The sequence below is a fragment of the Desmodus rotundus genome, chromosome 1, assembly GCF_022682495.2.
Source record: "Desmodus rotundus isolate HL8 chromosome 1, HLdesRot8A.1, whole genome shotgun sequence".
NCBI classification, from domain to species: Eukaryota; Metazoa; Chordata; class Mammalia; order Chiroptera; family Phyllostomidae; genus Desmodus; species Desmodus rotundus.
The window spans coordinates 46,277,627-46,421,805 of NC_071387.1; the positions used below are offsets into that span (position 1 = coordinate 46,277,627).

The following is a 144,179-nucleotide window of genomic DNA, read 5'->3' on the forward strand; positions in this document are numbered from 1 at the left end:
TTTCTATTTCTATTTTGGGCCCAGTTTTTTTTTTGCTCATTATTAAATTATGAGATTCAGCCTTGTCACTGTGTACCTGACAACCTGACAAGTTTTTGTATGTTGATTTTGAGAGAGAGATTGATTTGTTGTTCCACTTCTGTATGCATTCATTCATTGCTTGATTCCTGTATGTGCCCTGGCCGGGGATCGAACTGCCCAAACTTGGTGTGTTGGGGCAATGCGCCAACCAACTGAGCTACCTGGCTAGGGCCTCACTAGTTGATTTTAATTGCTGAGGGGTATTTTGGTGTATGTACGTACCACAATTTATTTATTCATTCTATCATTGAGGGCCATTTGATTTCTTTTAATAAAATCTAACAGATTGCAAATGAATATTTAACAAATTGTACTCATATATAAATCACAGAACTACCAGAAAAATACATTTTCTTCCTCTGCATATCCAATGGCAAAGTTTTGAAAATGCTTTTCCTTCTCTATTACCGCAACACCTAGTGGCCTAACAAGCCTGCGGGTCCAGATGGGAGCGTTTATATTTGGAGACAGTGACTTTTAGTTGTAATAATCCTCAGACAGCACCTAGATGTTCATTAGAACCAAATAACCATGCCTGGGGCCCACTAGAAGTCATTTAAGTCAGAGTCTTTGGCAGGTAGAGCCCCAAACCTGGGAACTAATCTAGACTAATTGTTCTCAATTTTTTCCAAGTATCAGAACCCCTGGAGGGCTTGTTCAAGCACAGATTGCTGGGCTCCACCATGGAGTATGTTTCAGTAGGTGTGGGGTGGGGCCCAAGAATCTGCATTTCTTCCAAGTTCCCAGGTAATGCTGATGTGCTGGTCTGGGGACCACATGATGAGAACCACTGATCTAGACCAGCTCTGTTATTTTAAACAAGGAGAACCTGCGGGCCCAGCAGGCTGAAGTGATTTGCTGGAGTCATCCACCTAGTTAGTGACAAAGTTATAATTAGAACAAAGCCTCACAATCACTTTCCCTTTCATCTGACACACAACTGGATATCTCTATTAAGTCATCTGAAGCATTGTTAAAATAGAGACCACTTCTGCTCAGCAAAAAAGAAAAAAAAAAGAGTATTTAAGGAGTGGGTGAGGGTAACTCTTTCCTATAAACCTATTTGCAAAAACCTAAGCATTCTGAGGAAACGAGATTATTTACATTAGAACCAGGATTTGAGGACAGGAGGGATGGGAGAGGCAGGCGATGAGGTTCCTTTGGGCAGCTTAAACTCAGACCCCTGCCCAGGGAAGGGTGTGTATGCCCTCCAGCATCCCTCTCAGCCTTCCTCTCCTTCACCTTCCTCCCAAAGGCTGAGCTGCTGCAAATCAAACGGGCCACATGGGCACAAGTCACCGGTTCCGGAGGCCAATTGTTTATTTCTTCCACCTCTCTCTCACAGCACAAGATTTAGTCTGTTTTGCTGTATTTCCCTATGACTTGTAAATCTCACCCACATTTGCCCCTTACAATAGAATTTCTCCAAACACGGCCAGCTTGTCCCTGCCAGTTATGGCCCAAACCCGAGGTGTAGACAACTCTGGGCTTAAGCATCTCTAGTGTCTGCGAGCCCATCCTCCCAGCCGTGCTAAGCACAGTTCTGACAACGCACTGACAGCATGGACCTTGCTGCTGAGCCATTCTGACCTGCCTTAGTGCACCCTGCACTACCTGATATCCACTCGGTTGAAGAGCTTTGCCTCTGGGGCCGGAGGGCCTATATTTTAAATACACAACTCAAGTGATTCTAATGGAACCCAGGTCTGGGGACCATGGTCCAATATCTTATCAGGTGTTTATTGAGTAATCATTAACCTTGGCTGCTAACTTTTTTTTTTTTTTTTGCTGGGATAGGGGGTGGTTCAGTTTAACGGCATTACAGTGATTTTCAGTGTTCACACTTTTGGGAAGCGGAGAAAATACTTTTAGCAAGACTCCCATTCTACCAAATAGGAGAGAGAGAAAACAAACTGCATTGGCCATAGGCTGCAGGTGCAGGATATTTGCATATGATATAAAAATGATTCCTATAGAAAAATAACTGATACAGACTCACTTTTAAGTAAACAGTAAAGACTGAAGGACTCCCTGATGTGGAACAAAAAGCATCCAGTCTAGATGCGCACAAAAGAACTTAGCGGGGGGAAACATCCAAAAGTGGATCTAGAATTGACCAAAGTGATTCTTGCAACGACAGTGGGTCTACCACCATTCTCTTCGGAAGAATCAGAGGCTGATATGAGAATCCATATGATGACTTTTATCATTTGCTGTATAGTTTTCATTATTGAAGGAAGGTCCACTTAGTCTTTTGTTTCCTTCATGAAGTCTGTAGCTGAACTACTCCCTCCAACCATGTTCACTTAAACACACACAGAAACACACACATGTACACATGTACTCAATCACAGGGATCCCACTTTGACTTAAGGTAATGAAGGCCATTACTTCACATTCTCAGGGAATGGCGCTCTCCTCCACTCCCTAGAGTCATACTGGACCAGTCACAGTAAACCCACCACACAGGAAAACAACATCTCCTCACTTAAAACTTCACATTAACTTACCTCTTGAGGCAATGTGTTGGATTACGGTCTCTACATGTCTTCCAAGTCCAAAGATCTGTTCACGGAAAACTGCACACGTGGTTACCCTAAAAGTTTTGGAAGTGATGCCATGTGTAGCTGGCTGGGTGGGTGGGGGCAGGAGATAGCTGTCAGGCTTCAGGATTCCAAGCCTTCCTGGCTACCAGAGGGATTATTATGTCTCCACACTATTAATTCCTTAATGTGAAGCATATTTTTATTTTATTTTATTTTTAAAAATATTTTATTTATTTACTTTTAGAGATAGGGGAGGAGAGGGAGAAAGAGAGGAAGAGAAACATCAATGTGTGACAGAAACATTTATCAGTTGCCTCTCACACGGCCCAATCTGGGGACTCGGCCCACAACCCAGGCACGTGCCCTGACTGGGAATCAAAGCAGCGACCTTCCAGTTTGCAGGCTCAGTGCTCAATCCACGGAGCCACACCAGCCAGGGCTGAAGCATACAATTTTTAAACTGAGACATATTTATCATGTTATATACATATAAATAAAACTAGCCACAAAGTTTCATAAAACAACACAATTTTAAAAAACAGGCAAAATATCCAATAGACGTTTCACTAAAGAAGATATACCACTGGATGATAATCATGTGAAAAGATGCTGATTCAACATCATTACTCACTATGGATATATAAATTAAAACCACAATGAGCCTGGACACCCAACAGAACGGCAATAATCAACACAGATGACAATTACAAGCATTGGTGGAGGATTCCACCTCCTCAGGGAAGAAGCCTCATACACGGATGGCAGGATTGTAAAATGGTGCAGCCATTTTGGAAAACAGTTCTGTAGTTTCCTAAAAACTAAACATACGTTCACCATATGATCCAGCAATCCCACTCCTAGGTATGCATACCCAAGGAAAATGAAAACATGTCCACACAAAGACTTCATAAGCAAATGTTCACAACAGCATGATTCATAATAGCCACAAAGTAGGAACAATTAAAATCTGAGTGGGTAGCCTGGCTGGGTGGCTCAGTTTGTTGGAGTGTCGACCCATACAACAAAAGGTCATGGGTTCAATTCCCAGTCAAGGCACATACCTAAGTTGCAGGTTCAATCCCCTGTTGGGGTGTGTACGAGAGGCAACCAACTGACGTATCTCTCTCTCTGTCTGTGCCCCCCTTCCCCTTTCTCTAAAATCAATAAACATCCTCAGGTGAAGATTTAAAAAAAACCTATGTAAAAAAATTTTTGAATGGCTGAACAAAATCAGTATGTTCATACAATGGAATACTATTCAGCAATAAGAAAAAAGAATATAATTAATACACTGCTTATACATGTTATGTGGATGTATCCAGAAAATGTTGTTAAAGAAGCCAGACTTAATGACTATATATTTTATGATTTCATTTATATGAAAGGTTCATAAAAAGCAATTTTATAGACAAAGAAAGATTAGTTGCTTGGGGCTGGTGGTGGGAATGGAGAGTGACTTAAATGGAGCAAGACAGACCTTTGTGAGGTAATGGGAATGTACTAATAAAACTGGATTGTGATAACTGCACAACTCTGTAAGTTTACCCAATCATAAAATTGTACACCTAAAAAGAGTGAATTTTATGGCATATAAGTTATATCTCAGCATTTAAAAAGTATAGAGACAGAATTATCACTACACTTTGGAAATAGCTTTTATAGAATTTTACAGAATTAACAGCACAATGAAGGCTGATCCTTTTATCATTGGTTCCCAACCAGACCGAGATCCCTTTAACAGCAAAAACAGTGACAATCCTGCATATCTGAATTGAACGTTTAGTATAATTCGAGAACACTGTGAATGCCCTGGCCAGGTAGCTCAGCTGGTCAGAGTGCTGTCCCCCACATGCTAAGGTTGTGGGTTCAACCGTTATGTGTCCTAATGCAACACCGAACAACAACTAAAAAGCAAAATTACTACTTTAAGTTCATTTCCGTGGTGTTTTTAGTCATCTCTGCAGTCAGTTTAGAGCGGGGGAAAACATGATTGACTTTGGACTATAGGCATGGCCCACGTGTGGGCAAATGTACTTGACAAGTGGATCATAAGAAAGGAGGAAGTCGTATGACTTCCACTGTGTGTCCAACATTGTATGCAGGGACGACATGCCCCAACGTGGCTTCCTTCCCCTGGGATTTTCATTTTCTGTAGGATATCCTCTCTACTCTATGAACAGTGGCACCGCACCATTAAGTATTCCCAGAACTACCAATTGAGGACTTCCCACATATAAATCAATCACTGAATAGGATCTGAAATGTACTATTTCCATTGCCAAGAAATGGACTCTGAAATCATTTCCAAGTGATTTATAAGAAATACTTGTTTGTTTCAGTAAGTCTTGCTCTTGTCACTGTCCACTGACTGCCACTCACACTGCCCCTGCCTTGTTCAGCTGACAACAAGTGTTGCAAAGGCGAGGAACATAGGAGAAATCTACTTTAAAACAGTGTGTAACTGTTTAGTTGCACTTCCAAATAGTATTATCAGTATGCTTTTGGGTGAAATATAATAAATACACTATTCTTCCTATGTTTTCAGATGTTCTGGACACTCTTAATGTATTAATAAATATTTTCCCAGAATAACAATGGACCTATAGCTTTAAATTTAAAGTACTTCACCAGAAAACATACTGTGTGTACTATTTAAAAGAGTAAATAGTTTGTCAGTTTATCTTATGTTTCCTGTCTTTGTGTGGACATGCTGTAATATCCTGTTAAGAGACGTCCTAACCTCAGCTGGTCCTGGCAATTTCCCCAGGGCCAGTCCATTTCCTGTATCAGTCATTCATACTTCTGTTCCCCATGTTACTGTAATTTTTCTTCATACTGGTAAAAGAAAAAACCTCTTATAGATTAAAGAAAATAAACACTATAAATGGAGCACCTACTATGGGCCAGGAGCTATTTACGAGGTATATGTAATACAGCAATCTTATACAGTAGAAATCACTGTCATCATTTTACAGACAGGGAAGGTACACACAAGGAAATCACACGTAGGTAAGGAACTTGAACCAGGGTCACACGACTAGTAAGAGGCACGCTTAAGATTCAAACAGATGTGCCTCCTAGGCTCCTGGAATGCCTCTAACTCCTATTCTTCCTGAAGTCAAGACGGACGTTTATCTCAAGGCATGGATTTGACAACAGTATGCTATTAATTTTTAATTATTATAATTACTTTTGAAACCAGGTAAAATTTATACACAATAACATGAATGAATCCTAAGTATTAAATTTTATATTCCTATACACTTGTGTGAGCATCACCTAGATCAAGATCTGGGCGATTTCAGCACTCCAGCAGGTTCCCTCACGCCCCTTCCTGGAAAATCCACCATAAATTTTTTATTGTATTTGAACTTCATATAAATGAGATCTTAAAGTATGTGGATTCCTGTTTTTTGTTTTTAATCCTCGTCAAAGGACATTTTTTTTCATTGCTTTTTTAGAAAAGAGAGGAAAAGGGGGAGGGAGAGAGAAACATTGAAGTGACAGAGAAACACCGATTGGCTGCCTTTCACAGGCTCCCTGACCAGGAATCAAACCCACGACCTTCCAGCATGCAGGCTGACTCCGACCAACTGAGCCACACCAGCCAGGGTGTTGTCTGTGGGTTGTTTTGTTCATCACATCTGTGAGGGTTACCAATGGACAATACATAAAATGGAAACGTTAATTTATATACTTCAAATTCATGTTTCTGGAAGTTTCAAAAACTTCTAAACCAAATTTTGGTGAAATATCGCTTAGTCAACTTCTTAACGCTTTGGTACTATTTGTATTGTTATATCTAATGTGTCTAATATATTTTTTAAAAACTTCCACATTAATTCCAAGTACCAACTACATGTTTTATGAAAATTTAAATAATTTCCTTTAAAAGCAAACATACTTTTTAAGATTATAAAAAAAATTTTAAGCCAATATAGAGTCTACGGCCATAGCACCCCAAACTCACCCAAGCTCGACTGACCTCGGTGAAGTTAAGCTAATACAGAAATAAAAGGTGAAACTTCGTGTGTAATTTTATGTAGTAATGTCTTTTGAAGACCTGCTGCTTCAATTCCTTAAAAAGTCTTACATACGACATGTGGGGATTCATAAGTTTTTCCATATGTATAACTTACTCACAGAATTGTGGGATTCCTTAGTATAGAGCTGAGTAAGTAATCCCAACACACCCCTCCTGCTTCGTAAGGACTGCCAGTAAAAATTATTATGGAAAATCGTCTTCAACATTCAATATTACTAAAAAATCTGAACATAATGAGTGACAAAAATCTATGCCCCAAGTATGGTGATTGCCAAAGGGAAGGGGCTGGGGGAGGTAGAACAGGGTAAATGGGGGGATGTGACTTGGGGTGGTAAACATACAATACAGCTGATGTATTACAGAATTGTACCCCTAAAACCTACATAACTGTATTAACCAGTATCACCTGAGTAAATTCAATAAATAAATAAACAAATAAATAAAAATTAAAAAATGTAGCTTTTGACATGGACAATCATTCAGTACAGGACTAATGTTACAAGGGAAGGAAAAGACCTAGAAAGAGGGACAAGGAAGAGACAGAAGTGTGTGTAAGTTAATGTTACCAATTTCACCTCAGAAAATGAAAAAAACATTTAGGAACAAAATATTTTTAATTTTGCATACATGTGGTTGAAATAATATCGGCTTTGATGCCACAAACACTTGGTTTGAATCCCAGATGTAACATCTTTTTTTACCTTGGCAAGTTATTAAACCTCTGAGCCTTAGTTGAGTCACCTGAAAAATGGAGAATACTTACTCAGAGCATTGCTGTTTACCTTACATGGTAATATATATAAGCACCAAGTATATATAAAAACTTTCTTCTCTCCTAATAATTATTATTGTATTAGGAGACAATCACTACCACTTACCTGCCCAATACAGCTACAGATATGTCCAGAATTGTTACAAACATTTATATTCCTTCCATTATGCAAGTAGGTCTCACAATAAAGTGACATCACCTAATTAGAAAGATTACAGGTGTTATGATTCACACGTGGAAATCAACAGTCATGGGGAAGAATTTTAAAAAGTGAGATGAATTCAGCTGCAACAGCAACAACTAAAAACCTAAGTACCCTCCAACGATGACTGTGACCCAGGAGTTCTTCAGGAAAAAAGAGGAAAAAAGCTCTAAAATGTCTAAGATAATAATGGGAGTGAAATTGTGACGGGGGGCCTGTCGGCAGAGTCCTGGAACAGTGGGGAGGAAATCAGTGAAGCTCTCCAGTCAGCAGCTCAACTATTCTTATGCACTCTGCCCCTGGTGTGCACGGCAGGTTCTGGGACCAGAGCGCAGAGGTTGAGAACCCAGGCCTAACAGTTTCTGCTGTACGCCAATTTATTTAACCTCAGTTTCTCATCTGTAAATGTAAATGATGACAGTTATCACTACACAAGGCCGTGATAAACATCCAATGAGCTTATCATGTAAGGGACTTAGTTAACTGCAGTGCCAGGATATGTTAAGCACTCAATACATGTGCCCCTTGCCTTCCGGGACACCCTTTCTTTCTTTCTTTTTTTTTTTTTTTAAGTTTTTTTATTTTTATTTTTTAAACATTTTTTTAATTGTTGTTCAATTACAGTTGTCTGCATTTTCTCCCCATCCCTCCACTCCACCCCAGCCAATCCCACCTCCCTCCCCTACCTCCACTCTCCCCCTTGATTTTGTCCATGTGTCCTTTATAATAGCTCCTGTAAAGCCCTCTCCCCAATGTCCCCTCCCCACTCCCCTCTGGCTATTGTTAGATTGTTCTTAACTTCAATGTCTCTGGTTATATTTTATTTGCTTTTTTCTTTTGTTGATTATGTTCCAGTTAAAGGTGAGATCATATGGTATTTGTCCCTCACCGCCTGGCTTATTTCACTTAGCATATGCTCTCCAGTTCCATCCATGCTGTTGCAAAGGGTATAAGCTCCTTCTTTCTCTCTGCTGCGTAGAATCCCATTGTGTAAATGTACCATAGTTTTTTGATCCACTCATTTGCTGATGGGCACTTAGGTTGCTTCCAGCACTTGGCTATTGTAAATTGTGCTGCTATGAACATCCTCTCCAACATTTGTTTGTTGATTTGTTTATGTTGGCCACTCTGACCGGTGTGAGGTGGTACCTCATTGTGGTTTTAATTTGCATCTCTCTGATGGCTAGTGATGCTGAGCATCTTTTCATATGTCTCTGGGCCCTCTGTATGTCTTTCTTGGAGAAGAGGACACCCTTTCTTGATTTTCCTCTACGCTGGTCACTCCTCAGTCTCCTGAGCTGCATACACACAGGGCACAACTCCAGGAGTCCCAGCAGAGAACTGCTGCGAGGGGCTCAGAGCTAGACAGGGACTTTAGAGGTCACACAGGCCAGATTTGGGGCTCACCCAGAGTGGCGATACCTTAGTGAACACCCCTGGCATTCAGACCCCAGAAAATACATGCCTAGGAATAAAGACAACACTTAAGGAGTAAGAGACAGAAATGAGAAATTCTAGAAATAAGGGCAAAACTGAAATAGACCACCCCTAACAAGTCTGAAGCCCAATTTTGACAGGCTCAAGATGATCCACCATAATTTATTTTTAGAGGAAGCCTCTATAATGCACCACAGACAACTTCTAGCATACAATAAAAATTATTAGATTTGCAAGGCAGGGGTAGTGACCAATAACCAAGAGATAAAATAATCAACTAAAAGCAAACAAAAATGAACAAGGACTTCACAATAGCTATACTTAATGTCAAAGAAAATAGAGAAGATGGGCAAGACAGGTAACATGCAATATTTTAATAGAATTAAAATGTATTTAAAAAGAATCAAGTGTACATTTTAGAACTGCAAAATTCAGCATCCAAAATTAAGAATGTATTAGATGGGTTTAAAAGCAGATTGAACACATCAAATCTATTATCTAGGAGATAGAATTAACGAGTGCCAAAAAAGGCCATTAGAAAACATAAATTGAAGCACAGAAAGAAAAGAATGGAAAAAAGAAAGCAGAGCATGAAAAATACTTGAGTCAGACTCAAAAAGGTCCAACAGTAAATGTAATTGGAGTGCTAGAAGTAAGAATTTTTAAAAAAAGTATTAGAAGAAATAATGGCCAACAATGTTCCAAGTCTGTTTGAGGACATTAACGAAAAGATTGGAGGAGCTCAGAAAATCTTACATAGTATAAATAAGAAATTCACACCTTAGAAATCACAGTGAATTGCATGAAAACCAAAGAAAAATATTTTAAAAGTATATGATCATACCTCTTAGGATTCTCCAACTTAATCACTCCCTTCCTTGCTGTTACACACCTGGCACCCTTTAGAGACCTCATAGTGGCTGTCCCCTTGGCCGGGGTCACTGTTCCCCAACAAGTCTCTCCGGACACCTTATTTAAAAATCATAGCCTACTCCCCACCCACTTGTGCACCCTCCTTTCCACCCCATCCATGCCGCTGGACTTCTAATCACCCTACCATGCCTTATTTTCTCTTAGAGCACCCTTCACCTTCCAATATATAATTTACTTATGTTTGCTGCTTATTGTCTGTCTCTACCCACTGCAAGGTATTCTCTGAAAGGATAGGTATCTTTGTTCTGTTGATTGTTGTACCCCAGGTATCTTGAGCAGTGCTTTGCACATGCAGGTGTTCAAAGATTATTTGTTGATACTATTAGCATTATTATTCCAAGCCTTTTTAGCCACCAAATAACTTGTTCATGCCTCCATATAATATAGCTTTCTCTATTTACCTTTAGAAATGCATTTGACATGTGACACAGTGGTACTATAGGGCAATAGTTAAATAAAAAGCAGACTCTGGACACCAGAGTGCATGGATCTACAAGTTACAGGATTCCACATACACACATTCTGCATCCTATATATACGTATTCTTTTGCAGAACATAGGCAAACAACCAAATTGATGTTCATTAATTAAATACACACACACACATACTCATAGTAGCAATAATGTCGATTTGTAGTGCTCTTATAGGTTCCAAGCACTTTTACATATTAATGCATTTAATCCTTCTATCAACCTGATGGAAACCAAGGCACAGGACGATTAATCTGTACCAAGTCAGACAGCTACTAAATGACCGAGGCAAGATTTAGATCCATGCTGGGTTCTTACTTAAAAAAATACTTTTTGGATTAGAAAGGATAATTCCTAAAGAAATAAAAATGAACTACATAGAACACTCAAATTTAAATCTGTTCAAAGAAAGCAAAACAACCTTTCTTAGCACTAAAGAATGAAATGCAGATATTAGTAGATGTCACTAGGTGATGCTCTTTGTTAAATTTCCCTCTTGGTTATCTGAGGAATTATAATTTATTCAGATGGGAAAAAACTTATTCTAGGCCTAATAATAATTTAGTTGTCTATTTAACCACAAAAGTTACATAGTCCAGAAAGTAAATTTATATGCAACAGGTAAGCCACACAAACTGGGAAAGAAACTTGCAGTAAAACTGCAAGCTTAGATTATTGAGACTTTCCCATAATGAACAAGGGACCTCTCTCCACTTATTTTTATCTTCCTCTATTTTTGCCTCCATTTTCTGTAATGTCTTGAGAAGATTTTATACTTTTGTCAACAGAGTTCTTGAGTGTTTTTAAAATTTACTCCTGCTTGACATATTTTTGATGCCACTGTAATGTTACCCATCTTTACTTTTTTACGTTGAAAAATGTTAAATTGACATTACACCCTTAAATATTTAGTATGCATTTCTTAAATAACATTATTAAAATAATGCCTTAATATCATCTAATAACCAAAAACCAGTCAAAACATAGAAAAGGAGCTCAAACTCAGTATCGGAGAAATAAAAATCAATGAGGCAAAGACATACTTCGCGCACATATCAAGTTGACGAAATTAGAAAGTCTGGTACCAGGCGTTGGAAACGATGCAGAAACACTGGAACTCTAACTCTGCTGTGGGGAAGGGCGATGACTACCCTTCTGGAAAGACAGCTTGGCACTGTACTGTAATACTGAAGACGTACAAATCTGGTGCCCTCGACCACTGCTGGATTCACATATTCAAAACCAGGGACCCAAGAAACAAGACGTGCTTCAAAAAACACATATAACAATGCTAACAGCAGTACTGTTTTTAATAGGAAAACACTGAGATAACTCAAATGTCCCTCACCATAGACAGTATAAATAAATAGTGGTATACAAACAGAATAAAACATGTAATGTCGAATGAACCAATCAGAGCTCCTGCAACAACCTGGATCAATCTCACCAATTTCATAATATTGAAATACAGAAGAGATACAAAATGACATGCATAGTATCAGGTCTGTTCAAAACCAATGCCTGCCACTTATTATTTTCAAGTTGTTCAGCAAATAAAATGCATATCCATTTCCACCTATTCAAAGGCAAGAAAATAAAAAAAACATGGCAAGTTGTTAACAAATATGAATCTAGATGGGAGTATACAAAGGTTCATTGTATTATTTTGCTACTTTTCTTTAGGTTTAATATTTTTTCAGATAAAACGAGAAAAAAGTTCAAAACTTAGATAAATCTAATTTATATTGTTTAGGAATAGGTTTTCTTTTTTTGTTTTTTTTAATATTTTATGTATTTATTTTTAGAGAGTAAGGGAGGGAGAAAGAGAGGGAAAGAAACATCAATGTGTGGTTGCCTCTCAAGTGTCCCCCTACTGGGAACCTGGCCTGCAACCCAGGCAGGCACACACCCTGACTGGGAATCGAACCAGTGATCCTTTGGTTTGCAGGCTAGCACTCAATCCACTGAGCCACACCAGCCAGAGCTGTTTAGGAGTATTTTCTTCATCTGGGCAATAGATGTGAGTTTTCTTTATAATTATTTATTAAACTATACATATATATTTTCTGTATGTATACTTCACAAAAGAACAAAGGTAAATAATGTGATGATGTATATAAAAACACTTTCAAAGAAAAAACTTCTATACTTGTTAAACTTATTATTAAAAAATAATTATAAAGCAACCAAACATTAAGTAATGGAGCTTTTGTTATGTGGGTCATTTACTTGACATACATTTATCCAAAGGTACATACTGAGGACCAATTTTTGAAGCTAGCAGTAATAATGCCACCTGATTTTTCCATGCGACAGTTCTTACATAACCATCAATTCTGAATCTTGTTTACTTTGATATTAGGTAGTATATTTTTCTAAATACTTCCCATGAGCTGAATTTGATACCCCAATACTCATTTTGGCATAGGTTACTTAAAAATTTATTGTAAGAAAACTCTGAATTAAAGTTTTATAATTATTCATATATCATACACAATTTATACTGTCCATGTATAAATGTGGTCATTTCTATAGGTTATTCCAAATTCTTCATTAGGATTTCACAGTATTTTTTGGTAAAATCCTCAATGTCAAAATGTTCAGAATTTCATGTTTTCACACTTTTAATATATTAATTTATTTGATTGTCATCTTCTTCTGAGTCATCTAAATCAATATCAAAATCTAAATCATCACTTTCTTCATTTCTTCTGCAGTTTCTTTTACGGCTGGAACCTGGGTTATTTTCAGTGTTTTCTGTCTTTTCTGGCTCTTTATTAAACCTAAAGGTGGAAGGAAAATCTCTTTATTTCTCAGGTTTTTACTATTTAACTGTATAGACTGAAAAAAAACTTTACCCTTCTTCCTGATTAACACAAGCCTAATGAAATAAGTATAGAGAAAAAGACCTTGGAAGACTAATTTAACTCTAGATCCAATGAACTGTAATACTGTTAACAAAGTATGCTCAAAGAAATTAATGCATAATGTCCATTAAAGGAATATAGTTACCTAACAAGGAACTTTTCTTTAATGAGTAATAAATATGAATTTCATGGGTAAATATTTTAATTTTCTAAAAACATGAACTTTTACTTTCATTGTAATGATAAATTAATGCTTTTTCCTATATGGTAGAAAAAGTCTACGTTAGTGTGATATACTGTAACTGAAGACTCTCAGAGCTACTGAATGCTTCCTTAAGTAAAATTCACTTACCAATTACTAAGAGTAAAACCCAAATGTAAAAGAAATACTCACGGAATAACAATGTCTTCTTTCTTTCCACATTTTGCACAGACTTCAAGTTCACAGGCACATGGTCTACACATTATGTGATAAGAATCCTTCACTGTCTTTTGTAAACATTTAACACTAAAAGTGGAAAATGAAATCAAACATTAATTTATGTTAATTATTGAAGATTTACTTGATAAAATGAGGAATTACAGCTAAATGTATAGGTAAAAAGCCTAAAAACACAATTCCTAGATTTCAATCTTGGTTAGATATTTATCTTATGTAACTTTTTTTTAAAATGCACATCTTTATTATTATTATTATTTTTAAAGATTTTATTTATTTTTAGAGAAAGGAGAAGGGAAGGAGAAAGAGAGGGAGAGAAACATCAATGTGTGGTTGCCTCTTATGTGGCCCTCCACCGGGGACCTGGCCTGCAACCCAGGGATGTGCCCTGATGGGGAATCAAACTGGCTACCCTCTCCAATGGCAGGCCAACACTCAATCCACTGAGCCACACCAGCCAGGGCTAAACTGTATTTCTATGTCATAGCAATGACCAATGGTTTTCTGTAAAACTTGACAAGCTGAGTCTAAAAGCTAGGAGAAAAAAAGCAAAGAAATTGTAACAGCCAAAAAACAATTTTCAGAAAGAAAAACAAGGTTGGAAAGTCTCCTGACTAGATTTCAAGACTTCCCAGAAAGCTACAGTAAGCAGGGTGCTGGGGTATGGGTGAAAGGACAGACACACAGATCAGTGACACAGAATGGAACCCCAAAGGAAACCCCTACGTACGTCACTGATTTCCCACACAGTACAAAAGGGAATTCAATGAAGAAAGGATAGGGTTTTTTTTCCCAACAAATGATGCAGGAGTAATTAGGGAGCCACAGAATTAACAGCAAATGAGTCATACCCAAATATAAAAGCAGAAAATATTTGCAAAACACATATCTGATAAGATTTATACACCCGGAATATAAAAAAAACTTTCAAAAGTCAGTAACAAGTAAAGAAAACAACTCAATAAAAACATGAACTGAAGATACGAACAGAACTTCCTCAAAGAAGAAACAGGGATACAAAATGAGCACATGAAAAGATGCTTAGCGTTACTGGTCATCAGGGGCGTGCAAATTTAAATCACAGTGAGACATAGCGTATGGCTAAATTACCTGGAAGTCTCATAAACTGCTGGTGAGAATGTAAATGGTGCGCCACTCTGGAAATAAGTTTGACAGTTTCTTATAAACATACCCTTAACACACAACCCAACAATTTCACTGAAAACAGATGTTCACACAAAATGTGTCAAAAAATGTTACGGGAATCTAATTCATAATCACTAAAAATTAGTGACCTCATGGCTCAAGGGCAGCGCGTCTGACTCCACAGACAGTAAAAATTAGCCAGACCCTAAATGTACATCAACTGATGAATGGATGAAAAATCAGTAGTCCAATCTGTGGAAAAACAAGTTTGGATTAGGAAAATTTGCAGTGTTTTTTTTTTGCTTTAATTTTTTAAAGTTTAAAAAATACTTTAAAGAAAGTCTCTCTTGGTTAGGTTTGCCTGAGGCTTCATGAAAATTAGAATGTTTTCATTTCTGCATATACATTGTTTCACACACGGGACTCCTGGGGCAAATCAATCTTTAGGTATTCAAAATGCTAATTCAGAGATAAAACTACTTACAGAACTGTCAATGTTAAAATTTACATGTAAAATAGGCTTAAAAATGGGATCTCCGGTTTTGGAATCTGAAGTCAAAAGATCACAGATTCTACATTCTCTAGCACAACTCTTCAAAACACTAAACACTGGCGCAGTCACCTGCAGAGCTTATTAAAATGCAGATTAATGGCTACGCCCATTATTTACATAATCAGAATCTTGGGCATGGGTCCCAAGAATGTGCCAGTTAAACAAACTCTTCAAGACATTCTTATGCACACCAGCCCTGGAAAACCCTTGACTAGATCAAAGCAACACTTCCTTGACAGGGGGGCTTTCCAGTGTCCCCACTGCTGGTGGGGATTGCAAGGGCCAGTTTGGAGGAGGAATTCTATTGCTGAGAGAGATTATTCCCTTTTCAAATTTAAATTCCTTCTGGAAACCAGTTAGGTTGCATTAGGCTAGTACCTCTGTGACTTTAAATACCTATTTTTCTAAGGAGATACACACATTTTTTTGAATGGCATGTTTCTTCTCTATAAATGTGAGATATGTTTGTGAAAATCTAAACTACATCAATTTTTAGATGTTTATAATCTTCGAGTTTCTCTGTCACAGAAGTGGCACCCTTGTGTCTTCTCTCTCAAACTCTCAATCCCTGCTTTACACCCTCACTGGGCGAAGAGTGGGATAAGGTCTGAAAGTAACTGAGTTTCTGGATTTTTTTTTAACCACATAAAATCTTGACCTTAAGCATAAAATGGTTTAGATATTAGTTAATGATAAGAGATACACATTCCAAGTTGTCGTAAAACTTGTGAAATACATTAAAACATCTTTAAAATAACTGGAAATTATTTAATCACTCCTGAGTGCTTTTTTCATACATAGCAAGGAAAAACTTTAAAGTCACCTAAATGTAAATTTTACCTCATTTCCCTTGAAAATGGCCATATTTTGAAAATTTTGTGAGTACACTGCTAACTAAGAGAACTTCAAATGTTAAAGTAATGATGGTTTCCTTCTCTCATTTTTCCATAGAATATAAATTCCTAGGAATAACCAAATAATCTTGACCATTCACATACCACGACAAATTGAATTAATGCAAACTGTGGTCAAATATAAACCATGTTTACTAACAAAGAAGACAGTAATATACTTTTTAAAAATGCTGTTTTAAAAGTAAAAGATATTTACCTTTTCACAAAACACAAAAGAAAAAGTAATTAAGTATTAAACATTTTTCATTCTATATTTAAGGATGAAAATCAGAGATAAAATTTGAAGTTTTCAATGGGCCTCTGCAAATACTAGAAAATATTATTTTGAAAATGACACTGACTTAGGAAACAGGGACCCAGATTCTAGCCTAGCTTTGACATGTCCTTGCTACACAATCTTTGAAGCCACTTTAACTTCTTTGAGTCTCATTCTTGTAACGGATACTAAAAGTCCCAGCCCATTAGGCATGAATAAAGACAGCGGCACTTCCACAAAGTCAGTTAAAAAACAAAAATAAAAAATCCGTATACCTTCTAATGACAAGATTGTGATATTAACATGATTTGTCATATAGTATAATAAAACATATCAACATCTGGAAGGTCTGTCTAACTTGGTGAACTAATATTTTTCAAATGAGCAAATGCATTATGTTACAACATCATCCATAAGAGAAAGATCTATTCAAAGCACAAGACAGAGCAATTTAGTTTAACTGCATCTAGTGTTCGCCAATGTATTTCAGATTCTACATTGTAGGAAATGGCCATTTGTTGAGACTTGGTATAGTATCAAGGATGAATAACTGCAATTATCAGGAAAAGGCTATCAAAGTTTACTTTTCCTTTCTGAAACCGAGGGTCCTTATGACAATGATTAAATTTACCTTTAAATCTTAGTTCTAGTAATCATCTCACCCTCAGAGATCTAGCCTTGACCCCCACCAACAGCACTAATACCCTAGGCTGCAGGAGAAAGCAGCCTGACCTGAGTAATGATCACAAGGTCAGGCAGGGCCTCTAATGGTAACATCTTGACCTAAGTTTTGTGTTGGCTCCTGCACCCTAAGGTGGACTGACCCCCTGGCTACTTTACCTGAGACCAGATGGAAGGACACTGGGGCAGACCTCAGATCCGTCCTAAAACCTGAAGAAATGACTCATTACCCTTATCTCACCTCCAACCAATTAGTTCCCAGCTCAAACCAAACCCCTAACCTGGGGTGTCTACTGATTTTGCCCCATATAATCTGTAACCTACCTGCCACTGGGGAGTTCAGGTTTTTGAGTATTAGCTCCCCATTCCCCTGGGTGGCACAATTTATCAATAAAATAACCAATATTTCTCTACTGCCGTTCTCAGTGTACTGTTTGGCTGTGCTAGCACTGGGTGGACGAACTCCTTCTGTCCTGTAACACTTCTACTAGGAAGGCATTCAGGAGCTTTGTAAAAGTGTAAAACAATGCCACTTGTCTCAGTACTTTTGGTTCAAAATTTCTTTCTCATAAGAAGTTATTAATATTAACACTTAAGAGGCATACATTACTTATTTACTAAATAATGATTTTTTACGTGTAAAAGGGTCCTGAGATCAAAAGTTGGAGAACCAGAGATATACACAATCAATATCGGTGAGGAAAAGAACTTGTATTTCTAGTCTTTCCTAGAAGTAAAAGGCTTGTTTTACTCTCCCACAGCTTTTCTGGCGCTGCTTTCAACTCCTGGTCGTATTATTGTATTTTAACCTTTATCATAATTAAGCTCCACTTGTAACTGTCTCACGTATGTGATGACTAAGTGCTTTTATAAACAGTGAGCTGTGCTACCCCACCTTTGGTGTGCGAACAGTAGAAACTTAACCTTGACAGAATCCCACAGCACATTTCCTCCAGGGGCTCCGAGTAATCTGTGCTAACATAGAAGGGCTCTGAGAAGATACTAAGCAATTACATCATATGCTACTCAGAAAACGCTTTCAAGAAAACAATGTTCCCAAATTCCAAGAATTTTGAGAAGTTACTGTTCACTTTCCTGTGTCCCTAAATGATGTGTTTGAAAATAAGTGGAAAGATCAGACCAAATCTTCTAGTTGCAGTAGTAAATTTGATTAGGATAGTTCTTTTTTCAAAGTTTTGTTCATTTTTAAAATACATATTTTTTAATTTTGATTTTTATTTATTGATTTTGAGAGAGAGAGAGACATCGATTTGTTGTTCCACTTATTTATGTTTATTGGTTGCTTCTTGTGTGTGCTGACTGGAGACCTAGCCAGCAACCTTGGAGTACTGGGGATGATGCTCTAACCAACTGAGCTGCCTAGCCCAGGCCAGAATAATTCGTAAGAGTACAAAATGATTCACCTCTGATCAAGAGTAGTTTAAAAAAACAGAGAAGATAAATATCATTACACTTCAGGGTGGGCGATTTTAAACCAAAGCTTGCTGTACAATCAATATTAATGTCAAAAAGTAGGCTTCACACACAGGTGAGCAGTGACGACAGTAATGACGACTGTACTTTCACCTTTAAGCAGTATATTCAAAGCTGACAGAAAGTCTTTTTTTTTGAAAGACAACACTGATTAATGTTCCTGGATCAAGATTATGTAACAAGGGGAAAGAAAAACTAAGAAGAGCAAATGAATGAACAAATGACAATTTATGCGGAATTCCCCCAAAGACATAGAGACAGCTCGAGATCATTTGCATTGTCTATTAAAGAAAACAGAGAATTCTTGATCATTTCCCCCTCCATTCTCTGGTGTCTTCCTCAGTGTTTTGTGTAAACACTGTTTATAGCAAGCACTCTTCTATCTTTAATTTATAAATTTTCTAAATCTATCTCTCCTGCTTTCCTTTTATTATTCCCGTACAGTCTTACCACGTGCCCTAAAAACAAGTAGTAAATGCCAACTGATGGACGAAGAACCCAGTGCCAAAGACTGAGTGCAAGGTGCTGCCGTGAACACAACCACAAGCCGGTGAACACCTCCCGTGCTCTCCGTGCATTAATCTGCTTCTTTGAAAAGTGACTGCAGCGGTACTCTTTATTAGGCAGAATCTTATGAGTACAGTACTTCTTTCCCTCAAAAGTTTATGGGTTAACAAATGCTGGCAAGGATGTGGAGAAACTGGAAACCTGTGCACTGTGGGAGGGATGGTAAAATGGTGCAATCACTGTGGAAAATGTATAGAGAGTCCTTAAAAACTTAAACACAGAACTCCTGCAACCCAAGTGTCCATCCATCAAGGGAGGAATGGATAAACACAATGTGGTGCACACACACACACCGAAATGTTATTCACCCTTAAAATGAAGGGAATTCTGTCACATGCTACAACATGGATGAGCCTTTAAGACATTATGCTTAGTGAAATAAACCAGTCACAGAAGGACAACTACTGCATGATTTCATTTGTATGAGATATTTAAAGTCGTGAAATTCATAGCAACAGAAAGTACAATGGTGGTTATCACAAGCCTGCAGGCGTGAACAGGAAGTTGTTGTTTAGTGGGTATGCAGTTTCAAACTTGCAAGGTGAAAAGAACTGGAGATCTGTTGCACAACAGTGTGAGCACACTCACCGTGAATGAACTATGTACATTTAAAATGGTTAAGATGGTAAATTTTATGCATTTTTTACTACCACCAGAAAAACAGATACGCAGATGGACAGATAGAGAACTTCAAAAAGAACAGGCAGGGCTGATGTATGAAAGATTATCTTAAAGGTCTTACTTGGGCTAATTGGGCTGTAAAAACAACCTTGTGGTAAAGCGGGAGCATATTGTTAGAGAGGTAAGCCATAGAGTGGGGCACGACCTGCTTAGCAACCTCTCATCCCCCTCTATCTCACCTTCTCCCAAATAGTATTATTTTTTGTTTTTTTCACAAAACGTCCCCTCCCTCAACTCCTACACACACCATACCAGACACACAAAAGCAGAAGTTCTCTTGGGGACAAAGCTCCCCATCTGCTGCTAAAAACCCAGCTCTTCCCCATAGAAATCCTTAAAACATTTGTGTGTAACAAGCCTTTTTAAAAATATTAATTCATTCAAACTCCAGACCAATGGAGGCTCTCAATCATTCTTAAGGCATTTAAGGTCTGGGCTCCCTTCCCCCCATTCAGGAAAGTTCTGTCTTGGCCTGTTGTATTTAATGAACTTCTGGGTAATCTTTTGTTTTATTCAAGAATTTTCTACAGCTGAAAACTTCATCAAACACTAGACTAAGATATTGAAAGGACCAAAGTTTTGCCTCCCTGAAGCTGCTTTTTTGGGATACTGATTTAAAATTGTTTATTAAAAAACAAAAGAGTCAAAAAGAAAATTTGATCCTCCCCACCCCTTTCCCGCCCAAGAGATTCAGACAGAAACCTGCTTTGAGAAGGGGGCCTTGGCTTAATCTCCTTAAGCATCTTCACCCCAGTGTCAGTCGGGAAGACTCCAGGCTGGTGAGCCAGATCCCCCCACCCGCTGTGCCCCATTGTTTCCGAGGTGCCCAGCAAGAACATTCCTGCCCACGTGTTCTCCTCTCCCTCCACTACCTGTAAATGGCCCATTCTCACTCCTAAAATCTAAGCCTCCATCCCATACCCTCCGTTTTCTCTTTTGTCCAAAAATGTCTTATATACCCAGTGTTGCCTCACGCTTTGGACTTTTCACAACTACGTGAATTTCCCATGCACATGTATTAAAAACGTGATTTTTCTCCTGTTAGTCTTTGTTAATTTTATTATTAGCCCAGCCTAGAAAAACATAGAAGTTGAGAGGAAAAGTATTTATATTTTTAGCTGTCTACAATATATATGATATGTCAGTGACTTGACCTTGTGAATATCCATTTTATACACAGCAGGGTTTCTCAACCTGGACACTATAGACACGTTGGGGTGCTATGTCTTTGCTGTGGGGACTGTCCTGTGTATGGGCGGATGTTCAGCAGCCTTCCTGGCCTCTACCACCTACACGCTAGTGGCATCCCTCCCAGATCCTCTGATCACTGTAATCAAAAATGTCTCAGGACATTCCCAAATGTACCTGGTGCGGGGTGGGGTGGGGGGGCAAATTCTCCCTCTTTCCTGTTGAGAACTACTGATGCAGGTCTTACAGGACTGATTCTAAGCTCAGACCCTAATCTCTTTGTGGCCCATTGTTGTTTTATGCCAGCTTCTCCATTCTCTTCTACTGCTATGGCCATGTTAAACATTACCTAGCACTGTATTATTGGTGGATTTTTCCTTTATGGGTAGGAAGAAAACAGAGGCAGACTAGAGAGTCTAGCGCAAGTCTAGGTATTTGCCCACCCTACTTCTAAATTAACAGGATAAAAGGATTGCCAAGCTACCTAAAATACAAGGTGTAACACGTTTCTAGGTACCAGCTTAGCCATTTCTGTACCTGGACATATAACCTATTTCTCTAGATGCATGTATTTTTTTAAGCTTTATATAAATAAGCATAAATTGCAACACAGAAAAAACTTAATTTATAAGTGATTAGCTTGAACAAAACATTTAAAATTTCAATACAAGTTATGCTACTGTGGCGAATCTAAAAATATATAAATATTTTCCACCCACTTTCTAAGTGCTTCTGGTTGGGCTAATAACAAAATTAAAAAAGACAGATTAACAGGAAGAAATAAAAGTATAATGCATGCACAATTCCAAAGACAGTGAGGCAACATTGGGTATATAAGACATTTTTGGAAAAAGGAGAAAAGGGGGGTGGGTAACAGGTTATTGGATTTCAGATGTGAGAATGGGCAATTCACAGGGAGTTGAAGGAGACAAAACACACACCCCAGAAAAATCCTTGCTGGGTGACTCGGAAACAATGGGACCCAGAGGGTATCTAGCTAACAGGCACCTGCCTGAGGTTGTCTTGTTTACCATACTTAATTCAAATTAAGCAAAGGGAAACATCATAAGACCTCCTTCCTGGAGCTGGTTTCTCTAAATCTCTTGGGCAGAAAAGGGAGGGGGAGGGTCAATGGTTCTTTCTGAGCCTTTTGCTTCTTAAAAAACAGCTTAAAATCAACACCCCCCAAAAGCAGCTTCAGGGTGGCAGAGTCTTGGTCCCTTCACTACCATCAGCCTCTTTCATCAGTGGATTTTAACCCCCTTTACAATATTGGTTAAATCTTAATATGCAGAGAAAGCCAGGTGCACACAGATGAGTTATACTTCCTAAAGACTCTCAATCCTGGATGGGAGTTCAAAAGCTAGGCTTTCTAAAATGCCTTATGTGTCACAGGTTCAGTGTAATCTGAAATTTATAATGCTGTAGGCCAGAAAGGCAGCCTCCTAAGTAATACGTTTGGACCATGTTTTGGCGAGTAGTTTGTTAGTCTCTCATTAGCCATCATTTATTTTGTATTATCTAAGGCTTCTTTATTCCTAGAGACCTTCCTTCAGGCTTTAATGTCATGTAATCTGTATTTTGGTATTTATTCAATATTTCATTCTCTGATTTTGCACTCATGACGAGCTATTCTGTGGCTAACCTCACCTGCCTCCAGGTGACGTAGAATAGCAGCTCCTGAGGTCGTTCAAAGGCCTCTGGGTGAAGCTGTACTGCCCAGGTAGTGGCAACATCACCACGAACTTACCTAACTCATAAGAACTTCAATGACTCCAAGATAGGACACAGTTGGTGGCCTCTGGGTCCACGTGCCCACAGACCACCGTTCTTAAAGGCTGTTATGTTACATGTTTTTTGGAACTAAACATAAAATTTGCTATTAACACTGTTTCTGTTCACATTTTTTAAACTGAGTTTCCTTCTGAAGAGAGTATTTGTACTTCCAGGATTGCAAATTCTTCTGGAGCACGAATAGCATTAAGACCACAACAATACACACACACACACACACACACACAAATGGAAAATCCAAGAACTGTCACAAATAGGTAAGTTCAGAAATTCTACAGAAAATCATAGCATCTACCAAATCTATAATACAATAATCTTTTACATACTGGCATTCACACAGAAGATAAGTATACAGGATGCAGCACATAAAAGATAAGAAATTAAAATGCAAATAATGGATGAGGCAGGGATGTTTTTAAATAATTTCCTTTGTTATAATACTACTCTATTAAACTCTATGGCTAAGTAAATATTTGTAACCTACACCTCAAACTCTTTTAGGAAATAACAATACCAATAGAAAAATGGAGTGTGATGATCTCTAAATACATTTTTATAGAAAGATTGGCTGAAAATATTCAGAAAGTTATAAACCTTATGTCAGGCCCATTAACTAAAACTACATGCTCTGTAAGCACAACCAGGACCTAGTTTCAATTGTACAGAACACAGTTAACTCATTCATGGATATCTAGCACTGGATACTAACAGCTGCCAAATTTCCTACTGCTAATTTGGGCCAGTGAGCATAAAAGTCATTAGATTTGTTTCAAAGTGCTTTCTTTGAGGAGCAAATGCTAGAAGAACACAGACAATAAAAAAAACCTACCTTAAAATAGCAAAGAGAAACATATCTATACAAAAGGGGGTCAACTATACCTATAATAAGTAGTAAAATTTTTTTATTAAAGTGTAATACAAAAAAATATTAAATAGCTTAAGTTAATCTATCCTTCCTTGAGGCCTTTATCTTTCAATATTAAAAAGAAGCATCTTAAGCAAAATAAATTGCCCAAAATAAAAAATTCAAAACTAGTAAATATTCTCAAAAAACAAATTACACTATAGCTCGATTTACAGATTTGTAAAAGATCTGACATTATTTTTCAAAACACATAAACAGTAAAGGTTATATCATATTTATTTTTTAGGCTAACCTTCCAAACTAAGTAAATTTCCTCCTTGAAGGAAGAGAGGACACATTTAAGGAAGGTGCCACTACTCAAAAACTAAAAGGAAAATAAAGCAACAATGAACAACTGTGTTCTCAATAGCTAATACCTAAGCCACCAAATTAAAACTCATAATGTAAAAACACTATCGCATGTATTAATGCCAACTTTTCAATTTAAAATGATCACTTGGGCAGCAGTTGCCCCCCAGTACAGTGCTAACTCAGCTGAGCTAAAGGATCTAAGGAAGCAGCACCAGGATGCACGGAAGTCTGCTAAAACAGAATCCCAGAATCCCAGAAAAAGGTTCAGGGACAGAGGAATGAGAAACACAGTCCAGTATCTGATCATTTAAACCCAAGTATTCAAAGAGATGAAATGATAAATTACCAATTTAGCAATTTATTTACGATAACTTCATCTAAGCCACTTCAGTAATCTTCATGGGTTGCATTAAAAAGTCAGATCCATTTTAAGACCCTTTGGGAAAGATAACCCATAGTAAATATTGTTACCTCGTTAGTGGGAGGTAGATTTTTGTAAAACAAATATTCTCCTCTCTGCCCTAATGCACCCTTTATGAACAAAAGTCTATAAAAATGGTGCATTACTTATTTATAGAATAATGGGGCAGGAAATGATCAACCGAGTTTTTCAATCTACTTTCCTTCACAAAGCAGGAGTCAGTATGTAAGGTAAGCTCTACATGGGAGAATGAAATCTGTTCTCTATTTACCTCAATATTTATTTCAATACAATTTTGAAAATTGTGGGATGAAATAGCAAACTATGGTACATATGATACTGGTAAGGCAATTAAGAATCTTAACTCACCATTTTTTAGGCTTTGACAATGGTTTGTATTTGCTGTATTTTACACGCCACTCAAGAACTTCTTTACAGCGTTGACATACTCCATCATGAAGTTTTTCATTAATTTTCTTAAAAACAAGAAGAAAAGCAAATTGAGAATTTCACCTGTGAGCCAGCATTACGAAGCCCATGAAAAAGGCACACAAGAAATTTAAAATTTTTTTAACACATAGTAACCTAAGTGTTAACACTTTATGATACGTATTTTTATGTACATTACTCAATTTGCCCTTTACAAACCAAAGATTCTTAACTGGTGTAGCTCAGAATCACCTCTAGGAAACGTCTTCACCTGCTGGCAGGAGGATTTTGAGAAAGTCCCACCATTGATTCTGAGGTGACATATGTTAAAACTAAAACTGTAGAGTTAAGATATGTGCATTTTACTGTAAGTTATACCTCGATAAAAATGCAATAATAAAGAAGAAAACCTAATTCATATTTTAAGACTATTCTTTTGACAATTCAGATCTGTCCACTGAGAACTAAGAAGTCAGACTTAGAAATTAGATAGTCCTAACCGGCCTGCTGGGGAGAGCAGAGACTATGAAAGCTGAGAAAGGAGTACCAGGGAGAAGCAGCTGCAAGCAAGAAGGCATTTAATTATTCAACTTAATCCTTTTGTATTCTCATGTAAAAAAAAATGGTTTAGAAAAGTTACCTTGTAATATTCTTTATTAAAATAAGTTCTAATGGGAAAAAGAAAAGAAAAGCTACCTTGCTCATCTGGCTTCTTCAAAACAGAAATAAATATGCACATGTAAGTAACTGTGGCGGGAAAAGGGCTGTAGGAGGGGGAAACCCCATTTTTTAAATAATTCATTTGATTCAGGACCTACAGTAAGTATTTTCACTAAGACTCTGAGGATTCTCTAACTTACGTGCAGTGGAAGCCTGGTCTTTACTTATTGTTAGAACAGTGAGTAGAGGACATTTCAAGTTTTCTTTGTTTTCATTTCTCAAGAGGAAAAAGAAAAGCATCACAAAAAAAGCAGATTCTTTGGAAAGTTATTTGATTCTGAGTTAAATAAAAGTACAATGTTTAGTGATCACCCGAAGCAAAACTTCCCAACAGTGCTTATTACTCTTTAAAGTTCTACACAAGAAGGCAAAATAATTTCACAAAACTTTTATTCAAAGAGAAAATATTTCAAGGGTATTTTCAAACACCATAAATTAAGCTGTGAATACATTATGTTTGAATTTACATCTGTGGTGAAAAACAGAAATCTGTTACTCATGAATTGGGTATTTCTTTCTTCTCGACTTAGATGGAGTCCCTGGGAAAATACATTCCGCATGACAGTATATTCCTTCTTACTACGGTCTGCTAACTATGGCCAAAAGAGAGAAATCTGTGCTTGATATCAAACTCCTCTTCTTATGCTAAGAAATACCCAGAACGAAAGTTCACATTTCATCTTTTGTTCTCACTGCACTCTGTAGCCTACAGTATCTTGCTAGAAGCATTATTTAGATTTTCATAACTCTAGCAATGGGAACAAGCTAATGACTTGATTATGCCTACAATATGAATAGGATGTAAACTTTCTAATTAGAATATTCTGCCCTGGCTGGCGTAGCTCAGTGGATGGAGCACGGGCTGCAAACCAAAGGGTCACTGGTTCGATTCCCAATCAGGGCACATGCCTGGGTTGCAGGGCAGGTCCCCAGTGGGGGGCCACATAGAGGCAACCACACATTGATGTTTCTCTCTTTCTCCCTCACTTCCCCTTTCTAAAAAAAAATATATATATATAATATATATAAAATCTTTAAAAAGAAAAAAAGAGTATTCTTAGAATGCATGGCTTTTCTTTACCTGCAATTTTATTATATATGACATTCTGCTTGTTAACGAGGAAGCATTATTTGGTCTCATTTGTTTCTGTATCCAGTTTCTGACCAGTTCATCTTGATTTACAAAGCTACGCATAGTTCTGAAACTGGTTTCTTTAGGTGGATCAACAGTAGAACAAAACAGGTCTTTGTGGGAACTTGTCCTGTGAGTGACGTGTGGGGCAGTATAAATGGAGATGCTGTACAGAGCTCGCATGACTAACAGGCGCTACCAAAACTTACACTTGATTTTCATGTGTTAAGAATGAATGGAAGTCAGAGTGAGAACAGTACTTTCACTTAAAAATAGTTTCAGAAAGAGAGAAAATTGTATATCTTGTTTACTGTACTTTGGCAAACTAGAAAAAGTGAATTCCAGAGATGTGAGCAATGAAAACTGTCCCAGTTCTAGGAATCATTCTGCCGGGGGGCAAAAAGCACGGCAATGACGTTCACAACTAACCCTGTTGGGGCAATTAGGTTTTGTGTGTTCCTCATGGTTGAAGATTCCAAGGAAGTGGATTTTCAACAGCAGTTAGAATTGGAATTTTACTTGAGAATTTCATTTGAAAACTGTTTTTATTTAGAGAGAGAGAGAGAAAGAAACATTCATTTGTCGGTCCCCTCATGGATATATTCATTGATTGATTCATGTATGTCCCCTGACGGGAACCAAACTCTCAACCTTGGCATATCAGGACAACACTCTAACCAACTGAGCTACCCAGCCAGGACTGGAAAATTTTATTTTCTAAACCTGTTTTTTTAAAATGATGAAGGGAAGTAAAATATACCATTGTTCTAACGGTAGCATTTCTGAAAAAATTATGATGTACAAAAAATCCTGGTGAAAGAGTGTATTAGTTAGCAGTGAATGATATTCAAATTCCTCCCCCCCCCACAATAGTATAATCCTCCTGTTAAAAGTGGTGGTCCCCAACCTTTTTGGCACCAGGGACCAGTTTTGTGGAAGACAATTTCTCCACGGACTGAGGGGGAGGGAATGGTTTCAGGACGATTCAAGTGCATTACGTTCAAGTGCACCTCCTGCCGTGCAGCCGGTTCCTAACAGGCCTGATACCGGTCAGGTCGTGGCCCAGAGGTTGGGGACCCCTGTGGTAAAGGATACTTTATATTAAGATTATTAAGGATAATATTTAAGCATACCCAATATAAATTCAAAACTTAGTTCTGTAAGAACAAAATCCTTGAAAGATCATTTAACTTAACTACCTACTCTCCAGATCTTTAAAAGAAAAAGATCTTCAATGGAAAATTCCACTGAACTTAAGAATCTTAGTAAAAGAAGAAAACTTTATTTTCCAGTGAATTCTTTTTTAAAAAATGTTACAATAAACTTAAGCTGTATCAGAAGATACTCCTACTTAATATATATATATATGAAGTCTAAAAAATGTCTTGGCTACCACTAACTCATACAACATATTTTACAGTAAATGTTATCCCTGCTTTGAATACCGTGTTGTCAGACAATTCATCTTTGGCAATGTAACGCAGCAATTCCAAAAAGAAGCTGGGCGAGGACTTAAACTCCCAAGAAGGTAGCAAGAGTAACTTGTAAATACAACATCTGTATCAACGTGCTGATGCTGGAAAATATTTTATGTAACGTAAAGGTATCATTTAACAGGATGACAACACTGCTGTGCAGGAAAAGGAATCTGAATACCATTTAAGAGAAATATAATCTTTCATTAGGATTTTTTGGTACATAACTCAGAAATACTAAAAGTAAAACAATGGTGTCTTTTATTTCCTTCATTATCTGAAAAAAAAATTCTAAGGAAAATGCTAATTCTTTTCAAATTTTTCGAATTTTTTAAAAGGATTTTATTTTATTTTTTATTCTTAGAGAGAGGGAAAGGGAGGGAGAGAAAGAGAGGGAAAGAAACATCCACATGAGAGAGAAATGTCCACTGGTTGTCTCCTGCAGGCCCCCAGCCTAGCCCCCAGCCTATCCCACAGCCCAGGCATGTGCCCTGACTGGGAATCAAACCTGCAATCTTTTGGTTGCAGGCCAGTGCTCACCCCACTGAGCCTCATGAGCCAGGGCAGAAAAATGCCAATTCTAACTGCTGTTTAAAATCCATTTCCAAGGAATTCTCTGCATTAAACCTGCCGACAAAATTGGGTATTTTATATCTTATTTAATCATATTAAATGTATAGATTTTAACATTTTCTAGTTACAGTCCCTCAGTCTAAATTTGGTTGGTAGATAAGACTCTGGATTTGGGAACAAGAACTTATATTACTGTCTTTCTGGTTGTAACTTTCAAATCAATAACTACATTGTTTTAAATCCTTTTAATATGGCTAGCACACTGTTGGGCATAAAGTACCTTACAAAATAAATACAAGCAAAAAAAAAAAGTGAGGGAATCAGTTTGGGACGGTGGAGGGGGAATGAAGGTAGGTAGTCAGGAGTGCTGCTGGGAAGTGCCCTTGCTAGAGATGGGCCACAAGTGAGAGGTGAACTTTCTGACAGCCTGTAAAATGGAAGTTCTGCCCCTACCTAATTCAATGTCTATAGCATGTCACAACCCAGTTTCTCAGAAATAGCACAACTACTCTTTTTTTTTTTGAGATTTTATTTATTTATTTTTAGAGTCAAGAAAGAGAGGGAGAGAAACATCAATTGGTGGCCTCTTGGACCACATCGCTCAGGGTAACAGCACAACTATTCTTGTTATTGAAAGTTACATCTTTCCTAAAAAGGACACCCACAATATGATAATAGTAAGCAATGGTCTCAAAAATGTTCTTATAATGCAAAAGCATATAATAGAGCTGTTTTCTACCCGAGTTCGCAAAGTACATGTTCTATAGTGCCAAACACAATGTAGTCAACAACCAAAAAAATTCGAGGGTACAATGTAGGTACAGCTTCCTGATATTCACAGATCTACAGCAATGGACTACAAATCATAAGGACACTGTCAATAACTAGTACTCAACTGAGTCTAAAAACATTCTCCTCTATTATGAAAATTGTCAAACATGTGCAAAAGTTAAAACAGTAGCACTAATGCATAGCCACACATACACTGCCTGCAGACAATGAAAACATTTTACCTCTTCGCTTTTCATGTGTGTGTGTGTACATATCACTTAAGTTGCAGACATCGAGACAGTTCACCTCTTAATCATATGTGTCCTAGAAATAGTTTCTTAATCACAGTATCATTACTATCTCAGAAAAATGAAAAACCACCCCAATGTTATTGAATGTAGCCAGTCTACTCTGACATTTCCTCAACTGCTCCCTAACCCCCTTGTCAGTATTCAAATGCTACTTGACTATTATCTCTTTTGATCTGGAAGGGGTTCCTCTATTACACTGTTCTTAAAAGTACCAGGCAAATTGTCTTCAAGAATATCCCACATTCTGGATTTGTTGTTTGCTTTCTAATGGTGTTATTTAGCTCACTGCTTTATCTCCTACATTTCTGTAAAGTGGAAGTTAGGTTTAAAGTCTTGATTAGAACCAGGTTTAATATCTTTCGCAACATTTCAGAAGTTCTGATGCTGTGAACTTCACATTACTGTAAGTCAGGAGGCACAAAATGTTCAGTTCTTGCCTAGTCAGAAATGAGAAATGTGACTGATCACCTGGTTAAAGTGGGACCGCACAGATCTCTTCAAACTAGAAAGATCAGCAACAATCTATGGGGCCATTTCAATATACTGTTCCACAATAATATTTCAGTTCATGGTTCTAGCCACCATTCAATATCCTTTGCCTGAATAAATTATTTTAAATGTTAACTTTATTATTCTCTCTAAACTAATTAATTTTTTTAAGGTTGCCAGCTAGTCCGTTTTGAGGTACAATCTCTATAGAGTAAAACCGTACGGCTCTGTTAATCTGATAACCGAAATATAGAACACTTCCATCATTCTGAAAAAGTCCCCTATGGCCTTTGCCATGGTCAATCCCCACCACCACTCCCAGGCAACACCGATGTTTAACTCTGCTCCTATGTTGGCACCGCCCTGCCTGATTTCAGGAGCTGTAAACCCCCATGGCTAAGGCTGCTTGAGAGACCTTGGGACCATAAGCCACTAAGGAGACAAAGCTTATCACCCATCATTGGCTAACCATCATTGGCTAACCGGTTATGCACTGGGGGCCAAGCAGGGTGAAGTAAAGTGGGCAGAGTCAGCACCCATGCCAGGGAGATAAGTTTTGTCTCCTTAGTGGCTTACGGTCCCAAGGTCTCTCCCTCAGCCTTAGCCATGGGGGTTTACAGCTTCTGAAACCAGGCAGGGTGGTTCCCAACACTCCTATAGTTCTGCCTTTCCCAAAATGTCATGTAAATGGAATAATAAAGTATGTAACTATTTGAGGAGCTCATTCCTTTTTATTGGTGAATGGTATTCCATTGTACAGATGTGCTACAATGTTTATTCATTCACCATTTGAAAGATATTCTGAGTTGTTTTCAGTTTGGGATGCTAAAAATATTTGCATATAAAAACTGACATCTTAACAATACTGTGTACATGTGAACAGATGTTTATTTCTCTTGGGTTAATATCTAAAAATGGTATTTTGCGTTATATGATTAATTAGGCTTAATTTTATAAGAAACTAATAGTTTTTCTGTCTTTTTTCTTATCCTTACCCGAGGACATGCTTATTGATTTTAGAGACAGGGAGAAGGGAAGGGAGGGAGAGAAACACAGATGTGAGAGAGAAACATTGATCAGTTCTCGCATGGGAACTGACTGGGGACCAAACCCACCCTGAATGGGGACCAAGCCAGAAACCTATGTATGTGCCCTGACTGGGAATTGAACCTGCGATCTTTTGAGCCAAACTAGCCAGGGCAGGAAACTAATATAGTTTTTCAGCATGGCTGTACTATTTTGCATTTCCATTAGCCATGTATGAGGACTGTTTTTCTGCATCCCTTCCAGCATTTGAAACTATATAACATATTTTATTTTAGCCATTCAAATACATGTGTATAATTATCTAATTATGGTTTTATTTAAAATCTCCCTAATAACTAATATGTTGAACATCTTTTCATGTGCTTACTGCTATGGTGTATTTTCCTTAGGGAAAGGTCTATTTAAATCTTTTGCTCATTTTTAAATTGTGTTGTCCCTTTTCTATCGACATGTGAGGGCCAAGTATATATTCTGCATACCAAGCCTTTATTGATAAATGCTTTGCAAATATATCCCCCCGATCTATACTTTTATTTTCATTACCTTAACAGTATTTTTTCTAAGACCTTTCTAATTTCAATGAAAAGCAAATTTTCAATTAATTCTTTTATGCACCATCCTTTTCATTTCAAGTCTAAGGAGTTTTTAAAGAACCATGAAAATTTTCACCTATGTCTTCTTCTGGAAGTTCAGTAATTTTAGGTTTTACATGTAGTCTACGATCTATTTTAAGTTAACTTTTGTACATGGTACAAAATACTGATAGAGGTTCTTTTTAAATTATAGATGCATGTCCAAGTTCCAGCAACATTGAACTGCATTTGTATCTTTGTCAAAAATTAAGTATGTGTGGGTCTATTTCTGAACACAATATTCTATCACATTAATCTATGCATCTATTCTTTGACCAGTACTACCCTGTCTAGATTACTATAGCTTTAAGGTTTTAAAATCAGTACTGTGCATCTTTCAACTCTTCTTTTCCAACATTATTTTAGCTATTCTAATTCTCTTGCTTTACATTTTGGAATCAGTTTGTTGATTTCAACCAAAAAGCCCACTATAATTTTTCTTTATTTTTATTGTTGACACTATTACAGATGTCCCTCAGTGATAACATTTTTCTTTATCTGTATTTTTATAAAATTTCAATAATGTGAACATGAGCGCTTACATATATGTTCACATTATAGAAATTTTATAAAAATACAGATAAAGAAAAATGACTACTCATCAGTGTGATTCTATACTTTCTAGCATTTCAAGCACATATATTTACAGAAATATGCATTGCTTCTGCATGTACTGGTTTACAAGTTGGTTTGTCCTTAATTTTTTCATACTAGTGTGTACATATGTACATACATACTTGGAAAGCATGTTTTTATTGGCTGCATTATATTCTCTCAGAGAAAACTGTAATTTATTTAACCTATTCCCTATAATTTGACAGTTCTGTGGTTTCCAATATCTGACTGAATGTACATTTTTTAAATGTAGTATGTTATATGCATCAGGAAATTTCTAATGAACCTGTAAATTCTCATCATATTATATTTGCACATAAAAAGTTCAGTCCAATTTCAAGAAGACAGTAAGAATAAGAGGAATTTAGCAGGGACAAAACTCATAGTAAAGAATAACGGTCCCTTTCTTGAATCAAGAACACAATTACTTGGGTATTGAAGAAGCAAGGGTTTCCTAGTATCATCTGCAAAAATTTGCTTTGCTTTTGTAATATGGCAGCTGAAATTTCAAAAAGAATAGAAGACATGGACATTTTCCTTTTAAAAAGGGAATTAAAATATTTTTGCTATAATCAACTTAATATTACATTTACTAGATAGAATACCACACCTATATAACCTAAAATGTCAATATTGAGTTCTAGTCACTTAAAACTTTCAAATCTACAAACTCTTTTATAATGTAATAAGAAGTAATATTTTAAATATCTATTAGGTACTCATATAAGAAATACTTTATTTCAATAAGTTACTAAATCTTACTATTTTTATGTATTATATTATTTCAGAAAATGAGCTAGTCATATAAATATCTCAGAAATACTTTTGAAGTAAGTTCTAGTAGTAAAACTGGTTTTATTGTCATTTAAGGAAAACATATCAAACTAAAGTTACTATAGACTTTTTATATTTATTTTTTAAGGAAACTACATCTGTTCAATATAGCTAATTAGAGACTGGAATTTTTATAAGAATTTTTTTATATTTGTAAAAATTTATAAGAATTTTTCACAAAAAATCAGCCCAATTCTCCTTTAAGCAAAATACTATCCTAGTGAAATGTAATACTTGATATATACACATTCATACATGCATTCATAAAAACATAAATATTTGAGTAACCAATATTTGATTTTTTTTACCATATAAAACTTTAATCAAAAGATACCTAAGGTATTAAGAGTGAGGTATATTTCTAGCACAAGCTAAAATTACTAATTTTCTTCCCTGAAATCTAGTCCACCTTCCCCCATTGACTCTACATTCCTAATTCCATAAAACACCAATATCAAACTGCGAGAAGGAAAAACAAGTACTAGAAATACTTAAAATATTCCTCTTGTTCCATATACTTACAACATAAGCTTTTTCTAGTCAAGAAGTAATACTTGGTTCCCTCTCCCACTTTTTTTTTGTTGTTGTTATTGCTGGAATCTTTAACAAGTAACATCTGCGAAAATAAACAACTGCATTTTCATCCAAAGACTGAATATAAAATGAGTTCTAACCATCCCAAACAGAGGACTATTCTCTCAGTAAGGGGGTAGAGCTATTGTCAGCTTCAATTACACAGAGAGGGTTTATGTGGAATCTACCCAAAGTACCTACTGCTTCATTTCAGCAGCCAAGCAAACTATACAGATTTTCACTGGCAACCTTCATGCCAACAGACACTGAAATGGAGCCACACCTGCCTACGAGCAGAAACACGCTGTTGCAATATCTTCTTCCGGCAATAGGGAAACCTTTTAAGAAAGGTTTTACTCTAACTACTCTAGCTCGCTCATTTATTTTTAAGGAAAATTAAAATAAGTAGGTGCTGTGTATTTTAGCAAGCAAATATTTCTGTAGGAGTTTAATAACCACATCACTGCACTGATAAACTTATCACATCTTTCAAAGGTGTGGGCAGTTGAAACAAAGAGCAATCTGGAATGAAGATTTTTGATTCTCTCCATTTTTTCCTAAAAGGCACAATTCGAAATGACATATTATAAATGTTAAAAAACATTTTTTAGGGAAAGACCCACAATGCAATGTTAAAAGCATATTATAAGCAGAACATGGAAGGAATAATCTGACAAGGAAAATTTTGCCTTTCAATACTTAAAACATGGGTACTTAGTATTTTAAGATAATGTGTTTTCAATTATTTTTGAGACATCTTCATTATTAACTATAGGACATTTTTAGCAAATAAGTAACCCAAGTAACAACTTCTCTAAGTGGAAATAGCCTTATTGTTAGAGCAGTTCTATGGGAAGTAAGCCTTTTCTTTCTCACAATTCTGCTGCAAATGACCAAAAATGTTAATGGTTTTATCAAGGAATATTTTTGTCTTTCCTGAACAAAGACTCACCTTACAAAGTAGGATGTAACCCCAACTCCATTTGCTCCTTCTCAAGAGCCTTTGCTAATGTTTTCCTCTTCTTCCTCCCTAAAAATATCCATTTCCTGATATTTAATCAGCTCACTCACTCTCATTGTCTCTGTCTCTTCAACCAAGGTCTCCGTTCAGTACTCCTTTCTATTCACACTATTTTAACTCTTGGTGAATTAAACCTATAACCGTAGCCTCAGCAATGAACTCAACGAGGATTACATCCAAAACTACTGGCATGTCCCCAGTCCTGATGTCTCTCTGGAAGTCATGTGAGATAACCATTTTCCTCCTCAAGAAAATCCTTGAAACACCTCAAATGCATGGACTAAATAGCAATCACTATCCTAGCAATAAAATCTGCTCCCCTTTCTCCCAAACTTCATCTTTAAAAAGTCTTCTTGTAGGCCCTAGTACAAAATCTCGTCACCTGTGACTTTCCCTCTCATTTTACCGAAATGACAAACTGACAAATCAATTTTTCCACAATGTCCCGAACTTTGTCTTCTACATACATCCCCCCCAACTTCCCAACATCAGGTCCTCATTTTTGAGCACCTTAGCAGCTGGTCAGGCATATATTAGATCTAGGAATACAGGTTTAAAAAAAAGAGAAGTAAGGTCCTCACCCTTGAGCCAGGAAGCAGGCAGGGCTGAAATCATCAGGGCAGATAAATGAAGGGTTGTGGGGCTCGTCCTCCACCTACCAAAGCCCAAGTGTGGTGCACAAGGAAGGCCCCAGGGAAGCGTGAGAAAGTATACGGCCCTTTTGGAAACTAAGCAGTGAGGAGCAGCTGAACAGTGTGAGGAGAAGGGGAGGAATGAGCTAAATTATAAGAGAATTTGTTTGCCAAGCTAAAGAATTTAGACTCTTAAAGAAGGAAGGGACCTGACTGGACAAGATCCTAAGCAGTAATAAAAGACAGAGGGAAGTACAGAGATCAGAGAGGAAGTTGTTGTAGTGATGTAGAAATGATACACTAAAACACTAAATTTGGCTGTGGCAGTGATAAAGAGATGGGCACAGGCATGGGAGATAATAAAGATGAAGAAATTATCTAGGTTCAGCAAATGGTTGAAAAAAGATGACTAGTATAGACTTGGAGCAAAGCCAAGACTCTGGGGAAGAGTGACTTTTAAGCTATTTCTCAAACTCCAGGATACATAAGACCCACCTGGAAAGCGTATTAAAAATCAGATTTCCAGGCCCTATTTTCTGAGACTGTGATTCTATATAACTCAGGAACTTCTGTTGCACAGACCACACCTTGAGAACCTGTGGTTATGGATAGGGGGAACGCTCTGGAGCAAGGAAGAACTCAGAGAGGGTGGGCTTCTAAGATAACAATTCCTCCCTCTGCCATCTTCCCAACATAGACCTAAATGCACAGATCAAGAGAATATGATCCTTGGGAAGATAGTCATGTAGATTAGACCGATATTTGAGTATCAAATAAGAAGGAAATTACCCAAGGATTTTTTTAAATTATACTTTATCATTTATGCTATTAAAAGTGTCCCAGTATTTCCCCCTCCAGCCCTGCCCATTCCTTCCAGCAATCCCCACACCGTTGTCCGTGTCAATGGATCATGCCTGTGTTCTTTGGTTACTCTAGTCCCTATGCTGGATTTTACATCCCCAAAACTATTCTGTAACCACCAACTTGTACTTCTTAATCCTTTCACCTTTTTCACCCATCCCCCTGAGGCTCCTCCCATCTGGCAACCATCAAAACGTTCTCTGTATCTATGATTTTGTTTCTGTTCTGTTTTTATTTTTATTTTTTAGAATTGTTAATAGATATGTATTTATTACCATTTTATTGTTCATATTTTTAATTTTATTATTATTAAAGACCTTTTAACATTTCACATAATATTGGTTTGGTGGTGATGACTCCTTTAGCTTTTTCTTGTCTGGGAAGCTCTTTCTCTGCCCTTCAATTCTAAATGATATCTTTCCTGAGTTGAGAAATTTTGGTTGTAGGTTCTTCCTTTTCATAACTTTGAATATTTCTTGCAATTCCCTTGTAGCCTGCAAAGTTTCTATTGAGAAATCAGCTGACATGCTTATGGAAGCTCCCTTGTAGGTAAGTAACTGTTCTACTATTGCTACTTTTAAGATTCTCTCTTTGTCTTTAACCTTTGGCATTTTAATTATGATGTGTCCAGGTGTGGGCCTCTTTTGAGTTCATCTTGTTTCAGATTCCCTCTACTTCCAGGACTTATATGTCTGTTTCCTACACCACATTAGGGAAGTTTTCTTTCATTATTTTACCAAATAGGTTTCCAATAACTTGCTCTCTTTCTCCTTCCAGCACCTTCGTGATGTGAATGTTGGTACTCCTGAAGTTGTCCCAGAGGCTCCTTACACTGTCTGCATCTTTTTGGATTTTTTTTTCTTCTTGCTGTTCTGATTAGTTGTTTTTTGCTGCCTTATATTCCAAAATGCTGATTTCATTCTCAGCTTCATCCACTCTACTGTTGTTCCCCTGTATACTGTTCTTTATTTCAATTACTGTATCCTTTGTTTCTGACTGGATCTTTTTTATGGTGTTGAGGTCCTCACTAAGTTCCTTGAGCATCCTTATAAACAGTGTTTTAAACTGCATTTAGAAGAGTGCTTAACTCCATTTTGTTTAGTTCTTTTTCTGGAGTTTTGTTCTGTTCTTTCATTTGGGCCACATTTCTTTGTCTCCTCATTTTGGCTGCCTCTCTGTGTTTGTTTCTATTAATTAAGTAAAGCTGCTACATCTCCCAATCTAGGTATTGTGGCCTAATGTAGTAGGTGTCCTTGTAAGGTAGAGTGGCACAGCCTCCTCTATTACCCAAGTTGGGTACTCAAGGTGCACTCACAGTGTGGGCTATGGTATACCTTCCTATTGAGCCTTGATTGCTGTTGGCACATATAAGGTCAACTACCACCTATGTTCTGTCCAGGGTCACACAGCATAAGCTACAAAGCAATCTGCAGATGGCTGTTACTTCTGCTAGGCTTGGAGGTGTCCAAGTGTGAAGAAAGGCTGGCTGCTGCTAGTGCTGGGCCTGGGGCAATTTACATGGAGAGGTATGGGGCTTGCTGAAGCCAGATGCTGCTGTTTGAGAGAATTTAAGAAAATCTGAAGGATAGGCCAAGACAAGACATTTGTATGGAAAAGCCACTGGAAACAGGTTGGGTGGGCCCAAAAGTTGGGTGAGGCAGGGACTCAGGGATCACCAGGGTGAGGCAAACAGTGTAAGCCGGATTGATGGAGCGCCAGCCAGCCTTGGTGCCCTGTGCCGGGGGGCTCAGAACGGAACAATGGCCTCTGCCAGCACTTCAAGTTGGGAGAAAGCCGCCCCCCAGCTCTTGGCCTCATGTCAACAATTTAGTTGCTACCCATATGTCTCCTATGCCTTCCAATCTGTTGCCCCAGCACTGGAGCTCCAAGGGTCTGAGTCCAAGTATTACATAGGCCCTTTAAAAGGAACTGCCTGAGACTCCAGAAGCTTCTATATTCCACAGCCTCAATTCTCGCTGGTTTTTATATCCAGGATACTTATCTTCCTGGCACTGGAACCCTGTTGGGGCCCTGGTGTGGGGCTGAGACCACTCCCTCCTAAGATATCCCTCCTGATTTTGATCTGCCACATATGGGTGTGGGCCTAGACCACTCTGCATCTCCACCCCTCCTACCAGTCTTGATGTGGTTTCTTCTTTAATTCTGTAGTTGTAGGTATTCCATTCAACTTGATTTCTGTTGGTTCTGAATGATTTTTGTTCTTTAGTTTAGTTGTAATTTTGATGTAGTCGTGCAATGAGGCGAGCCATGTTTACATACACTACCATCTTCCAAAGTACTTTTTTTGTGTGGTTTGAGGACCATGCACATTAGAACCACCTGTGAAGCTTCTTAAGAATGATGATTCCTGAACTGAACCCCAAGACTTACTGACTGAGAATTTCTGGCAGCTGGAATTCTTCATCTTATACAAGTTTTCCAGATGATTCTTAAGCATGCCAAAATTTAAGAACCACTACCTGAGACAGCTACTGCAAATGGACATTTCTAAAGAGAAGAATGTATTTCCTCTCATCTCTACCACAGGGAGTATTATTATTAAAGAGGTGACATTTTTCCTTTGAAGATTATGATTATTATAGTTGAAACACTGTAAGTTAGTGTGGTCAAACATAATAAAAAATAAAATTTATACATACAAGTTGTGCTCCATGGGACTGGCCCCTGCACAGCACCTTGTCCACTGTATTCACAGATGGTCCTTGCAGCTGATTGGCCTGAGGGTCAATCCCACCACTGACAAGCCAACAGCAATCTAGGGTCAAATACAAACAGCAGGAGGGTGCAGACAGCGCACAAGGGGGTGTTCACCTGGAGTACCTGGCTCTGGTGACCAGGATGAGTGTGCCACTGGGCCCTAAAGGATACTTACTATGTACTTACATAAGGTCACCCTACCAAGACTGGAGACATAGCAAATCTACCTAATACACAAAAACAAACACTGAGAGGTAGTCAAAATGTGGAGACAAGAAACATGCTCCCAATGAAAGAACAGGAGAAATCTCCAAAAAAAAGAATGAAATGTAATGGAGGGAAGCAAACTACCAAATACAGAGTTCAAAACAATGGTTGTAAGGATGCTCAAGGAACTTAGTGGGAACTTCAACAGCATTAAAAAAAGACATAGAAACTGTAAAGAAGAACTAGTCAGAAAGGAAGAATATACTAACTGAAATGAAGAATACACTAGAAGGAATCAACAGGAGATTAGATGAAGCATGATCAAATAAATGAATTAGAAGGCAAAGTAGCAGAAAACACCCAATCAGAGCAGAAAAAAAAGAATTTAAAAAAATGAAGAAAGTCTAAGGGACCTCTGGGATAACAACAAGACATAACATCTGCATCACAGAGGTACCAGAAGGAGAAAAGAGAGCGAGGGTTTGAGAACCTATTTACCTATTTGGAGAAATAATGGTTGAAAACTCTCCTAACTTGATAAAAGAAAAAGACACACAAACCCAGGAAGTGCAGAGTCCTAAACAAGATGAACTCAAAAAGGCCCACACCAAGAGAGAAAATAATTAAAATGCCAAAGGTTAAAGACAAAGAATCTTAAAAGCAACAATAGAAAAGCAGTTAGTTACCTACAAGAGGGCTCCCATAAGACTCTCAGCTGATTTCTTAACAGAAATTTTGCAGACCTGAACTTAAGTATCAATCAACATATGAATGGATAGAGAAGTGGTACATGTATACAATGGAATATGACTCAGACATTTTAAAAAAAAAAGGAATTTTGCCTTTTGCAACAACATGGATGGATCTAGAGGGTACTGTGCTGAGTGAAATAAGTCAGAGAAAGACAAATGCCATATGATTTCACTTATATGTGGAATCTAAAAAACAAAATAGACCAGAAATAGACTCATAGATAGAGTACATTTTGAGAGTTGCCAGGTGGGGGCGGTTTAGGGTGGGTGGTTGAAAAAAGTAAAGGGATTAAGAAGTACAAATTGGTATAGTTACAGAATAGTCAAGTGGATGTAAAGTAGAGCATAGGGAATATAATCAATAATATTATAATAGCTACTTATGGTGTCAGATGGGTACCGGATTTATCAGGGTGACCACTTTATAAGTTATATAAATGTCTAATCACTGCACTGTATACCTGAAATCTATAAAATATTATACACAACTGTAATTGTAAAATACAAATTATTATTTTTTAAATGTTTACGTGGTTGTCAGCTACAAAGATAATTTGTGCAGCACTGCATGGAGTGTGAATTTGGGCACAAGTTTCAAATCACACCTCCATGTTAGTGAGCTTCTCTCTGCCTGTTGCCTCATTTATAAAGCAAGAATATCTATCTTATAGTTATGTTTTCCTTGGTAAATTGTACGTACCAAATAAATGTTGGATATTGTTGAAAATTTTTTATATAATATATTCTGCTTATAAATTAATATTCAGTTAATTATATCATTTCCTAACAACTACCTTAGGGGATAAATAATATTACTGCTTTTTTACAGAAGAAGAATCAAATCCAGATAGGGTTAACAATATACCTATGATTACACATCTATAAAGAAATACAACCAGGGCTCAAGACCATGGCCTCTGGCTCCAAATGACATTATTCTGCCCCACTATTCCATACTGCCTCAATTTTAGAAAATAAATCTCAGACTGATTTCTAGTTTCACCAGTGAGAGCACCATTTCTTTGAGAAGATGCATTCTCATTTCCAAACAAGTGACTTAAAGACATTTTTGTGTGAGTAGACTATTTGCATGCTAATTTAAGAAGCTTTTCCCAAAATTTTATATTAAAAGGCCCCCAAAATAACTTCCCTATAATTTCTCACTCTGTATTTCCAAAGTCCCCTCTTTCAGGCATCATATGCACTGTATAGAAACCATCTGTTTTCTACTCTCATTTCCTCATGGTCTAGGGAAATGGAATTCATGTCAGTAGTTTCTGGTCTTTATTCCTTGTCCTGGAATTTAAGCCAAATCTAAGCACAATGAAAGCTGGAATTTCTTCTGCACTCTTTCCTATGTGTTAATCCTGCCTTAGTTATAAGATCAAATGTCAGACCAAATCTCAATTACCTAGGAAAGCTAAAATTTTAAACATGGTGGGAAATCTGGGTAATTTCTAGATCAGTGATTCTCAACCTTTGCTTCTGCCTCTACTGTTCACAATCTCATGTTACTCTTACCAAATATAGAAAATAGTATATCTTAATTAACAGGAGAGTAATAATTATTTGGGGGAAAGACAGAGAAGAGAGATCCTAATACATTCTCTCCCAACAGAGAATGTCTATATCACAACTAAAGACAGAGGTAAATAATATATGAGGTAAAAAATGGATTTCTATCTTCTCAAGAGATCTTCCACTACACTTATCATTTAACTCCCTGCCTGGTTGTTTACAGTTCCTGGTCAATGTGTTTTTGCTTACTCATGTCCTCGGGTGATTTCACATACATGAGACACATCTGTACTTTGGCCAGGTGTCTAGACAACAGCATAAATAGGACAGAGTTGTTCACGTGGTTTACAACAAAACACGTCTTTTTGGTTTTAATTTTAAAATGAAACAAACCAAATAATTTTTACACAAAAGACTACTATCATAAATCTATAAACCTCATGCCTAATCCTTTATAAAAATTCTCTCTGCTGCTATTCTTAGAACATTCCTGTGGCTGGGACAGGCATAATTATCTTCATTTTCCAGATGAGAAACCTGAGGTTCAGAGAATTAAGAGATCTGCTTGAGGTCACATAATTAATCAGGAGCAGCAGAGGCAGAACCCATAAAAAGATGCCTTTCAGTTTAGGGCATTCTATTAAAGTGACAAGTAGAAAGTGTTTTCCTATAGCTTTCAAGGTTTTCTAAATATTAACAGGAAAAAAAAACAGCTCAGAATTTTGCACAGTACACATATCAATTTGTAACGTGTTTCAACTTAAATTCTAACACTGGTCTATTGTTTTGCAAAGGGCCAAAGCCACTGGCTTATTCCTACTGTATCCTTGCAGTATTATACATTATTTGTTTTAAAAACACAAGACAAAATTTAAAGTTAGAAAAATTCATCTAGGAAACAAAATTTATGTTTGCTAAGCAATGTTCTAAAAGAGGAGGTCTTACTTTTCTATCATGTTCCTCACAGATTTTCAGTACACTAAGACCTAAACAGTCAAGGGAAACGAAGTGGTAAGCCACATGTGCTAGCTGGCTGTGTACAATTCAACTGGAATGCAAAAAGCTCCAGCAGCAATTGTGCAGTGTCATGAGGTAGCACATGTTTTCATTAGCACTCATTAAAATTAGTCACATTTTGAGATCTTGTCCAACCGGAATGGTATGCCCCAAGTCAGTGATCTTAAAAGAGACAAACTACTGACTTTGTTTCACAACGTGAAACAAAAGAGAATAATAATATTCATTTCCTCCTACTAGCATATGTAGAAGTTTGTGGATTTAACTCTTTCAACCATAATAATTGCTAATGTCCACAAACCAAATGATTTTACTTTTTAAAATAAATCAATATTGTAAGTCATTTGCTTGGGGAGAGTATAAGTATAATTACCATACTGAAGCTAGTTAACTTCTTCAAAGATACGATGTTGTCTCATTTTGGTCACATTAATATGTCACACATATAACCTATGTACGTTGACAATTGATTCAGGGGTCAAGTCACATCAGGAAACAATTAGGCTTGTGCCATGATTCACTGAGTTTAGAGCTCAGTATTCGCATGTGACCTACCTAACTTCAGTTGACGGTATTTACTCATTCTTAAAAGGGAAACAAAGATGTTTTTGACGACAAGAATATAAAAAGCTAAGAGATAAAATTAAGGTATATTCTGAATGACAAATGCAAATCACCTATAACAAAATATTACTATATTTTATTCTACAGATTTTTTAAAATCTGATTTTGTCTTATACTTCTCATTTTATTCTCAAATCATCACTGTGTGGAAGGAAGAAAGTGATACTCATACTTATTTTTATTCTCATTTGTGGAGTTGACGTAAGTTACCCATGGTTATACAGAGAGTGGCTCAGTAGCCACACCAGGAGGCGGAAGAGTAGTCTCCTCCTGATGCTGCCCTGACTCTGAGCTTGGGACTCCTTCCAACAGGTCAGGCTACAAAACATGTCACGGGTTAGGAGTACGTACAGCACGCATCATGCCTGTCTCTCTGCTGTCTGTAGGAGCAATCTGAAAAAGTATAAGCATGTACTTAGCACTCCAGTAGGCATCTCAAGGATTCATAGAATTTATGATACAGTCTCTCTCACAGTGCTTAAAATCTAGCTGGAGTGATGAAAGTCATGGTCATGAAGAAATTTGGAGAGCAAGCAGTATTTGCTAGAGTTTAAATGGTGTATAAAATAAGAGATTAACTGGCTGGCTTTTTCAAACTGGGCTCGTAGTTGGATTGAGGGGAATCACCACAGATGCAGAGCTGATTGGCAGCCGTGACTTATGGCAGATAAGTCACTCCACTACTTATGGCAAATTGGCAAAGGTGTCACAGAATGGGAATGGCATTTTATGTTTTCAAAGACCATTGTTAAATCTTAGGTAGGTAGGTCCTCAAAAGGTTTCAGACCAAAGTCTAAAGTGATACACAAGCTTTAATGTAGAACAGCCACCCATCTTCCTTCATAAATTCCTTAGACATCTTCTGGCCACATATTGAAACTAGAGTTTTACTGGAAAAATCTTAACTTCCATCTGTATTGTATTACAGATTCATAAACTGTTTAGCTGCATCAATTTAATCCTATCTATTTTATATCTTCAATTTACTTAATGGTCTTTTCTGCTTTTTCAGTTTTCTAACGTTGTAGGTTTATTTTTTATTCTGTCATTTCACTGAAGCTTGGGGAAAACAAAAAGACAAATGCCTGTTTTCAGTCAACCATTTTGAATTAGAAGCCTAAGTAAAATTTGACTCAATTTTCTTACTTGGTAGCTAAAAGAAGGCCTTAATAAAGGTGTCCCTACAGAAGCCTTAAGATTAGAGTTAATTGCTACTGTAAACCCAGGAGTATTCCATTTAAATTTACTAGGGAACAGTTGCCCTTGAAGTCGTCACATGAGTGTCAAAGAACTGCCCATAGTTCAATAATAGTTTAAATTAAAGCAACAGCATCCATATGCAAAATCAACAATAATATTTTAATATAGATGATAATAACTTATCCCATAACTATTTAAGATTTTATTAATTTATTTTTAGAGAGAGAGGAAGAGAAACATCGACGTGCAAGATAAACATTGAGCACTTGCCTTTCACACGCCCCCAGCCAAGGACCTGGCCCACAAGCGAGGCATGTACCCTGACGGGAAATCAACCCTGCAGCCTTGTGTTCCGCAGAGAACATCTAACCCACTGAGCCACGCAAGTCAGGGTCCACGTGACTGTTTTAACTTTATTAAAAACTAGATCTAGCATCATGTCCTATAAGCTTTCAAGTTTACAGGAAACATGGTATCAAATTACTATAATGTCTTACAATAAAGGCTAATGATGGTATATAGAACATTCACACATCTGAATATATACCAGGATGTCAAATATTACTCAAACTGATGACTTCAGTGGTATGAGTAATTTCAAAACAAGTCAGCTACTTGATAAAAGATGGCTAAGCATTTACTAACATATAAATCTTTACAGAACAAAAAAAATTTTTAAATAATCTCTAGCTTAGCTTGGTATTTCATATCCACAATGTTGTAAATGGCCTACATCACCAAACGACCTTTAAAACCCGATCTGATTACTGTAAGGTTGCAATAGACTTCTTCTACTGCTAACAGAATATATTCACCAGAAACTATTATACATATATAGCTCCATCACCTACAAGACTACTTCCGTGTTAATGGCATAAGACTCTGCCAAAGCAAAAACAAATAAAAAAGAAAACAAAACAAAGCAGCAAAAACAAAATACGATTTAGATCAAAAAACAATCTGAATAATTATATTAACTTTACAATGTGAACCAAACTACTCCAACTAGAAATAAAGTTGATAAAGATATCCACGAAAATGTATACTATAAAGTTCTAAAAATGTCATTCAACCTCGTAAGTAGATAAACTGGAAGACAATTAGGACTGAGGTTGAAATAATCAGCTCCAAAGCTAGGGGGAACTTCAGATTTACTCTTGATATGTTAGAAGCCAAAAATCCTACAAATACCAAATTAATCACTGTTGGGAAATCAAATCATAACAATTTCTTTCAGCCAAAGAAGTATTATACAAAGCATTAGGATGCTTAACTACATCCACTAACACCATTTCTAAAAACAGAAACTGTCACCCGGGTACCTATACCTCTCTCTCCCCCTGGGCCCTCAAAAGCTGTGACTTTATTTTAAAATACTTCATATTCATGAACTTCCGGTCAAGATAGAGGCATAGGTAGACATGCTTCGCCTCCTGGGGCAACCACAAGAAGAATCACAACTAACTTCAAAACAAAATACACCCAGAACTGCCAGAAAATACAAATGTATGCAAGTCGGACAACCAAGGATTTAAGGAAGCCACATTCATCCACATGAGTAGGAGGAGTGGAGACGGGGAGCTGGGGCAGAGAGGACGCAGTGTGGTGTGGACAGGCTGTGGCAGTGGGACGGGTACCGCACATCTACGTGTGGCTGATAAAAATCGGGAGGGCCACCTTGGGAGCGAGCTATCCCAGCTCCAGACCAGACCACGCAGCCCAGGGTTCTAGAACCAGGAAGAAAAAACCTCATTAATGTCTGGCTGGAAAAACCAGTGGGGTTTAGGGCAACAGAAGAAACTGTCAGTTACTCAGGAGAATCCATTTAAAGGGTCCACACAGTCTTAAAACCTACGCAAACCCACCCACTATGGGATTCAACACCAGGGCAACAACTGGAAGGCTGCCAGTCGCACATGGGCAATTGGTGAAGTGACATGCGTGAAGTATAGGGAAACGGGGTAAGTGGCAGACAAGCCTCCAGAAGCCAGGCAGCAGCAAGGTCCCCTCTCCAACCCCTCCCCCTCCATAGCACCACAAAGCAGTAAAGCTGGTTGCCCAGCCCTGGGAAATACCTAAGGCTCCGACACACACAACTTAACAGGTACACTAACACAGGGAGTCGAAGCAGCTCTACCTAATACCCAGAAACAAACACAGGGAGGCCACCAAATTGAGGAGTCAGAGAAATATGGCCCAAATGAAAGAACAAAACAAAACCCCAGAAAAAGTATTAAATGGAGAGAGCCAACCTATCAGATGCAGAGTTAAAACCTTGGTGATCAGGATGCTCACTGAGTACAGCAACAATGTAAAAAAAAGAAATGAAGTTTACACTAAGTGAAATAAAGAAAAATCCACAGGGAAGCAACAGTGAAGGGAAGGAAGCTGGGATTCAAATCACTAATTTGGAACACAAGGACAAAAAAAACATTCAAGCAGAACAGAATGAAGAATCAAGAATTCAAAAAGATATGGAGAATATAAGGCTCTGGGACATCTCCAAAAGTGTCAACATTGGAATCACAGGGATGCCAGAAGAGGAAAAGCAAGAAATTGAAAATTTATTTGAAAAAATAATGAAAGAAAACTTCCTTAATTTGGTGAAGGAAACAGCCATACAAGTCCAGGAAGCACAGAGAGTCTCAAACAAGTTGGACTCAAAGAGGACCACACCAAGACATAGCATAATTAATATGCCAAGGGTTAAAGATGAAGAGAGAATCTTAAAAGCAGAAAGAGAAAAGAAGAGAGTTACATACAAAGGAGTTCCCTTAAGCTTATAAGCTGATTTCTCAAAAGGAATTTTGCAGGTAAGAAGGGGCCAGAAAGAAGTATTTGAAGTCATGAAAGGCAAAGACCTACATCCAAGATTAATCTATCCAGCAAAGCTATCATTTAGAATTGAAGGGCAGATAAAGTGCTTCCCAGACAAGGTAAAGCTAAAGGAATATATCCTCACCAAACCATTACTACATGAAATGTTAAAGGGACTTATTTAAGAAAAGAAGATCAAAACTATGAACATTAAAATGACGACAAATTCACACTATCAACAACTCGGTCTAAAAAAAACAACAAACTAAGCAAACAACTAGAACAGGAACAGAATCATAGATACATAGATCATTTGGAGGGTTATCAGCAGGAAAGGGGAAGGGAGAGAATAGGGGAAAAGGTACAGGGATTAAGAAGCATAATTGGTAGGTACAAAATAAACAAGGGGAGGTTAAGAATAGTATAGGAAATGGAGAAGCCCAAGAACTTGTATGCATGACCCATGGACATGAACTAAGGGGCAGGGGGAGATTGCTGGAGAGAAGGAGGGTACTGAGTGGAGGGGGGTAAAGGAGGAAAAATCTGTAATAGCATAATCAATAAAATATACTTAAAAATATTTCATATTCTTCAGGATAATGGTTACATTTCAGGAAGAGAATGGGAGCAACAAGGAGAGGCTAGTGCATTCACTTGATCTGGGTATTGGGTACACGACTGTGTCCGCTTTGTGAAAATTCACTGAACTCTATTATGATTTTTGCACTTTTCTATGTTTGTCTGTTATACTTCAACAGAAGTTTACTAAATGAAAGTGCTTCATATTTACCTTTCCTCCACTTTTCAAAGTAGTTACTAGTCGAAGGATTCATATCTTCTTAGGGCCGGGGATTCAACAAAGACAGGCGAATTACCAAAGATCAATAGTCCATTGTACAATGTCAGTAAGAACTACTTGATTTCCATTCCTTCATCGCACAGGACAGAACTGCTGCTACGGGTGCATATTATACTCCATGAGTAGTTAAAAACTACTTGAGTCCCTGTTCTCTAAGAGATAGATAATATGCTTATGTGTGTATGTGGGAGAAAAAGCCAAGATTTACATACTAGTAACTAATATGACACGCACCATATATATGGTGAGGGCAATAAATGCCACAGGGAAGGAAAGAGACATTCCAACAGGATTCATCAGGAAAGTCACTCACTGAGGGAGCAGCATGTGAGCATGATGAACATCTTAGTTAAGATGAAGGAATGGACTAGCATTTATAGAATGCTTAATGCCAGGTACCATGTGAGCATTTCCATAAACCTTACTGAACTCTCACAATACAGCTGAACCCACTGAGACCCTGACAGGTTAAGAAATTTGCTGAAGATCATACAGCCAGTAAATAGCAGAGAATTTGACCTAAATCTTTTGATTCCAAGATTGATGTTTTCTACCATACCATATTGCCAGTCTTAAACAAGAGCTTGATACCTTTGGCCCAAAATCCAAAAACATCTGAAATCTGACAACTGACAAGAGGTTTTCCTACCCAATACGTGCACTTCAAAACACTTTTGTTCTTCAAAGTAACCTGACCAAAATGAAAGTAAAACAGACTACATCCACTTACAAGAATGCTGGCCTAAACTGACTAGTACTGGAATTCTAATTGACAGCTTGAGATCAATCCATCTGGCTATCTTTTTTTTTTTTTCAGATTTTATTTATTTATTTTTAGAGAGAGGGGAAGGAAGGGAGAGAAACATTGATGTGAGAGAGAAACATCGATCGGTTGCCGGTCACGCGTGCCCCTGCCCAGAGACGAACCCTCAACTCGGGCAAGCGCTGTGACAGGGAATCAAACCAGCGACCTTTCGCTTTGTGGAAGATGCCCAACCAACCGAGTTGCACTGGTCAAGGCTCATTTGGCTATTCTTTTTAGCAAACGGGTATTAGTTAAGAACAGTCTTCTAACCAGAGAGCCTATTACATAAGAAAGGCTTTCAGACTTGTGATTTTGCCATCACATAATTTAATATGTTCATTTTAGAAATAAGCATAAATACCTATTTATAATCTTGTTTTGGAAAAAATCCTTCAGACTCTTGGCCTTTTTTGCCCTTCCCTCTTTCTTTTTGGATGACCTTTATTCATTCACTCAAACATTACTGAGAAAATTCCAAAGTGTCCAAATTCTTCCCTCAAAAAGAGAAGCCTCAATTTCAAAAGATTCCCCAGTGCAACAACAATTTTACGTGATCCTTCATTTCATTTTGTTTTCAGATTAAACTCCTTCAACCTCCTGACACACAACCTACAAAATCATCAGCACCCATTCTTTCTCCCTTATTCCATTCATCCATCTGATTCCATTCAACTTCTCCTTGACCCTTTCATCCCCAAGATGTACTATCTCCTTGAGGATAACTTTATCAATTATTCCATCTCTCCCTTTATTTCTGATTTATTGTGGTACTCCCCTGTTCTACCCTCATCACAGCATTTAACATGCTGTTAGAATTATTTTACTTTATTCAGTCACCAACTACTTGTATAATGCTTCTTACATAGCAATTCTTATGTAGCAATTCTTGAGAATGTAAAGAAAATCTTCCCTTCATAGAAATCATATTCTACAGTGGGTTATAAATAAGACAAACAAGTAAAAAAACAGTATGTCAGAAAGTAATGAGGTTATGAAAATTAACATAACAACTCATAGTATTGATGATAAATTGAAACACTCAAGGTGAGAAAAGGCCAAGAACCAAGGATGATTCTTATATTTCTGGTTTGAGAAACTGGGTAAATGGTGGGGATATGTACAGAATTAGAGAACACTATAGGAGAAAAGGGTTGAGAGAGGAAGATGAAGATTTCTTTCTTTGCCATGTTAAATTTAGTATGCCTTTTAGATATTCAAGAATAGATGTCGAGTAGGTAGCTTAACAATAACTCTGCAGATCAGCAGCAGGTTGGCCTGGAGTTCCAGATCTCAAAGGCGTTAGTGTAAAGATGGTATTTGAAACCATGGACTGAGCTGAATGAAGAAACTATTTCAGGAGACCAAGGGGGAAATACTGCTGAGCAACCAAATGAGATGAAAACTGGGCATTATTAACCAAGGATTTGGAAAGTGAGACCAATAACCTTGACAAGAGTGGTTTTGGGGAAATAGGGATAGAAACAATGGGAGGTAAAGAAGTGGAGAACCGGAAGCTTTTCTATTAGGAGTAAGAAAATATAGGGTGGAACTATAAAAGAACATGGATTGTACCTAAGGAAAGTTTTTTTAAGAAAATGAAATAACCCATTAGACATGGGAAGATTGATGATGCAGGAGAACATGGGCAACAACTAGGGAGCCTTAAGTCCTTTATGGACAGAAGGCCAGTGTTCAAGTAGAAGGGCTAGTCTTGGGAGAGACAGGCCTTTCAGCCACTATACCAGAAAGGCAGCATATGTGGGTACAGATACAGGTAGTTTGGTACCTGTGATGACAGGATAACAGAAAGCTGGATCTGGGCAAGGTTAGGATTCTCTCTGGCAAATACCACAAAAGGGAAAGAAGAATAAGGGAGCTGAGATATATGCAAAAAAAGCAGTTATTAATGGAGATAGATAAGGTGGAGATAGATAAGGTGGGAAAAGGGGGGCACGAATGAGGTACAGTGAAAAGAGGAAGGGTTTATAGACAGGAGTGCCCAATGAAGTTAAAAATACAGGGTCTGGAACAAATAACGCCCCTTTTTTATTACAAAATCATAAGCAGGTACTTCTATAATGTAACAATACCACACTCAAGCACACCATATGATATTGTAGGTAAAATGTTCAAATTAAAACTATAAACTATTACACCCATATTATGACCCCACCAACCATACTCAAGCAGGTCTTACTTCTGCAGGACTGTCTGTCTATCTATCTAAGGAATAAGGAAACCAAGTAAGAGATGGTAGTCAGTATTTTTTAAAAACTAGTAAGTGGAACAATTATAATAAGAGAGTTTAAGGTTTTCGACCATGGAAGTAGATTTCCAAAGTAGGGGTGGGGGGCATTTAAAGCCAAGAGATCAAATGTTGGATTATCTGTGTGGATGTAGCAATCACTAAATATGACAGGAATCATGGAAAAGCAGTGAGCCAAGTACAAATGAGGCATAACTAGAAAGTAAGGACAGATCTGGAAGGTGTAAGTCTGATGGTGTGTATTTCCAAAGAGCTGGGGTTCTGAATGAGGAAGAAATGGACTGTAGCCGCAATGGGAGAAAGGGTTTTACTGGGGCAGGGGAAGGTGCAACAAACGTCATTACGTAAGACTACAAGGGAACATAGTCAGGTAGGGCAAGAACGTGAGAGAAATTTTATTTTCAACACTATGTCTCTATTTGATGATAATAAACTATCAATCAGGATGCAAACTGGAATGGGTAGGGGAGGGGGCATTGAAGGTTTGGAAGACCGCATCAAGCTGGATATGCACAAAACCAAGAGAATCAAATTTCCCAGTAGTAATGGCCAACCTGGGGATCTGGGACAGAAAAAAAAGACCCAAATCAAATAAACAAACACCTTTTGTAAGCTTTGTGAGAGCAGCCCAGTATCTTTCCAATAAATTCCCATTCTGCTTAAGTTAGCAACTAAGAAATCCTACTGATAATTACCTTCACGTGGAAGGCCTTGCACATATCAGACAAGTTCAGAAAAGGAATGTTTATTTAATTTATTCACTATATTTAAGTGCTATTTGGCCTAGAGTGATAAGGAAAATATCAGCAAGGAATCTTAAGCGTGTTAGCTATTTCTTTATCCTCTTATTTCTTCCTTTCAATGTTGAGAAAAAGGGCAAGGACAACTGAAGACGGAGTGAGCTGGCAGCAGGGTTGTTGTGAGGGCAGCCGGGTTCCCTGCACACCTGTCTGTGACCTCATATTAACACTTGTGCAGGTAGGGAAAGAGTCCTATGGCTTAAAATAACAAATGCCACAGCAGCTTAACTCTCAGCCTTGAGGTTCTTTGTCCAACTGCTCTACTCCCTACTAGCATTTCTCTAAACACAAAATAAACTGTTCGGGGAGAGTTAATATAAATGACTTTCTCTCTCAGGTGAACTAATTTACCTAGATGAAAAATTATGAGAATATTTCTAATAGTGTAGTACAATATTTAACTCCCTGTAGAAACAAGTGTTGACAATTTAATTATAAAACTGCATAACCCACAAATGAGTATAATACTATTCCACTATTCCTTAACACAGATGAAATTGAGACAACTCAGTTTCAGTTGTCATTCACTGCATATTAAATAAATATCTAAAATATATGATTGAGCACTGACCAGTGTGACTCGGCTGGGCCTTGTTCCACAAAGCTAAAGGTCACGTGTTGGATTCCTGGTCAGAGCACATGCCTCAGGTGCAGTTCAGCCCCAGGTTGGGGGACTAGAGACAGCAGATCGATGTTTCTCCCTCATATAGAGGTTTCTTTCCGTCTCTTTCTCCCTCCCTCCCCTCTCTCTAAAAACCAATAAAATCTTGAAAAAGAAAAAGAAAACATATGATTGAGGTAGAAAAAACAATTATATTGTAGTAGGTCTCAACATTAAGAAACATACAAAATCAGTTTACTGGATTCAAGTGAAAGCACCTTGAAAATGTAGGTATATGAAATATACCAAGCATGGATGAAATTATTTAGTGTTGGGGGGGACATGAGAGGTAAATAATAGAGAATACCTCAAAATATTCACAATAGTGAATATTCACTAGCACTATGACTTTTATTTGGAATAATATTCTTCTGTACTCATATATCATAAGACCCAGCACATCAGAGACTAAGTCACTTTGTCGATTGAAAATGTATGTTGAATTTAATAACAAGTCAATTGGGGGGAAGATACATTTAACATAAATCCAACTGGTGTCACACTGCTTCTATTATGTACAAAAATACAGTATTAAAAAACAATGACAACTAAACACATAAACAAAGGAAGGCTTTCTTTTTAATTGTCTTATGAGATCTCCTAGCATACACCTCACCTAAGCGATGGATAGCCATGTGCTAGTTACATAACTTCGGACACATCATTTACCTCTAAGTTCTAATTTCCCAATATGTAAAACGGGATAATTATATCATTATCTTAGGGCTATTTTGAAGATCAAATCAGATAATATGCATGAAGTATGCACAATAACTAACACACTTAAGTACAAAATATTAGCTGTTATTAACAGTTCCAGAACTCTTTAGACTATATAGCCATAGATTCTCAGTTTCCTTTTCCATCTCAAGGTAAAGACAAGAGTTTCCCCAAATTGAGTGTTCCCCCCAAAATTAGTTCAACTTCAGTAGCCACTAGGTAAACCAAAGGTTCCCACAGACAAGCAAGTTTTGCTTGACTTAATTTTTTTAAACTGCAAAACATCTGAGTGCATCATGCTAATGTATACTATGACTCCCTAAAAGTAAAATCTAGTTTAGTATTTCCAAAGTAATTTCACCATGAAATTGACTCCTGCCTTATTGAGATCATATCATCCTAGAGCCCTAACATGTTAGGAATGCTAGTAAAAACAATGCTGACTACATATATAAAACAAGTAGCATCCTTTGGAAGATGATATATGCTTTTCCCATTTTATTTAGTTAAGTGCTATGCATCCTTCAGATCTCAGGAAAGGCTTTTTAACCCTCCAAACTTAATCAAGTCTTCCTGTCAGATACTCTCAGGGTTCCCTTAAGAGTAGACTTTTCCTTCATAGGTCTCACTGCCATTTGTATTAACATGCTTGAGAGATTATTTGATTAATACCTGTCACCTTACCCACCAAGCCATAACCTTCAATTGAACTCATGCCAGTATTTTATGTTGAACTCCATACCCATAGGTAGATGCACGATGTTTGATAACAGATGTGGAACAAATATGTGATATAAGAACTTCACTGCAGCTTTATTTGTCTTAGTGAAAAATTTTATTCATATGAAAGTAATTAGCCTTGGCTGGTGTGGCTCAGTGGATTGAGCACCAGACTGCAAACCAAAAGGTCACTGGTTGAATTCCTGGTCAGGGCACATGTCTGGGTTGTGGGCCAGATCCCCAGTTGGGGGCATGCAAGAGGCAACAGATCCAAGTATCTCTCATGCATCGATATTTCTCTCCCTCCTGCACCCTCTCTCTAAAAATAAACAAAAAATCTTAAAAAAAATAGTTACTCCACACATATTGTAGAATATTATACAGACATTAAAAAGAATGAGTTTAATCACTGTTTTGACACACCCACTTTACTGAGAAAAATGAATTTTATTACATACAGGCATAGGCAAAGGTTTACAGTCATGAGTACATGAAACATAGTTTATTTTTGTGTTATTATTTATTAATCATTGTATTATTTTCCATATGAACAACTGTGAACCTACTTTTGCCCACCCCTGTAGATGTCTAAAAGCATACACGTCAAATAGTTAACAGTGGCTGTGCCTGAAGAGAAAAAGGGCTGAGAAAGAGTGCCTTCACTTTTATACTTTATTCATTTCTCTATTATTATTATTTTAGATTTTATTTTCTTTTAGAGAAGGGAAGGGAGGAAGAAAGAGCGGGAGAGAAACGTTAAAGTGCAACAGATACATCGATCAGTTACCTCTCTGCGGGCCTTAGACTGGGGACCCAGCCTGCACCAGTCTATGTCCACTGACTAGGAATCGAATGGTTTGCAGGCTGGCATTTAATCCACTGAGCCACACCAGCCAGGGCTCATTTCTCTATTATTTCAATATTTTCCAACTAGTATGCATTTCTTCTGTAATTTTTTTAGGCTTTGAGCAAATGCAAGTCCACATAAATTATATGTTTTATGCTTAGTTTATATCTGTATCATTATTTCTTAAAAATATTTTTTAATGATCTCCATAGCGATCTTCGAGAGGAAAGTAAGACAACAGCTTGTACTAACCCCATATTGTAGATCAAAATAAATGAGAGAACTGGGGTCAAAATGTGACTCTTTTTTCTTATTCTAGTGTTCTTCTCATTACACAGCAATGCCTTTCCAGTAAGAATCGCAAGGCTGTCCTAATAATATCTACATTTTAGTACCAAATGACTAGAAGAGATTTAATCCTATTTCCACCCCTTCAAGTCCCAAGAGGGCACTGTAGGCAAATGGCCATAGAGGCTTCTTTCAAATAACCCCAGGGAAGGTAAAGTATAAAAATCATAATGCAAGCTCCTCACCATTAGACAACTCCTTTATATTAAGCTAAAATTTACCTCTGCTAGCTTGAAACTTTGGTCCAAGTTTGGACTATTTGGAATGCCACAGAGTAAGATTCTCTCCTGTTCTAGAAAATATTCAAGTATACGAAGACAGCTATCACTTCTGCCCTTTTGGGAATGGGTGCTTTACCTATATGAATTTCCCAATAAAACATCTGTCATTATCCATCTTCTAATTTCAGTGAAGTCCTGACAAACTGCTTGGCAGAGAAGGAGAAGGAAAACTATCATGCAGAACTCCTGCAAAACAATGAGGTACACGTAGTCGATTGTTACTACAATTCTTCAAGGAGACCTACAGAGAATCATGAACTTATCACTCCTTCTTTGTGAGATGTCACTGAATCAAACAGCTCTCTGATATAAGGCATAGGAATGAAGTCAGAGTCAGATGCTTCTGACAAAATCTTGGCTTTAAATAGCGGCATCTAGCTGGCTCCAGAATTTGCTATAAATGCAGCCAATTATTAGTCCTCCATTAGACAGATGAACAATCAACCTAATTATCTTTCCTCAGTAAAATATTTCTTGCTGTTTTTGTCACTACCTCCAATAACAAAACACCTGGTGTTTATATCAATGGACAAATGAGGCTTCCTCACAATTTAAAAAGCAAAGGAATTAATGACAAAAGTAATGAACGAAACTAAAACTTAGTGAGTAAACTTGAGACTCATGAAAAGATTTAAGACCACAATAACATGGCTGTTAGAAAACACCAGGAAAATGAAGAGTGAGAAAGTACAAGAAGTCTACGAAGAACTGCTAGCACAAGAAGTACAAGTTCAGGAAGTCTTGTACTTAAGTACAAATAGTGCAGTAAGGTACACTATAGCAACACAGTTATTAAAACTGCTTTTTAGCACCTAATGAAAAACAATCAGATTTAAATGCTTGTTTCAAAACTTACAGCAAGAATACAGGACCAAGCAGACATCTATTGTGGATAGCACAGCTTTTTATTCAGTACCTATCGACAGTAGGCACAAACTTGGGGAAGTCTTCCCAGATGTTGCTTCAGTCTTGTTTTTGTTTTCTTCTGAATCTGAACCTAAGGTAAATAAGAGGTTCCCTGACCACTTGATTGAAAATATCCCTCTTTACTGAACTGTCTTTCCCTCATCAGAATTTATTATAATTCATAACTATATATCTTTGTACTTGCTTATTGTCCAATGACTCAGGAAACTATAAACTTCTTCAAGGCAAAGTCAACACTTTTTAACATTGTATGCACTTGAGCATAGGGCCCTGTACATGAAATGTGCTCATTAAATATTTGTAGAGTTTGTGAAGACAGAAAGAGGAAAGGAAAAGGGGAACCACAAGTTACTATAAATAGTTTAATTTCTCAATGTTGAAAACTTAATCACTTCTTGGACACTTATGATCTAGACCATTTATATACGCCATTTAGTTTAGCTTCACAACAATCCTGCCAGGTTTCTCATTTGAAACTAAAGTACAGCTTAGAGAAATTAAATAATTCACTCACATCACACATCTAGTAAATTTGAACTCCAGTTTATGTGAATATCAGGTTTATCTGATGTGATGGTGGCCCCCAAGATGCATTTGGCTTCAGTTATCTCCTCTCCATAGGACTATGAAGAAGTTGGAGGGGCAGGCACCTACAGCAAATTAGTAGTTGTACACAACCCAGCACCTCTGGCTATGTATAAAGTCTGAATCTTCTTCCAGCGTACAGAAATCCTGCTAAAGAAGTAAATGAGCTCTGGCTAGTGGGGCTCAGTGGGTTGAGCGTGGGCCTGGGAACCAAAGGGTTGCTGGTTCCATTCCCAGTCAGGGCACATGCCTGGGTTGTGGGCCAGATCCCCAGTTGGGGATGTGTGAGAGGCAACTACACATTGATGTTTCTCTCCCTCGCTTTCTCTCCTTCCCCTCTGTCTAAAAATAAATAAATAAAATATTTTAAAAGGAAAAAAAAAGAAGTAAATGACTTGTGAAAAGTAAAACATGCTCTTTATATACTAATCACACAATTTGATCCTCAAAATAATCTTTACAAAATCATCTACTACCCATTATGTTGGTGAGGGCATACAACTTCCTACAAATTTGTGAGCTTAGGGTTTTCCAAGAAGAAATGGTTGCTGCATAAACGTTGTACAAAATCGGACACGCGAGCCATAATCCTCGTTCTCCTACGGCAAATATATGATCCAGATGGGAGTGTTCAACAACTCGACTTACCCATTTGCATTTTAGGTTTGATGAGAGTCCCATTCACTCTGTGCAATTATTTAAGTGTTGACTGCCAAATACATGTATAAGACAACACATCCAGATCAAATTTTAGGTTTGATGAGGGTCCCATTCACTCTTTGGGCAATTATTTAAGTGTTGACTGCCAAATACATTTGTAAGACAACATATCCAGGTCAAAGAAAGGGTGTGGGAATATCATTTTAGAAAGGGTTGCGCTGCAGCCAAAACTAACTCTGGGCTGCGGTCCACACTCGCCCTCGCCAAGTCCTTTCATTTCCTCTTTCCCCTCCCTTGAACTACTCATTCCTTCCTGGAGTCAGATTTCATGCAACAGGCAGGTTCCTACCTTGGTTTGAACAGTCTTATCAAACTTGTCATTTTTGAAGCTAAACGTATTCTGATGTCTCTGAGGCCTGGAACGGGCCACGTTCCCTTTCTGGGAGCTCATCGCGAAAATCACAACCACCACGCGCTGGTACGAGGAAGATGCAAGACCAAGACGCCAGAAACTACCTCTTGGAGTAGACGCCTCCGTCACTGACCCGGAAGGAACTTATCTGGTTTTTCCGCCCCGCCCCTGTCAGCCCACGTAACTCCCTGAGGTCAAAGGACACCCTAAGCTCCTCACCAACTTCGAGGCTCTTGCACCGAGCCTGTACTGGCTCCCTCCAATTAACATCTCTATCAAGCCCCATATATAAAACCCGCTTTCTTCGAAGCGAGAATTCCCCCATTGGTCCGAATTGGGCAGTTCAACGAGGCGGAGGTACAGGGAACTTTTACTTCTATTGGCCCTTCTTTTCCGCAATCCCCGCCTCCTGCCGACTCAGCTCAGCCTCTCGTGGCGCCAGACTCCGCATAGCGAATTGTGATTGGTGGAAGACTGGCGAAGCTAGGCTGCGTCCCTCCTCCGGCCAGCTTGCAGGCTGGAGCCCGGGTCAGCTTTGGCATCTTCATCCAGTCAGTGACCAACTCCTGGCTTAGCAAGTCCTCTGCTTGTCCCCCTTGCTACCTTTCCTGCCTTTCTCCCGCCACGAGGGCGAGCCCGGAGGCTGCCAGGCTGAAAAGAAGCACAGAAAGGAGAAGAAAGACCTGGCTGGGTCTGGGTAGTGTCTGCAGTGCCAGAAAGGGCGGCGGTGGTGGCGGCGGCGGCAGCAGCAGCTGCGACCACGGCCACTCGGGACCTGAGGCCCGAGAGCAGCCGGCGGCGGCGGCAGCTCCAGCGCCTTGCGCCGGGGCCGTTAGTCAGCAGAACACGAGCCCGTGTGGAGGAGCAGGGCCGTTGCGAGGAGGCGGGACTCGGGAGCGCGAGTGGGCCCTCTCGGGCACTGCCGTCTTTACTCGTCCGGTCGCCGGGGACAGCAGCTCTCGTCTCTCCTCCCGGGCCGGGCCCGTCCCCAAGCTGGGAGAACCCAGCCGCGGCGGCAGCTTCGCGGATCGCGCCTGGTGGAGGACAGCGCGGCGGCAGAGCTTCGCTCCCAGCCCCTTCTGCCAGACACCTCGGCTGCAGCCCCTCAGGTGCAGGTGCGTGGGGCCGCGGGGGCTGGGGCGCTGCGGCCGAGCTTGAGGAGGGGGCGCTAGGCCGGGAGCCGCAGCCTCGGAGGGACCAGAAGCCGCCGGCCGGGCGGGGGGAGGGGAGCGGGAGGCGTCTTTGTTGTTAGAGACCGGGATCCCACTCGACGCTGGGCCGGGGCGGGTAGCCCCTCCGATTGGGTCTGCGTTTTGGAGAGGCTTCTCCGGTGGTTCCGTGGAAGGGAAAGGTAGAATGGGGTCCCGGTGGTCCGCCTGGTTGCGGGAATCTGGGGGCGGGGAGGGACGGACTGACAGACTAGGGAAGGTCTTACTGGGTCCTTCTTGCCGAGAAGGGTCTCCAGGCTCTTCCATTGCTTTTCTCCTTGCGGACCGGCAGGTGAGGTCAGGTTCTCCAGGACACTCGCGGTGCCCGAGAGCTTTCTCCTGAATGTCCTCGTGTGTCAGCCTCGATTAGAGATCGAATCTGCCGGCTGCTTAGTGATTTGTGTGTTTCGGTCGGCGGTGGGGTCGTTTTTCTCCAGGTGGGCGAACTTAGCATCGTACCTATTTTTGAACTCCAGGGTAGACGCGTCGGGGATTGTGAATTGGATAGTTGGAGTTTATGTTTGGATTTTTTTAAAATCCTGAAACGAAAGTTCTGTCAAGTTAGATTGTATTGTTGTGAAGGTCTTTTGTAAAAAGAGTTTAACCCCGCTTCTTGTTTTAAAAAAACCCACATTCATGATCCGTGGTGAAATTTCTGCCAGTGCCTGGGCATAATGTTTTTTAACGATGCTTTGATTTAAGTTAGTGTGAGGTGAATTTGGCAAATAAAAGGATGAATAACGGACTGCGGCGAGGGTGACCTTTCAATTTTGGCTGTTTATGAAAAGGTACTCCTGTTTAATACTCTTTGTAATAATAATACTTGATCCGCAAGATGATTCATTTGATTTTTTTTTAAGGCTCAAATTAACAAAATGAATTTGAGTAAAAAGTCAGGTACATGTGGTAATAGCATTCATCTGTTTATATTAACAGGGAGACTTAAAATGAACTTTTTTCATTAAAAGTTTCTCATATTTTTATAGCATAAAGTCACTTGGGTAATGTTTAATATCTAATAACCAATGTTTTGATAATAGTCATAATTGCAGTGGTCTAATCTAAGACTGTCCAACTCTTTCTTGATAAATTTCTGTTTTGGGAGTGAGAGTGGTGGGTTACTTGAAGCAGTGGAAATAGCAGTGTTTCTACTAATAAAACATGTAGAATCCCTGTTGTGTAATAATTGCTATATTACTATTTGAGATGGAGGAAATGAATAGCACCCTCACCCATATTTTGACCTCTCTTTTCTCCTACTCTAGTATTAATAAGGTTAATTGGCAAGGATGGGATTAGATTTTTAGCAGGCCTAGGCAATTTTAATTTTGTCTCTCGCTGTATGGGACTGTAGTAGATAAGGGGTTTGTTTTGTTGGGTATTTTTGCCCATTTTGAAATGTGTATGAAATGACATCTAACAATTTTCAGTATCCCTGCGACAAATAAAATTACCATAAAGTATCATGACAAAATAATGTTTTTGGTAGCTTTTAATGGACCCAGACTTGGTCCACAATTCCAGGCCAGCTATCCAACATCTGAGTCAGTTTCTCCTTCTGTGATACAGGGTTAATAAAGTGTCCCGCCTGCTCACTGTATACAAAGGGCAGTGAGAATCAACAGTTACTCTGGTTATGTGACATTGATTGTTTTAAATAAGAGTACTCTGTAGTGCAGTTCTCTTATTTTGCTTTGGTATTATAAATTTCAATTTTTTGGTGAAAAATTAGCATAAAGTTATAATAGAGGAAATCCCTACATGTATGCCATTTAGGACTTGATAAACTCTGTTCCTTCCCTGTTAAGATTGATGATATATCTTTACAATCAGTGATGACAAGAAAAGAGAGAGTAACAAATTAACTTGTTTGGTTTATTTACTAGTAGATTCTATTTCTAATGTATCCAGGTATTTGCTCTTACTGTGCAAAAATTTTACCTGCTTCTTGTACCCCGTTAAAAACTTCTCACATACGTTGCCTAGGAAAAATAATGTTTATGACTTTTTTTAACAAATGAAATAAAGCCCAGAGAATTTAATTATTTGAATTGCCTAAAGCTACACAATTTGTAAGATGCAGAATTGAGACTTGAAGCTGAGCTTTCTGACATGTAGTTCTGAATCCTTTGCTTCTGGAGCAGTATTTTTCCAAACACCTGTCTAGACCCAACAGTTTTTGCCAATTCAGGTAAAATGAGAAATAATATAGCAATATAAGCATTGGCAATGTACAACGTAAATGGATATCCGTGCACCCATTACCTATTCGAAGAGATAAAACTACAAAACAAATAAAACTTCCTCATAGTACTTTATATACGTCTTTTAAACCCTGCACCCTTTCCCCCATTCCATACCACTAACTCCAAATTGACATGCATCCTTCCTGTACCTTGCTTTCTTCACTCAGTTTGCCAAGATTTTTCTGTGTGTGTTCAGGTAGTTCTAATTTCTTTATTTTTACTGCAGTATGGCATGTGTTCCACATTATGTGACTATATCAAGTTTCTGTTGGTCATTTTAGTTGTTTCCAATTGTTTGCTTATTAAACAGTACTGTAGGGAATATTCTTGTATATGTTTACTTAGGCATATGGTTCTTGACCCTATATCCCATTTTTATAGAAATATTTTGCAACTTCCCCAATACTGTCCTAAAGTACAATTCATAATAATAAACTACCATTCATATTTTAAAGTAATGCACTTACTAAAATATAAGAAGTCATTTATACAAAGTAATATAACATGCTGGGGCTCGACCACCCTCCACATCGTGCTAGCAAGTGTGACAGTCGACCGATAACATCAGAATTCTTGGAGCCTGTTAAAAATCAGAACAGGCCCTACCCTATTAACTCAGATGCTGAATTTTAACAAGTTTCTCAGGGGATTTGTGTGCACATTTAAGTCTAAGAAGCACTGCTAGGAGAAACGTAGTAGTCAGCTGCTTTGCACCAATGGGTAGTCTCACCATGAATAGGACAGCTACTCCTGCAGATTAAAAAAACAGGTGTGTTGAGTTGGCCATCACTGTTGATGAAAGTGTGGTCATCTCTTTAATCACTGGATGAATTCTTAAAAATCATCTGCATTAAAAAACAAATATTTTGTGTTAAGTTCTGTTTATGAATATCTGACCTTATATTTTCTCTCCCTATTCCCTTAAATCAATGTCCAGCAGAATGTTCAGAAGACATGGAGCAGCATTCTCTCTACACACCAAGAGTGCTTGGCACCCCTGGCATCTGTTCAGTTAGTGCCCCTTATTCATTATTACAGCTAACAGCCAACATTGAGGAAGATTTAATCCCTGGGATATGTCTAGTAGCAGTAACTTGTTCTAGAACACAGGTAGCTGCTTCTTCAACTTTATTAGATAACTCCCAGTTTCTCTCCAAAGTGTTTGTCTCATAATAGATAGGACCGTCTATTTTCCCACCTTCCAGATACTTTAGACTTAAGTTTTGCCATTCTGAGGAATATGAAGCGGCACCTCATTGTAGTATTTATTTGCATCTCCCCAGTTAGTACTGTAATTGAGAATGCTTTCATTTATTTTTATCCATTAGTGGTCCTTTTCTATGAATTATGTGGGTTTTTTTTTAATGGGATTGTTTATCTCACTGATTTGTAAATGCTTTTTCTATATTCTGGTAATAATACTTGGTAGGCTTCATAGATACCTTTCTAGTTTTTAGCATGCCTTTTTTACTTTAAATATGGTGCCTTTTGATGACTAAATGTTCTTAATTTTAATGTCAAATTTAATCTTTTGATTGTGCTTTTTCTCTTTAAAGGAAGTCTTCTCTATCCTGAAGTTGTAGATTCTGTTTAAAAGTTTTACTTTTTCACATTATATCTTAAATTTACATAGAACTATTTTTATGTAATGAGGTGTTTGTGAATCTAAATTTCCACAAAATGACTAACCTTTATATTGAAATTATCATTTTTATGTTAATGTATTTGATGAAATTGCTAGACTACATTTCATGTGTAATGTCCTTTTGTTGTAAAATTAAAATTTGCCAACTGTAATTCCAACTTGTTTTGTTTGTTTGTTTGTTTGTTTTTAACTTAACTGGTTTTTGAAGTCCATAAGGTTTGAGTCCTGACCAGTGCGGCTAAGTTGGTTGGGTTTTGTGTCCCACAAAGTGCCAGGTCGTGCGGTTCTCTCGTTGGGGCACTTGCAAGGCAGCCTGTTGATGTTTCTCTCAGACGTTTGTCTCCCTCTTTTTCTCCCTCCCATAGCCTCTCTAAGAAATAAATAATTATTTTAAAGAAGAAATCCATAAGGTTTGAGAAACGTTGGTTCAAAGTACTCTGATTCCTGTGTTTCATCTGTGCCTCCCATTCAGCCTCTAAAACATCATAGAAAGTGAGCAGGCATTCTTAAGTACTGATTTTCTATCATTTGTATTCTCCACATTCCAGTTTATTTTACGTGTTTTTCATCACTTTTTATCGGGCTACAATTTTTTTAAATGATACTTAGTGGCCCTAATTTTTAAACATAATTTCAGAGTAAATTTAAATATTATTTTAATGTTAACTTCACTCAGATACAGGCCCTAACTATTTTGTCTGCCCAAGAATTAAAAGCAAGAATAGTTAAGTTTTTGCATACAGGAAAAAATGAAAAGTGGGAAAGGAAAAATGGGCCAGTCTACTGTGAATTAGTCATTCTTCTAGGTTTGGGGGGTTACATCTGTAAACGAAGCAAAGATCTCTAGCTTCCTAGTGCTTTTACCCCACCTAGCACAGGACCATAGACAGTATGAACAATTAAATAAATATGTGTCAGAAAGTGATAAATACTTCTAAAGAAAAAGTGCAGAGGGTAAGGGGGATGTATTAAATAAGGTGGTTAGAGTAGATTTCATTGGGAAGGGGAGAATGAGCTGAAATGGTCGATGAGGGCATTAGCTGTGCATGGAGAAGACATTAGCAAATCTTGGAAAAGTGGGACAGAATGTAATCTTTAACTTAAACCTGTATTCCTGGCTCTACCATTTAAATTGTGTGAACTTGGGCAAGTTAATTGACTTAACAACCTGAAGTCTTGATTCCCTCATGTGTAAAAGATGATACTCTGAGAAAAGTATTATTAAGATAAAGGAGATAATAAGTGAAAGCATCTACCTTCTACCCCCCCACCTGGTTCTCATGTAGCACTCTATATTTTCATAGCGTTTATCATAGGGTATAATAACCTGTCTTTAGTTGATAAATTTTATCTCACCCATTCAGAAATATTAATGAGAAGAACCAGTCAGTGCGGTAATATTTCATTAACATAGTCATTTGTAAAGTAACTTTACACCTGTTTTTATCTGAAGGCCATTTTATGCAAATCTGTTGAGAAAATGTTGTGTATTTATAGTGTCTTTATGCTAGAGCTCCACATTGTATTATTATAGGTATTAGCTTATTAATCTCTACGCATCATCTTTGTGATGGAGGCAGTGGATATGTATCATCTTGCACTTGAAGGAATCTGAGCTGCTAAATGGCATTTAAGTGACACAGAATTTCAAGGAGAGTTTGGATCAGATCTGATTACGTTTGACTATATTTTCACTATGTTCCTCATTTTTCTTCAATATTGCTAAAATTGACTCTAAATTATAAAAGCAAAACTATGTGACTTATACTGTTAGATCATGGCCTTGGGAAAATCATTAAGACATAACAATATTTTATTGGGTTGTCCAAAAATTCTATATGGTTTTCTTAGTAAAATAAAAGGCATATTTTTCACTTTTACCAATAACTTTCTTGATTTGGATATTTTGAGTATGTCGGCTGTCTCCCACGTGGTTATAACATTGATTGTTCTCAATTAATGTCTTGATTGGATCACTACCACTTCAAGTGATCTACAGGACTGTGAAGCATCCTCCAGTGAGAAATCTCCAGCACGATACCTCACAAACCACTTTTAACACTTGGGATCAGTCACCCTCTCCATATACTGCACACCTTTTTTTTTTTGCATTTTTACCTTTTTTTTGTATTTTTACCTTTATTAAAATAAGAGGCATAATATACCAACAATGTTGCATATTTTGTTCTGTCTTCAATATTAAAATGGCTACACAAAAATTCACCAATTTTGATTTTTTTTAAGCACATGCTGATATGACAGCTGTCATAATACAACCCAACAAAATTGTTTCAAATGCATTTAAAGACAACTGAGCACTCCTAGAGCCATCTTACAGGGAAAAAAGCAAACTTTTTTGGCCAACATAACAGTTATTACTTTATTTCAGTTTTCCATGTTAGTTTTTGAGTGTCCAAGGAAGAGATACTGGAATTGGCAATAGAGTAAGAAGTTTTTACCTTTAAAAATACATAGTGCTAAAGAGATTGTTTTCATTATGGCTGTCTTAGAGTATTTAAGATTTATTTTTAGGATGTAGTCACAAAGGGTTAAGAAAATAAGGTTAAAAATGTAAATATATGTTTAATGTAGGTCAGGATGAATAAGAAAGGGGTTGAAATAACCTCATTAACTTGGTGTAGGCAATTCATCATTCCAGTCCCAACAAATCTGAAGTAAAAGCCTGTGTCTCCAGGAACAGAATTAGAAGACATCATCAATTTATCAGTTTCGGTAAATTTTTTTGGTTTCTGAATTCAGAAGATTGATCTTAAATGTGTCTTTAAAATCAATTGAAATCATTCCTATAGTACTTTTCCCCAAAATGCCATCCACAGGCGGTGACCTAGATATTTTGTTTCTGATGAGTATCCTGCTTGGTGTACTGAGAATTTTTCACTGCCTAGCTTTGCCACCCCTACCTCCAAATGTAAAAATTATTCTCTGCACATAAATTATCAGCAAGAAAATAATGCTGATCAGTAACTTGGTTTGGCAAGCTTATTTGAAACACTACAGGGTACATTTTGTTCATTGTTTTTGACAGACCTCAATATCACTTTAATAAAAATTTACAGCAATAAAGTTAATAGGAGTGAGGACTTTTTAAAATTATACATTGACATTCTGATACAATCCCCAAGGGTTACAATGGTTTTCAATTTCTGTGTTAGAATCCATGAGAAAACATTTTGGTTCGTGAGCTGATATATGCTTGCTTAGGCGCACACACACAAACACACACACACACACACACACAGTTTCACTGAAGAGATTATATGGTCAGTGTAAGAGTGGGTCAGGAGATTTTTTCCCCCTAGAGAAAAAATAAAAACTGAAACAGGCTTTTTTAAAAACAGTAAAAGCTGTTTTATTTATTTGTAGGGAGGAGTGGTAAATGGGGGAGGATTTTACCAACAGAGATGGCTACAGTGTGTGCAAAGGCATAAAAGCAAGAAAGAATGTTTCTCTTATTGAGGAACAGTATGTTCAGTAGAATGAAGAGTGTGGACAAAAAAGGGGGGTCATATACTAACCCTGACAAGCCAGACAAGGCCTGCATGGTGCACCTTACAAATTCAGAGACATAAGGTAACCACGTGGGAAGGTCTGAAATTAAAACTTCCTCACTAAAACAGTTCAAGGCAGGTATCATATCCTAGTGAAGGTCAGTCTTCACCTTAACTGAACCTTTCTGTTGTTGTGTGTTGCATCGAAGATAACATACCAGATAACATAACTTTGGAATATCAAAGTAATTTCTTTTTTACTGGTCCCCTCAAAGCACAATCACCCCCCCAGAGCAGAGACCACAAATCCCCTCATTTTCATATGTTAATTGCTGTTATCTGTTCTATATCTGCCTAAGTAAAAGAATTGTGTCTATTCCTTTCACTTTTTATCCAATCCTTACAGGATTGGAAGGTATTATCCAATACCTTCACTTTCTCCCCCTTCCCTAATCTATCACCAGTGAATTTCATGTAACCCCCATATGTCTTCCCCTTTTATTCTGATGTACAAAATAAGCGGTTAAACTTTATTTCTGCAGTGTTTTCTCAATCCATTGAGATTTTGCTCCTCAGCAATTGTCAGTTTGGCTCAAATAAAACTCAAAAATTTTTACAGGTTTGGGCGTTTCTAAAGTTGACAATAGGGAAGTGCTCAGAAAAAGGATAGAGCCAGGAAGCAGAGAGGGTGAGGGAATCATGTATGGCATGCTGAAGAATTTAGATTTATTCAAGAGGGCTTGTAAGGTTCATTGAAAAATTTTAATCAGGGAAGTGACATCACCCAGCTGCAGTGTTGTGTGGATTAGAGAGGTATGAGAGAGAGATTAGCCAGTGATTTTATAACATTAAATGAAAACTGGCTAAGATATGGCTGAAGGGATGGTATACAAGGGAAGGGGATATATAGACCTTGGTTAAATGAGAAGAGTGAAGAGAGGAGGAGGGAGGGTGATACCTAGGAGATTAATAGGGTCCACAGCCTACATAAAGGACTGCTAGAGATTTCAGTTTCTAGATTTAGGTATCATTATTGTATAAGCAGTGGTTAAAGCCCTGGGTGTGGTTGAGATAAAAAAAAAAAAACAAGGAAGACAAAAGATGATCAAAGTGGTAGTTGAAGCTGTGGGTTTGAGTGGGTTCAACAGATAAGACAAAAGATGGCCAATCTGTTTTTTAATTAGTGATTAAATAAGTAAATAAAACCTTTGAAGAGGTCATCAGAAAACTGAAATTTATTTTCAAGAAGGAAGGAAAGGACAATAGTGTTTAATGCCATAAAGCGATCTTTTTCAAATTGAAAACTGAGAAATGTCCAGTGCACTTAGAAATTATAAGAGGTCATTCATCAGTGGTACTAAATGGATTAACAATTTGATGATAGATGTTAGATCACAATTCATTTGGGGCCCAGTGGAGGAATAGTGGGAAGTTTGATTCTAGAGCACACTCAGAGTTAGTAGTTAGAATGTAGATACACTTTTTTTTTTTGAGTCTTGAGTATGTTTATGAACAGAAGAGATAAACTAGTAGAGCAGGCCAGGCTGAAGGTGCAGGAAACCTACACAGAAGATAACTGATTACGCATGATTTCTAAAGATGCTGGAGGCATTGGAACCCTCTAGAAATGAATTGATTTGTAGGGTCCAGAAAGAGATTATCAAATGCATGCCTTCCTGTTCCCAAGGAAAAGAACAAACTAATATACTGTGTATCATCTGTATTTTAAAGTAACTTTTTAAGAAAAAATAACATCTTTTTTTGCATCTAATATGCCAGGAATTTAAATGATGTATCATTTAATGTTCCAAGCAACTTTGCAGTTTACAGATAAGAAAATTAAGGCTCAGAAAGGATTTGTCTAAAACCACACAACAGGACGATAACTGAACTGTGATTTGATTTCATTTATGTCTAATTCCAAAAGTCACTGGTTTTAAAACTTGATTTGGGGGAACCAGTCAAATTTCCTAAAAGGAGGGAATAATAATAACAGGCTATCAATTTAAATTTCACCCAGAAAAATTAAAACTTAGTAGTATCTATTACCATTTTTAAACTTTTACAAAAGTTTTATTTTTCACAAAAAGATATTTTAATGTTAGAAAAAGTATAGAGGACATAATCTCTGAATAAAAAGGCAGACCTTTAAATTTACTAAGCCAGCTACTTTTGTTCTTAGCTTTTATTTTGCCAAAGAATGGTAAAAATTTATAGTCTAGCACTAGTCCTCAGGCCACCTTTGCCAACAAAGACTCATGAAATAACAACTTTATGTATAAAAATAAAATGATTAAAATTAATATGGTATTTTTACATAGTAGGAACTTTTCATAGTTTGTTTTGCTGCAAATTTGATTTCTAAGGGTTCTCATTACCAAACTTCTAAGAAATTAATAAAATGATACTAGAGCAACTCTGAAAAATACATAGCATTAATTCTTGAACTTTTCCTTAATTTATAGGATACTTTGGGTTTTATTCCTTATGTCTTATTTTAAAAATTAGTGAAAGACATTGAAAAATCTAAATATCTTCAGGAATAAATCAAATTGCTCTAGCAGTATTTTGTTGAAATATTGCTTACTATCCTACCTTGTCCCAGTTGTGGAATATTATCCTGTGTGCAGAAACTTATTTACTGACAGAAATGTAAATGGTGCTAACCAACTATAACAGGGTATCTTTAATCAACACATTGGTTTCTACCAGAGTGAAAAATTGAGCTAGGGTCCATATTATTATTATTTTTAAATCTGAAGTTCTGCTTCTGCCTGTGATGGCACTGGAAAGGAATGACAGTGATACAGGGGGAAAATATCGATATTTAGGGCTTACAGCCACCACTGTTGCCAGCATCCTCCTCCCCGGAGTCCCGAGGCTATGGAGATGTTTGGCATGGCATTCACTAATGTCCCTTGATGTTGGTGCTTGTGGTGAAGATGCAAAGAACTTATTTTCTTGGCATCTGAGCATTCTAGTTGTTGGGTGGTCTACTTTTAAGTTTGAATTGGGATAAGGCCATACCATCTGAGCTCTTCAGCAGTTACAGTTGGTCAAGCCAACTAGATGACAAGGCAGGGCACTTCTAAAAACGTAATTGCATCTGTGGTGGTGTTAGGGCATTATCACTTACCACGTGGGGACTGCATGGTGCACTTGGGGACTACACGATCAAATCACTCATTTATTTTAAATGCCCAAATCCTTTCACAATACTTCAAAGATACACATTTCATCCCCAAATAAACTGACAAACATATAAGAATGTTCGGTTTTGCCAATACAAACCTTAAGTTATCTCTTCAAAATAATTCATGAATATTAGGCTCTCTTAAATGGCCTCCCAAATTAATCATTTGAGAAGAAGTGTTTCAACCTTTTTTTTTGTCCACCATCCAAATAAACCTTAAAAAAAAGGATTTTCTAGCCTTCTCAAGGAATGCTCATGATGTAACTTCATACATATAAAAATGTAGTGTTACAACTTTATGATCAGGAAGTTGATTTGATATGTTGCAGTTAATTGGCATTAACCAGATAAAACATACTTCCAGTTAGTAAATTGTAATTATCCTCAACTTAATGGTCTGTTTATTGTCTCTTGGGGGTTATATGAGGTTGGCAAAGTATGTTTATAGTTTGGACTACATGAAATAGTTTTTTCTTGCATTAATAAATAATTATTGTCTTGCTTTTCACATGAACATCTGTACACCTACTTTTGCCCACCCCGTAAGCCTATCAGAAGGTGTTTTTTTAACCTGTAGAGTATAATGTAATAGAACCACAATTTTGTTATTTAGCATGGTTTCCAGAAAGATTCAAGCCATAAATTACATACATTAGTGTTATTAATTTGGTTCAAAACAAACCTATTTTGATTATATTTAGCATTATCTCAGTTTATCTGCTATCAGGTTATTAGGTATAACTTCGGGTTCTTATTTGTTTTACTCTTTTCTCTTTCATTTAGTTAGTATTTAGATTAATTTCGATCAGGTATTGCCTGTATGCTGCTGAAGAAACACACATGGTCACTGAGCTAATATAGTTAAGACAGTAGGCAGTAACCGAGGAAGCCCCTATGTGAATGAGTACATGGCAGGGGGCACAATTTGCAAGTACACAAAGGAAAAGAACTGGGTACTGTGAGAAAGAATAACCTAGTTTAGATTTCGAATTAACAAGATCTCTGAAAAAGTGACATTTCTTGAGACTGGAATAGTGAAGTCAGGTAAAGTATATGTGCAAACTCGGAAGAGGAAACAGCTTTCATTTTTTCCAGAAACTGAAAGATGATGAGGGAGACTGTAGCCATAGGGAAGATATCAAAGTTTGGAGAGTTAAGCAAAGGTCAGATTATGCAAAGCCATTAAGGAAGAACCAGTGGAGAAGTTTGACTTTATTACAGGTACAGAAGGAAGCCATCAAGGAGTTCTTAAACAGATCACCTTGCAGGCTGCTCCATGAAAAAGAAATTGTAGATTAGGAGAATGTATGAATGGAAGAAATTAAGACTCAAATTTATTTTTTGTTTACTCACACATTTTGAGTTTTTCCTTTTGTCGTCTTATCTATGTAACCCTGGTCGGGCCTTTTGTTTGTAAAGGCTAGTAACTACTGTAAACTTCAGTGAACCAAGATACTTGCCTATGTGTTATGTACAGTTAAATACAACAGAAATTGAATGGCTTCCCAATTAAACTCTTTTTATACTTAAACTTTAAGAAGTTGAGGTCAATGTAAACTACCTGCTACTTGATACTGTTTTCACTTGCTCTTACTAATGCTCCTACAGGTGTTAGAAATGTGTTTTTTCTTTAGAAATGTGATTTTTGGACTCTTTTTAATAGAACATACAGCAAAATTTCTCTTTCTGTAGAGGAAAGGAGAGCAAGAGAACCATCTAGTTGTATAAAGAAAAATAATGTGAATATAAAATAAGGTGCCCCCAAAATTTAGGCAGATTATAGAAGAGAGGGAGAATTTAGTATAGTAAAATGTTCTTACTAGGAGAAAGCTCTAGATGTTATAGTTCAGTCTTCTCACATTAAAATTGAGACAGTTAAGGAAGGGCTTAGAATTATAACCAGAACCTGAGTTTCCTACGTTGGTGCTGTTTCTACTCTGCCTTTATTTTATTAAAAGGAGGTAGGTATAAATGTGAAACAAGCCTTCTTCAAAAGTTTAAAATTGTATGCAGTGCCAAAAAGAACATTAGATGAATTTAGATATTTCATGCCTAATGTATTATGTAAGATAATATTTAATGACCTAATTGATGAGGTTTGGAAGGATGATCTTTAATAGTTGCTTTCTTCCTCATCCCAAACAAATACTTACACCAGAGATACACTAGATATGCAGACTACTAAGACTAGCTGTCACATTCTTTTCAAGTCAGTTATCAAGGATTTTCCTCCCGATGTTTTTTGCAACATCTCTTTGCCTTCCCTCCACCCCTCTTTTCTCCAGCTGCATTACTTGGCATACATCGTCAGTATATTATTCTCTAAAATACTTTAGGAATTATCTCAAAGACAACAAAAAAGTCTACAATATTTACTTGTTTGCTACTTTATGTCTTTAAAAGAACATAAGACAAAATATTAACTGCAATATCCAGTAAATCAACAATATCTTTATTTTGCATAGTAGAAAGTTACATATGTTACCAAATTGGAGAACATTACTTTTAAGTGTAGTCAAGTATGGATAATTAACTGAGGGATGTGATTTATACATTTTGCAATATAAATGATCACCACTCGTTTGTTAATTTTTTCCTCCTTTCCACCTAGCACTCTTCGCTTTGGTTCTTTCTCACTATCATACCTTTATATGTGTTTCTCTCCTAGCCTGGAGGGTTTTCCTTCTGCTTTTGGAAATTATATCTCGCTCTAAAATTCTAACTCCTTCACAGACTCTTTCCTAATTATTGATACCTACTTTTATCTGATTTCTGAAGCTTAAAATCTACCCCACATTACATAACACTTAATTTTTCATAACATGAAAAGACTCTCTAGAGCATTAATTTATTAAGTTATATAGAATTCATTATAATACATTTAAAATACTGAGTGCCCGTGTACAAAAAGAGCTCCTGAATTTAGAATTAAAAGAGACTAACAAACATTAGGTCAGTTGCCTTGTAAGTTTTGAAGTGAAGAAGCACTCAGTAGTTAAGTAATTTAAAGGATTAAAACTGATTTCTAATCTGTTAAATATGTTGTTTTTATTTTCTTAGGCTTTTAAACCTTTCTTTGAAATACTTATTCTTCTTATGCACTCAAGCAAAAGGTAGAATTTCAATGGTTTAAGAAATCTTGACAGTATGTTGGTTTGTTGAGTCCAGGAGAAGGGTTAGGCACAGCTGACAGGAACAAGTATTTGTTACACATTTTCTAGGAGTATTAGTTTTTCTTCAGACTTTGACTTGCAAATGAGTATAACTAAGGGGAGGCAGCTGGCAACCAGAGGAAAAGGAAGTGGTGGAGATGGCCAGTTATGTAGATAGTCAAACTGTTGGTAGACAAACTAACCATATTAGTAAAGAATGACTGGCTTGTTACACAATCTATGTAAAAGGAGGTAATGATCCTTGTTAAGGAAAATTATACTGTTGCTGCATAAATGCCATAATTCTTTTGGTACCCCTACTAAAAAGTTATATATATGGAGAAGGGACTGGTAGATATGAGGAATATACTCTCTGCTGCTTATCATGCAGTTCTGTGGTTTTGTTGTCCCAATGGTTGATAAAATACCTCTTTCAAAACAATAGCTATAGAAACCGTTGAAACTGTAGTCTGGCCCATTCCAAAGACACTGGATTTTTTTTTTCCTTGTATGCCTAAAGAGATCTATATCTGTTCTACTTCTCTGTACTGCTTTATTAAATAAGCTGTAGAATAAAACTGGCTTAATTTAAATAACCTAAATTGTACTCCTTCAACAGATAAACATGTTTAAGGGGTTACATTTCAGAACTGGTCTAGTGCAAGAGCCTATTTGAGACTTAATGTTTAATATTTGTATGCAAATTTGGACCATTTCCATAAGTGACATTCCACCACATTCATGAAGTGGTGGGGTGTCATTGTAAAAAAGAAGACAGTTGAAATTTATTTTCTTTCAAAAAAGAGTCTCTGGACAAAAACCTAAATTAAAGGGAACATCTAAAGGAACCAAGGGAAAAAGTAGCTGACAGAAGGAAAAGGTTAGAGCCTGGATACATTCAATGAGAGGAAAGCCCAGGAATTCAAAAAACATTTTAAAAGGAATAAATTATTACTTTGTTTCCATCTATTTAAGCACTCCTTTAGTTCTTACTTACTTTATATTTCATATTCAAAATTAAGAAGCCTGTAGTTAGAGTGTAATTCAAGTCCTATTGAACCCAAACCTTTGCATTAGAGATAAGGAAACATGTTCAGGAAGGCAAAATGACTTAACCAGTGTCTCAGAGCTAATTAATGTTAGACCATGGGCTAGAATCCAGCCTTCCTAATTCATGGACTGGGGTCATTCATACTATACCAGAGGCTGGTTAAAGAAATTGCGGGTGAAGGTAGAGGGAGTGGGGGAGACTGGACCTTATACACTGTTAAATTCAGTTACTAGTCGTTGTTGAAACTTTTATATGTTCTGATTTTTTTAAGCAATTATTTTTTAAAATTGAGGTATGATTAACATATTAGTTAAAGTATACAACATAATTATTTGATATTTGTATATATTACAAAATGATGATCACAGTAAGTCTAGTTTAACATCCATTGCATCATTTTTTCCCCCACTCCCACCCACCCCAGCCGTACCTACCTCCCACCCGAGATCCTACCCCCCTTTGGCTTTGTCCATATGTCCTTTATACATGTTCCTTGATGACCCTTCCCCATTTTCCCCTGTAATCCCCTTCACCTCCCCTCTGGTTATTGTCAGTTTGTTCTTTATTTCAATGTCTTTGGTTATGTTTTGCTTGCTTATTTGTTTTGTTGATTAGGTTCCATTTACAGGTAAGGTCATATGGTATTTGTCTTTTACCACTTGATTTATTTCACTTAGCATAATGCTCTCCAGATTCATCCATGCTGTCCTGAAAGTAGGAGTTCCTTCTTTCTTTCTGTTGCATAGTATTCCATTGTGTAAATGTTCCACAGTTTTTTGATCCACTCATTTATTGATGGGCACCTAGGCTGTTTCCAGTACTTGGCTATTGTAAATTGTGCTGCTGTGAACATTGGGATATGTAGATTCTTTTGAATTGGTGTTTCAGGATTCTTAGGGTATATAATCCCAGCAGTGGAATCGCTGGATCAAAAGGTGGTTCCACTTTTGGTTTTTTTATGAAATTCCATACTGTTTTCCACAGTGGCTGCACCAGTCTGCATTCCCACCAACAGTGAACTAGGGTTCCCTTTTCTCCACATCCTGGCCAGCACTTGTTTATGGATTTGTTTATGAAGGCCGTTCTGACTGGTGTAAAGTGGTATCTCATTGTGGTTTTAATTTGCATCTGATGGCTAGTGATGCCAAGCATCCTTTCATATGTCTCTGGGGCCTCTGTATGTCCTGTCCTCCTTGAAGAAGTGTCTGTTCAGTTCCTTTGCCCTTTTTTTAATTGGATTGTGTGTCTTCCTGGAGTGGAGTTGTGTGAGTTTTTTATATGTTATAGAGATCAAACCCTTGTCCAAGGTGTCATTTGCAAATATGTTTTCCCATGCGGCTGGTTCCCTAGTCATTTTGCTGATGTTATCTTTAGCCGTGCAGAAGCCTTTCTATTTTGATGAAGTCCCGTGTGTTTATTCTTTCCTTTATGTCCCTTGCTCTAGGGGACATGTCTATCAGTGAAAGTATTGCTGCATGGAATATCTGAGATTTTCCTGCCTATGTTCTCTAGGACTTTTATGGTTTATCAGCTGACATTTAAGTCTTTTATCCATCTTAAGTTTAGTTTTGAATATGATGTTCTTCTGATTTTTAAAATAAATTATAGTTGACATTTCTTCTTCACTTGTGACAGGCAGCACAGGATTTTTTCCAACCTTTGATATTGTTATTACCTTAGCTTTATAACTTAGGAAATAATTTCTTCTTTGCTGGGTGACTTCACATCTTATGTAGAACAGGGTTACAGGAAGATAATAATATAGATTGGTTTAAGCCCCTCTAAACCAACTGTTAACTAATTTTTATCTTATTCGCGGAGCTGCAACTTATACGAATGGAGAGTTCAGAAGTTTTTCTTGGGTTAGTCTTTAGAAGTGCCTAACAGTCTATTAACATCAGTTGGAACTTGTTTCCTTTTGAATTTTAAATTCATATATCTTTTATGAGACACCCAAGGGGTTTTGGTGTTTTGGGGGAGGGTTGCTACTTCCTCCTTGGAACCTACCAGTATACAGCTGAATAAGCTTTATTCCAAGAAGTTTTCTATCTATTTGCTCCAAGGCTGCTAGAAGAGAGAGATATGACATTTCCTGACCTGGTTCAGCTTCTTAAGCTTAGAAAATGGACCCTTTCTCTGCTAACAGAAACATTTATATTTTCTTTTTTAATCCTCACCAAAGGATATATTTATTGATTTTTAGAGACAGAGAGGAAGCGGCGGAGAGAAAGAAATATCAGTGTGAGAGAAACATTGACTGCTGCCTCCCATACACTCCCCGACCAGAGATGGAACCTGCAGCCTTTTGGTGCACTGGATGGTGCTCCAACCAACTGAGCCACCTGAACAGGGCCTTTTTAACCTCTGACATTTGCCTTTTAAAAAGTAATTGGGGAGAGGGATAGTCCCATGTCATGAGGAAAGGTGATACAGATATATACGTATGTATGTATATATGAGAAGTATGTATACAACTCGTATCTTATTTCTTCACTTGACATTATTTTGATAATCTTAGTACCTTTTTTATAGATCTTCCACTAGCAAAAGCTGGCAGCCTTACCAAAAATTCAGCATCTGATTATATTCACAGATGAAAATTGCCGAGTATCTGTACCAGTCTTCCTTCAATAAGGATTTAAGGTATTTTTCTAGACAGACAACATAATGTCTTGACCAAGTTCTCTGGAACCACCACTGTGCAGGTGACAGTGCTAGGGGTAACCCTTAATGCCCAGGTCAAGACATCCCCAGGCCAGGAATAAGAACTGTGCTACCAGAATTGTAATCTGGACTGTGTGCAATGCCAAAAAGCAAAAAAAGAAATTGAAATTAAGAATACAAACTAGAAGTTCCAGTCTAGAGCCTAGAATATTATATAGAAGTGAAGTTTGGAACAGAATGAGCATTTACAGAAGTGGGTGTAGGTAGGTTAAGATCCAGGTTGACTCCTTTTGTGACAGAAATGCTTTAGTGCAATATAGGAGATACTCATCTTAACCACAAATCAGGTGCAAAACAGAAGCATTCTTTTAGCTTTCCAAATACCTCTGAAGAGATTGAGATACTGCGGCTGTTCTAGATTGTGTGTGTAGTAAGACTTGAGAAGCATGAGAGCATTTTCAGGTCACCGATACTGTTTTGGATCCTTTGCATGTGCCTTCAGGGGATCATAGAACCACACGTCTCCTTAGTAGTACTGTTGCTGTTTAAGTAAGACAATTTTCAGGTTTGACCCAAAGCTGGTAGCACATTAACTAATTTTACATGGAATTGATTAAATAGTACCTAGCTCAGAACCAACCATCCAGGTAAGGGTTTATTGTCAATTCTTACAGCATTACTATTTTGGGGAAGAGGATGTTAGTAAGAAACAGCTCATGAAGCACTAGAACAGCAGTCCCCAACCTTTTTCGCACCAGAGACTGGTTTTGTGGAAGACAATTATTCCACAGACATGGCGGGGAAGGATGGTTTTAGGATGATTCAAGTGCATTACATTCAAGCTCACCTCCTGCTGTGTAGCCAGGTTCCTAACAGGCCTGGACCAGTACCAGTCCATGGCCTGGAGGTTGGGGACCTCTGCATTAGAACATTGACAAGGTGGCATGATAGAGGCTGAAGGGCATGACACATTCTTCTATATACTCAGACTTTGCAAAGGAGGGTATTTCAGTGCGTCTCTACCTCACAATCTTCATTGGCTTTTAACCTTCACCCATCGCTAGATTTAGTCAAAGTTAGTATAAGAGGACTAAAGGAGCAGCAACGAGAACAATTTCTAAGTTGTCACTGATTAAGGTTGGTGGAGCTGAGATTCTCCACACTGGTATTCTACAAAAGGCAGAAAAATCTTGAGTAAAAAGTGATCATTCAACCCTGAGAGAGGACAGTATATGAGGTCTGTCTGGAAAAAAATTCCCGCCATTGTTAATACAGTGAGAGCAGTTTGTGTGACATTGATGTAACCTGGCAGCCAAGGAGAGTCAACTGGAATGTACATGGTGTGGACAATGACAACCTCACTGTACTAGGCATTGGGGGTGGTAGAGGCCATTGAGTGAGCATGTATACTGTGTGGCTGTTACATTGGAAATGACTGTGAACAAGTAGGGCAATGAATCTGCATCAGATTTTGTGTTAAGCTTGAACATTCCTTCACAGAAACTATTCAGATGATTCAGAAGGCCGCAGGTAAGGGCAACTGATGAGGGCAGCTTCATCACAACAATGTGTCTGCTCATGCATCACATCTCATGCAGAGTTTTTTGGTGAAACATCAAGTCACCCAGGTGACTCAGCCCTACTACAGCCCAAATTTGGTGCCCTGTGACTTCTGCCTTTTCCCAAAACTAAAATCACCTTTGAAAGGGAAGAGATTTCAGACTGTCAGTGAGATTCAGGAAAAAAACACAGTGGGGCAGCTGATGGAGATTGGGAGAACTATGTGAGGTCTCAAGGTGCCTACCTTGAAGGGGACTGAGGTATCATTGTCCTATGTAAGTGTTTCTTGTATCTTGTATCTTGTATCTTCTTCAGTAGATAACTCTATTTTTCATATTACATGACTAGTTACCTTCTGGACAGACCTCGTACGGGATTGAACACCAGCACTGAAAACAAATGATCCACATTTGTACCTACTGGTATTGAGCTGGGTTTGGTTTTGGGTTGGGGTTAGGGAAGAGACGTTTTAAATCTCTATCTTTATCAAATTCATACAAGCACATGGTTAGTAAGCCAAATGATTCTACAAACTAACTTATAAAAATTGGCAATCCCAGGCATTCATCTCCTTGATATATCCTTTTTTTTAAGGATTTTAGGATGTTTATGTCCATATTTTAGATAACAGTATTATTATTGCTACTTCTTACATGTTGACACCCCATTTACAAAAGAGAATGTTGCTCCCCACCACCACTGTTGCACACATGTTTCCGATTCCCCAAATTTCCTGTGTAACCTCCTATATCACTGTCTTTGGATCTTTCTTCAGATTAGTCTGATTCTTCAGAGAAGGTTCTTCAATGCAAACCTTTGGTCTTCTGAGTTAGAATATCTAGGGAACTGAATTCTAAAATTAGTTTTAACCAGTGTTTATTTTAGCCTAGTGGGGAGACTTAATTTTTATTTTGTAACCCTCTATGTCATTTGAAATTTTTTACACCATGTCTTTTAATGCTTTTGTAATTGCAATGTTATTTTTTAATCTAGCAAATCTTAAAACTACAGCTTGATTAATAATTATTTGAATGTAGTGGTTGTGTTATCACCATTTACATTTGTCCTTTGACTGGCTCCAGTTTATCTTTTTTAATAAATAGTTTATCAATTATGCTATTACAGTTTTCCCCCTTTATACCCCTCTACCCAGTATCCCTGATTCTTTCCACCAATTCCCCCTTTGTAGTTCATGTCCATGTGTCATGTGTATAAGTTCTTTGGCTTATTCCATTTCCTATTCTGTTCCTAACATCTCCCTGTCTATTCTATACTTGCAAATTTGTACTTTTTAATCTCTGCACCTTTTACCCTATTCTTGTGATAACCCTCCAAATGATCTCCATATCTATGGTTCTGTTTCTGTTCTGCTTGTTTGCTTAGTTTCTTTTTTAGATTCAGTTGTTGACAGCTGTGAATTTGTTGCCATTTTAATGTTCATAGTTTTGATCTTTTTTCTATATAGTTCCCTTTAACATTTCATATAATAAGGGCTTGGTGATGGTGAACTCATTCAGCTTTACCCTATCCGGGAAGTGCTTTATCTGCCCTTCCATTCTAAATGATAGCTTTACTGGAAAAGTAATCTAGGTTATAGGTTCTTGCTTTCCATCACTTTGAATACTTCTTTCCAGCCCCTTCTAGCCTGCAAGTTTCTTTTGAGAAATCAGCTGATAGTCTTAAGGGAACTCTTTTGTAGGTAACTCTCTTCTCTTCTCTTGCTGTTTTTAAGATTCTCTCTTTATCTTTAATTATGATGTGTCTTGGATGGTCCTCTTTATGTCCATCTTGGTGGGGACTCTATGCTTTCTGGGCTTGTATGTGTATTTCCTTCACACACTAGGGAGATTTTCTTTCATTATCTTTTCAAAGAAGTTTTCAATATCTTGCTATTCTCTCTGCTCCTTCCAGCACCCCTGTGATTAGAATGTTGGTACATTTGAGGGTGTCCCAGAGGCCCCTTAGCCTATCTTTGTTTTTTGGATTCTGTTTTCTTCTCGCTGTTCTGATTGAATGGGTTTTTTGTCCTTATGTTCCAAATCGTTGATTTGATTCTCTGCTCCATCCACTCTACTCTTGGTTCCCTGTAGATCTTTATTTCACTTAGTGTAACCTTTACATTATTGAATTATCCAATGAGTTCCTTAAGCATTCTAATAACCAGTGTTTTGAACTCTGCATCTGATAGATTGCTTATCTCCATTTCATTTAGTTCTCTTTCTGAAGTTTTGTTCTGTTCTTTCATTTGGACCACATTTCTTTGGCTCTTATTTTGGCAGCCTCCCTGTGTTTGTTTCTGTGTATTAGGTAGAGCTCTTCTGATACCCTGTCTTAGTAGTGTGGCCTATTGTAGAAAAGCACTTGGGTAAATTGGATGGGGCACAGCCTTAGGTAATCCCCAGGGTGGGAGAACCCATGTGAACCAGGTTGATGGAGTTTTCGATATGATGTCGCTGCTCTGTGGCTCTGTTTGGGGACACTGCCACCTCCTGATTCTAGAGTTTTGTCCGGGAGGAAGCTGTCCCCGGCACTTGCCCTGATGCCATATATTTCAGTTTCTCCTCCTATGCCACTGGTGCTTTTCCAGCTGCTGCCCCGGTGCTTAAGCCCAGAGGGAGTGTATCTGCATTAAGTCCTAAATCCATTGTGGGACCTTTAAGAGGAGACTCCTGAGAATCCTGCATTTTCTTCCTCCACCCCAAACCCCCATTAGTTTTTATGTCCAGAAGTTAATGAGGACTTATTTTCCTGGCACTGGAACCCTGGGCTGGGTGATTGTGGTGTGGGCCTGGGATCTCTTGCTCCCTAGGTATCCCTCCCAATTTTTACCCACCATATGTGGGTGTTATGTGTCTCCGCATCTCTCTGACCCTCCTTCGTGTCTAGATGGATGTGACTTCTCCTCGGTTGTTGGACTTCCATACTGCTTAGTTTCTGACAGTTCTGGTGATAGTTGTTTTGTAATTTAGTTGTAATTTTTGCTGTAGTTGTAATTTTTGCTGTGGTTGTGCAAGGAGGTGAGGCATGTTTACCTACTCTGCCATCTTGACCCTCCAGTTTATCTTGTAGCATATTTAATTGCCTGAGAACAAAAGCTTTGCTGTTGTTTGGTAGCTTTTATTTTATTGGAACAGCTTATTTACTACTTGCTAAGGAATGGCTGATTAGATAATTGTTCATATGTAGTGTTGATCTTGTTTGTAACTCTTAGAAAGTCAAACCAGGATACCAGCAAGGTGAGCCATCTTTTTGAAGAAATTTCTTCATTTATAGTCATCAATAAGTTTCCAAAACTTATGTTTACTTTGATTAGATTATATCAGGTTTTTGGCTTTTTTTCATCTCATGGCACACATAAACTCATTATTAAAATTCTCTGGCACACCAAAAAATACGTTTGCCAACCTGACCAAAAAAAAAAAAGGCAGGTATAGCCCTGGCTTGTGTGGCTCAGTGGATTGAGTTTGGTTCCCAGTCAGGGCACGTACCTGAGTGAGGGGCCCAGGTCCCCAGCTGGGGGCATGCAAGAGGCAACCTATCAATGTGCCTCTCGCACATTGATGTTTCTCTCCCTCTCTTTCTCCCTCCTTTCCCCTCTCTCTAAAAAATAAATAAATAAAATCTTTTTAAAAATAGGTATAATTCGATTCATTCCCACTGGACATTTATTGTCATATGGGCTGTTATCTTTTTCTTTCTTTCCTTTTTTTAATTTAATTTATTTTTTAGAGAGAGGGGAGAGAAAGAAAGGGAGAGAAACATCATTAAGACAGAAACGTGGATCAGTTGACTCTCATAAGCACCCCGATCAGGGACCAAACCAGTGACCTTTCACTTTGCACAACTGCACTCAACCAACTGAGCCACACAGGTCAGGGCATGTGGGGGGTTGGGTTTTGTTGTTTGTTTGTTTGTTTGTTTTTGATAATTTAAAGGAAAAGAGGTCAGTTCCCCTGACTGAATAGTCAGGTATTACATGTTTCAAAAACTCTTGCGATATACCAATGTGCTGCTGCACACCCGTTGAAAATCACCGGATTATATCTATTGTGCTGTAGACGGGGTCTGCATCTGTGAATTCAACCAACCAGGGATTGAAAATAATCCAACAAATACCATAGTGTTGCTAAAGGGTGCTGTGTGGTTAGGCCTACAGTGCATCTGTACGGAACATGTACGGATATTTGCTCCATGTTGTTATTTCCTGAGCAATACAACATGACAATATTTGCACGGCATTTATATTGTATTAGGTGTTATAAGTAATCTAGAGATGATTTAAAGTGTACAGGAGGATGTGCAGAAGTAATATGCAAATACAGTCCCATTTTCTATAAGAGACTTGAAAAGATTGTCCTGGAACCAATCCCGCTTAGATAGGAAGGGATGATTTCATGTAGTATGGAATGTATTGAATAAGTGTTCACCTGAAACACTTCTCAGAGGGAGATTTACCTATAAATGAGGTAATAATGTATATTAGTGGAATGTTTCTACCTATGGACTATGACAGCTTTTCTATGAACTTTGAGGATAAGCATGGATTGAAAAGTCTTTCCACATAAGTGCCAAAAACTGATTGGCAGGGGTCGGGTTGGCTGTGTGTCCATGTTTTAGCTTATACTCAGCAGCATGTAGAGGTGTGACTTTGAATGCTGAGCTAATTGCACTTTTCCAGTCACCAAAAGCTTGAAGAGAATCTATGGTATTAGCATATGCAAAAATTGACAACCAGTCCTTCTGCTTGATCTGGAAGACTTGATTCACTTGTTGGGGCATTGGTGAAGTGGATCATCAGGATTCTTGTTAAGTGTTTAGAATACTGTATGCGCTGTGTTTAGAAATTAGTTGACTGATAGTCACAAATGTTTTTTCATTTTCTTATGGTTTACTTGCAACTCTAGTTTACAGGGAACCTTTCAAGAACCATTAAATCCCTTTGACCATGCATTAAAATGTATAGATAGTTGATTAGAGTTGCTCCTTTTTAATAAAATGGCTTTTCCCTTAGAATTGGGTTACCTGTTGTAATATTTTTATCCAATTAACAGTCTTCTAAAACAGTATGGGGTAGGCAATCTCATTTCGTCCTGTGTGGTATACAGTGTTCGACAGCATTATGTATAAAAATTGACTGTATGTACTTTGATGGGAAGACCAGCGAGGCTCCAGCATTTTAAGCTAGTAAGGATAGGAAGCATGTAAGCTCTGGTCCTGGATTGCCTAGGTTCGAAAGGTTCTAGTGCAGCACTGCCTAATAGGACTAGTCACATGTGGCTAGTTGTCTAGGACCTGAATTACATAATTTCATTTAAATTTTGATAGCCATATGCAGTTAGGAGCTCCTGTATTGGACAGTGTAGTAAGTGTTAAGAAACTGAGGGAAACGTAAGTATAGAAATGGCTACATTGCCCTGACAAGGTAGCTCAGTTGGTTAGAGTGTCATCCCAGCCCACCAAGGTTGAGGGTTCCATTCCTGTTCTGGGCATATACAAGAAGCAACCAATGAAGCATAAATAAATGGAACAACAAATCAATGTCCATCTCTGTGTCTCTGTCCCTCTCTCTGTCTCTCAAGTCAATAACATTTTAAAAAACTGATTTATTTAAAAAAAAAAAAAAAGAAATGGCTACATTGACCATGTAGGATTTCTGATCCAAATTGGTTTGCTTGGCATGGCTTACAAAAAATAGTTTTACTAAAAAGCACTTTATAACTAACACTAGGATTGAAACTGTTTTTGTGATATATCTAGTAGATGCTTGCTTAGCATTTCTAGAATCTTAGTGGTATTTAAAAAACTGTAGCTCTACCTTAAAAAGTAACGAACGGGATTCCTTTTCAGAGAGGAAATGTGCCCTGACCTGTGGTGGCTCAGTTGGTTGGGCCTTGTTTGGATAAGTGGAAGTGCAGCAGTTGGATCCAGGTCCGGGAGCCTATGGATGTTTCTCTCCCACATTTTCTCCTTCCCTTCACCTCTCTCTACAAATAAAGACAGTCTCTCTCTCTCTCTCTCTCTCTCTGTCTCTCTGTCTCTCTCTCTCTGTCTCTTTTTTAAAGAGTGGTTTTGCCAAGATTTCTCCCTTCAATTGAAATTTTTTGAAATAATGGTATTTTAAATTTTTTTCTTTAGTTTCCATTTCTATATAGCATAGCTAATGCGTTTGGTCAGTGTCTTCACAGCTGAATTTTCCTAGCAAAGCCTCTCACTCATGTCCTGTTGCCTCTCAGACAGTGAAGTGCTGCTGCTGCTGATTTCTATAATAGTCTAAAAGAGGAAAAAGATACAGCCTACCTCAAGAAAAAAAGTTTCATAAGATATATTTCTATATAACGCATACACTAATAAGGTGGAAAATGTGTTAGAACAACATCGTATTCAACACCTAGTTTCTAAATTACACTTAGCAGAAATCTTGGTCATTATAAATATTTGGATGCTCCATCTTGACTGAAAAAGCATGTTACCAAACTTCTTATGAGGTGAATATTTAGCTTCTCTGTGTGCACTAAACTTTGTAATGTACATGGCTCTCTAAACACCCTGCTACATTCATGTTTCCTGCCTAGCAGGGTACTTTGGTAAATGCTGCCGCAGATCACTGCATACCTGATCTTGGGGTGGCAGGGCCCAACTTGGTTGGTACTCTCGAAGGATACTGGATTGTGTCTCATTTTCCTTGCTTTGGTATCATTTTCCTTGCTTTGGTATTGATATATCCCAAGGCTACAGAGCTGTTATATAACTGACCACCTGATTTCTTTTTATGCCTTTTCATAGATGAGTATCTTCTCTGCTGTTAATTCTGAATTTAGTTCATCCTGATCTTTGCTATCTCTTGCTGTCAGTAAACATCCACCTCACTTCACATTTCTGGTGCTGTAAATCTAATTTCATTTTTATAACCAAAAATAAGCGTTAAAAATGGGTTTGTGTGGTTTTTATATTTTTATTTTTTGTTTTTTTCTTTGTTCTTTGCATGTGTGTTTTTAATAGTAGCAAATGGACCAACCTTTACATTTTGTGCAGTCTTGCCAGTTTTAATTATTTTTTTGTTTTTAAATGCTCAGAGATTTGTTTATAACTTAAAGAAATAATCTCTGGAAAGTGTTGCTGAATCATTTGAGACCTCTAGAAGCTTGATTTCTAAATAAATGGGCCTATAACTAACTGGACGTAGTTGCAGATTCTCTAGGTGACATGATAAATTCTGACATTCTACAGTACACAATGTGTAATATTATTTCTCCAGATTTATTCATGAACGAAGTCAAATTCAAATAATTCATCTGGACTTCAGAATATAGTTCTTAGCCTGAACTCTAGTATATTCCAACTTAAGCAGTTTATCATTAACTGTCTACACTCTAAATTGGATAGAGCATAGTTATCAAAATATCACACAAAATGAAGAGAAGATACAAGCATTTTTAAATGTTTTCTCTAAAATCTTCTTTAAAAGACTGTTGAGTACTAGTTTTGTTATAACAACAGAACGCTGAATCCCTACGAATCATTTGTCCTTTGTGGATGAAGTAATATGAGCCGATCTGCATTACCAAGAAACTATTAAAAAGGAGATCGAAGGGAGAGTTTTTCCCCCAGTAAAGTGTTATTGCATCAGGAATTGACAGGAGTCATTTCAGTAATTTTTCTGTCAGAAGGGAGGAAGGAGATATAGTAGGTCATTCTATTTAGGGACTTTTTTTTAAACACTAGTCTTCCTGTTTTGCTGAGAAAGAACTCAGATGTTCATCTTTTTCCCTTTGTCATTGAGCAGGAAAAGTTACCAGGAGAAGCAGGTTCTTAAATTATTTCATAGTTTTAGGAAGTTCCTTCTGCTATAAGTGAAGTAACTGAGTCCTCTGCCAAAAGGAAAACCTTAATTTTCACAATGGGCCATCTGTTTAACATTGAGTTGACCTTCCATTTGTGAATGATTTTGAGAGAGGCAAGACTTCCTTCTCCCTGAAAGATTATTCTGAGTTTTATAATGCACTGCATGATTTTAGTGCCTAGCATTTATTTTTCCCACATACGTCCACCCCCCAAACTTAGGTTTATAGGTTTTTACTTGACTGCTGCTATTTTATGTCCCTATAACAAACTTAAATAACCTTCATAAAACATATTTGCTTTCTTTGTTAATATGTGACTTGGTAAACTTTTTTCTTTTGTGCAGGCTTCTTAGATGCAGAGAGTTGAGTTAATCTTGTGAATTTACTAACTCATCCAAAAAATCAGAAACCCTAGTATGTGTCAGGTACCCTGGGGGACCGGTGGTAAGCAAGCAGATCCGACTCTGCCCCCTGGAACTTCTAGTCTAGTTTATGGCACATTGTCATCATCATTAATGAACATGGACCCTGCCTTTGTTGTACTTGATACTTATTTTTTCCCTTCAGTGTCCTTTTTCATTTCCCCTTCCATAAATGTCCATTCAGATATGCATATCCTTGCAAATACATAACATTTTTATGTTTTTTATTTACGTTAATAGTAGCATAGATCTGTTTATTCCTTTTTTCACCTAGAACTATATTTTTTATTTCTAGCCATCAAAGTGTTACTTCTGACTCTGCATAATGTCCCATTCTCAGCATCCAACACATTTACATTCATTTCCCCAGTGATGGAGTCTATATTGCTTTTACACTTGAGACAAGTAACGCTGCAGTGAGCAGCCTTGTACCTGTTACCTTAGGGTCTGTGCAGTTATTTCTTTGAATGGGATTTGGGGTCATAGGTAAATAAAATGGCTTACCAAGCAATTCACAGAGATTCCTCTCCCCACCCCCTCCATTCTCACCAGTACTCGATGTTACTTAGTTTTCTAATTTTCTTTTTTTTATAGTGTTGAAGTGATATTTCTTGCATTTCTTTGACAGTTGGTGAGAATGACCTTTCTTGTTATACTTGTTTATCTCTCTGTAAATCACCCATTGATATATTTTGCCCATCTGTTCACTCGAGTTGACCTGGGGTTTTTTTCTTGTTTTTGCAGAAATTCCTTACATTTTAATATTAATCCTCTGGCAAGTCCTGGGCATGCCCTCAGAGTCCTTTTCAGCGTAATAACACTGCAGGGAGTGTAGCACTAGTGGTCATTTTTGTTCTGGCTCTTGTTGCAGTGAGACTAAGCATTTTTGACTGCATAGAAATCCTTTATCTAAGTGAAGCTAAATCTACCACTGTTTTATCTTTTGTGGATTTTTTTAAAAGTTATATTAGTTTTGCCTTTTAGTTCTATAATCCCTCTGTGGTTTATATTCTTTATGTTCTACACACTGAGAGGTAGGGAACCAACTACTTTTGCCTGTATGGTAAATTTTCCCAGAACCATCTTTTCAAGGATCCGTTTTTCCCTACTGTTTAGAGAAATCATTCGTAGGTGTCCAACCTGCGGCCCCATGGGCCACATGAGGCTCAGGATGGCTATGAATATGGCCCAACACAAAATCATAAATTTACTTAAAAATTATGAGATTTTTTTGTGATTATGTGTCACAATGTATTTAATGTGTGGCCCAACACAACTCTTCCACGTAGCCCAGAGACACCAAAAGATTGGACACCCCTGACAGAAGACTCTCATTTATGCGTAGGTCTGTTTTATTAGCTCTGTCCTCTGTTACTAGGTCTGTTTGTTTCTGTGCCAGCACCAGTCTGTCTCTTTGCTTTGTCTTTGTGTAGTCTGTTTTAATACCTGAAAGGGAAACTTTCTAGCTACCCAACAAATACATGGGTACGTTTGTTCTTTCTTTGTAAAGTTACCTTAGCTTACCAAAGACCTTTCTTCCCCCCATAACAGTTTTATTAAGATATAATTCACATACTGTACTATACAATCTACTCATTTAAAAAGCACAGTTTGGTGGGGGGGGATAAAAAATATATTTTTAGAGAGAAGAGAGGGAGAAAAGGAGAGAAACATCGTCAAACCAGGCATGTGCCCTGACCAGGAATCGAACCAGCACCCTTTAGGTTTGCAAGCTGGCACTCAGTGCACAGAGCTACACCAGCCAGGACTGCTGGTTTTTAATATACTATTAACAAAATTGTACAACCACCACCCAAATTGATTTTTGAACATTTTCCTTACCCCCCAAACAAACCACAATACTTGTTAGCTATTGCTCCCCGACCCTCCTAACCGCCATAGCCATAGAGCCGCTAATGTGTTTCTGTCTGTATCTATTTGCCTGTTCTGGACATGCATAGAAACAGAATAATATAATAAATGATCTTTTGTGACTGCATTCTTTCATTTAGCATAATTTTTTCAAGATTTATCCACTTCGACCCCGACTGGTGTGGCTCAGTGGGTTGAACATTATCCCGCAAACCGAATGTTGCCAGTTTGAGTCCCAGTCAGGGCACATATCTGTGTTTTGCAGGCAGGGCCCCAGTTGGGAGCATAGGAGATCAGCGTTTCTCTTGCATATCGATGTTTATCTCCCTCTCATTCTCCCTCCCTCCCCCTCTCTCTAAAAATAAATAAAATCTTTTAAGAAAAGGTTTATCCACTTTGGAGCATGCATCATTCTTGTTTTATGGTTGAATAATTTCATTGCATAGACATAATACATTTTGTATGCTCATTGGCGGACACTTGGTAATTATTTTGGCTGTTATGAATTATAGTTCTGTGAACATTTATGTACAAGTTTTTGTATAGACATATTTTCATTTCTTTTGGGTGTATACCTAGGAGTGAAATTGATTGGTCAAACGGTCACCAATCAATTTCTGGGTTGGTGAGTTAGGTCTATTGCTGCTACCGACCCACCGACTCTGGGTTCAGTTTTAAGGAACTGCCAAACTGTTACTCAAATTAGTTGCCCCATTTTACTTCCCACCAACAGTGTGTGAAGTTCCAATTTCCCCAGATCCTCATCAATGCTTGATAAGATCGTTTTGATTATACCAGCTAGTGGGTAAGAACTGGTATCATTGTGGTTTTGATTTGCATTTTCCTGTTGACTAATCATGCTGAGCATCTTTTCATGTTCTTATTGGCCATTTTTACGTCTTTGGGGAAATGTCTATTCAGATTCTTTGTCCATTTTTGCATTGAATTTTCTTATTACTCGGGAAGTTCATGCATTTCATCAAAGTTTAATTCATTGTCACTTTTTAACTTTCTGTAGATCTTTTTCATTTAGTATTTTGTCTTATGCTTTTCTCTTGATCAGCCTTGTCTGAGTACTCTTTCCACAAAACGGTAAATCCGGGTTCGGGCTTCCTTCGCTGTACAACTTATCAGTTTCAACACTTAACCACCCATGTCACTTTTGGCAGGTTACGTAATGACTCTGCTCCTGTTTCCTCAGATGTGAGTCCTTATGTCAGGGGGTTGTTGAAAGGATTAAATGAGTTAATATATGAACACTGTCTAAAATAGTGCCTGACAGTAAGTACTCGGTGAATGCTAGGTGTCAGTAGTAGTAGTGGAAGCTTTTTCTGATAATCAGCTTTTGGGTCTGTTACATTTCTCTGTTCTTTTTGTTCTCTGTTCTTGCTCTCTGCCCCTCATTTTATTTTTTATTTCTTTATGCTTGTGTTCCTTCTTAAATTTAACATGCTGATAAATATTCAAAGCTAGAAACCTGTAATGAATAATTATACTTAAGGTGTGTCCTACAACTATAATTTTTGTGGTGGTTATATCTGAGTCATACTTACATTCATGTTTTTCTTCTACGTCTTAATCTTGTCAATATTAATATCATTCTGAACAAGTCAAGTGACTGGTGCCCCAGCACATATCCTTAAGTGATTCTCGTAACTCTTTCTTCTAATCCCCTCCACGTTGGTATTCTCCGGAGTTTTGCTTTTGGATTATTGGGGATATTCTTTTTGTTTAGTTTTGATCCATTGCTAACTTGCAAGAATATATTAACTTGTCATAGCTCAGATATATCATAGAATCTCCTAGATTTATTTTCCTCTTTGCCTGACAAGCCCAGGGCACGCCCTCAGAGCCCTTCCCAGCGTAATAACACTGCAGGGAGTTTAGCACTAGTGGTCATTTTTGTTCTGGCTCTTGTTGCAGTCAGACTAAGACATTAGCTTATTCAGGCTATATTTGCTTTGAAGGCTAAAAAGAAATAAAGGTGAAATAGTAAGTAAAATTGTTTCCCAGTATCTAAGAGATACTTTCCTGCCCTTCCCTTACTCATCCTTTAAAGCCTTTTCTGTCACTCCAACCATTGTTTCTCTCTATCTGTGCTGTTTCTGCTATTTTCTACCTAATTACTTCAGAGTGGGGAACAAACAAATTTGTATTGAGCACTACAGACTGGGTTTGGGTTCAGTACTCAGTGAAGAGGGAATTCTTTTCCTTCTAAATATTCTCACCTTTTTAGTCACTCCTGAGGTGATTTCTTCCCATTTTGGGTATAATTCTGTACATTTTTCATATCGTTGTATTTAGGTTTTTTGGTGAATTAGGTGCCAACCAAGCCTCTGGAAGATACTTGTTTTGAATGCTTCTTTTTCCTGGAACTAAGCAAAGGTCTATTACTGCTAAAAGAATATAGGGATTTGAGAATGGACAAGCTGGAAGGAAATTCTGGTAGGGCAAACAAGTATTTGTTTTTGTTTCTGAGTTAATAGGAGGTGGAGATTTTTTAAATATTAATGAGAAAGACGTAGCAGGAAATGGACCATTCCTAAGTGAGCCACTCCCTGACCATTACTCTCTTATATACCTAAACTGTATCACTGTACTTGCTCTTCACAGCTACTCTACTCTGTTCAGTGTGGGCATTGGCCTCCCTTACGAAAGCAGTGAGAGTCAGAAAGTAAATAATTTGCCCAAGGGCACATGGCTAGTGTAAGTGGTAGAGTTGGGATTCCACCCCCCTCTGTCTACAAACCTTTATGTTCCTTCTCATCTAACAATTTGGGAAATTTTACCTTTACCAGATTTTACCTTTGTGCCTTATAGGTTATTTGGGCATCTGGCACAATGGCTAAAATCATAAAGTTCCGGTGTGCCTTATAGGTTATTTGGGCATCTGGCACAATGGCTAAAATCATAAAGTTCCGGTATAAATAGTGTTCTGAGCCCTTGATAGTGTAGCTCAGTAATGTAGGACAGTGATTGGGCTGGGTGACAGGTCCTGATTCCACCACTGCCTTACCTGTGAGGGACCAACACATGGGATTGTTTTGAGGATTAAACTTAGAAATATGTGTAACAAACACTTAGCACATGCCTGACAAATAGTAAGTGCTTCTTAAGTGCTATTATATATTTACTGTTATCATGTTAAATTCTTAGCTTTTCCATGAGATTCTGAGAAGTTTTACTGAGTTTCACGGAAGTTATAAACTATACTAATAGTATTTCATATCTCCTGTGTTATTTGTAGAGAAATAAGAAACATTACCTCTACTCTTGTATTATTTTTCATATTTGGGGTAAATATTTTAAGATATAATCACTACTGTTTGAAATATACCATACAGTATTTGAGTCTGTCTCCTGATTAGCAATATTTGCTTCATCCCAGGATTTACAATATTTCTGCAGAGATCCCCAAAATCTGTTTTGGTTGAAGATACTCGAAACAATAGTAGTGGACACTGAACACTGGCGTCTTTATTTTAACCTCCTGTTGTGTAAGAATGCAGAATCCACATTCAGTGATTAAAACATTTGCTATCTCCTTTTCTTTTTCAGAAGATGAATAATCTTTCATTTAGTGAGCTATGTTGCCTCTTCTGCTGTCCACCTTGTCCAGGGAAAATTGCTTCAAAATTAGCATTTTTGCCACCTGATCCAACTTACACGCTAATGTGTGACGAAAGTGGAAGCCGCTGGACTTTGCACCTGTCAGAACGAGCTGACTGGCAGTACTCTTCCAGAGAAAAAGATGCCATTGAGTGTTTCATGACTAGAACCAGTAAAGGCAACAGAATTGCCTGCATGTTTGTGCGTTGCTCACCCAATGCCAAATACACCTTACTCTTCTCACACGGAAATGCTGTTGATCTTGGTCAGATGAGCAGCTTTTACATAGGACTGGGATCACGGATTAACTGTAATATATTCTCATACGATTATTCTGGATATGGTGCAAGTTCTGGGAAACCAACGGAGAAGAACCTCTATGCAGACATAGAAGCTGCTTGGCTTGCTCTTAGGACAAGGTAAACGGTGATTGGCAGTTATTTTCTATACTCGGGATGATTTACTAAAGTTGTCTTGTATTAGAACAGAATAAATGCCTTTTTAATAACACATCTGAAAATACTAAGTAGAGATTATATTGACCACTATATCTACGGACAGTTAAAATTAGATTGTAATTTAACTTACTAATTGTGATTTAAAAATGTTTATTCAAAGCTGTGGCAGTTCACAAGAATGAGAAAATGGTGATTAGGCTAATTACTCATTGACTTGATCTATCATTAACAGTGTAAGAGGCTGGATTTTTAAAGTATTCTGTAAAACTGACATTTTACTTTAAATTTGGAGAGTTTCTGCGAAGAAAAAAGTAATGTTATGATAAATTGTTTAAATTCTCATACTTCGTCAGTTATATCTTGAGTATAACTATATTTTGGGGAGAACTAGAAATTGCATTAATTTTTTCTAGTCACCAGTATATTTATAAATTTGCTTGTAAAATAATGCAGTTTTGTAGACTTAAGTGTATTTTCTCATCATTTATCATACAGTAAATATTTTAGTGTAAGTTAAGAAACAAAAATGAATGCCCACTTTCAGAGTTAGGCAGTTGAATATATTATAGTACAATAACTGTCAGGGGTGTGATGATATATTTTTTAATAACATTTATTGAGATAAAATTTACATGCCATAATTAACTCTTAGAATATAGCTTCAGTGGACTAGCTAAGTTAAAACAGATAGCCTTTATTTTATTGTTAGTGCTTCTTATGAAACCAAGGAGGGAAAAATAAATAATGAACTTAAGTAATTATTATTTGAATGGTCTCCTTTTTAGGATAATCAATAATAACCTCAAGCTTGTGAATTTCTGATCTATCAAGAAAAAATAAATAAGGGCCTAATATTTACTATGCAGCCTTCACCTGTAAACTTTTAAATCATTATCTTTGTGTTGTAGTAGATAAAACACTAGACTAAGACCTGGCTGGTGTGGCTCAGTGGATTGAGTGCCAGCCTTCAAACCAAAGAGTAGCTAGTTCAATTCCCAGTCAGGGCACATGGCTTGGTTGCAGGGCATCCAAGAGGCATCCACATGTTGATGTTCCTCTCTCTATCTTCCCCTCTCTCTAAAAATACATAAATAAATAAATCTTTAAAAACAAAACACTGGATTGAGAGTCAGGATACCTATGTTTAATTATAGGTCTGTTACTACCTTATTCCAACTTTGAACATCTGTTCACTAAGCAGGTGAACCAGATTAGATGGTCTTTAAAGTCCTTTCTAACTTGTAGTTTTCTGAAATTCTGTTATTGCTTTGAGTCCTCTGATGTGAAGCTGGCAGCTGCCTCGGCTGCTCTGGAGCCTTGTCCATTGCCAGCTTTAGTCTAAAACCCATGGTTGCCACCACCAAGGCTGCTACCCAGCCAACAGCAACTGTGCAGTCTTCAGAGTTATGCTGATGCTACAAATGTTCATTTTCCTAATTTTTTCATTCCTATAAAGTACACACAGCTAGGTTTGTTGTAAAGAAAATTTTTCAGCGTTTACTTACATTTAGAGTCAGTCTGGAGTAGTTGGAACCCATACTGTGGGACATATCCAAGTGCTTGAGTAGGACTGATTAGATGGAACTATGGGAAGGTATTTTATCTGGATAGTCCAAATAGGCCTGTGCCCCAGAAAGGGCCATAGGGAGCACACAGGGTTGGTCTTATTCTTGCTGGTGAGTGTTCAGGTAATTTGGAAAGCTGTTACCTTTTCAAAAGATTAGAAGCTGTTGTTCAAATGGCCCTTAGCAGCCAGAAGTGACGCCCATCAGACTTCTAAAGCAGAAAGGCATATCTGGCGGCACTCCAACCCTTAACCCCACATTCATTAGTTCTGTAGCATCTCACTTAAACTTGCAGTAGTTTACATTTGGACAGTCACACTGTAGACACATAGCAGTGCCTGGAACATAGTATTACTTACTGAGTCCGTGAGTTTATCTACTTAAATCTGAAGCTTTTTTACAAAGATTAAAGCAATACTCTTGAGGTTGTAGCTGAATTATGTGTTATTGGAATTGTCATTCATCTGTTTATCTTTTCAATCACTAGTCCATTTCTATGGTAAGTAAAGGCAGATTTCAAGAAATACAGTAATTTGCTCTTGTCTAAAACAATATATATATATTTATTCCATATTGTAACCATATGTCACATTCATCACCAACTTTAAAAAATAAAATGACTCACTTTTGATGTTTGAACACATAAAGAACTTTTCTTACATTGAATGGAAGATAAACAACTATCCGTTAAACATCAATCATTAAAATAGTGATTGATGTTTCCAAGTTTAGTTGGTGTACATTTAATTACATATATCCATTTTTAAGACTGAAATTTTATTCTTATTCTTATTATTCGTGCCAAATCTATCAACTCGGACATTTGTGCTTTTGGTTTAAAGCTCACTGATATTAAACCTTGATGTTATCTGAAGAGTAGATTTATTTGCCTTTGATAAAAGGATAGTAGTAGTACAAGAACAAATCAGCTTTAAAAATGAGAGCGTTACCTGGTTTCCTTAGGGATGACTGAGCATTTCATAGCAGTCCAACTCTTTTTTTTTTTTATTATTTCTTTCTTTAACTTCTGAACTTTGTAGATACGGCATTCGCCCTGAAAATGTGATTATATATGGCCAAAGTATAGGGACAGTACCATCTGTGGATCTTGCTGCTCGATACGAGAGTGCTGCTGTTATTCTTCATTCTCCTTTGACGTCGGGAATGCGAGTTGCTTTTCCTGACACCAAGAAGACCTACTGTTTTGATGCATTCCCAAAGTAAGTATCAGTATTCAAAATACTTGAATGTAAGTTAGAGAGACTTTTGAGGGAATTTTATTCCCTCATTTAAGGCATACGTGATACCACTCACTTAGCCATGAACTTCTATTTTACATATATTATAGAAATTGTGAAAAGTTAACCCGTGAAGCAAGTGGTAGCAGGACATCACTCAGGAAGCTGAAATGTTTGAGCAATAATCTGATGCAAAGTGTGGAGGGCCTTTACCCAGACAGTGGCACTAGTATTAAAGACAAGATAATGAATTCAAGAAATAAAATTGATAGAACTAAATGTCAGGCTGGATAGAGGATGCTAAACAAAGGAACTTGAATGTAATTCCCAGGTTTCTGACTTAAACTGCTAATGGGTGGTGGTACCATTCAGTGAGACACAATACTGGAGGAAAGAAACAAGTAGAGAAAAAGTAAGGTGTGTGCATAAAAATGAGTGAATGATGTCTAATGGTATCTGATTGACAAAAGAAGTGAATTGGGGGGAAAAATTTGAGTCTTAAGTGAACTAGGATAAGTATTAAAGTGTTACGCCAAAAAGTCTGCAAACATTAAAGTGTTAGACAAGTTTGAAAGAAGCTATGTCTCCTCAAGGTAGTTCCCGGCAGCTCAAGAAGTGAGAGACTAGCAAATTTGTTTTATTTTCTTTGCATAATTAACAACAATACAAAGGGGGTTTTTTGGTGAATGATAGATGGGCCAAAGGCCAAATCATCACTTGGTTCTTTATAAGAACAGCAAGGGTCATTTCAAAAACATTTTTTTCATCATTAGCAATAAGGGGTCACTTTTGCAAAGAAGTTTATGGGGATGTATGATGTTATCACCAGAGCAGGCTGTGGGAGGGAGATTCTGATTTTTACTTTTATTTTGGTTTAAATAATGGTAGGTTAGAAGGAGTGTTCATTATATTGCTCTGTCTAGCTGAATAATAGAGATGATAAGGGTGTATTTAGGGTAATGCTATGCAAACAATACACCTAAACATTCTTTCCTTACCAAATGCAACCTTGTACAATTTCACTGATGTTCTACTTTTCATGATTATATACTCAGTTATGGTTACAGTGCCTTTTCTCTCTCTAAGGATTTTTAAAAAGAGTTGATATTTGTAAGATTTCTTCTCTCTGTATTTTATGTCTCCTTTGAGTTGCCTTTTTAGTTCTGATTGTTTTGATCTCTCATGTTAAAGTGTTCTCCACGGATGTCTGGTGGTTCTTGGTTCCTGGCTCATACAGAGTAAGACAGGGACTGAAGTGCTGACCTGAAGCAGGTGACTAAGACTTGTCGCCTGAGCGATTCACCATAGAGAGATCTATTCAAGCCAGTTAGTTGGGGATTCCCAGCCCCATGTCAGTATTCATATACCTTTACTCTTAAAGTGGGCACAGACTGCAAAGAAGGCTCTAAAACCCACCCTTGGTGGATGAAGCTCTGGGGGCCAGCATTCCGGGAGCCCGCTAGGGGAGAAGGGCTCACAGTAGCCAGTATGTATATGCTCGCTTGTCCTCTGATGCCTCTGCCCCGAACTGTGACTGGCAACTCCCTCGTCTACAAAACTCCTGGTTTTGGGTGGAGGGCAGTTACTCTGCTGCAGAAAATAGGGGAAAGACGTTGGGGGTGAGGGACCTAAACTATTCTTTGAACAAATTCTAGACATTTCAATCATTCACCTTCATGCCCCCTGTCATTTGCTAACCCTCAGGTGTTCCATGGAATAAATGGGGTTGGTTCTTTACCTTCTATCCCTTTAAAAATTGTGTTTTCTCCCATTTTTCAGCTCCAAAATTTTGCTATGTGGTGTTGTATTTGCTCCTTTATTTTTGTGAGTTAACACCCCTAAAACAAGAAAACTTGCTGCCATATGAATGCAGAGAGATATGAAGTCAGCACAGTAACCATTGAGTGATTTCCTCAAAACAGAAGTGCATGAAATTAACTTTCTCAGATAATCTTAAGGTAGAGAGTATGTAAAGGTGACTTGAATGATGTTTGAAATCCAAGAGGCATCCATCCCTTCTGGTTAGATTCTGATGTTTGAATTCTCTGTCTGATATAGCACAAGAAAATTTGTTTTATGGTTTCTTCATAGTTAATTCATTGACTTTTCCTCCCTCCTTTTTTCCTACAGCATTGACAAAATCTCTAAGATAACGTCTCCAGTGTTAATCATTCATGGGACTGAAGATGAAGTCATTGACTTTTCACACGGCCTCGCGTTATTTGAGCGTTGCCAAAGACCTGTGGAGCCTCTGTGGGTTGAAGGGGCAGGTCATAATGATGTGGAACTTTATGGACAGTACCTTGAAAGGTTGAAACAGTTCGTGTCACAGGAACTGGTAAATTTGTAAAATATTATGTAAATCTGCATACCGGGTTTTATTTTGCTGAACTGCACTCCTTGGTAAATAATGTAAAACCTGAAGGTTTTGTTTGCAAATCATGTAAGTTGCCTTCATAAATGTACAGGTAATGATTTGTTAACAGACTTAATGAAGGTTTTAATTACCAGAACTATAACTGGAAATAACAGTATCATGCAGTCAGGCTGTGTAATTTATATTTTTTCTGTGAATTTTTTTTTAAACATCAAAATGAGTACTGTATGAAATTTTAATTCTATAAAATCAAATGCTGTAAAAGTATTGCCAAATGCTTTTGCATATGAGAAACAAATTTATAAATATTTTTAAAACATCTCAATGTACTAAATCTTATCCTGGTATACAAATGTAATATTCTTTCAATAAAAAGCTGTATATCTAAAACAATTCAAGTACTCGGTAGAATACTAAGAAAACGCAAGTTCACTAGAGGTGACCTACACCCTGTTGTACAGGGATAGAGGTATAAACAGTTATTTTATTGTAAAATACATTGAAATTTCTGTATTCCCTGGTTATCATTCATTTTCTCCTTTAAAAAAACTGATGTAAGTCTTAATTTTTATGCCATCTGTTAATTTACCAACTAGTTACCTTGTAAATGAGAGGTCATTACAGCACTGAATTTTAACTAGTTTTGATTTGTAAGTTTGGTACTGTGAGGCAACTACTTAAATTTTTTATTTTAGTTATTTAAAAGGCATTTAGAGCTTCAAGAATGATTTTTGTATGCATTGTTGTTTTAAATTTTGACTAGTCTCGTAAAATTGCAGTACTCCTCATTATAAATAGACAACCTGAAAGTCCATTGATATTCTTGAAGACCACACACAGACTGGCTCTGGTCCCTTTTCACTTTGGCTATTTCTAAGAACAGAACCTATTGTTTTGGATTACTACCTGAGAATTTCATGGATTCACTCCTGATGCAGGAGATAAGACAACATTTAATTCATAACTTTTATATTAACCAGTGTAGTAAAAAATAAAGTTCACACACAAAAACTAAGTTGCCTTTCCTTGAATGAATCATGCCTGAATTTTAAAAAAATGAAAGAAAAATAGAAAATTAAATTAACGGTATGTAGTCTAATTTGTAAATGAATGAATATTGAAATAATACACACTGTGGATATATTTTAAGGCCTTATGTAGTTTTAATTGTTCTGCTTGTTCTGTGGTTATGTCTAAGACTCTAGTATATGATTCTCTTCAAAGTATATCAAGTATTGTGAATGCTTTGGTTCAGATGTGTCAGATTAACAGTAAACAACGAATATACCACTCAGCTGTGCTTGTTTGCCTTCTTCCATGCTCTCCACTTTATAGAAAGAGTGAAAAAAGGTTTCATCTTAATAGAACATAGTTCTTTAGTTTTCTAAATTTTATCACTCCTTTGGAGAGGTTTTTCCTTCTCAAGATTGTCTTGGAGCCAATACAATTCCTCCTTTGTACAACATACACCCCAGAGTTTAGCTGGGATGGGGTTTTTTTTGTTGTTGTTGGGTTTTGTTTTTTGATTACCTGGGAAAGTCAAAATTTTGACCATGCTGATTTCTTACTCATTCAACAAATATTTGTTGCATGTTTAAATTGCGCAAAATCCTGTGCCAGGCAAAAATAGACACCGACCATGTCCTTAATAGACTTCACAGTATAACTGAGGAGACATACCTCGTCGCACAAGTATTGCTGTTTGCGTAAGAACTGAAGGAGATCGGTAGGGTGTTATAATAATTAAAAGGCGTATTCCTGGGAGGGGAGGTTGTGGAGGGAGGACAAGGAAAAGTCCCTTGAAGTAGTTTTTGAACTGAGCTTTGAAAGATGACTAAAAAATGACTAACCCTAAACATTCCTTCCATGTGGAAGCCTGGAAGAAGAATGGCATATGAAATTAAGTTCGGCCAGAGTTCAGATGGAAAGGATGGCATGAGGCTGGCAAGCAAGTTAGAGGCACAATTATTTGTGGTATCATGGGCCCTGATCACTGTCCTAGACACAGTAGAAAAGCTGTTGATAAAAACGTGAAAGTGCATTTGTCGAGAGGTTGCAGATTTTAGCTTAAGAAAAAAATGGAAGCCAACTGTTCAGAAACGGATACAATCTTAGGGTGCTGAAAATTTGTCATTGGTAAATAATTTTAAAAAGTGCTGCAATATCTGCAGTATTAATTTCATTTCAAGATTCAGTGAAAGGATATTCACAAACTAGAACAAATCCTGGACTGTTTCACCAAGTTAGAAAGAGTCTTATAAACAAACACAGAAACTAAATAGGATTATGTGACTAAGGAATGATAGTTGCCTTCAAATTTTTTAGAGTGATGTATAACTTATTCTTTTTGACCCTCAGTAAAACAAAGTGAAAATTGCAAAATGGTAGATTAGAGCTCAATATAACAGCTTAACTTCATGGTTTTTTGTCCATCAAGGTAAAGGAATTAACTCTGAAGGGTTAATGAGTATCATACTACTAGAGCAGAGCAGAGGAGTTGAATGACATGTCACAGTGCTACAAAAGAAATTCCAAATTTAAATAAGTTGAACAGGGTCCTGTAAGACTGTATATTCCACCCTGACTGGTGGTGGCTCAGTGAGTTGGGCATCTTACCAAAAAACTGGAAGGTCGCCGGTTCGATTCCCAGTCAGGGCACATGCCTGGGTTGTAGGCCAGGTCCCCAGTTGGGGGCTCGTGAGAGTCAACCAACCACACATTGATATTTCTCTCCCCCTCTTCTTCCCTCCTTTCCCCTGTCTAAAAATAAATAAAGTATTTTTTTAATGATTGGTTAATATCTTTACATTTCTAATGTGACAGGAAAATGTCTCAACCCTACTCATGTAAATAACTCACACCATTTTTTAACCTTGGCTAGAGTAGACCCAGGTAAACTTATTTTTGTATTTGGCCCTTGGGCATACCAACATGGTGTAATTTGGATGTTAACACTAGTCCTGGAAAAATGATCAGCAGTACACAGAACTCCTGTCATATCTTACAAGTATAAAAGGTAGAATAAGAACAATAAATTGATTTTATTATCTTTATACTTTTTCAGACTTATAACTTACTCAAATTTATCAGTTCTGTACCTCACCTAAGAATATATATCATAGCTCTGGCCGGTGTGGCTCAGACTGGTTGGTTGAGTGTTATCCCACAAAGCCAAAGGTTGCGGGTTCAATTCTGAGTCAAGTTACATGCCTGGGTTTGGTCCCCGGTCTGGGCATGTGCAAGAGGCAACCATAGCTATTTCTCTCTGACATTGATGATTCTTTCTCCCTCCCTACCTCTCTGTCTAAAAAGAAATCTTTTTTTTTAAAGAATAGATATAGTCATCTTTTCTCTTTGTGATTTCTGTTGCTAACTTTAAAAAAGCTTGATAAATGCATTTAGATGTTCATAATGACAAACACTTGAACAGCTTTTCAAGAATAGGTAGGGAAAGCCTGATAAAAGTCATAATCTTCCCAATCCTTTCATTTTACAGGTGAGGAAACAAACCTAAGGAGGAAAAGTGAGTTTCCTAAGGTCTAACAACAATCAAATTGTCAATGACTGTACTATCTCATCCTCACCAAATGTATCTGGACTTTTATACCTGTGATCCTTTTGAACTATAATACAGCATAAACTTATTCTCTTGTTAATCATAATTTTATTTAAATGGCTCTGAGATACCAGCAGGTTTATTCATTGAAGAGTAGATTGATAGGTTTTGCTTTTTACCTTTCTCTGATGAATTGTATGTTTAAGTATTTAACACTACTTTACTAAGCTCAGTAACAGCTGTTGGTTGTGTTAAAACCTAGTGAACATGGTAACTAGTCAAATAAGTGTTGACTCACATTTACTTCAAATTATAAACATGCTGAGAATATGCAATCACATTGAATAAAGCATCAGAAGTTGCTACTAATTGCTAATGGATGAGCTTTTAGTTAATTGCTTTGGTTTTAAACAGGCTATATATTCAAATACAATGATAGCATATCGCTAATAATAATTCTAATAATAATGTATACCCCAATGTCCTATGCCCAAAAAGGAAACTATTCACATAATATTTGGAATTGTGTTTGAGTTAAATTTGCAGAATGGAGAGAGAAGTACTAAATGGATCGTGCCTGTGACTGAATAGTTGAATAACTGATGCTAAGGAAGGAAGCAAATAGTAACTCTAGCCTGGAAATGACCTACCTCACATTACAGTAAAAAAAAATGTAGTAAAGCATAGGCTGTATTTTTTTTAATTTATAATGTTTTTCATTGCCATTTACCCCCCTTATACCGTATATCACCTCCACCACCCCACCCCCATTACCACCCCTATTGCCACACTGTTACCCATGTCCATGAGTCCCCCTAACCCCAAGCCCCAGAATGGTAAATGTTGGTGAGCTAAAACCTTGTTAAACTTTTTTTTTCATTAAAAGCCAGATATACTTGAAATTATTTTACTCCTATTTCCTCTTGTAGGCCATGTACTGAACTTGCAAAATATAATTATAACATATGTTAAAAAGTTTTATTAGTGCTCTGGCCAGTGGCTCAATTGGTTGTAGCTTCCCTTACACCAAAAGGTTCGATCCCCACTCAAGATGAGTATGGGGGGCAATCAATGTTGTTCTCCTCTTCCTCTCTAAAGTCAATAAACATATCCTTGAGTGAGGATTTTTTTTAAGTTTTAAGAAATGAGACTCTTACATTAGGAAATGCTATTTTTAATCCGGTACTTTTTATCTGCTGACAAAATGTAAATTTCAGCTATTGTATGTACTACTTGATGAATTCAGAGTTGAATTTTTCTGAGATTACTGCCTAAGGCAGTGTATTAAAGGTAAGAAGGGTAGAAGGTAGGTGTATGGACATAGGGGCATCCGAGTCAAAAGTTTGAAATATACCGCTCGTTTCCGAATGACCTGCAAACTGGTGGGTTCATAGACTTTATAAATCAAAACTTCTAATTAGTATTTTATATTATAAATCTTATTCAGATGATACTTGTGTCTGATTTTAAACATTTAATTTTAAATTATGTAAATACAAGTTTAAAACTTTGGTCAAAGTCAGAGGCCATTTACATTCATCACAGTTCAAGATTTGGGTGTTTGTTTCTTTGTTTTTGAGTCTGGAAGTCGGCTCCAACCCTTCCCCCAGGTCCGCCACTGCGAAACAGAATGGACAGGTCGGACAGACATGGGAAAGTACTTACATATCCCTGAATACATGTGATGCTGTCAAGAATGATAATTAAACTTGCTAAAGTATCTAATGCCAAGTGAAAAAATATAAATATACAGTATCTGGCGCAAATAATGCCCCTTGTTTATTACAAAATCATAAGCATGTGATTTTATAACTATCCCTCAAGCACACCATATGACATTTTAGGTAGAATGTTCCAATTAAAACTATAAATTATTACACCCATATTAATACCCTACCAACCACACTCAAGCAGGCATTACTTCTGCCAGACCCTGTGTATTAATGGTACACCTCCATAAAATAAATTGTGAATGCCAATGGAATAGAGCCAGAAGGGAATAAATAACAACAAAAAATGATGTTGTCAAAGTAGAATGATAATTGAGTTTTTTCCTTAGAAAGTTACCTTTTATCTTGCTATGTTATTTTTAATGATTATAAAAGGAGGACAAAAAACTTTCAGTCCAGACTTCAGAAATCATAGGATCTTAGCATAGACCAAGGAGAAATAACTAATATATTTTTAGCTTGGCTGTCAGCAGCAAATAAAAGTAGCCAAAGGAAGATTCCTTAAATTTCCTTGTTTGGTGCTTTGGTTTTGTTCTGTCTTGGCAAGGAGTATAACAAATTGTAAAATATCTACAACTTGCTCTCATTGAGTACCAAGTCTCACGAAAGTATTTCTAGGTAACGCCTACATACTACATGTTACAAATCCAACAGTGTGTTGTTACAACTGTTAGTCTAACATTTGTAATCATTTATTTCCTCAGCGTGCTAGGGCTTTACTCCCATACACCTTACTTGTGTTGCTGGCAAATGTATTACACATATTACATTTCTATATGTATAGTCCCAACGATATATTGCATACATATTATTTTATAAAAATGCTTTTTAAATCTTAAGAAAATATACACATTTATAGTTACCTAATTACCTTCAACTTTGTTCTTGTGGCTTCCTAGTACTTACAGTTTGGGATCACTTACTTTCAGCCTGAAGAACGAACTACTATTTTTTTGTAAGATCAGTTGGCTACCAACGATTTTTTTCTATTTTTATAGATAGCTTTGCTGGGTGGATATAAGATCCTTAGTTGGCCCCTGGCTGTGTACCTCGGTTAGAGCTTAGTCCCAGTACACCAGGTTGTAGGTCTGTGATTGGGTTAGGGTATATGCATGAAGCAAGCAATGAATGTATGGATGGGTGGATCTTCCCCTGAAGTCCCAGCCTTTAGAAAACAGATAAAAACCCTTAAGAAAAAGGACCCAGTATGTCCCCTTTCTCTCTCCCCCTCTCTCCCCCACCCCACCTCTCTAAAATCAATAAAGGAAAAAAAGTATTGGTTGGCAGTATTTGTATTTGAGCACTTTGCTTTCCAACTGCCTTCTGGCTTCCACGGGGCTCCCTTTTAAGTGACACACTGTTTTTTCTAGCATTTTTCAAGGATTTTCTCCCTGTATTTGACTTTCAGCATTTTTACTATGATGTGTCTACGTGTGGGTCTCTGAATTTATCCTTGGAATGTTTTTTTCTTTTTCTCCTTTCTGGTATTCTCAGTTCAAGGGCTACACAGGTTACAGAATTAGTCATCTGCTCTTAGGTTGATAGATGCCAGGCTGCTTGGTTGTCCTTTCTCACTGTTAACTCACTTCTTGCTACTGTGAGCTCATTTCTTCTGCCTTTTTGGTTCTGTGTTTCCACTCAGATGACCTAGACAATAGGTAACTGGATTAATTAAAGTATGTCTAAATCAAGAGCAAAAGGGCTCTGCCTTAAAGTCCTGAAAGGCTATTCTATGAGCTACAGCCAGATATTTTTATTAGCCAAGACTCGGGCTACCCATCCTGAGGTAAAAATCAGTTACTGGCTGCCAGGGAGGTTGGTCTGACCAGAAGATTTGGATTTCCATGGCTGGCTTTTAGAAGCTGCCGTCTGGCAAGAGTTAAGTGCTGTTCTGTATATTTCTATTTAAAAAGTCATGAGTTCCAAGACTTGCCAATGTTGAAACAGTGGATTCTAAATGACATCTCCAATCTGAAATATGAAGTGGTAGTGTATGTCAATTGTCCTTGAGCTTAGCAACTGTTTAATAGCCCTCTGACCGAGATGATGGATTTGAAAGCGCTCTTTTTAGAATCATGAAGACAAAAAGTTGAACAGTTGCAAACATCAGGGAATATGGAATCAAATTTAGATCTTGAAAATGAAGGAGCAGGTTCAATAGGGGAAATAATGCAATATGCTTTAGGACTAATAAATTCTTCCAAACTAATGTATAATCAGGAGAAAGGCAGGGTAGGTAAGACTAACAGCCCGAATACCCTGTCCATTATGGAATATTTTGCAATTCATGAGATACTTAGAGCACTTTTTTTAAAACGGATTTTGAGTATGAGTAAATAGTGTGGAACTCTTGAAATGCTGGAAACAGCGGTAATGGTGGGAGTATGAGTAAGAATTAGTTCTACCTCTTCAGCATTTCTTAAGCCTTTATTTTGGACACATTGATCTCTGTATTTTTGCACCTCAGGGCCTAAGAGAAATGAGCAAAAAGGAATGATAAAGAATACAAAAGAGCACATAAGGAGAGCCTAACAGTAGCTATCAACCAGTTGAGATCGGCTGCACCAGTCTCTTGGATCCTTCCCGATTCTCAGAAGTCATCTACTCAAAGTCTATTGGACTGTACTACCACCACCCCACCTTTTTTTTATTTTTTATTTTTTATTTTTTATTTTTTATTTTTTTGGCGTAAACAAGGTAGTTTTTTTCTTTTTCCTCAAATAAGAGAAGTCTGGAGATAGGATATCCAGGATTGGTTATGATAAGGACGAAGGTCCTTTTTTTAGGCTTAAAGTGGCATTCTCTTCCACCAGCTCCAAGACGTCTGCTAAAGTACCTGCCGCCATGTCTGATAACTGACCCATGGACTCAGTGCTTACATCTGGGCGGCTGCTGTTCATTGTTCTGGTGAAAGGGCCTGGTGGGATATTCTGAGGTCTGCGTTGCAGTAAGTAGTTTTTCCCATTTTGTACTGGTCTTGATCATGCATGCATGAAGTTTCTAATACACAGGGCTGGCAAAGTAGGTTTACACTTGTTCATATGGAAAAATATATGCAAGAATAAATAATACCGGAATAAACACCGTGTTTCACATACAATCATAAACCTACTTTACCCACCCCTGTATCTCAGTCACTTGCTGTCAAGAGGTGCTTCAGATAGGTTCTCCAGGGATCATACATTCCACAGTTATAGTGCTGAAAGACTCAGATCAAGGGGCTGGCAGACCTCTCTTGGAGAGACCTCTCTTCCTGGCTTGTAGAGGCCTCCTTCTTACTGTTTACGATAGCCTTCACTCTATCTGTGGAGAGGGCGAGAGAGAGAGAGAGAGAGAGAGAGAGAGAGAGAGAGAGAGCGAGAGAGCTCTACTATCCCTTTTAATCCTACCAGTTCCAGGTAGTTCTCTAAACAGACTGTCATGCAGTGTTGTAAAGAAAGGAGGTGAGATCTCCAGAGACCCAGGCCCTCCACATTACAGATCTGCTCCCTAAGAAGCTATCTGCTATGTTCTTACTGTTAGATTACACAGCTCTGAAGGGCAAAGAATGCAGTTCTGTCTTACAGTTGACCCTTAAACAAGGGGTGGGGGAGTGGGGAGAACAAGCACTGACCCCCTGCTCAGTCAAAAATTCCAGTGTAACGTTTGACTACCCAAAACTTAACTACAGTCAGCCCTTCACATCCACAGATACAGCTGTTTCCGGACGGGGCCTAGCCATGAGTGGGTCTGCCTAGGCCCAGCCAGTAGTGTGTGGGTTCTTGACTTCAGGGCACTGTGAGGACTAGGAGGATACATTTATTACAGCTGGAAACAGTAAAACAGGAAGGGCCTAGCATAGAAGCAACAGAAGAGCCTAGGCTGGGCTGCCTTAGCTCATTGGGAAGTCAAACAAAAGGGGGCTTTGGGGACAGATTCATGGGGTTAGCCTGGGACAAGTGGCCAAACCTCATTATTCTGCTGATTGCAAGTCTTGGGGTCCCTTTAGAGTTTAGGGGATGTGTGCTTGTGGGGAAAGAGAGGGAAGAAGAAGGGAAAGGGAGTGGCAAGGGATGGGGAGAGCTCTCCCCTGGGTCCTTTGTCTTGAGGCTTTTCTCTCCCTTGCAGGCCTGAATCTTAGGGGAGCTCTCAGGGGAGGGTTTCAGAATATCCATCAGCTTTCTAGGAGTGGCCTTTCAGGGTCACAGTCTCCATTGATTGGGCTGTGACAGGGCAGGGGGTCCTTGGTCATTGCAGCTGACCCTGGGGTTGCCCACCTGGTTTTGCTGCTTTCCTGGAGCTGAAACACAGCTGAGGCCTAGATGTTATCTCTAGGGTGGTGAACTTCCATATCTGGCTGTAAATAATATTGGCCACGTCATTGAGCTGTCTGTCTTAGTCTCCCTGTTCCGGTTGCCAAGGAATTTTCTTAGCTTCTTACTATCCTGCCTCACAATCACAGTTTCAAATCTTTAATTGGAAATGCGAAGATAATAAATTCTATCTGCAGTTGTTAGAATCTGCAGGTGCAACACCTGGGATATGAAGGGCCAGATGTATTTATCGGGGAAAAAATCTGCATTTAAGTTGACCCAGGCAGTTCAAATCTCTGCTGTTCAAGGGTCCATTGTATATCTACCCTTCCCTTGGTAACTTAAAGCTTCCTGACAACTGAATTCATACTGTAGAAGACAATATTGCAGCCCTGGCTGGTGTAGCTCAGTGGATTGGGCGTGGGCCTGTGAACCAAAGAGTTGCTGGTTTGATTCCCAGTCAGGTGCATAACTGGGTTGCAGGCCAGGTCCCTGGTGGAGGGGTGCGACAGGTGACCACACATTGATGTTTCACTCCCTCTCTTTCTCCCTCCCTTCCCCTCTCTCTCAAAAATAAATAAATAAAATCTTAAAAAAAAAGAATATTCCAAAGAGGTAAGACTTCATTTTTGTTTATTTCTACGTTTTAAGTCAATAGGATAGCCTCATAGTTTGAAGCTGTGACTTTATATATTCCTTTTGTATGTTTAAATTATTACAATTAGAGAAGAAAATAGCAAAATTAGGAGCGGAAGGCAGGTAGCTTTTGAAAACTTAGACATACTAATTGATCTCTTGGAGCCACAGTTTTATTATCAGTTGAAGGGGAATATTGATAATATCCATTCTGTTGACCTTGGAGGTATGCTATGAAGATTAAATGATAATCCTAAATGGGAATTCTTTCAGCGCTGCAAAGGAAAATAAAATATACGAACTTGTTTATGTTCTAAAGATGGGTATCGATGTCTGGAAATTAAGAGGATCAGGCCATGAATTACTTTTAGGCAATTTTTAGGGAGGTTTTATTTTTAATAATGTGCGAATTTACTAATGAAGTTGCAGGGAACACTCTTAGGCTGTGATGAAGGCTGGCCCGTCTCTTTCTTGAGCCGTATTGGTAAGACTGGTAGAACTAATCTAAAGCAACCAAAAGTCCCTGTGTGTTGGCCCTTGAAATGATCGCCCAGCCGGGAACGTGGCAACAGCTGGATGAGCCTTAGCAAAGGTACCTTTTGTCCTGTCCAGCCCTGCCCTGCTCTCGTGACAGTTTGGTTCTAAATGTGTGCTATTGTCCCCAAACATACTGCCTCTGTGTTCCGAGTTTTGAGAGTTAAACTAGAAATGCTGGAGACAAGACAACACTGGGGCAGCTGAAATGAAAACCCCGTGGACTCAGAAAAGATGTGATCTGCAGTGGCAAGCCTTCAGTGCTCACTGTTCTGAAAATTAAAAAGAACACACTATTACGGTTTTTCCTTCACAGTGCTTCTCGACTGGTGTAACAATTGATTATTCAAATTTAGTTGATTAAAGGTTTGTTTAACTTTTAAATCTTAATAAATTACTAGCATGATAATAAACAATATTTCATCTCTTATAGAGGATTTTAAAATGTAAACCCCTTAATTTCATAATATATTTCCCTTTAAAATGAAATAAAAAATATGACCTGACCCACAAAAAATCTGTATACCTTGACCAAGTTCTTATCATATCTGTCTTTTACTTTTTTAAAATGTATTTTATTGATTATGCTGTTATGGTTGTCCCAGGTTGTTCTCCCTTTGCCACCCTCTGCCCAGGTCACCCCTCCCCTCCAGAAGTCATCCCCGCCCTCAGTTCATGTCCATGGGTCATGGGTGTAAGTTCTTTGGCTTCTCTCTTTCCTATACTATTCTTAACATCCCCCTGTCTATATTGTTCTGACCAGTGATGCGTCTTGATCCCTGCAGCATTTCCCTCTTTCTCCCAGCTGACAACCCTCCAAATGATCCCATACCTGTGATTCTGTTCCTGTTCTGTTTGCGTAGTTTGTTTTTGTTTTTTAGATTCAGTTGTTGATAGTTGTGAATATGTTGTCATTTTAATGTTCGTAGTTTTGATCTTCTTCTTCTTAAGTAAGTCCCCTTAACATTTCATGTAATAATGGTGTGATGATGATGAATTCCTTTAGCTTTACCTTGTCGGGGAAGCACTTTATCTGCCTTCCATTCTAAATGATAGCTTTGCTGGATAGTGTGATCTTGGATGTAGGTCCTTGCTTTTCATCACTTCGAGTACTTCTTCCAGCCCTTTCTTGCCTGCAAAGCTGCTTCTGAGAAATCAGCTGACAGTCTTATGGGAACTCCTTCATAGGTAACTCTCTTCTTTTTTCTTACTGCTTGTAAAATTCTGTCTTTATATATATATTTTAAAGATTTTACTTATTTGTTTTTAGAGATGGTGAAGGGAGGGAGAAAGAGAGGGAGAGAAACATCATGTGTGGTTGCCTCTCGCACGCCCCCTACTAGGGACCTGGCCTGCAATCCAGGCATGTGCCCTAGACTGGGAATTGAACCAGCAACCCTTTGATTCTCAGGCCCACACTCAATCCACTGAGCTACACCAGCCAGGTCTGTCTTTATCTTTAACACTTGGCATTTTAATTATGATGTGTCTTGGTGTAGTCCTCTTTGGGTCCAACTTGATTAGGACTCTGCTTTCTGGACTTGCATATCTATTTCCTTCACCAAATTAAGGAAGTTTTCTTTCATTATTTTTTCAAATAAATTTCCAATTTCTTGCTCTTTCTCTTCTCCTTTGGGCACCCCTATGATGCAAATATTGGATCTCTTGAAATTGTCCCAGAGGCTGTTTTTACTACCCTCATTTTTTGGATTCTGTTTTCTTCTTGTGGTTGTGATTGGTTGTTTTTTGCTTTCTTATGTTCCAAATCATTGATCTGATTGTCGGGTTCATCCACTCTATTGTTTTCCTGTAAATTGTTCTTTATTTCAATTAGTGTATACTTTGTTTCTGGCTGGATCTTTTTTATGCTGCTGAGGTCTTCGCTAAGTTCCATGAGCATCCTTATAACCAGTGTTTTGAACTCTGCATCTGATAAATTACTTACCTCCATTTTGTTCAGCTCTTTTTCTGGAGTTTTGATCTATTGCTTCATTTGGGCCATGTTTCTTTGTCTCCTCATTTTGGCAGCCTCCCTGTATTTGTTTCTATATATTAGGTAAAGCTGCTTTGACACCCTGTCTTGGTAGCATGGCCTAATGTAGTAGGTGCCCTGTCAGGTCCAGTGGCCCAGCCTCCCCTATCACCCAAGCTGAGTATTTGAAGTACACCCTTCATGTGGGTTGAGTACACCCTCCTCTTATAGTTGAAACTTTGTTGCTGTTCGCAGATCAATGGCTGGGATTTACCCAGGCCAGTCAACTGCTAGGATTGGCTGTGACCACTTATTACCAACCTCCACCCTCTGTGGAGGATCAGCTGTGCAGGGGCCACATGGCAGTGCTACGAAGTGGTCTGTAGCTGTCCAGTGGGTGCGCTGGCTCTGGGGTTTCCCCGGGTGGTGCAGACCAAGGTCAGCCCCCACCTGAGCTTTGCCTGAGACCACCCTTCCTGAGCTATGAAGCAATCTGAAAAGGGCTGCTGTGGTGCTGGGCTTGGAGATCTCCAGGCAAAGCCAAGCTGTGAAACTAATCTGGCTGCTGCTAGTGCCTGCAGCTCAATGAGGCCAGCTATTGCTTGTTTCAGAGGATTTAGGAGGTTGTGAGGCCTGAGCCAGCACCAGCCATTCATATGGAAAAGCAGCACGGGTGGGCCTTAAGTTGGGTGGGGCAGAGTCTCTGGGGATCTCCAAAGTGGGCCAAACAGAGTTAGCCTGGTTGATGATGTCTTAAATATGATACCAGCCTGCCAGCCCCATGGCTCTGTGGAGGCAGGACTCAGAAAAAGGACAATGGCCTCTGCTTGCCCCGATGCCAGACACTTCAGTTCCGGCCTGCATGCCACTGGTGCCTTTCAAGCTGCCGCCCCAGCACTAGAGCTCAGAGGGAGTGAGTCTGTGTAGGTAAGTCTGTGTGTGAGTTCTTTAAGAGGAACTGCTTGGGGCTCCAGCAGATTCTTCCACAGACTCATTCCCCGCTAGTTTTTGCAGCCAGAAGTTGTGGAAACTTATCTTCCTGGCACTGGAACCTTAGGCTGGGGGGCCTGGTGTGGGGATGGGACTTCTCGCTCCTGAGATACCCCTCCCAAAAATTTATCCACCTCATGTAGATGAGAGACCAGCTCATTCCATGTCTGCGCCCCTCCTACAAGTCTGGATGGATGTGGTTTCTTTAATTCCATGGTTGTCAGACTTCCATTCAACTTGATTTCTGGCGGTTCTGAGTGATGGTTGTTTTATATTTTACTTGCATGTTTGATGCTGTACGAAGAGGCAAGCCATGTCTGCCTACGTCGCCAGCTTGACCAGACAACTTTACTTTATTTTACAAAAATATAACCCATAACAAATTATACCTAGACCGAGTTCATATCATAATCAGTATATTATTTTATACCTTATTTTATTATAATGTTTTGACCACCAGTTCACTCCTTTGCTTTATCCAAGAATTCATGGATTTAGATGGAAGAATTTTTTAAAACAGCAGTTCAACCCCAATGGCACAATCCCATTGAAAGCATTGTCCAGGCAGAGTTACCATTCATTTAGTTACCCTGAAACACAAGCTAATAAATACAAAATCTGCTTCCAGCTGGGCCCTGGCTGGGTAGCTCAGTTGGTTAGAGCATCGTCTCTGTACGCTGAGGTTTGACCCGTGGGCAGGACACATGCAAGTGTCAACCCATGAGCGCATCGGTGTGTGGGACAGATCAGTGTCTCTGTCTCTCCACCCCTTTTCTGCTCTCTGCCTGAAAATGAGTGAGTAAAAAAATTTCAAAACATCTTCCACCTGTCCTGGAGCTCTCCCAGGTCTTCTCAGTGATGCCTTCCTTGTACAAAGCTCATCCCATCAGAACCTGGAAAAGGGGAAGGAGGAACAGTTTGATTGAAACTATTTAAGGAAGAAAATATTTCTTCTACTACCAAATGTGACAAAATGTGCGTAAATTAACAAATTTTATTTAAACTTCACCTGTACTTGGTTTGCACTGTGTGTGTGTGTGTGTGTGTGTGTGTTTAATGAGGTTCTAAATTCTGTTCTGGCTTGTATAGTTCTGAGAAAGAAGTTTTTAGATTAGGATCCAAAAATTTTCTCCATCACCTACACTCCCTCCATTCCCCTCTCTAAAAATAAATAAATAAATAAATTTTGGAAAAAATAAACTGCAAATTCCGAAAATAAGAAAAACTGGAACTTAGAATAATCAACTCTGTATAAGGAAAAAAGTATATTTAAGATTATGAGAAATCTTTATGGTGGAGATAAAATTTATCCATTCTTAAGTGTTCAATATAACATAAACAACCAAGTTACTTGTTCTATCTGGCTTTCCATCTGCCTAATGCCACTTGCATCAAAGCACTATTTGATAATCCTGTGAGATAATGTATGTGGAAGAACTCTTAAATTGCAATGCTATTTTCAACTGTAATGATTGTTATTATTAGAGAAAAGACAGTGTAATATCTACGTATAAAATATTCCATTAATTCTTCCAGTAAGATGCTGCTGTTGCCTCACTTATATTCCCTCGCTCTGAACTACTTGAGTGTACACAGGCCCAAGTCTTACAGTTCTAAAACAGAAAGTTTATCTTACTAGCTGTGTGACTTCGTGCAATCTTGTCTAGACGCAATGTCCTGATCTGCACGTGGCTACAGCCTAACACCCGTAGCACCTACTTTACTGGGTCTTCTCAGTGATATGGGAACGTGATACACGTGAAAGAATTAGGTAGATCGATAGATCCATCTGTAGAGAGAGAATAACACAAAAATTGTGTCATGATTATTAATTGAGGAAAGCTTCAATACACTAGTTGCTATTGGAGTAAGTGAAGAAAGAAAGCACTGCAGGTCTGAGGCAGGTGATTGGCTGTGAGAGCAGTGTTAATAAATCAGTTACATTTAAAACAAAGAATTTGTTTGCAGAGCCCTGGCTGGTGTGGCTCAGTGGACTGAGCGCCACACTGCAAACCAAAGGGTCTCCGGTTTAATGCCTAGTGAAGGCACAGGCCTGGGTTGTGGGCCAGGTCCCTGTTTGGGGGCGTGAGGCAACCAGTCGGTGTGTCTCTCACACATTGATATTTCTCTCCCTGTCTTTCTCCTTCCCTTCCCATCTCTCTTAAATAAATAAAATCTTTTTTAACAAAAGAATTTGTTTTCAGAAAAAATAATGTATAGAACTTTATTCAGTGTCTTCCCTACCCAGTCTATAGAATAGGGTTCTGTATGGCGGACCATGGATGGCATGCGATGCTGTAGAAAAGACACACAGAAGGAGGAGGAATTAGCAAGATCACGCTAGAAATTGCCTAGAAGACAGAGGGACCAGAGAGGTAGAGAAACCCTGGCACGCAGCATAATTCCCTGGCTTCTCTTCTGTATCCTTACCAGTGTTTGACACCTCCGTACACTTCTGTGGGTTGGCAGTGGCTACCACCATGCAGGCCTTGCAGGGGCTGTCAATGGTGATAGGACCCCAGCAGAGCTAGACAAGACTGATTGGGTGCTCTGTGCACAGTCTGTGGAACTTCCATTGCTCTCCCTGAGGTTTCTGTCAATTCCTGGGAGATTAGGCTTTCTATAACAACCCTGGCTTGGAACTCCTATTTATAGAAAATTAAGGATTGTCTTTCTTTTCCATGCAAGAAGTCCTTGTTTTGAATCTTGTTGACTCAGAGGTAGAACTTGCCCTTTATCCTTGATTTATGTCCCCTGTGTCCCCAATACACATCACACACACACACACACACACTCCTATGAGGTGTTTGTACATACGTCAGATCTTACTGAAGGTTTGGAATGATCAAGGGGATTTATAATTTTTTAAAAGACTTTATTTTTAGAGAGAGGGAAAGGAGAAAGAGAAACATCAATGTGTGGTTGCATCTCACGTGCCCCCTACTGGGGACCTGGCCTGCAACCCAGGCATGTGCCCTAGACTGGGAATCAAACTGGCGACCATTCGCTTCGCAGACCCACGCTCAATCCACTGAGCTACACCAGCCAGAGCAAGGGGATTAATAATTTTATCTCTGCATGTTAGATATCCCTATGTCTATAAAAAGTCCCTTAGCCATTTCAGGTTGTTCAGGCTCCCTATCCTTTATTTCTTTATTATTTTATTTCTCTTTTTTATAAAGGCTATTATTTATTTATTTATTTTTAGACAGAATGGAAGGGAGGGAGAGAGGGAGAGAAACATCAATGTGTGGTTGCCTCTTGCAGGCCCCCTCCTGGGCATCTAGCCCACAACCCAGGCATGTACTTTAGATTGGGGATCGAACCAGCGGCCCTTCGGTTCATAGGCCAGCACTCAATCCACCGAGCCACACCAGCCAGGGCTATTAGTTTATTTTCCAGTTACAGTTTACACTCAACACTAATATGTATTAGTTGCAGGTGTACAGCACTCTCTCTTTAATTCTTGAATCAAGTCCCCAAATTTCTTATCCTACAAGTAGAAATTTTACCACTCCTTTGTTTTTCTTTTTCCTGGTGAGCTCCTGGCTCAGGGTCTCACTTCTACCCCCAAGGCGAGCAAGCACCTCAGGGAATATTTCTGAAAACATAATTTTTAAAAACATGGTGGGCATGGAAGTGCACAGCTCTGATCTCCCTTTAAGAGAACCTGCTCCAGGATCATAGGTAACAAACAGCCTCCAGCCTCCAAACTTTGTCTCCATTGTGGCAGCCAGTGACTGGACGCAGTGAGGCTCCTAGAGTGGCCAGTGCTCACGGAACTCTGCCCAGGAAGGCCCCACTGACCTGGCCGGACTTCCTCAGAACTTTGCTATAGTCGGAGGTTCAGTCTACAGATTCTTCCTCCTTGTCTCCTTTCTCAATCTGAAGGCCTTGCCTACTCTGTCCTATGCCCTCCAGCCACCCTCTTTATCCTTCACATCTTCTTCCACAGTAAATCTATTGTGCATGCAATTCCATTTGCTGCTTGGAAGACCTGAGCTGAAATACTCCCTAAGAAGTCTTACAATGCTAGCATTTAAGATCATTTCCCCCCACTCTGCTATACAGATATAAGCATGGAATCTCTTCGCTGATTATACTTGCACATGATAAATTATATCTATTTGTAGATAACAGATATACATTTCTCCATGATAACCAGATTAAACTTATTCTAAAGTCTCATCACCAAATTTAAATAGCCGATCTTCAGAACTCCTCTTTTCTGAACTAAATAAAGAGCTCCTGGCTCTCAGTCTATGGTGGCTTCAGAAATTACTTCTCAGTTCATTTAAAGACTAGTGGTGGTTCTACAAGCTCTGCTCTCTTGGTGCCCAATTATTAGTAACTCTACTGGAGCCTTAAGAGCAAGGCACTTAGTGCCTGGTCCATATGGGCAAACCTGCGGCCTTTCTCATAAACAACCCATAAATAGTCTGAACCTTACGAATCTGCAATTCCACCAAGCTTTTAGGAATATATCCACATTTTAAAGTGAGATCATTGTCCTCTTCTACCTTTGAAGCATTCTTCCTCCTTTTTTAACCTCCTTACTCAATCCTTTGAAAACGAAGACCTACATAGTCGTCCTCAGAGATGAACCCATCCATGACACAAAGATTCGATTATCTTCTGGGACCGGAGGTGCTAGTTGGGTAACTTTTAGTCAAAGGCTGAAAAAACAAAACAGCTAATTTTACAGTAGGCTACTTACTCTGTCAAATTTTTAATAGATCTACGTGCCACACACATTTCCTTTATTACATTTCCTAGATGTTGGATATTTGTGCAAAGAAAACCTGGTAGTATCATAGCTTTACGTCCCAAGAAGCCCCTAGCGGTACAAATCCGTTGTTCTAACGACCACTTGACCGGGACTTGTTAGCATTCCTTCCGTAGCAGGACAGATGTAGAATTAGTGGACAACAGAGACAATTCCATCCAAAAGAGACCTCGGGTACTGAGGCATTCAGGACTCCCAGCTTTGCAGATGAAGAAATGATGATTCAGACTGGTAAGGTGTCGGTCCAAGGTTACACTCAGGGTTAAGGCAACAACTCTATTTGCATCTCCTGGCAGAAAGGTGTAGCGATATAAGTAGAAAGTACATAGAGTTACAGAATTGGTTTTTTGTTTCTTGTTCTCTGGGAAAATTTGGACATGTCACTTACGTAATATGATTCTGTTTTCCATCTTTAAACTTCCCCTTCTGATAAATACCTTCCAGAGTTGTGTGGCTTATAAAATAAAATGAAAACTGTGAGTGCGGTGTTCTGCTTACTAAATGGTTAAAAATCAGCCCTTGGAGCTGATGGAAGAGCCATGATTTGTAGCATTTGATGCTTGCCATGGCATAACCATTTCTTCTGCTGTCTATTTCAAGCTTCCAACAGTTTAAAAAATGGCTGGCAAGATTCCTGAAAGTTTAACAATTGCCTTTCACAACCCATATGGGCTGGCACAGGCTGGCTCTAGCACACCACAGAATGGAAATACTTGGCATATAGTAAATACTCAATAAATATTAGTTGCCCTCTAATCCTCACAAGGCACAGGTTCTTCCTACCATGCCCTGTAACTTTTGTTTGATGAACACTGTGTCTTTGGGCTCCCCAACAGATAAGAATCGTTGTTGTAATAATCTATGTAAATAAAACAAACTCTCTCACGTGGAGATGCTTGCATCGGGCATTTGAGGTTTTATTTGAAATGGCCTTTCTACAATACAGGGTATGTGAAGTGGCTGGAATTCACCTTGCAGAATCCTTGTGACTTCCCAAAGAGATAAGTTGACATTGTCTAGAAGAGATAAAACTGAGGGAAAGTTCAAGCCTGTGGAGACCATAAAACAGAAAAGAAATGGTGTTTTCAAATACAAACTTTGAAAAGCAGATGGCTTGAACTATAATTGAGCCGTTTCTCACACGAGCACCTCTATGTAACATATTCCAGGATGAGTAGAAATGACACATTTATTTACTGTTTCTTTTTTTACATAAAATTTTAATTGATTTTAGAGAAAGAGAAAAATATCCATTTGTTGTTCTGCTTATTCATGCATTCATTGGTGGCCTCTTGCATGTGCCCTGACCAGGGACCGAACATGCAACCCTGATGTATCGGTACAACCCCAACCAGGGGAGCTACCTCAGCAGGGCAACGACGCATTTATTACCATTTCTTAATGATCCCCCCGAACAAGTCCAGGTAGAGCAACTGTCCTGTTTGTATGTCTGCCTGCTTGCTTTGAATAAAGATGGGCTATGGACTTCTACTTCAAGCCAAGGAGTAGTGGTGCAGAACCACCCTCCCACTGTAAACAACCAGAAAGCTGGACAACATATGGGAAACAACTTTGTTCAGATAATGAGACCGCACTATGATTAAGATTGTGATTCCTGAGGGAGGAAAAACAATGAAAGTGATCCCCACAACTTTCCTGGGTTTCTGCCTAGAGTCGGGCTGCCAGGTTAAATACAGGGTGCCTAGTTAAATCTGAATTGCAGATCCATAATGAATATTTTTTATTATAATTATGTATACAACTGTGTATTGGATTTTTATTTGTTAAATCCAGCAACCGTACTGGAAGGCAGTTTTTACACTGCAATAAAGGGAGAGGAAATTCAAATGTCGCAGGGTTGTTTCACAAGGATGAGGAAACAGATCCTTGTGTGATGAGACTGAGGTGACTAGAATTTCCAGGGCATAGGACCACAGGGAAGCAAGGTGCACAGGGAAGGAACTCCAGAAATTTTCACAAAAGCTCCCGTGGTTTCTTTGCTGAATATTACTCTATGTGTGCATAGGGTGAAATTCCACAAGGCCAAGCATAAAGACTGAAGCGTTCACACAGGACTTGGAGACACTTGAATTCCATCCGTCCAGCTCAGAGAAACTTCTTTGACTGTTTGGGACCATCAAAGGAGATCTGAGAAGGGCAACGCATTAGTAGTAGGGCTCTGTGAGCCCTAAAATAAAGGCAAAGCTAGACCCACTGTAACAAAGCTTTAAACCAAGCCTCAAAAGAATCAAAGTAATGTACAAGTAAATTAGCTGCCCACCAAAACAAATTTTGCTACTTTTTAAGGAGAACAACAAAATCTCAATACTCAACAATATGCTTATAATATCCATCCAATAAAAAATGATGATTAGACAAGCAAAAAAAATAGTAAATGCTGGCTCTAACCAGAAGAGAAATAATACAAACCCAAGCTGACTGAAGTGATAGAACTAGCTAACACGGAGTATACAGCACTTTTTGTAAATGTGTCAAGGATTTTTTTTTAATTTTTATTGTTATTCAATTACAGTTGTATGCCTTTTCTCCCCATCCCTCTACCCCACCCCAGCCGAACACCCCTCCTTCCCCCAAAGATTTTTTTTTAAAGATTTTATTTATTTATCTTTAGAGAGAAGAGCCCTGGCTGGTGTAACTCAGTGGATTGAGCGCAGGCCTGCGAAGCAAAGGGTTGCAGGTTCAATTCCCAGTCAGGGCACACGCCTGGGTTGCAGGCCAGATCCCTAGTATGGGGTGTGCGAAAGGCAACCACACATTGATGTTTCTCCCCCTTTCTCCTTCCCTTCCCCTTTCTCTAAAACGAAATAAATAAAATCTTAAAAGAAAAAGAGAGGCCTGCAACCCAGGCACGTGCCCTGACAGGGAATCAAACCAGAGACCCTTTGATTCATGGGCTGGCATTTATTCCACTGAGCCATACCAGGTAGGACAATATGTTCAAGAATTTAAAGAAAAAAATAAAATGAGAAGGAAATCAAAACTATAAAGATTGAAATTGGGCAGTTGATTTCCCCACCCAATGCCACTTCACTTGAGGCTGTCCATGTGTGCCAGGAGCACGCACTCCCTACTGGCACGTGAAAGCAGGAAAAACTACCTGCTTCATCATTTGATACAGGACATCGTAGAAAAAGTTCAGGTAATCTAGAGAAGATTGTATTTCTCAGATAGTTCACTCTCAGAGTTCACAAGGATGTAGTCAACTCTTGACTGCAAATCATACAAGAAAATGTCTGAAAAATAAGCTTTTGCCCAAAATTGTGTTCTCCACATTAGAGATGAAGACAGGTGGCCGCAGGCCTGGCTGGGTGCTCATTTTATTGGAGCATTGTCTGGTGCACCAAAACATTATGGGTTCCGGCCCCAGTCAGGGCACATAGCTGGGTTGTGGGTTCAATCCCTGGTGGCAGCACATGTGGGAGGAAGCCATTGATGTTTCTCTCTCATCGATGTTTCTCTCATCAATGTCTCTCTCTCTCTCTCTCTCTCTCTGTCAAATAAAACACGGATCCTCTGCTGAGGATTTCAGAAAAGATAGATGGCTGCAGATCCTAGTTTACGTCATGATTACAGGGAGGTAGGAATGAGTGGAGTTTATACACAGTATATTACTGATGGGCTCTTAAATGTTACCTGCAAGGGTGCTGATTTGATTTTGTATTCGGATTATGGATTATTCAGCTATTTCAAATGCATGTTAAGAAGGAGTTATTGATGCTTTTTAAATTTTTTTTTTTACTGATTGAATTTAGAGGGAGGCAGGAAGGTAGGGGGAGAGAGAGAAGAGAAAAAGAGAGAGCAAGACCTTGATTTGTTTCTACACTTATTAATGCACTCATTGGTTGATTCTTTTTTTTTATCTTCACCCTAGGACATTTTTTCATTGCTTTTAGAAACAGGTGAAGGCAGGGGTGAGAGAGAGAGAGAGAGAGAGAGAGACAGAGAAGGGGGGAGAGAGAGAGAGAGACAGAGAAGGGGAGAGGGGGAGAGAGAGACAGAGAAGGGGAGAGGGGGAGAGAGAGAGAGAGAGAGATTGATGAGAGGGAGAAAGATCAATTGTTTGCCTTCTCAGATGTGCCCCAGCTAGGGATCGAACCCCAAACTTGGGCATTTGCCCTGACCAAGAACTGAACCTGCAATGCTTCAGTCCATGGGACAGTGCTCTAATCAAATGAGCCACACTGGCCAGGGCTAATTGGTTGATTCTTTATGTGCCCTGACTGGGGACTGAACCCGCAACCTGGGCAAATTGGGACCATGCTCTAACCAACTGAGCTACCTGGCCAGGGTAAACTGATGCTTTTTAATCAGAATAAAAAAGAAACATATTTTTTTGTGGATCGAGATGATTTTATCTGGGAAGTTTTGGCTTAGCTTCTGCATTATTTTCTATAGCTGTTTTCTTTCCACATTCCCCTTTAAACACATGAAAAACCATGTTTCATCTCTAACCCCTTATCTTTTTCCTTCCCTTTCTTCCCTCTCTTTATTTTCATTTAAATTCCATTAAAAATTTTCTCTTAAGTCAACCATAGGTCATTTTACCAAGCTGTTAATATCATTCTAACTTGAAGAGTAAAAATAACAGTAACCACCAAATAATCCATGCTTATCATCTCAAGGTGAAAATCTCATCTATCAGGAAATAACTGAGGGATCTGTGGATTTATCACGAGGTTCCACAAGGTCCAGCCTGCTCTGACACAGCTGTGCCAGTGGGGAGGGGCTAGCCAGGTGTTTATTTAAGTGACTGAATCTTGCCCTCCTCCTCCTTCAAAAAAGAGGTTCTAAGAAGCATGTTGTAGGCACAGGGCCAAGAGAATACATTTTCTTCTATTGCCAAACTTGCACTCTGTTGGTAAGTAAAGTAAGGGGCAGGCAAGCACAGTCCCTTCTCATTGTCATGTCCCATATGACATTAGATTACATCCTATTTTTCATTCAAACACAATTAGCCATTCCAAGCCTTAGCATTTTAAAACACAGCTTCAAAGAGTAAAGAGATTCTGAAGAAGATGCCAAAAAACAAAATCAAACTCAAATCAAAGGGTTTGCCACAAACCTTAGCAGATCCAGGTCACACTGTTATGGGTGGGACTAGAAGCTCTCCCAGATTAACCTCTTGTGAACAGGATGAGAAGGTACCGCAGCCAGCAGTGCTGAAAGGCCTTTGCATACACCCCAAGGATTTCAGCCTGTTATTGAATTCGTGTTTGTGAAATTCTTGGGGCAAGAGTGGGGAGAGGAAATCATCAGGGAAATACTAATGGCAAAACTTGTTTGTATGGGACAAGAGTGAGAAGAAAAGAGAAAAAACAAGAAGGAGAAGGAGAAGAAATAGACATGTAGTAGACTGGAGAGTTTTGATTCTTGGAGGCAGGAAGGATAACAGATTGATAGGTTCTTGCTCAGACAATGTCCACTTGGGCCATTATGACTAGGTGGGAAGGAAGAGGTGAAATTTTACAACATGTGTACAAAGATTTATTTGTGGTTTTTAACTGTTCATCAAGCTGGTTGAAAGTATTTAGACGCATTCTGGATACTAATCAGAAGATCACAAAATAAGTAGTGATTTCTGAAGGTTTGGGAGGATAAAATTAAAGAGCATTACCCAAAGAATCACAAATACGCGAAGTTCTCATTACTGAGAATCTAGGATTGAAACTGTCACTAGACTCAATATGCCCACCAATACAACCAATGGCATGTCCACGTTCTCCCGAAAGTTTGAGTCTCCTCAAGGGTATTTATGCACCTGGCACATAGTAGACACAAACATTTGTAAAAATGAGGGAAAAAATAAAGAAGTATAGTTATTAAAGCCACTAAACATTGAATATAATGTAGCTTTAGGATAAGGATACTTATTCTTTAACATTAAATATTCTTATTTATAGTCTATGTCATTTAACAAAAGACTTTACTTTGATTAAAATAAAATGAGGTGATACTTTCCCTGTAGATTAGCAGCTAAAACTGAAAATGAGATGGAGTCTGTTGCTTTATGAGATACTGAAGTGGCCAGCGGAAAGGATCCCGGCTCTGTGTTATTTGCATCACTAGTCACCCCAGTGAGGCGGATCCAGCACCTACCTTAATTTTCCGCATCTCTTTGTTCTTCCTGTTGGGTTGCTGTGAGGACTAAAGGAAGTACTGTTTGAATAAAGACTTCTATTAACCAGCAAGCACTTTTCACGTCATTTGCTTGAGAATATTATACTGTTTTGTAATACACATTAAAAAAAAGAAAAAGAAATATTTAAAGAACTTGTCAGAGGGATCTTGTCCTTTTGGGTCATTTGACTCCAGAAGCTGGCAAAGAGGATGGTCCTTACTTCCAGACAGAATTAATAGTATATGTGGTTATTATATTTCGTTTTAAAAACCCCACACTTCTGAATGGTATTTTTACTAGAATGTTAAATATAAACAATTTTAAATATTAAAGTTTAAATAATAAATACATTAAGTAAATAACAATGAATTTATTTTTAAATGCTTGCATCCTGATTTTGCTCTCAGTCATCTTAAGAGGATAGAAAATAGCCCTGGCCAGTGTGGCTCAGTTGGTTGGAGCGTCGCCTCATCCACCAAAGGCTCTCAGGTTTGATTCTGGATGGGACATGCACGCACCTGGTCAGGGTGTGCGTGAGAGGGCGGCCAATCTGTTTCTTTCTCTTTCTCTCCCTCCCTTCCTCTCTCTCTCTAAAAGCAATGAAAAAAATGTCCCCAGGTGAGGATTAAAAAAAGAAGATAGAAACTAAATAAATATGAAAGTTGTGAAAAGAATCATACTAGTGGTTTATGAAAGCCAGTCTGTCCTCAAAAATGATCCCCAAACCACTTTAGTGAGTCGCCAGTGGAATGACTTCTACTACCGTGTGTTTGCTTAGCAGATGTATTCCTCTCAAACTATGCCATCAGCTCTCACGTTTTTATTTTTAATGTACTTTGTCTAATGCTGTGACAGTGATGCTGTAAAGCAATGTTCTCAACCTTTCTTTCTTTCCTTCTTTTTTCCTTCTTTCATGTGACTCACCTGACTGTGTAGCTGACTTCCGTTTTAGGGCTCGTTCCAAAGAAGGCTCAGTACTGGATTCTCCTGTTTGGGGTTTTCTCAGTTTCTTAAATCTGTAAGTTTGTCTTTTGCCAAATTTATTTCTTTGAATTCTTTTTCACCCTTGCTCTCTTTCTCCTCTCCTCTGGGACTCTGAAGACACAAATATGGTATATATCTTTTGTTACAGTCCCACAGGTCCCTTAATCTTCTGAGTCTTTGATTTCTTTTTTCCATTCTGTTTGCTTTCTGTTGTTCAGATTGGTTAATTTCTGTAGTTCTCTCTTCAAGTTATTGATCCATTCCTCTGATTTTTCCATTCTATGAATCCAGTTGAGTTTTTATCTTGATTATTGCATTTTTCAGTTCCAAAATTTTTATTTGGTTCTTTCTGGTTTCCATTTCTTTGCTTGTAATTTTTTCGTTTGTTTCAAGTGTCTTTGAAGTTCCTTGCAGAAGCATTTTGTTTTTTATGATGGCTGCCTTAAAATCCTTGTAAGAGAATTCTAGCATCTACATAATCTTGCTATTAATAGTATCTGTTGATTGTCACCTTTCCATTAATTATCAGGTGGTGGGCAGATAAGACAGGTTTCCTGATGTGCAATCCATTTAAGTTGAGATTTTCCTGGTTCCTGATGTGAGTGATTTTCAGTTGCAACTTGGACATTTTTGCTATTCAGTTACGAGATTCTGAATCACATTTAAGTCTTCTGTTTAGCACCATACCAGTGGAGGAAGAGTGGTGATGTCTAGTCACATTACTGTCACATGTTGTAAACACCCAGATGCCCCACCTGGCCTCCACTGAACCCTGGGAAGCAAAAGGGCATCTCATTACTGCTGGGTTCAGGTGGGAGTTCAGCACCCCCCAGACCTCTGCTGACTCTACAGGGTCTAGGAAGCCTAGTTATGGCTGGAATGTGGTAAGACTCCCAGCCTCCCTCTCAGCCCCCTCTGATACCACCTGGGTGGGGCTCCATGGAAGTAGGGGCTCCCAGTATGGTCCTTACTGACAACCTGAGACAGAGGTGGGGTGCTCTCATTACTGCCAGGTGGGGATAAAAGGTCCACACTCCCACAACTCATGCTTCTTAACACCACTCAGGAGGGAGTGGAAGAGGAGTGCCTTGGGAGGGCTGGGCAAGACCATAATCTAGGCTCTCCATTCTCGTTCCCCCCACCCCCCATGGTATTTGGCAGAAGTAGAGCAGTTATTCTCTAAAAGTCATTTGCGTTGCTGTGCGACTCCTTTCCTTGTCCTATGGCTAGAATGAGCTGACTTTTCGAGGGGCTTTTTTTTTGGTCTGTGACTGTTGTCTTTTCCAGGCTGCCTGCTCCTTCAGAACCCAGTCTGGGCTATATGAGGCAAGAAGACTCGTGTTACCCTATGGTTCTTTAGGTCCTGAGGTCCTTAGCAGGCCTTCCTTCTCTCTATCTTTTAGAATATTCTTATATTTGTTTTCCATCTAGGGCTGGGCAAAAGTAGGTTTACAGTTGTAAGTACATGAAACACAGTTTATTCTTATATTCTTGTTTATTTTTTAAAATATTTTATTACTTATTTTTAGAGAGAGGGAAAGGAGGGAGAAAGACAGGGAGAGAAACATTGATGTGTGACAGAAACATTGACTGGGTGCTTCTCATACACCCCCAACAAGGGACCTGGCCTGCAACCCAGGCATGTGTCCCGACCAGGAATCAAACCAGCGACCCTTCGGTTTGCAGGCTGGTGCTCAATCCACTGAGCCACACCAGTCAGGGCTATTTATTTATTAATTATTGTATTATTTATTGTTGTTATTATCAATCCACTTTTGCCCACCCCTGAACAGTGTCCAGGGCCTTCAGCTATTCTCAGCCAAGAAACAGGGAGACATGTGTCTACTCCGTTTTGTGCTGGAACTGGGAACTCAGTATTGAATTTCTGTGTTTCTGCTCTCACCACCATGGCACCACAGGCCTCGGTTCCAGGAAGAAAAGTGGACCTTTGAGTCCCCATCCTGTTTATTGCTAACACCCACCACACCCAAATTCCCATCCATCTGGGTGGGTAGAAAGGGTTTTAGCCCCAAACTCAACACAACACAGTTTTCCCTCCTAGTGCCAGTGTGTCAAGTAAGCTGGCTCTGGGGCCAGAAATCTGAATTTCGAAGGTGTTGGGTTGTTTGCTTCTGGTTTGGGAAGCAGGGTCCCGCCAGCTGTGCTTCTGCAGGAAACACACCTGCTGAGACAAGATCTCTGCTCTCCATCATCAAGGCTCCATCTGCTTTTAGGGCATTTTAGAGCTTAACCAACTATCTCTTAAGAATAACTTCTGGATTGAGGTAAGAGAAGGAACCATCATGTTTACAGATTTCAAACGCATTCTCTAACAACCAACACAAGCACTGGAAGCCTTAAAATCCTTTGCCCTGGCACACATTTCAAGTAGCAATTGGGGCTGCCACTTAAAGAAGTGAGTGTAGTTTGTGCATTACACAGAGGCGCCCAGCCAATGGGACAGAAGGGAGCTCAGCTCCAGCCCAGGCTCTGCCTGCCAAACAATGTACCCACAAGGCTGCATCACCCAGAGGGAGTGCTTCTCTCAAATTGCACAAAGGCTCCCTATAAGCAATCAGCTGGGCCCTGAACCTAACAATAGCAGTATTGCAGCATCTCAAAAGAAATACTCTCTTGTATTCCATAAATCCATTATACTTGAATATTCAATTGATACTCATACATAATTTATATTATCACTTCAAAATAATATGTTTTCAAAGATTCAGGCCTATTAAAGTGAACTCTAAATCATCTGAGGTGGGAGGACTCATTGCAAATTTTGGCCAGGGATCTCAAACTGGCTTTTTAAAGGGATTTTCCATTATCTCCCTGGGACTGCACCTTTCCATAAGTGAAAGTTATTAATTATCAGGTGGTGGGCAGATAAGATAGGTTTCCTAATGTGCACAATCCTGTCCCTTAGCTGTGAACAAAACCCTCCTCGCTCCCCTGCTGATGTGTGACACATCAGAACATCCGTTAGAAGCAGCTGAAGACCCCTGCTGTCTCGGGAAGACTGCATCACTGATTACATCTGGCTCCTGAAGGTTGAAACAGGTAGCTAAGGAGATGTGAGAAGGGGACCATTACTTGTCTCCTTAGCCAGACAGTGCCCACAGAGTGGATATATCTTTTCTCAGAGTAACCGTTTTAAATTCCTCGGATCACATAAATGTTATAAAATATACCATCGTCTACTAGATGAGGAGTTTTCGCTCGCTCTAAAACACTCTAATTTTCCTGCATCCCAAACGAGTACAGCTTAAGTGAGTAATGTCCTTTGAGTTGCGTTTTTTGCTTTTAAACTGTTACTATAATTTTAATACATTTAAAACTTTTACCTCCTTCATTTGGAAATTGATTTCCCATGTACTAAACTCTCTTTTTTCAAATATACTCATTTTTAACAGCAAAGACAAGAATTCTATAAATAGTCACAACCCTTTTGCAAAACACTATTATGTCACAAGAAAGACTCTTGGAAAATCCACTGTAAGGAAAATCCACTCTAAGGAAAAATAAAAATCAATTTTAGAGACTTGCTACATGTTTTCTTTTAGTAGTTAAGGGTGAGCAGAATAAATACTTTTAAACGTTTATTTATTAATTTTTTAGACAGAGGAAGGGAGAGAGAGAGAAGCATCAGTTTGTTGTTCCACTTATTGACGCACTCATTGGTTGATTCTTGTATGTGCCCTGACCAGGGATTGAACCCGCAACCTTGGTGTATCAGGATGATGCTCTAACCAACTGAGCTATCTGGCCAAATATAATAAATTCTTTATTATCTTCCCATATTCTGTGTTCCACTGTATAAGTATAAAGTGTAACATTGTACAAGAAATGGTATTTTGAAAAGTAGATTAAATCACAGAACTTGGCTAACATGGCTCTCTAAAATGCTGGTCATCAGTCCGTATCTTGCCATATGAATGGACTTCCATAATTAAAGAGTTTTTGAACTGTGTAATTTGGAAATATTCATCCAATGTGAAGGATTAAAACAAAACTCATTAAAAGACCAAGATTCTGTTCCTCTTTCTGCCAAGTGTTGTGAGATCTTAGACAAGACACTTCCCCTGCATATTTGGTTCCACATCTGAAAAGAAACTAAATTTAGATGCTTATTAATGGCTTAAAGTCCTAAAGCCCTGTCAAATAGTTCTTGGACTATTCTTCAGAAGTCTCAAATTATGCGAAGAACTAGTAATTCCTAATTTACAGATGAAGAAGCTGGGATTCAAATAAGCCAATAACTTGCTCAAAGGCACAGAACTAGACTGTGGACTGGCTGATCCTTTACCCAGGTCAGTCTTATTCCAAAGCTCATGATTTTACTTCTTTTTTTAAAGATTTATTTATTTATTTTCAGAGAGTGGGGAAGGAGGGGGAGAGAGAGGGAGAGAAGCATCGATGTGTGGTTGCTTCTCGCTCACCCTCTGCTGGGGACCTGGCCCGCAACCCACCCATGTGCCCTGACTGGGAATCGAACCAGTGACCTTTTGGGTCACAGTCCAGCATTCAATCCACTGAGCCACACCAGCCAGGGATCATGATTTTATTTCTAACTCCAATGCAATTCTTCATTTCGGGAGGAAATTTTGGATTCTATAACTTTAGCATAAAATCTATATCTTATAGAAGAGCCCCATTGGAGAAAACAGAAGATCGTTTGAGGGTTGGTCTGTATATCTTGTTTTTCAATTAACTAAGACAGTGGTGTTCACACTGTGGTCCCTGGACCAGAAGCATCAGTAACAACTTGCCAGAAATGAACATTCTCAGGCCCCACCCCACGCACACTAAATCAGAAACACTGAGAAATGAGGCACAGCAAATTGTCATAACCAGTCCCCCAGTGAATCCATTACACACTATGGTTGTTGAACCCCTTCACTGAGTTGGTGACCTTGGAAATGCTTGCGAGGACGCTGAGCTCCAGCCGCCAGCTCTAAAATCCTATGGTCCTTCTGTGACCTACCATCTGAATTATTAATGGAAGGATAGATCAGATTCATATCCCTAATTTTGAAAACTGATACCCAATAAAGTGAAAAAGGAGGAGGCAGATGAGGAGGACAAAGAGGACAACCTTTCATCTAGCCCCCGATTAGTCAAAGCAGCAATTTTGTTTGTGATGATTTATGGCAGCCATGTCTGCGATATCCCAAATTAGAACATGTTTTTTGGAATCACTCTGAATGCAACTAGCTCTTTGGGAACTTAAAAATTTATTAGGCTACTTGAAGCTCTGCTCAAAGAAAGACAGAATCAATTAAAATTCTGTTTCCTTAGCCCTGCTTTAAGTCATTCAGGAGACAGTTTCTGGGAATGGAGTCGACCAGGTCTTTTCTGCAAACTGGAACAAAGTAATATCTCACTTCCCAGGAGTTGAAGCCTCTCCCCTCACCCCCCCACCCTGTATATTTTAGGATCCATTTCCACCACAGATGACATAACCAGCCTGCCAGGTAGCTTCAGGATATGTTTCCCCAGTTCAGCAGTGACTCAGCGGATGGCAGGGAGTATGAATGGCCTTAAGTACCATGCTGGCGCCAAGGGTCGTATTTTCATTATTTATTAAACATTTTACTTGCCCACAGCCTAAGTCCCTGTAACTCCATCCTTAGATTATGCATGGCTTGGGTCAGAAATCTCTTCATTAGGCCTACCCCTGCGGTTAGAAAAGATGCCATTCTTTACGCGCAAGGCTGAAACTGCAGATCTATCATCAAAATGTCTGGTGCATAGTGACCCGTCAACGAGTGTCCGTTGAATAAAATAACGAGTTGAGTGCAGTAATGCACAGGCCTTAGTTTACTTTGCGAATAACAATGATAGTGGTACATCATTCCGAACACACGCTCCTTTTTAAAAAGATTTTATTTATTTGTTTTTAGAGAAAGGGAATGGGAGGGAGAAAGAGAGGGAGAGAAACACTGATGACATCGAAGAGTTGCCTCTCAACATGGCCTGAAACCCAGGCATGTGCCCTGCTGGGAATCGAACTGATGACCTATTGGTTTGAAGGACAACACCCAACCCACTGAGCCACACCAGTCAGGGCTGACCACACACTCTTCCCTATTTCCTTTAAATTAACATATTCCTAGCACTTACTATGCCCCAAGTGTTTTGTGTTTCTTTGCCTCATTTAATCTTCACAGCAACCCTGTGAGGCTACAGTTGTTAGTCGCATTTTGTAGGCAAGAAAACTAAGGCTGAGATTCCTAAAATTGTAGAGCTGATAAATGGCAGAGCCAAAATAAGAACATACTTCTTATTTTTCCATTTTCCCTGCCATCTGATATCAGATTTAGTGTGTGTGCAAAGTGGCTCCCCAGAATTGGGCTCAGACTGTGACCTTGGAACAAGTTGATGTTCAAGAAATCATAGGACCTACCTTGAAATAAGAGAGACAGCCCTGAACGGGTGGTGTAGTTGGCTGATGTGTTTTCCCGGGGACTGGACTGAAAGACTCAATTCCTGGTCAGGGCGACTGATCAATGCGTTTCTCCCCATCTCTCTCCCACCCTTCTTCTCTCTCAAAAATCCATAAACATACCCTCGGGTGAGCATGAAGAAAAAAGAAATAACAGACAACTGATTATGACAAAGGGAGAAATAAGTACCCTATACTTCTATACTTTTTCTTTTATCAAATATTTTGTACATATAAAATCATTTGTGGATATATCATTCATATGTAAAATGTAGATGGAATATAGATAAATCTAAAGAATGTAATAAAGCAAACACTTATGTGCTCATCAGCCAGCCATGTGCATTATTTCTTCACTGTATCTCTTGACCCAGAAGTAACCACTAGCCTGAAATTTTGTTATCCTTCCTTTGCTTTTCTTCATGGTTTTAGTTTTAGCCACTGTACTATGGTTTTAGTATATTTTTTGTGTATGTATGTAGAAAATATATTATTGACTTAGTTTCTAAACTTTCTATGTAAGGTATTATACTGCAAGTATTCATCTATAATTCTTCTTGCTTCTTTTGGAAAATGGTTATTTTATTTATTTTTTAAATTTTTTTATTGTTGTTCTGTTACAGGTGTCCCATTTTGCCCCCTTTGCCCTCCTCAGCCCAGGCACCGTCTGCTCCCACAGTCAGTCCCCACACTGTTGTCCAAGCCCACGGGTCATTCATACACGTTCTTTCCTCTTGCTTTGTTAATTTAACATTATACTCATGAGATTTGTCCATTTCGTAGCATAGAGCTGTGGTTCACTCATTTTCGCTGCTGCACAGGATCCCATTGTACGAGCAGATCATGATCTATTGCCCCTCCCATGGATGGCCAATTAGGTGGTTTCTAGTTTCTGACCATCACAAACAGTGCTACCTTCCATGAACATTCTCGTATGTGTCTCCTGAGCACATGTATGTTTGTTACAGTAAATGCTACCTAGAAATTCACTGCTGACCACGCGCACAGGTGTGCACATATTCACCATGATGAAGCAATGACAAATTGTTTTCTGAAGAGTTTGGATCAATTTATGATGCTACCACGTGGTAGGAAAAGAGAAGGGACCATGTCCCAACCCACTTCCTCCAAAAGTGTCCAGCTCGAATTGCGCTCTAGAATGGGGAGGGACACAATTTAATTTTAAGTCAAGTTTGGTATTGTCGGTGTTGAATGGGACTAGGTGTTCTGAAATTTGACTGCGAGTGTGCCGTGACACTGGAAGTGACCGTGATGCTTTCTGTTGCCCAAGGGGGAACCCAAAAGTCATTAAAACTGTGAGCTTTTTCATCCAAGTAGGAGAAAAGAGACAGTCACATGAAAGATTAAAGGGTCCGTGGGGACAGATACTAAGTTGTTTCCTGATGGTGTTCTGTGACTACTGATTTTTAAAACTGATGTAACTAGAGAGAAGCAAGAGAAGAGGTTTCAAGGAAGGTAGCAAAGGCCAGATCTGAAGGCAGAATGAGTCACAATCCCATGAGTATTTGGAATTTTCTCCTGACGAACCTCAAAAGCCACTGGACTTCTAGGTAGGGGGATTGTGTGATCAAAATTGTACCTTTTGAAAAATGTCCTCTAGTTTCAGGCTAAATGATGACAGCTAGGAGAGCCAGGGGTTGCTGGTTTAGGAAGCTTGGTCCAGATTTGTGGAAGTAAGGATAAAAGAAAGGCAAGGTTTTGAGATAAGCCTGAAACTAAAAAGTGTGGGAGGTCAAGGATGGCTCCCACAATTCTGTTTGGGTCCACCAAGCAGTCAATCAGCTGTGCTATGTCCAGAGACTGAGAATTCTTCTGCTGCTTTACTTGGGAGACATACAGGGCAGGCAGTAGTGTCTCCATGTTACTGATGTAGTGACTGATATTCAAGAAAACCAAGTAATTTGCAGCAGTCCACATATTTCATTGCAGGGGTAGAGCTGTTGGCGTCTTACATTTTCTACTTCAAAGGGCAACGCTTGAACCAGTTCTCTTGGATTGCTTTTAGAAACAAATGCCCCCCCATAGGTGAAGTTAAGTGTGTAATATAAAGACAGAGGAAAAAAGCTGAGTTCGGATGTAGTCCTCAAGCTTAAAATATTTATGTATTCAACAACATTAGCAAAACATAATTATGCTTCTTGGAACCATGGAAGCTTTTAATAAAACCCCGAAGTGTAATACAGTCCAGAAAACTGCGAGCTGGCCTAGGTAACCTTTTGTTCCTCTGACAGCCACAGGATTCTGCAATTTATCTTTTAGAGCAGTATTTCTCAAACCTTAATGTGCATAGGAATCACTCGGGGATCTCATTAAAATGTCAATTCTGTTTCAGTAGGTTTGGGGTGTGACCCAAGATTCTGCATATTTAACTAGCTCCCAAGGGATAGCCAGGCTGCTGCCCGTCTGACTTTTGAAAAATACAGATTTTAGCCCAGAACTTTTCAAAGTAGATGTAAGCACTGAGAGAGATGAGAGTGAACAGACCCAAAAATGTAATTATGTTGGAGGTAAAGAGAACCAAACCTTGCAAAATAGTAAGGCAGACAAATTTTGTCAGGTCTGTTTCCCCACTTTGCAAATTCCTTTCCTCATTCAGCACTTCTATATCCCTCAATCTACAGCTCCGCAGATTAGCCAGCTAATCTTTCCCTTGGGGCGCACTGGAAAGTAGTTTTTCTTGTTACCCTTCCCAGGAAGCTGCATTTTCAGCCGCACCTTCAAATTTCAAGACCCAAAGAAGTAAAACTTTAATGTGAAATGACAGGCCGTACTTTGCTATTTGTGGGGAGGGGTTCCTGGGTACCATTTCTTCTATATCAGACATAGACAAGCCCTGGAGAAGAGAAGAAACTCCACCATTTCAAGTGGTTTATCCTATAGGGAATATTTCCTCTTGCTTACTTCCTGGTGCTTCCAGAAAATCAACCTTTAAGCTACTCCAAATGTTAAGAAGGAAAGAGTTTCTCTTCAAAGAATTGGCAATGCTGCCTGTGCTCTCCTTAGATGTGATGTGGAGTGAAGGGACAGAGTAGAGCTCTCTGTGAGTTCAGGGATAAACGTGGAGATGGATTGAATTAGACAGAATTGTTCCAATTAATCACGTTGAATTTAGAGACAAGAGATGTCAGTCCAGCTCCGGGTTTTTCCATTTGCATTCTCTGTGACCTTGAGCAAGCCATTTCACATCTTTGGTTTCAGACTTTTCACAGCTTTTAATTGTTTTCCAACTAAACAATGGAACAAAATCATCTTTAAGTTTCCTTCTGGTTCTAAAAATTTTGTTTTGGAAGTTGTTTCAGGCGAACAAAAAAAAACCCCAGGAATTTTAGGTTATTGGTATTTACAATGGTTGTTGTCAGAATTGCTTTGGAGAGCTTTTTAAAAATACAGATCTCCTACCCTGTTCTAATAATTTGTGGACTCAGCCTTGAAAACTATTTCTGATAACATTCTCCAGGTAAATTATGTCCATCAGATAAATTTGGGAACCACTAAAATGTGCCACAAGGGGGCACCTGGGAGACGCTGATTTCCATCACAGGGATTTAAACTCATTTTGAATATTAAAATAAAAATAAAGTGGATTTTCCATTTCCATATCTAATTTTACTTCAGATGATTTAAGATGAATTTTTGGTTGAAAGCACCCCTTGCTCTTTGGTACTTTGGGTTTAATGTTTCTCTGTGAGCTGAAACTGTATGAATATGTATATAATTTCTGGTATTACACACATATAACATTAATGTAATCCTCAGTGTTCAAGCTAAGGTTGGAGGTTTGGAGAGTGGTAAGCCATCTTCTGCCACGAACGAAAGATAAATATTCCAAACTTTCTAAGACAATCCCGTGACCCATGGCCTCGGCATTTCTTGCCTTTTTCTTGGAAGCTTATACACTAGACTACTTTCTTTTCCTTACTGCCTCAGAAGCTGACTCCATCTTCTTTGCCCTCAAGGTATCTTTTGTTCCCTTCATCTGTAGGATGAAGTTAATAAGAGGACGAACCTTATAAGGTTGTTTTGAGGGTTAAATGAGTTAATCCTCACATCGAAAACATTTGGAACAGCTCCTGGCACATAATGAGTGTAGCAAATATGTCAATTATTCATGTTGTTCTGCAGTTATCATTTCTCTGTTTTGGCAGGGCCACAGACTGGAGGCTCTGTTCTTAAGGTAGTTTGATACCAGAATTTGATGTTCTGAGGGTTTAACGATTCAGGAAGGGAGCGGACAGAGAGAAAGGAGGGAGGGTCGTGGTAAAGGAAGAAGTTTCTGCACAGTAACAAAAACACTTTACTGACTTCCTCAGAATAATGTCCAAAATCTTTACCTACTTCTTCAGACATGTCTCCTACAGTTTTTCTCACTTAATGTTTAAGCTTCAGCCATAATACATGATTTTATTTTTTTAATTTTAATTTTTTAAGATTTTATTTAGTTTTAGAGACAAGAAGGGAGAGAGAAAGAGGAGAGAAACATCAACGTGAGAGAGAAACATCGATCAGTTGCTTCTTGAGCACACACCCCGACTGGGGGCCGAATCCCCAACGTGGGCATGTGCTCTGACTGGGAATTGAACCAGCAACATTTTGCTTTGTGGGACCATTCTAAGACATTGAGCTTAATCAAATGGGGAGCATGAGACTATTTGCTTCACCAGGAAGCTACAGCTTTTCACACTCCAGGGGACCACAGCATTGTGCTCTGCCAAGGGGATTAACTCTTCCCCTCTCAAGGCCCCCTCCCACCCACTAGCTTGTTGGAGGGCAGCAGAGAGAAGCTGACCAAAGAGGCTTGTCAATCTAACTTGGGGGTGTGGACCATCAAAAGCCTACGAAAGCTTAGGAAGTCCATTGGCCAATTTGAAAAAGCTTCTGGTCTTTTTGAAGCCCAAATTAATATAATCCCAAGGGAACAAAGAAATACCCCTGCCCCCCCACCTCCACCTTCTTTCACTCATAACCTGCACTTGCCCCATGCACTCCCATGCATGCACATGTCCTCTCTCCATACCCCTGTGGCCTCAGCAGGCTGTGCACACTCCACACAAAAGCTTCAAGAGGGAGCCCGAATACTGCAGCACGGCGACTGCCTGCAGCTGGAAGTGCGCGCTAAACTAGCTGGATGCCGACCTGGATTGGGCGTTAATATGGGGTGGAAACTCTAGGCATAGCCCTTAAACAGGCCCTACTGAAGACAAGACTGGACCTTTTCCGTGGTGAGAGACAGAGATGGGACATTGGGAAGTCAGGAGAGGAAGCCCTTTAATTTTGCATCATCAGTAAAGTTTACCATGGCCCCGGTCTGTGTGGTTCAGTTGGTTGGGCATTGTCCCTTAAACCGAAAGATCCACAGTTTGACTCCCCGTCAGGGCACATGCCTAGGTTGTAGGTTCGGTCCCCTTGGATATACCCAGAAGGCAACCAATCGATATTCTCTCTTATATCAATGTTTCTTGTCCTCTCTTTTCCCCTTCCTTCCCCTCTCTCTAAAATAAAAAGAAATAAAATTTAAAAAATAAAGTTTACAATGGAGCACGGTCATCACATGCTTGTCTCAGGAATTTCTTTTCCTCATGATACCATAAGAACTCATTTTCCACAGATAGCACTGTGGTCTTCACCCACCGGTGTACCCGGAAAACTCCTCCTCATAGTTCAATACCCAGGATGTAATCCGTCCCTCCTGTACAATGCCTGTGTTACTTGACAGAACTTGTCACCTGACTCCCCTGGGCTGTGTTTCTCATTTTGACTCATGTGCCCTTTTCTGATGTAGTGTAATTAGTCTGTTTCCTCTAATAAACTCAGAGTTGTTGCAGAACAGAGTCCCACATTTCTATTCATTATGGCATCCCAAAGCCTGAAGTCCCGATTTCTGTCCTTTTGTGCTCACAGGTGTATTTATTTGCCAGGCCTTGCTGGTTTGTCACTTTCTGCCATTTGAAATGGCCACAATGACATTTTATTGGCTGCTGCTTCCTGTTGTTCTCAGCTGAAGTTTGGCTCCTGACTTGTTTTTTAAAGCTTTTCCCCATGAGGAGGAAGTGAGCCTTCACTGATGGGGGTGGGGGAGGCTGAAATCTGGCGGTCATCACAGTTACTTGTAAAGCTCCCTCCAACCAGTGACCTCCTTTCCTTACTCGAAGTCTGTGTGTCAGAGCCAGTCCTTTTACCTCTTGGAAGTCTCGGTTTCCTCATCTATAAGAAGGGCACCCTTTAGTCCAACATCCTTTATAAGACAGTTAAGCAGGGGAAGAAAAATAATTTTCTCTCTACTCTTCTCTGCTTTTGGTTGACACTCCTGAAGCCTCTGGACTAAGGATTATCTTGATCTGGTTATTTTTAAGAAACAGCAAACATAGGAGAAACTCTGAAAACCAAGAAGATGTCACTATTTTGTAAGAGGCATTTACATATATAAGGGAAATCTCATTTTTAAGGGTGACTCTCCCTAGCAGGAAGAGAAGGATAAGATTCTATATCTCTAGAAACTCTTTATCATTGGAGAAAGTTCAAATTAAATCTGAATTGCAACCTTGCCCTTGCTTACCATGCTTTTCCTGGTAACCTTCCACAAATGCCCCCATCCCTGTCTTTTTTTGTCATTAACTAAAGATGGTATTTAAGGGGGGGGGTCTCAGCTAAGAACGTAGAATGGTCAAAGAACTATTACTTTTGTTCCCCTACACCACCGTGTAATAAAAGACAGACTAACAAGAAAAACAAATCACTGCCCTGGCTGGTGTGGCTCAGTGGATTGAGTGCCAGCCTTTGAACTGAAAGGTAACAGGTTCGATTCCCAGTCAGGGCACATGCCTTGGTTGCACACCAGGTCACTGGTTGGGGACGTGTGAGAGCCAACTGTTTGATGTTTCCCTCCCTTCCCATCTCTCTAAAAATAAAAAAATAAAATCTTAAAAAAAAGAAAAACAAATCAGAAGTTAAATAACATGTATACGTCCTATATATATGGTAGATACATCGGAAAGCGTAGTACTCCCTGAAATGCCCAAGCCACCACCTTAAATACCATCTTTAGCCAATGACGAAAGAAAGATATTGGTGGCGGGCTGCAGTATGAGAGGTGACCGTGAAAAACAAGATAATCAAGGGTGAGGCTGTGATGCGGGTTTAGTCAGACCCTCTCCAAAATAACAGTTTCCGGAGTTTTAGAGTCTCACCCTTCTTTTAGTGCTAGAGAGAGGGAGACACACAAATGGAGATTTCCCTTGTAAATGTAATTTCCTTCCCAAAAGAGCAATTTCTACTCTGTTTTCAGAGCTTCTCCTGTGCCTGCAGCTTCCCAAAAATGATCAGCTCAAGATAACCCTTATGCCAAAGAGGCATATTTTGGAAGGGCCAGTTCTATTCCCTAACGTTAGTTATATTTTATTTTCTGTTCCATTTGCTTTGGTTTCCTATTAAGACAGTACATTTCATTTAATTCTCCACGTTCATTTGTCAAAGTTCCTCAAACGTTAATAGAAACAAACAGGTTATTTTTTGAGAGGTATCTAAGTCAAAGACCCATATGCCCCACTAGTGATCATGTGTCCCCTTTGAATTCTTAGGTTTGCAGACTATGGAGATTGTTTGGGCAACACAAGCTTAGCACAGTTGAGAGCAATAAAGGACCTTTCCAAAAGTTCCAAGTTTTCATCGCTTATTTTTACTACCATTCAAAACAATACATTTTGTGACTTCAAAGAAAAAGGGTCCCTTGGAGGAGAAAAATCTTGACATGGGCAGTAAAACACATTCATTTTGAAACGCCACTGGTGAGGAGTGAGCGTTTTCTTCACTAATGAAATAGACCACATGCTTAAAATTATGCCTGTTGGGGACATAAGTATGACTCTGGGAGGAACACCTCATATTGGCTGGGTCCTTGCCTTTCTTATTCAACACTTGATTCCAGGGCCTAGGCCAGTGCCTGTCCCTAGTAGAAACTCAGCACATATACGCTGAATGATTAAATGAATGAGGTCAACAAGGCTGTCTGGGGGCAATGCCAGAGCTCCAAGAGCCTAAATATACTGAGGCAAGTGAAAAAGAGAACCCTGAAGAGACAGGCTCTTTGATGCCCCAAATTTGCCACCAGGACACTACTGGGCGCCCCTGCTTAATCTGTAATGACGCTCAGGGCACCTCGTCAAGGCCTTTCTGTGGTGGATGTTCTCCAGATGTTTTTGGAACTGAAGGTTGTAGCAACATTTTTTGGTTCCTTTGTGCTCCTGCTGTTTGTTGCATGCTACAGGTTTTTGAGCCTGGGGTTTTCTGGAATAGTTCTGCTGTAATATAGGCTGAGTTACTGCCTATATTAGTCAGCCCTTCCCTTGCTCATCTGCTCTTCATCAACACAGTACAGTTTCCCATACTCATCAGTGGTGGGAAAGTGATTCAACTGACATTAGTCCACGTGAGAACCCAGGCCTCTGTTGCATTAATCTTCTGGGCCATATACTCTAACTTAGTCACATTTTACGTGATTTGCAGTTATTTTCTTAAAGACCCATTGTATTTTCTCGTCGAGTTCCTGTAACCTGCTTTGTCAGTTTGTCTGCAGACTTAGCTCTTCTTGCTGCCCTTTCCAGTTGGGGGACTGACAAATGACAATGTTGGGGCAGTGGGCGAGAGGGGGCCTCAAGATGGGCTCTATAAATCATCAATGTGATATACTGTACATCCTCAGCATGAACTGAAAATGAAAAAAAAAAAGTACTGCAAATAGAATTGATTCTTTTGGGCTTAAATTGGATTGGCAGCCACACAGATTCTGCTGTGGGTTGAAGTCATTTTCTACTTTGGCATTACTCAGTCCAGGGGGAATGGAGGAGTCATGATTTAGCAGCAAGATTTTGGGAGCAGGCCAGCATCTACATCTGTTCTAAACTGTAAGTGGACTGGAAAAACGCTTTGAAAAGAAGCCAGAGGAGGGAGGTAAAGAACAAGAACCTTTAAAAAGGCCATGAAAAATGACTCGATCAATTATAAGGAGATTGGATTTAGAGAAAAGTTTTATGTAATAATATATTGGGGCAGTGGGCAAGAGAGAGGCCTTAAGATGCACTGTATAAATCGTCCAAATGTGATGTTCTGCACGAACTTTCTCCATCTTCATCCATTAAGTTTCTCTTTCTTTTCTCATGATACAAGAATCATAATTCACGAAACTGGAGAATCTCATTAGGAAGGACAGAAGCATCACTTACTGTACTTGGGATGAGTCTCCATGATTGAAACATAATACCCAGATAACAACTTCTAGACATTCAACACTTCTTTAGTGCATTGCACACTGGATGTCTTTTTCCCCAAACATGTGACTACACTGTCTTGTAGGAATCACTTATTTTTACTCTTTATTTTTTTTGAATTAGGAGGTACTCTATCACTTGAATGTAGGGAAGATCACAGTTGAGAGAGAGGGTGAGTTGGTTTACTGGAAAGTTTGGAAACATGCTGGTCTGGGTTCAAATTCCAACTCCGTCATTTCCCGGCTGTGTGACTCCAGGCAAGTTGCCCCTGACCCTCAGCTTTTTCACCTGTAATGGGGATGCTAACACCTAATTCATCGGGTTGTTGTGAGGCGTGAAAAGGGCACATGAAAAGCACAGGACAAATGTGTTTGCTTGGTCACTCTTTATCCTCCCTGAGTTCCCTTCCTTCCTGTCTTATTGCTCTGAAGACACAGTTGCATATCCAGGGAAAGTATTTTTGTCTGATTGGAGTCCATGAAATACACTTGGCTTGCCTCAACTTGAAATTAATTTTTAACTAGTCAGAGTGCCTAGGCAAACCAATCGAGAAAGCAGGCTGCATGGCGTGCAGGCACAGTGCGGGAAATTTGAAGTCGGCTTGGAGCAATCACAGTGGATTTTGCAAAGGAGCTGGGGCAAGATCAACTGGGCTATTTAGCCAAATGTCAGATTCTTTTTGGAAAGAGTTTCTGAATGGCAGTCAAATTTCAGAAAGTAGCAAATAGAAGGTTCAAAATAATAGAAACCATAGAAATAATTTCTACATGAAATTAGGAAGGTGGGTTTTTTTTGTTGTTTTGTTTTTTTTTAGTTTCTCAGTAAAGTGCCGTATTTTGTTGTGTATAGTGCACAGCCACGTTTTTGGCCCAAACTTTCAGGAAAAAAATCTTTGGTTTTGACTTTTTAATCCAATTATTTATTTATATTTAGATACTTGACTTTTATATTATAAAGGAATTTTAGCACTTATTTTTGAATATATTATGGTCCAACAATTTATGTAACAAAGAATTACAAAACACAAGAACAGATACAAGATGTTACAGTCACTACCCGTGTATAATGTGAATCCTTATTTTTCCCTCAAAAATTTGGGCAAAAAAGTGCTCATTATACATGGCAAAATAACGGTACATTCCATTTTCTAATTCCTGAGATGTATAAAGAGAGTAAAATAGTTCTTAGGGGGTACCAGGACCCTATTCAATGGGGTTTCCTTATGTTAAATGAGGGGATCAAAATGAAATTGATTATTTCTAAGGTGCCTTTTAATCTAAATTTCTAAGATTTTGTGCTTTGTTTAAACTGATATTAAAAATATTTTTATGCTTCCTGTAACAACAACAAATAACAGTGATTACTGAGAACTTCCTTGTCATGCTTCAGGCCATTTACTCCCTGTAATTTGGAGTCCCATTTTACAGATGAGGAAACACCCTGAGGGAATTTAAGTACTATTTCAAGGTCATCCAGTTAACAAATGGTGAAGCTCAGATGTAACTGGAACTCCCTGATGCTAAACCTGAACCCAAACTGCCTCCCAGGACAGAGTAAACACACTGATTGCTGACAATGGGACAAGAAGCTTCCTTGGTGACAGAGAAAACTCAATCTTGGTAACAAACATTTTCTTAAATAAATGGAAGTGAATAATTATACATATCAGAACTGGGAAATTTGTCAATGCTTTGGACTGTGAATCTTATGAGTAGGCAAGTTTGTTTTGTTTTGTTTTTTAAACCTTGCCTCCTGCTTGCCAGGTACAATAGGAATTGAATACATTTTTACTGAATTAAAGGTATATTGTATAACTTCATTATAAATTTTCATAGAGGCTTTGGAGGCTAGAAGCAATGTCATAGCTCATTGAATCTATCTAACCCCTGAGACAGGATAGTGAGGAGCTAGGAAAATTCCTTGGCAAGTGGAATAGGGAAATGAGAAAGGGAGCTCAACACAGTGGTGGAGCCATTTACAGCCAGGTGCAGTTGGTCACCAGGGCGGAAGGCCCCAAGCGCCTGGCGGGGGGCAAGAGTGGGAAAACAAGGACCTCTCCTCCCCTGGGCTTTTCTCCCTGGAAATGACATCTAGGCCTCAGGTGCATTTCAGCTCCGGAGCCAGAAAAGCAGCAAAACCGGGTGGGCAACACCAGGACCAACTGCAGTGATTAAAGGCCCCCTGTCCTGTCACTGACCAATCAGTGGAGACCACGACCCTGAAAGGGCACACCCGGAGAACTGATGAATATTCTGCTGCAACCCTGCCCTGAGGCCTCCCCTAAGACTCTTGCCTGCAAGGGAGATAAAAGCCTCAAGACAAAGGACCCAGTGAGAGCTCTTTCTCTCTGGGGAGCAGCCCATCCCACTCCCTTCTCCTCCTACTTCTTTCTTCCTAAACTCTAAGGCAATAGGCAGCTGGCAGCTTGTCCCAGGCTAATCCCCTGAACCTGTCCTCAAAGGTTTTCTCTGACTTCATTTTATCTGACTTCCAGTGAGCTAAGGCAGCCCAGCCTAGACTCTCCTGTTGCTTCTTCTATGCTAAGCCCTTCCCTGTTTCACTGTCCCCAGCTTCAATAAATACATCCTCATAGTCACTTGGACATGTGGTGTGGAGTCTTCCTTCCACAAAGTCAAGAACCCACACACTACAGCTGGCCCTAGGCACCCACTCATGGCCAGGCTACGCTGTCTAGTAACACCCCCACCCCACTTTCTAATAGACGAACTGAAATTTAAAGATGAGAGAGAGAGGGAGAAAGAGAGAGAGAGAGTAAGTGCGGGTGCATGGGTATAGGGAAAAAGAACACGAACTAGCGCCCAGGGCTCCTAATTCACAAGCCAGGTCTTTTTCTGTTCTGCTGTCACGTGGAATTCTTTGCTCCTGACCGTGTATGCACAGGGCTCGAAGCCCATCATCTCCAGGTCTCTAGTTTACGGCCTCTACTTTTTTGCCTATTATCTGCCCTTGAAACAGGCTGAGGGCACTGCAGGAAGTGCCAGCTGGCGTGGCACAACACTCCCTTGAAAGAGGCCTCGTTTGCCTGACCCTGGCGAACTTGCTTGCCTTTTTTCAGCTGTGTCTGCACCACTATGGCTTGATTTACAAGAGCCAAGAGGATGTTTCACCATCTGCCTGTTAGTGGGGAACTGCCCTTTCTGCTCCTCTAACAGGGTTTCAGACAGCTTGGTGGCTCGGGGCCAGTCCACTGAGGAGCTCCTCCTTGGATTGCAAGCTGCTGAGGGAAAGGAGACTCTACCGCGCTCCAGAGCCAAGGGGGACAAATGGCTTGAGACGTCTGCAGCAGCAAGTGCGATCTGAACACAAGGGCAAGACTGTCGCAATTTTTCTCCTAAAAAATTTCATTGTGTGGCAGACTTTCTGCTTAATTCATGTCATCACACTTGGAGAGTCAACTGATACAGGCCTGGCTTCAAAAAAAAAAAAGAAAGAATTTTTTTCTTAGTTACAAAAGTACTACATGGAGCCCTGGCTGGGGAGCTCGATTGGTTAGACACGCCAGGGTTGCGGGTGTGATCCCGGGTGGGGGCACATCCGAGAATCAACCAACGAATGCATAAATAAGTGGAACAACAAATCTGTGTTTTCTTCTCTCTCTCTCAAACCGACCAATAAAAAAAATGTTAAAAAGACAACACTACTATGTGTTTATTGTAGAAAATTTAGAAAGTGCAGAAAAATACAGAGAGAAAAATCAATGCCATCATACAGATTACTATTCTGGGGGGATGATCGGGAAGTCTTTATTATATATTTTGTTACAGCTTTTAAAGCATGTGTGTGTGTATTTTTTCTTAAAATACACCATAAACATTTTGTATGCTATTAAATCTTATTTAACAATATTTTAAACAGCTGCATAGTGTTTCATCTTATGCTTATACCATACTCTTATTTATACCTCTCTTGTATTGTTGGGTATTTAAGTGGTCTTCAGCTTTTCGTTATTTTAAGTAATGGGATGATGAACCTCCTCTTTGCCTAACTCTGATTGTTTTCATAAGTTCTCAACAGCACATTGTTGCATCGCAGTCACAACTAGTTTTGAAGCTTGATACCCACTGTCAAACTGTTTTCCAGCAGGGTCGTGCCAACTTACATTCCGACCAACGGTGTATTAGAAAGCAAATTCCAGTCTCCTAGAGGCACCACTCAAGGTAAGAAAATGAGGAGGAGCAAGAGAACTGAGAAGGAAGGCTGGGATGCTGAGTGTTTTAAGGAAATGACTGAAGAAGAGCAGCTGACCTTGGCTAAAAGAAAGGGAAAGGAGGGTGTTCACTACAGAAGATGTTTGTGAAGGTTTGCTCTGTGTCATGCAATGTGATTCCCTTTTCTGCTGCCTCCTTAAGACACCCAGGGGATCCATGGAACTCCTTGCTGCTTTTTGGAGCAGGATTTGTCTTCGTTAGAGACCTGACAATGTGGCGAAGCGGGACGTGAGATTGTCCTGTTATTTTCAGGTTAGACTTAGGAACTAGCGAGGGCTTCTTCACCTGCAGCCCTCACTCATTAAATAATGTTATAAAAAAACAGGCTATTTAGTATGTCAGCCCATTCACATATATCTTCCCTGATATTTTTACAATTCAACGCTGTAGACTTAAAACATTTTTTTCCCCATATAAAATTCTGCCTCTGGA

The 144,179-nt window shown here is 38.7% G+C and overlaps 2 protein-coding genes across 2 annotated transcripts; one reads left to right on the plus strand and one right to left on the minus strand.

Annotated features, from left to right (window-relative positions):
- Nucleotides 1–11,779: 11,779 nt before the first annotated feature.
- Nucleotides 11,780–58,718, minus strand: C1H9orf85 (chromosome 1 C9orf85 homolog). Its single transcript, XM_024554666.4, has 4 exons — nucleotides 58,501–58,718; nucleotides 25,074–25,180; nucleotides 13,749–13,862; nucleotides 11,780–13,270 (listed from the first exon to the last, which is right to left on the minus strand). Exons 1-4 carry the CDS (start codon nucleotides 58,600–58,602, stop codon nucleotides 13,120–13,122), a joined length of 474 nt encoding a protein of 157 aa, XP_024410434.2. The 5' UTR covers nucleotides 58,603–58,718; the 3' UTR covers nucleotides 11,780–13,119.
- Nucleotides 58,719–59,546: 828 nt separating this feature from the next.
- ABHD17B (abhydrolase domain containing 17B, depalmitoylase) lies at nucleotides 59,547–99,467 on the plus strand. Its single transcript, XM_045191364.2, has 4 exons — nucleotides 59,547–59,678; nucleotides 92,485–92,954; nucleotides 95,599–95,778; nucleotides 97,927–99,467. The coding sequence occupies exons 2-4, from the start codon at nucleotides 92,488–92,490 to the stop codon at nucleotides 98,144–98,146; spliced, it is 867 nt and encodes a 288-aa protein (XP_045047299.1). The 5' UTR covers nucleotides 59,547–59,678; nucleotides 92,485–92,487; the 3' UTR covers nucleotides 98,147–99,467.
- Nucleotides 99,468–144,179: the final 44,712 nt, after the last annotated feature.

Bases quoted from the DNA above. Each gene is read 5' to 3' on its own strand.
- C1H9orf85 (XM_024554666.4), bottom strand. From the start codon at position 58,602: ATGAGCTCCCAGAAAGGGAACGTGGCCCGTTCCAGGCCTCAGAGACAT. The intron at 13,863-25,073 runs GTGAGTTAAGAT...TTCCACTTTTAG, and splicing joins TTGTCAAAGCCTAAAAAATG to TGTTAAATGTTTACAAAAGA. The intron at 13,271-13,748 runs GTGAGTATTTCT...TTCCACCTTTAG, and splicing joins AAAGAAGACATTGTTATTCC to GTTTAATAAAGAGCCAGAAA.
- ABHD17B (XM_045191364.2), top strand. From the start codon at position 92,488: ATGAATAATCTTTCATTTAGTGAGCTATGTTGCCTCTTCTGCTGTCCA. The intron at 92,955-95,598 runs GTAAACGGTGAT...TGAACTTTGTAG, and splicing joins TGGCTTGCTCTTAGGACAAG to ATACGGCATTCGCCCTGAAA. The intron at 95,779-97,926 runs GTAAGTATCAGT...TTTTTCCTACAG, and splicing joins TGTTTTGATGCATTCCCAAA to CATTGACAAAATCTCTAAGA.